Source organism: Hemiscyllium ocellatum, chromosome 27 (assembly GCF_020745735.1).
Source record: "Hemiscyllium ocellatum isolate sHemOce1 chromosome 27, sHemOce1.pat.X.cur, whole genome shotgun sequence".
NCBI lineage: Eukaryota > Metazoa > Chordata > Chondrichthyes > Orectolobiformes > Hemiscylliidae > Hemiscyllium > Hemiscyllium ocellatum.
Window position 1 is genome coordinate 2,629,682 of NC_083427.1, and position 144,179 is coordinate 2,773,860.

At 45.9% G+C, this 144,179-nt stretch overlaps 6 protein-coding genes across 6 annotated transcripts; 3 read left to right on the top strand and 3 right to left on the bottom strand.

The window, feature by feature from the left end:
- Positions 1–262: 262 nt before the first annotated feature.
- LOC132828622 (zinc finger protein 850-like) lies at positions 263–75,467 on the bottom strand. The gene is made up of 7 exons (XM_060845673.1): positions 75,210–75,467; positions 70,630–70,786; positions 16,698–16,782; positions 8,589–9,559; positions 6,694–6,787; positions 6,399–6,548; positions 263–1,610 (listed from the first exon to the last, which is right to left on the bottom strand). The coding sequence occupies exons 4-7, from the start codon at positions 9,452–9,454 to the stop codon at positions 471–473; spliced, it is 2,250 nt and encodes a 749-aa protein (XP_060701656.1). The 5' UTR covers positions 9,455–9,559; positions 16,698–16,782; positions 70,630–70,786; positions 75,210–75,467; the 3' UTR covers positions 263–470.
- On the top strand, positions 17,398–23,077 carry LOC132828700 (gastrula zinc finger protein XlCGF71.1-like). The gene has a single exon (XM_060845785.1). The coding sequence runs from the start codon at positions 18,218–18,220 to the stop codon at positions 18,977–18,979; it is 762 nt and encodes a 253-aa protein (XP_060701768.1). The 5' UTR covers positions 17,398–18,217; the 3' UTR covers positions 18,980–23,077.
- Positions 29,249–49,864, bottom strand: LOC132828707 (gastrula zinc finger protein XlCGF26.1-like). Its single transcript, XM_060845790.1, has 2 exons — positions 48,087–49,864; positions 29,249–30,342 (listed from the first exon to the last, which is right to left on the bottom strand). The coding sequence occupies exons 1-2, from the start codon at positions 49,045–49,047 to the stop codon at positions 29,474–29,476; spliced, it is 1,830 nt and encodes a 609-aa protein (XP_060701773.1). The 5' UTR covers positions 49,048–49,864; the 3' UTR covers positions 29,249–29,473.
- LOC132828696 (zinc finger protein 239-like) lies at positions 68,660–70,413 on the bottom strand. The gene has a single exon (XM_060845779.1). The coding sequence runs from the start codon at positions 70,054–70,056 to the stop codon at positions 69,118–69,120; it is 939 nt and encodes a 312-aa protein (XP_060701762.1). The 5' UTR covers positions 70,057–70,413; the 3' UTR covers positions 68,660–69,117.
- An 11,848-nt stretch (positions 75,468–87,315) lies between the features above and the next one.
- LOC132828689 (zinc finger protein 250-like) lies at positions 87,316–90,663 on the top strand. Its single transcript, XM_060845766.1, has 2 exons — positions 87,316–87,400; positions 89,035–90,663. Exon 2 carries the CDS (start codon positions 89,115–89,117, stop codon positions 90,075–90,077), a length of 963 nt encoding a protein of 320 aa, XP_060701749.1. The 5' UTR covers positions 87,316–87,400; positions 89,035–89,114; the 3' UTR covers positions 90,078–90,663.
- Positions 90,664–126,597: 35,934 nt separating this feature from the next.
- On the top strand, positions 126,598–128,895 carry LOC132828691 (gastrula zinc finger protein XlCGF17.1-like). The gene has a single exon (XM_060845770.1). It carries the CDS (start codon positions 127,148–127,150, stop codon positions 128,075–128,077), a length of 930 nt encoding a protein of 309 aa, XP_060701753.1. The 5' UTR covers positions 126,598–127,147; the 3' UTR covers positions 128,078–128,895.
- The last annotated feature ends 15,284 nt before the right edge of the window (positions 128,896–144,179 follow it).

The window sequence follows — 144,179 nt, forward strand, 5'->3', positions numbered from 1 at the left end:
TCTTCTATTAGTTAGATATTCCTCTATCCATGCTAACATAGCATCTCCAACACCATGGTCTTATTAAGTAACCTAATGTGAAGTACCTCATCAAATGCTTTCACAATATAGTGACAGAGAAGCTCCATGAGATTTATACACTCAGGAGGATGGAGGAGACAGGTGAAAGGGGGAGCCCTTCAAAAGGGATTAACTTCTATTAGAGATATTAAGATGGTTCAACACATTGTGCATTTAATACAACTTTACTTTATTTGACTGTCATCCTGAATATTTACCTGAATGTGCTGGATTCTATTAAATGAGCAAAACAGATCCCAATGAACATGGTTCCTGGCAAAGGGCTTTTGCCCGAAACATCGATTTTCCTGCTCCTCGGATGCTGCCTGATCTGCTGTACTTTTCCAGTACCAAAATCTGGACCCCAATGAACATGGCTCAGTCCTTATATGACAATCAACAGAACACAATCACTGTAGTTCCTGATGAACTTGCTGATGCTTCAAGAGGGTCGATGACCGAGTGAATCCCTTCCCACACTGTGAGCAGGTGTACGGCCTCTCTCCACTGTGATCACGTTGGTGTCTCAGCAGGCTGGATAACTGAGTGAACGCCTTCCCACAATCAAAGCAGGTGAACGGCCGCTCCCCAGTGTGAACTCGCCGGTGCATCGCCAGGGTGGAAGACCGAGTGAAGCCCTTCCCGCATAAAGGGCAGGTGAAGGGCCTCTCCCCGGTGTGAACCCGCTGGTGGGTCACCAGGGTAGACGAGGTGGTGAATCCCTTCCCGCACACGGAGCAAGTGAAGGCCCTCTCCCCGGTGTGGACCCGCTGGTGTATCAGCAGGTCCGACGAGTTTGTGAATCCCTTCCCGCACTCGGAGCAGGAGAACGGTCTCTCCCCAGTGTGAACCCGCCGATGGGTCATCAGCTGGTAAGACCGAGTGAATCCCCTCCCGCAGTCAGAGCACGTGAACGGTTTCTCCCCGGTGTGTGTGCGGTGGTGGGTTTCCAGCTCAGAGGGGTAACTGAATCCCTTCCCACAGTCGCCACATTTCCACGGCTTCTCCTTACTGCGAGTGCACTGGTGCACGGTGAGCTCAGGCAATGTCTCGAACCCGGACCCACAGTGGGAGCACTGGAATGGTGTCCCCTCAGAGTGAACCTGCTGATGGGCCACCAGTCCCTCAGAACCTGCGTAGCACTTCCCACAGTCCAGGCACTGAGTAGACCTCTTCGCAGTTGGAACTGGCTGATGCGCCAGCGAGCTGGAGGAAGGCGTGAATCCCCTCGCCCACCTGTTACAGGCGAACAGCCTCTCCCCAGCGTGGACCCGCTGGTGCCTCTGCAGGTGGGACGACGTGGTGAATCCCTTCCCGCACCCGGAGCAGGTGAACGGCCTCTCGCCGGTGTGACTGCGCCGATGAGTCTCCAGCTTTGACGGGGAAATGAATCCCTTCCCACAGTCCCCGCACTTCCACGGTTTCTCTGTGTACCGACTGCATTTATGACCGAGCAGGTCAGATGACCGACTGAAGCCTTGTCCACACATAGAACACGTGTACAGTTTCTCCCCACCTTGACTGGTGCCTTTTGCTTCCATGTTCAAAATCCAATGATATTCAGGTTGGCAATAAAGTGGTCAGATCTGTTCGGTTCTGATGCTAGGTTTGGTTTCCATTTCCCAACCACAAGTCCTCCTTTTCTCAGACCCTGTGAAAATTATTTAAAAGGAGAAAATAGAGAGAGTGAACGAGAATCAGCAAAAACACAAAACCATGCTAAATTGAGCTGATTCAAACTGGTAATTTGAGGGGCCAGGACAGTGGAAACATGAACGTTGTTGGACTATCCTAAGAGCTCACTGCTTCGACAACTTCTTCAGGGAACAGAACTTGTCACACCTCTGGACCTGCACAGGACTCTAGCCCTTTGGGACAACATTAGAGACTGTGACAAAGTGAGAGAGATGGGGGAATGGAGAAGAAGGGTTGAACAGATCAGCACCTTGAATAGGACTCTGATAGAATTTACCAAACCCTCCATCAACTCGAAGGACCAGGATCGCAGCTACACATAAACACCCACGACCTACAGATTCCTGCCAAGTCTTGACACACATAACATCCAGCACTGGATGGGAAGGAATTTCCTCCATTTAAATTTTGTCTTTAGGAACTACTACAAACTCCACTCCCGAACTGTCTCCATCCCTATCGTTGATGATGGTGCTATTGCCATTCCTTCATCTTCCCTGGGTGAAGAACTCGTAACTCCTTCCCTCTCAGCATGGTTGGAGCTCTTTTGTAACCTTCTGTCCGTGCAAATAAAATTAAAATCGTCTGCGGAGACACTTGCTCCTTTCTCTTTTACATTTTATGCGTCGTGTCTGTTTCACAGCTTGGTCTTCCTGAGAATCTACCATTTCAAGGCCAGCATGTAATGCACCAAATAGATTCCTCCTGCATTGGAATCATTTACATTGTGGGAAAATGCTCAGAACAATCACCCCTGAGCAATTTGAGGGTCTCCTGTTGGAGCCTGCAGTTGGAAAGAGGTCAGAAATAGTGATGAGGAAATCCCCGGTGAGATGATGATGTCACTGTGTGTGACATCGCAGACAGGGACCCACAGCGTCTGGGTCTGTGCAAACCAGAGATCACCACACATTGTGAAGGATCGCTGGGTCTCAGAGAAGATTTACCAGAATGGTTTGATGGAGGAGGGATTTTCATTGTCAATTTTAACGGTCAACTTTGAGAAACTGTTCCTCTTGCAATAAAGTAGATCTGAGGAAGATGAGGTGGAGTTACACAAAATTCTTAAACTCATGCACTGTTGGAATATTGCGTGCAATTCTGGTCTCCTTCCTATCGGAAAGATGTTGTGAAACTTGAAAGGGTTCAGAAAAGATTTACAAGGATGTTGCCAGGGTTGGAAGATCTGAGCTGTAGGGAGAGTCTGAACAAGCTGGGGCTGTTTTCCCTGGAGCGTCGGAGGTTGAGGGATGAGCTTATAGAGGTTTACAAAATCATGAGGGGATTAGGGTAAATAGACAAAGTCTTTTCCCTCGGGTGGGGGAGTCCAGAACTAGAGGGCATAGGTTTCAGGTGAGAGGGGAAAGATATAAAAGATACCTAAGGGGCAACTTTTTCACACAGAGGGTGGTACGTGTATGGAATGAGCTGCCAGAGGAAGTGGTGGAAGCTAGTATAATTGTAACATTTAAGAGGCATTTGGATGGGTATATGAATAGGAAGGGTTTGGAGGGATATGGGCCGGGTGCTGGCAGGTGGGACGTGATTGGGTTGGGATATCTGGACGGCATGGAAGGGTTGGACCAAAGGGTCTGTTTCCGTGCTGCACATCTCTATGACTCTATGATATGGATAATGTAGATGAAGAAAATAAGTTCTCTTTAGCTGTTCAAAACAGGAATAAGGAACAAGAATTTACGAATTCTGACAAGACTTCCCAAATAACACAATCATACAGTACATAATGGGCCCTTTGGACTATTGAACCTGCACTAACAAAAAATGACCAAAATCTACATGGGTCACACTTACCCGCACTAGGCTCATAGCCTTGAATGTTATGACCTTCTAACTGCTCAGGCACCTCACAGACCCCGTTCCTGAATTGTGTACTCTCATTTTCTTTCTCCAAATGGAATACAGATGTGAAGTACTCATTTAGCTCTGGCTCCATGCACAGACTGCCCTCTTGATATATTTACAGAGTACCTTGGCATTCTCCCTAATTCTACCTACCAGTGTTTCCTTATCCCTGCGTTTTGCTCTCCTAAGACCACCCTGCACCTTCCGTTCTCCACTAGGTTCTCCGTTGATTTGCTCCCTTTGAACCAGTTAAAAACTTCTCTTTTCCTTCTTATCCAATTCCCAAACATCCAGGGGTTTTCTGGGCTTGATGTGCCTACATTCCGCCCTAAAGGAAAACATAGAAACATAGAAGATAGGGGCAGAAGGAGGTCATTCGGCCCCTCGAGCCTGCTCCCCCATTCATCGCGATCATGGCTGATCGTCCAACTCAATAACCTAATGCTACTTTCTCCCCATAACCTTTAACCCCATTCACCCCAAGTGCTATATCTAGCCATCTCTTGAATACGTTCAATGTTTTGGCATCAACTACTTCCTGTGGTAATGAAGTCCACAGCCTCACCACTCTTTGGATGAAGAAATGTCTCCCAATCTCCGTCCAAAATGGTGCACCCCGAATCCTCAGACCGCGACCTCCCTGGTCCTGGGCGCACCCACCATCGGGAACATCCTCCCTGTGTCTACCCCTGTCTCGTTCTGTTAGAATTTTATAAGTCTCAATGAGATCCCCGCTCCCCCCCCCCATTCATCTCAACTCCAGTGAAAACATTCCTAACCTAGTCAATCTCTCCTCATACCTCAGTCCCGCCATCCCTGGAATCAGCCTGGGAAATCTTTGCTGCACCTCCTTCGAGAGCAAGATCACCTTTCCTCAGATAGGAAGACCAAAACCACACACAACATTCTAGGTGCGGACTCATAAAGGCCCTGTATAACTAAAACGACAAATCTCTGCTCCTGTACTCGAAACCTCTCAAAATGAAGGTACATGTCAGACCTGTAATGTTACCAATTCCATCCTGAATGCCTCCCCTTGCACCCCGCCTACTCACTATTCTGGTGCAGATTTACAAATAAAGGGTTCAGAAAAGATTGACAAGGATGTTGCCAGGGTTGGAGGATCTGAGCTATAGGGAGAGGCTGAACAGGCTGGGCTGTTTTTCCTGGAGCGTCGGAAGTTGAGGGGTGACCTTATAGAGGTTTACAAAATCATGAGGGGCATGTATAGGATAAATAGACAAAGTTTTCCCCTTGAGTCGGGGAGTCGAGAACTAGAAGGCATAGGTTTAGGGTGAGAGGGGAAGATATAAAAGAGACCTAAGGGGCAACTTTTTCCACACAGAGGGTGGTACGTGTATGAAATGAGGAAGTGGTGGAGGTTGGTACAATTGCAACATTTAAAAAGGCATTTGGATGGAAATATGAATAGGAAGGGTTTGGAGGGAAATGGGCCGGGTGCTGGCAGGAGGGACTAGATTGGATTGGGATATCTGGTTGGCATGGACGTGTTGGACCAAAGGGTCTGTTTCCGTGCTGTGCATCTCTATGACTATGACTAAGTGAAGGATGATTTTTATGCAGTGACAGGGAAAGACCGGGAACTCAATCCTTACATTCAAATGTCACAAGTATCCAGGTCCTGAAGAATCAAACTGCTGTCAGACCTCAATGTAACAGCTGGTTTGTGTTTCCTGAATGTAAATCTTCCACTTGCAATACCCTGCAAAAGGAGGTACAAAAGCTATTACTTTTAGTACAGAGTGGAAAATCTCTTAGTTTGACTTTGCCCTAACCAGACTCGAAAAACGTGAAGCTGGAAAAGCACAGCAGGTCAGGCAGCATCCAAGGAGCAAGGGAAATCGACATTCCAAGCAGAAGCCCTTCATCAGTAATGTGGAGGGGGAAGGGGGCTGAGAGATAAATAGGAGGGGGGGTTGGGACTGAGGTGGGGGGCGGGGGAAGATAGCTGGGAAGGCAATAGATAGATGCAGGTGGGGGAGGGGTGATCATGCTGGGTCAGAGCGGAAGGTGCAGCAGATAGATGGTAAGGAAGACGGGACGGGTAGGCAGAATGAATAGCTACTAATGGGGACTGTTAGTGGCTGCCAGTGGGTTGTTTGCGGTAGGGGTGGCGCTGGAAAAGCACAGCAGGTCAGGCAGCATCCAAGGAGGAGAATGGATGTTTCGGGCATAAGCCCTTCATCAGCTCCACACTTTTCCACTCCGGTCTCCAGCATCTGCAGTCCTCACTTTCTCTCTATATCATTCTCGTAAAACTGCAAGACTGACACCTGGCAACGGGTCCAACTGAACAGATTCTCCAAATCAGTCTACTGCTGGCAGCAAACTGATGACAGATATTGTCAATCATACTACCAAACATTACTTTGTTACAAATCACACAACACCAAGTTATAGTCCAACAGGTTCATTTGGAAGCGCTAGCTTTCAGAGCGCTGCTCCTTCATCAGGTAGTTCATCAGGACAACCACCTGATGAAGAAGCAGAACTTTAACTTACCTCCTGACTCCTTAAAGCCTGTTCATCAACTGCAAGGCACAGGCCAGCTGGACAATAGAATTCTCTTCATTGCCTGAATGAGCAAACTCACAGAGAGAAGTAGGAACACAAATAGATGCAAAATTACATGGACAGGTTAAATGAGTTGTCAGCAAGTTGAGAGATGGCGAGTATGACGCTATGGACACTGAGGAAACCCAACACCACCCAGCCCAAAGCCTTATGTTTGACTCCCCTCTCGCATTCACTCCGCTCACCATCAATCCGCAATCGCTGCAGTGTGCCCTGTGGACAAGATGCACTGCAACCGGATTGCCCCCTATAAAGATGGCGACTGAGCATGCGCTCCAACGCCCCGTGCCCCGCACAAAGATGGCGGCTGCAAACACGGGGGCGGGGTCTGCTGTCTGGAGAAAAGCGGCAGTTGTCAAATCGGAACACACCTGACACCTGGAGCTTCTTACTCACGGTTTGTAGCGTACAGCCAGTGTTCATAAAGCCACCGCACCCATTCCCCGGCTCAATTAGTCCTCCCCTGCTAGCTCAATTCGCCTCCTGCGCTCCTCCCTGATCCTGCCAGAGGTTCCCGCTGGTGCTTGGAATACGCATGCGCCATTCATTGCCACCAGTGCGCTTGCGCCAGGCTCTTCCGCAGGAAGAGGAGAGGAGTTGGGCATTTGGGTTAAGTCAGTGATAGGTGAAATGTAATACAGTACTTCTGTTGTGTGCAAGCCATCGGGTTTTGTTTAAGGTTAGAGCCGCAGATATAACATCCTCTTGCATTTCACACACACACAGAGTTGTCATCATCTGGAATGCATTTCCCAAAAGAAATTTGGATCATTGGCTGGAGGGGAGCATTTGCAAAGTCTTAGGGAAAAATGTAGAAGGCGGGCACCAGGGGAATTATTCTAGCAGAAAGCCAGCACGGAAAGAATAACCTGAATGGCTTGCTAACTATTCTGCAATTCTAATCGATCAGATAAATAACAGATTAAATCAAATAGAGAAATATGAACAGCTGGATTATGATGGTTGAATAATTTAACTTTGTACTATTATTTATCAGCTTTGAGCGTCCAGTATTTCTAAGTAATTCCTTAGAAATATAAATTATTCAGATTCCCTGGCTCTGGTGTTATGTTAAACCACCCTGCTTGCTGTTTTTTTTTACTTTTGATGGTGTTTCCAGTATTTAGATTAGATTGCTTACAGTGTGGAAACAGACCCTTCGGCCCAACAAGTCCACACCGACCCGCAACCCATCCAGACCCATTTACCCCTTCACCTAACACTACAGGCAATTCACCTGGCCTGCACATTTTTGGACTGTGGGAGGAAACCGGAGGAAACCCACACAGACACGGGGAGAGTGTGCAAACTCCGCAGTCACCCCAGGCGGGAATTGAACTCGGGTCTCTGGCGCTGTGAGGTAGCAGTGTTAACCACCGTGCCGCCTACAAGCGGGGAAATAAAGCTGCTGATCATCACTCTAAGACTAGGATTAGAAAGGAACTTGATGAGCTCAGCCTCAGCCAGCGGGACAACAGTGGAGAGGAGTTGGAGGAGAACGGGATGATCAACATGTGAAATGCTGCAGACAGGTCAAGAAGGACAAAGCAGGATATTACCACACTCCAAGACAAAGGATATCAATTATGACTTCAATAAAGATGAGATTCGATACTGCGGTAGGGCAGAACCATATCAGTGGGATTTGAATACGGAATTCCAGGAATGATGGGTAGAAATCTGGTCAGGTGATGAAACAAACAAGGATTCTGGAGTTGTAAGAGAAATTGGAGATTGATTGGTGCTTTGCAAGGACAGTGCAGCCAAGGGTGTGCTTTTGAAGAAGGTGTGATAATGCCTTTTTCGAGGGAACGAGGGACAAGACCTGAAGAAAGAGATGGAGAAAACCATCAAAATTATCAGTGAATGTGGGAGGCTTTGTGACCACTTACTGGGAATAGGGATGATGGAGCAAGAGGTGCACCTCAGGAACAAGGTGCACACCTAGTGGTCACATGGGGAATGGGGAAAGAAACTGAAGGAAGATATGGGTTCAGGCAAAGGGCATAACTGAGAGGCAGTTTAGCCTGCTGGGCTAGTGTAAGTGAGGGAAGCAGCAGAGGCAGCTAATCGGATAGTCTCAAACTTAATCACAAAAAAGCCATGTGAACTCCTCACGCTTGTTGCTGGACGTGAGGATGGAGGAGGCAGAGGAGGACAATCATTCAAAAGGAACTAACTTGAGTTAGAGATATTAACAAGAGTTGACATACTTGTGCTGAACACAAAGCTGATTTATTTGACTTTCATCTGCATTATCAGACCTTATAAGAAATTCAGTAACATCACCTGAAGCAGACCCCAATGAACGTGGATCAGTCCTGGATATGATTAACCACCACCCCTCCCAGCAAACTCCAATCACTTGTTGCTACTTGTGAACTCGCTGGTGTGTCAGCAAGTGGGATGAGGTTGTGAATCCTTTCCCACACTCAGAGCAGGTGAACGGCCTTTCCCCAGAGTGAAATCGCTGATGTGTCAATAGTTTCGATGACTGGATAAATCCCTTCCCACACTCTGAACAAGTGAATGGCCTCTCTCCAGTATGAATTCGCTGGTGCACCTGCAGGCTGGATAACTGAGTGAACCCCTTCCCACAGTCAGGGCAGATGAACGGCCGCTCCCCTGTGTGAAGTCGCTGGTGTTTCAGCAAGTTGGATGAGCAAGTGAATCTCTTTTCACACTTTGAGCAGATGAATGGCCTCTCCCCGGTGTGAACCCGCTGGTGAACAGTGAGCTCATACGATCTCTTGAACCCAGTCCCGCAGTGAGAGCACCTGAACGGTTTCTCATCAGTGTGGACGCGTTGGTGGGACATCAGTTCGCCAGACGTTTTATAACATTTCTCGCAGTGTGTACATTTAAAAGGTCTCTCATCGGTGTGATCACGTTGGTGAGCCATCAATTCGCCAGAACGCTTGTAGCACTTCCCACAGACGAGGCATTTAAAAGGTTTCTCCCCGGTGTGAACACGCTGGTGTATCACCAGGGTAGATAAGGCAGTGAAACCCTTCTCACATTTGGAGCAGGTGAATGGTTTCTCTCCTGTGTGACAACGGCGGTGAGCTTCCAGCTGAGATGGGTAATTGAATCCCTTCCCACAGTCCCCACATGTCCAGCTTTTGTCCTTCTCATGATTGCAGTTGTGTTCCGACAGGTCAGACGATTGGCTAAACCCTTGCCCGCACACAGAACACGTATACGGTTCCTCTTCGCTGTGAACGGTACTCTTTCCTTCCATGCTCAAATCCTACGATACTCAGGACACGACAATTTGTCAGATCCTGCTGCAATGTTTGGTTGCAGTTTCCCCGTGTGCAAAAACAAAACGTCCCCTTCTCTCAACCTGTGAAAAAGAATTGAAATAGAAAAAAAAAGGGCATGAGTGAGAAGCCACAAAAACACAAAAGGAGAGTGTGAAATTGAGCAGAATGCGTCTGGGTAATCTAGCTGGCACATGTGATAAAAGCTGCTGAATTGTCAAAAAACTCAACTACCGTGTATATTCGTCTAAAAGTCGGATTTTTAAAGACTTTTTTTTAATGAGTTCAATTTATACATTTGACTAATACACAGGCACTGGTTTTGAGCGGCTGAAGTTCATGCTGCAGTTTGAAATACCATATTATTAGCAGAAGTCAATTTGATCACACGTTTAATCCCGGGTAAAGAAGAAAAACACAATGAATTACGGTAAAGGTAATTACCGGATCAAAGCAAGAGAAACAAGAATGAAGGTGGTAAATTTTATTTATACAGGTAGTAAATTTTATTTATACATACAGGCATGAAAATTTAAAATGTCAGACATTCATTGAAATCCTGCAAAATCACACTGTTCAACATCGTAATGGCCTGGTATGATGGCACACTTAAAGTGAAACAGTTATTAAATCTTGAACGTGTAAGCATCTTGAATTTTGGTATTAAAGTCTTCCATTTCCCTCCCATTTACTCTTGTATGTTATGAACCTCAGCAACATTAACACATTTGTCCAAGAATTAAAGGTATATGTAGCTAATATATCCCACAGATATAATGGTACAATTAAAATTATTAACTTTTTAATGATATTAACGTTTGGATGTTTAGTGAACAGAGTGCAATAAGTACCGGTCTGAATGAATCAAAATGTGCTGTCGTTAAATCAAGTGGGCGCAGTACAGTTACAAAGAATGAATGGAGGCACAGTATAGTAAACAAGGAGTGATCATTCGTTACCGGTATGAATGAATGAATGCGATTTTCTTTCAGTGGGTTAATGGGAAAATGCAGTTTCCTTTGTGAGAGGTTTATAATGCGATGTAGTAGGGTTGACTATTACATGAGATACATGGAAAATACAAGACCAAAAATAAAAGGTCGACTTTTACATGAGATCGACTTTTACACAAGTGTATACAGTAGTTTGTAATGTCCTTCAACTGCCACTCTATCTGGGCTTACATAAAGCTGTGGCCTCTATAAGAGGAGGAAGAGGAACAAAGAAAGGTACACTGAGGGAGGATCGGTGGGGGGTGCACGTGGATTGAAGGCTGCAGCCCTCCCTCCGTGTCTCTTTCTGTGTTTTGCTTTCTCCTCTTACACAGGCCACAGGTTTATGTATCGACAGCTTAAGCATAACTTTGAGAGAATCTCTGAAACCCTAACCACCAGGGTACCAGGTGTATTTGAAAACTATCAAGTCATGCTGTGTGACATCCAGATCTGAATAAAGCAGAAGGTTCCTCCATTTCAATATTAGGAAGGCTGAAGCCACTGTCTTCAGTCCCCACCACAAATTCTACTCCCTTGTCATTGACTCTGTCCCTTTAACTGCATGAGGCTGAACCAAACTGTTCACAACCACAGTGAAAAACTTCACCCCAGGATGAGCCTCTTAACACCTCTCCCCATCACCACCAAGGGTGCCTATTTCCACCTCAGTCACCTCACCCTCACGTCAGCTCATCTGCTGCTGTGAATCTCAGCCAGTTCTTTGTTACCTCTAGACTTAACTATCCTAACACACCTCCAGCCGACCTCTAACGTTAACCTCCCCGTAATCTTGAGGTTATCCAAAACTTTGCTGGCACCAAGTCTTGCTCTTCCCTAATCCCTGTGCTTGCTCAGCGACAAAAGCTCTTGTTTAAGGTGTACCTAAAGCACTGGCTTCTCATCCCTAATTTCAAGTCCTCCAAGGGTCCTTTATCAGTGTAACCTCCTACAGCTTCACAACAGCGCAAAATATCTGCCCCCTTCTGGCCTCTTGAACACTGGAGACTTTAATTACTCCCCCATTGGTGGCCATTCTTTCAATTGCTAAGGCCGCAAGTTCTACGACTTAATCCAAAAAAGGATATGCACTGGAGGCCAGGAGTCAAGGTCTGTAACCAATGTCCAGGTTGATAGAAGCTGGCTCTGAATCGGTCCAACTGTGTTTCTGAACTCGATTCCATAAGTTATGCCTGCAATACTAGCAAAATACCACAGCCGCTGGAAATCTGAAATATAAAACGGCAAAAGCTGGAAAACTCAGCAGGTCAGGCAGTACCTGTGGAGAGAGAAACAGAATTAATGTTTCAGGATGTGCAGAATGGATTACGGAGAATGCAAATGGTGCGGCTTTTAACCATTAATTTATGATCAAAAGCAGAAAACAAATAAGACTACAGCAGAGGGAAAACGATTCCTGACTCTGAAAGACACCGTGGGAAGATAAAGCTGGTGAACAGGCAACAGATGATACGAGAATGGGCAGTAATGGAAAGCTCCACCAGGAGACAAGGGCAGAGAGGTAATCAGGGATGGACATTGCTTCAGATCCACAAAGGAGTCACATCAGCCCCAGAGCCAAGGAACCTCTCAAACAGGAGAGAACACGGCACTAAACGTGCTAAATTGTAGTTGAATCTTTACAATGACCAATTCTGAAACAAATTCATTGCTTTCCATTTGAGAAGCCTACAACTAGAAAGACATGACCATGTTATTTTAGCATTTTACGTTGTATTCGAAAGCGAGGTAGTTCGATGTGAAGTAAGGGAGTTAAATCTGAACAAGGTGAATCATAAATTAGCTGAGCTGGACTCAGGAAGGTACATTAAAAGGTGTAACTGTACATAGGCAATGGAGTTGTTTAAAAAACACTATTACAGACCTTGCAGCAACTGTACATTCCTTCAAGGTACAAATATTGAAAAAAAAGGGGCAGTGAACTGACTCCAACTGCAGAACTGAGATTGATAAAGGAAATTCAGGATTGTATAAGGTTACCAGAAATAGCAGGAAATCTGATGAGGTTTTCCCGAAGACAGTAAAGGAGAACAAAAAAAAAATCTGATAAGGAATGGGAAAATAGAACAGGAATCCAAACTGGCAAAACATATAAGAACAGACTGGGAAGCCTTCGATAGTACTGAAAAACAAAATGTTTGGCTAAAAGAAATGTAAGCCCATTACAGGCACAGTCAGGAGATTTATAATAGAGAATAGAGAAGTGGCAGTGAAGCTAAAAGATAACTTTGTATCTGGTTTCACTGAGGAAGATATCAGTAATCTTCAAGAATTAGACATTCAAGTGGCTAGAGTCAATGAGGAGATGAAGAAAATTAGTATTAGTAAGAATATAATACGAGATAAATGAATGGGTGAAAGTTGATAAATCCCTAGGATCCGATATTCTACAAGGTAAAAACAATGACTGCAGATGCTGGAAACCAGATTCTGGATCAGTGGTGCTGGAAGAGCACAGCAGTTCAGGCAGCATCCAACGAGCAGCGAAATCCTGATGAAGGGCTTTTGCCCGATACGTCGATTTTGCTGCTCATTGGATGCTGCCTGAACTGCTGTGCTCTTCCAGCACCACTGATCCAGAATCTGATATTCTACAACCTGGGGTGTTGAAGGATGTACCTATGGAAATAATTGATGCATTGGTTACCTTCCAAAATTTCATAGATTCTGGAATAATTCCTGCTGATTGGTAGGTGACAAATGTCACACCAATATTTAAGAAGGCAGCAAGACAGAAAATAAGGAATGACAGATCTGTCAGCCTTACAGTGGTCATAGAAAACATGACAATCTGTTTTAAAGCTTGTGATAAAAAATCACTTGGATAATCATTTGGGGCAGTACTGTGGCTCAATGGTTAGCACTGCCGCCTCTTAGTGCCAGGAACCCGGGTTCAATTCCACCCTCAGGTGACTGTGTGGAGTTTGCACGTTCACCTCCCAACACACACACACACACACACACCATGTCTGCATGGGTTCCCTCCAGGTGGTCTGGTTTCCTCCAAAAGTCCAAAGATGTGCAAGTTAGATGGATTAGCTATGGGAAATGCAGGGTTACACGGATACGAATAAGGGTTGGGATGCTCTTCAGCGGGTCAGTGTGGACTTAGTGGGCTGAATGGCCTGCTTCTATAATGTAGGGATTCTATAACGACTTGATTGGACATAGCATGGATTGCGAGAGGGAAATGATGTTTGACAAAATTGTTGGAGTGTTTTGAAAATGTTACTCTCAAAATTGATAAAAGGAAAACGAATGAATATAGAACCACTGCAGTCCTTAGGGCAGCCGCAGTGTTGTCAGGATGGATGTAGATCAGATGATCATATTCCAATCCATTTGTGGCCTTATCTTCTGGGTGTTGGAACTTGGGGTTTTGTTCAAAAAGGTTTGACCACCTATAAAATTCTGTCAGAATTGTTTGGGTGAGTTCCTGCAGCTGATCTTGTAAATGGTACAGATTAGATTGGATTCCCTACAGTGTGGAAACAGGCCCTTCAGCCCAACTAGTCCACACCTATCCTCCGAAGAGCAACCCACCCAGACCCACTCCCCATATTTCCCTCTGACTAATGCACCTAACACTACGGGCAATTTAGCATGATCCTGACCTGCACATCTTTGAACTGAGAGAGGAAACCGGAGCACCCGGAGGAAACCCACACAGACACGGGGAGAATGTGCAAACTCCACACAGACAAGCGCCCAAGGCTGGAATCGAACCCGGGTCCCTGCCACTGTGAGGCAGCAGTGCTAACCACTAAGGCACAGTGCCACCCTAAGATTGCTGGCACTGTGCATCGTACTGAGGGGAGTGAATATTAAAGGGAGTGGATTAGTATCAATCAACGAGGTTGCTTTGTCCTGAATAGTATTAAGCTTATTGAGTGTTGTTGGATCTGTACTCATCCAGCAAGTGGGGAGTATTCCACCGCAATCCTGACTTTTGGATGGCGAACAGGCTTTGGGGAATCCAGAATTCGAAGAAATTGAGATTGTTCTCTTAGCAGCAAAGGAGATTGGCAGGATATTTGATCGAGGTATTTGTAATCAAGATAAGTAGGGTATCTACAAGTTGTTTTCATTAGCTGACCATAAAAGGATTACGGGACAAAGATTTCGGGCAACATTTCTGCAGGTCTAGTGACGATTAAACTATGAAATTTAGGTTAGTGATAATGACCTGGAGGCTTTTGACAAAGTTTCATATGACAGACAGGGTAACAAACTAAAAGCCCACGGGATCCAGAGTAATTTGTTAAATTGGATCCAAAACTGGCTTAGTGACAAGACGGTGATGGTCGAAGGATGTTTTTGTGACTGGAAACCTGTGTTTATGGCATATCACAGGCTTCGATCCTCTGCTGTTTTCAGTGTACACTAATGGTTGAGTCATGAATTTAGGAGGGATAATCAGTAAGTCTGGGTGAGAAATGAAAATAAGTGGTGTGGTAAATAGCAAGGAGGAAACTCTGAGACGACAGTACAATACAGACAGGCTGAACAGTGGCAAAACATGAGAGGTGATGGGAGGACTAACGAGGCAAGAGAGGATGTATTGAATGGTTGGACATTTGGAATTTTAGATGATCAGAGGGACCTTGGTTTTTAGGTATATTGACTAAAGGCAGTAGGACAGGCAGATAAAGTCAATTTTAAGAGAGCATATATCCCTTTTTAGTCAGAGCACTGAGTAGATGAGCAAGATGGTTATGATGCAGCTCCATGTAACATTAGTTATGCCATAGCTGGCGTACTGGAAAGAGTAGAGGAGCCTCACCAGGATGTTGCCTCTGCCAGAGCAAATCATCAATGAAGACAAAGAAAGTAGGATGGGTTTGCTTTCCTGTGAACGGAGAAGGCGACAAGGGGACTGACACAAAATTACGAGGGTCAATAGATAGGGTACACAGGGAGAGATTTCTCTCCTTCATTTCAGGGTCAATAATCAGAGATACGGTTTTAAGGGAAAATGCAGCAGGTTTAGAGGAGGACTTGAAATTTTTTTTTTTAAAAACTCAGCGTGTGGCGGGCACCTGCAATTCCAAAAGACCATAGGAGTGGAAGCAAGGCCAATCGGCCCATTGAGTCCACTCTGCCATTTAATCATGGCTGATGGGCAATTCAATTCCGCTTACCCGCACTCTCCCTGTATCCCTTAATTCCTTGCGAGATCAAAAATTTATCAATCTCTGCCTTGAAGACATTTAACATCTCGGCCTCCACTGCACTCCGTGGCAATGAATTCCACAGCCCCACCACTCTCTGGCTGAAGAAAGGTCTCCTAATTTCTGTTCTAAATTGACACCCTCTAATTCTAAGGCTGTGCCCACAGTTCCTAGTCACCCTGCCTAACAGAAACAATTTCCCAGCTTCCACCCTTTCTAAGCCATGCATCAACTTGTAACTTTCTTTTCAATCTCCCCTCAACCTTGTAAACTCTAATGAATACAGTCCAGGGATCCTCAGCCAATCATCATATGTTAGGTCTACCATTCCAGGGATCAACCGTGTGAATCTCCGCTGGACACGCTAGAGTGCCAGTGTGTCCTTCCTGAGGTGTGGGGCCCAAAATTGGACACAATATTCTTAATGGGGGCCTAACGAGAGCTTTGCTGAAAATTAGATTACTTACACAGTGTGGAAACAGGCCCTTCGGCCCAACAAGTCCACACTGACCTGCTGAAGCGCAACCCACCCATACCCCTACATATACCCCTTACCTAACACTACGGGCAATTTAGCATGGCCAATTCACCTGACCCGCACATCTTTGGACTGTGGGAGGAAACCGGAGCACCCGGAGGAAATCCACGCAGACACGGGGAGAACGTGCAAACTCCACACAGTCAGTCGCCTGAGGCGGGAATTGAACCCAGGTCCCTGGCGCTGTGAGGCAGCAGTGTTAACCACTGTGCTGCTGGAAGAGTGCAGCAGGTCAGGCAGCATCTAAGGAGCAGGGGAAATCGACGTTTCGGGCATGAGCACTTCTTCAGGAAAGAACAGCTTTATCAAGAGCTTTATCAAGTCTAAGAATTCACTACCTAAAAGGGTGGTAGAGAGGCCCTGAAACATTTTGATGAAATGTCATATCAAACAAGACTACCAGTCAAGTGCTGTAACATCAGAGTAGAATACATGGAGCTTGATAACCAGCACAGACACAATGGGCCAAATGGTCTTTTTATTCCCTTTTAAGACTTACTCTCAAAGGTCGATAATATCTAGGTCCTGATGAATGATTGTTAGACTTTGATGAGACGTTGGGTTGGCTGGATTCCTGTAATATTCTGTAAAGAAATGTAGAAGTTCATCACTATCAGCCAAAGACAGAAAATCATAAGAAACAATCACTTGTCTTGAATGGAGTTCGCTGTGTGTGGGAATGTCCCAGACAATGGGAGGCTGCACATGCGCCCTAGTACACCCTGCCCCCGACAAAGATGGCGGCACCGCATGTGTCACACAGAATCTTGCCCCCGATAAAAATGGCGCCGGAACCCCGGGCCTGTCACCGCCCGAGGCCTTCAAGCCGCTTGCCCGTTCGCCTGCAAACACGGCACCGGGAGTTGCTATTTTCGGTTTTCAGGGCCTACACCTGAAGTTCAGGGAACGGCCCAGCCCACACCAACACAAATTCTCTCCGCTGTTCCACCCTTTTTTTTAAATCCTCCCTTTTTACCTCCCGCACTGAGTCGCAGCATCTCCTTTATGGTTGAGGGGAGGGGGGAAGGGCGCGCGTGGGCGGTGACAGAGGTCACGTGTCGCACGCTGACCACGCCCCCGCCCCCCCTATAGCACCTCCGATTGGTCGGTGGGCCGCCCGCCCAACCCCTTTGTCCGTCAACCACGCCCACCCCTCCTATTGGTCCAGAGCCGCCGTCAATCACCAGGAGGACCGGTGAGACCTGGAGCATGCGCTGAGGCTGGAGGCAAGCGGTCGCGCGGGCGGAGGGGGACAGGTAGGAGGCGCCTGGCTTGCTCAAGGGAGGCTTCATTGAGACCTTGTGCAGACCCCAGACTCCAAACGAGAACATTGCAGTGGAGACTTCCATACGCCAGCTGCTCCTTCGGTACTTCCTTGACCCCTACTGTGCAGCCCAGTTTCAGGCCGCCGTCCTTGGTTTTGCAGGATTTCCATGATGTCCTCATGATCAAAACAATTCTTATGCACACAAGGTGAGGGGGAGTTGGCACCAACTGGTGTAGCCAAGTGGAACTGGTGGAAGCAAGTCATGGAGGTGGTGTGATGGACTTAGATTGTAGGAGCAATGTGGATGGAAGAAAGATTTTCTGCTTCGGAGGAATAAGAGAGACTGTTCTATACACAGAGCACAATAGTCTATTGTGAACTTGTGCCCTGTGCTTATAGTTATGAATTTTGTACTTTCCCAGCCTGCTAGAAGGGGAGAATTTGCAGACAGATGCTGAAACCAAACATTAGATCTACCACAATCACTTGATTCGTTGAAACTTCAGCATTAACGTCTTTGTTAAATGTGTGGAGAAAGGTTTGAGTTCTGTCTGTGGAAGAACATTTCAGATGTCAGCGTGACCCGAGAAACCCAAGATACACATGCATACTTTGGACGAGAGTATTTCAACGCACTGGGAAAGCATTAATGTGTCACTGTTCACAACAGGGAGAAACTGTCTGCGTGTGCTCTGCGGGGCCGATGCTTTAGCTGACTGTCTCGCCTAGAGAGACACAAGGCCACCCACACCATGAAGAAACCATGGAAATGTGAGGACTGTGGGAAGGGCTTCAAAATCCCATCTGAGCTGGAGATTCATCGGCGCAGTCATACTGGCGAGAGACCGTTCACCTGTGCTGTGTGTGGGAAGGGGTTCGCCCAGTTAGCTGTCTTGCTGAGACACCAGCGCATTCATACTGGTGTGAGACCGTTCACCTGCTCTGAGTGTGGCAAAGGATTCACTCAGCAAACCCACCTTGCTTCGCACCAACGTGTCCACTCTGATGCGAAGCCTTTTAAATGCCTAACATGTGGGAAGTGTTATAAAAGTTCCCAGCAACTGATGCGCCATCAACCTGTTCACACTGATGAGAGACCGTTCAAGTGCTCTGAGTGTGAAATGGGATTCACTCACTCGTCCCACCTGCTAATACATCAGCGGGTGCACACAGGCGAGAGACCCTTTAAATGCTCAGACTGTGAGAAGTGCTATAAAAGTTCTGGAGAACTGATGTCCCATCAACGTGTCCACACTGATGAGAGGCCGTTCAGATGCTCTCACTGTGGTTCAGGGTTCAGGCGATCATCTCACCTCACTAAACACCAACTAGTTCACACTGGGGAGAAACCTTTCATCTGCTCAGAATGTGGAAAGAGATTCACTCAGTCGTCCAACCTGCAGAGCCACCAACGTGTTCACTCCGATCTGAGATCTTTTAAATGCTCTGACTGTGAGGAGAGCTTTAAAAGCAGCAGTGACCTGCTTAAACACCAGCAAATTCACACTGGATAGATGCCAATTGCCTGCTGCCATGTGTTGGGCAGGGATTTACTCGTTTGTGTACGCTGCAGACCCACCAGCAAGTTCACAGGTGACTGCGAGGGACTGGAAACTGCTGTTTTGCTGCTGTTAGTAGAGTTTGTTTAAGTGTGAATGACCTCTTATAAGTGGACTGGAGTTTAATGCTCCGTATCGAGGTGAAACAGATCAGCTGAGCCAGCGAACTTAAACAAAAAAGCAAAGCCTTTGAGCCTTTGATTTACACAGTCATTTATACAGCTTGAAAACAGACCTTTCAGCCCAAACCATGTTGCCAAACTACTCCCAGCTGCCTGCGTTGGACCCATATCACTCCAAAGCTTTCTTAAACATGTATATATTCTCCCAAATAAGAGACTGTTGAAGTCCTCTTTTCCTTTTGCAACCTTTTCTCCTTTTTAGTATGCTTTCGTTTATTGCTCAGAGTATTGAGTACAGGAGTTGGGAGGTCATGTTGCGGCTGTACAGGACATTGGTTAAGCCACTGTTGGAATATTGTTTGCAATTCTGGTCTCCTTCCCATTGGAAAGATGTTGTGAAACTTGAAAGGGTTCAGAAAAGGTTTACAAGGATGTTGCCAGGGTTGGAGGATTTGAGCTATAGGGAGAGGCTGAACAGGTTGGGGCTGTTTTCCCTGGACCGTTGAAGGCTGAGGGGTGACCTTATAGAGGGTTACAAAATTATGAGGGGCATGGATAGGGTAAATAGACAAAGTCTTTTCCCTGGGGTGGGGGAGTCCAGAAATAGAGGGCATAGGTTTAGAGTGAGAGGGGAAAGATGTAAGAGACCTACGGGGCAACTATTTCACACAGAGGGTGGTACGTGTATGGAATGAGCTGCCAGAGGATATGGTGGAGGCTGGTATAATTGCAACATTTAAAAGGCGTTTGGATGGGTATATGAATAGGAAGGGTTTGGAGGGATATGGGCCGGGTGCTGGCAAGTGGGACTAGATTGGGTTGGGATATCTGGTCGGCATGGACGGGTTGGACCGAAGGGTCTGTTTCCATGCTGTACATCTCTATGACTCTAGTGATGGCAATCTTGTATTTATATATCACCTTTCACAACTTGACAATGTCCCGAGGTGCTCCATAGCCAATGAGATTCTTTTGAAATGCAGTGACTGTTTGTAATATTGGATAATATACTGGCCATTATTGTGTACAGCAAGTTACCCCAAATCAAAATGGGATTTTGATCTGATTCTCTCTCTATCTCTCTCTCCTGATGTTTGTCGAGGAGTTTATATTGAGCAGCTCACCAGAGAGAATGCCCTGCTCGTCAGAATTCCGTGCACACTTCGAAAGCCGTCTGAGAGGGCAGATGGGGACGTAGGTTGAAAGTTTTCTCTGAAATATGGGACCTTTGACAGTTCAGTCCTCTCTCAGTTCTGAATCAGAATCTCAACCAGGATGTTATGCTCTGGTTTCTGGATGTAGACTTGAACCCACAACCTCCTGTCTCAGATGAAAACGCAGCCACTGAGTCAGAAGCAACATCTCATCGTTACTTGCGATTTATTTCCGTCACTCAATGTGGGCAAGTTTGAAATTTTAGTCCAGGAGTCACAGCTCCGAAAAGGAGGTCACATCAAAAATGATTTGAAAGTATTTAATCACAAAGGTGGCATTTTCAATACAATACAATAGCTGAGTTGCCAGATAAGATATACTACCTGCAGTGTTTAAGAGTGGTTTATTGATTCTGCATTGGACAAATGAATTGGGGTGAGGTTCCCTGTGACTGACACCTTGAGAGAATTTACTGCTCTGGTATCCGGCAGATACGATACCTGTGGTTAGAGGTGACAGCTCCCTCGGAATGGGCTGGATCGTGGAGTTGCTGATCACTAGGGTTTGGAAGTGTCCCATAACAAACAGCCCAAAGCCACTCGGATGATCAGAATAAGTAATACAGACCCAGCAACTGCCTCCAAGTACATTTTCCAATGAAACGTGATACCGATTAATTTTGACTCATCATTCCCACTTGCAGATCCTCTCCCTCAGTTTTAAGTCATTGTCACATCATCGAGACACACAGAAGTTAATCTAAGGACATTCAAGTTTTTTCAGCTCTCTGTTCACCTGCATCCACCTTGTGGATATTCTCTGAAACCAGATTCTACACCTCGCTGTCTTAATGTTACTTTCGGCGATTGTGTGGAATTCTATCCCAACGCTCCTAATGTCAGTCTCCCGAGTGAAGTACGTGTGGACAACTTGATTTATAAAATCTCGTTCTGCTACTGAAACGATCTACTCTGTTTTCGAGGAGCTGATCCTGTCTCAGCCCTGTCTGTCAGTCTGGGTTCAGCACGCAGTTCCATGTGTTAATTGCACCCCAGAACCACAGCTCAGTCATGTTTAACCCAGTGGGACATCTTTATACTTATGCCAGTGAGAACGTCGGTGTCTAATAATTTCGGGGAGGTGTTTTGGGGAGGGTAGAATCAAGTGCCCCCTCAATCCCATCTTAGAGAACGCCATGGATTTCTGTTTCGACAGTCAGCTTGACCGTTCCTTTACATCCGCTAATGCAGTGTTTGTTTGCACAGCATCTCCTTGTCTTGTACACAAATGACTGTCACTTTAAATTTAAGCACATCATTCTGGCTGTCCTTTCTAATTTTCACTTTGTAATTAGAGATGTTCATCAGTGGAACCTTTTGCACACTGAAGTTTACAGTTTACACCAAGGGTAAATTTACGATTGAAATAAACGTCCACAGCTTAATTGTGAATTATTTCCGGGTGAGAGTTCTTCATCAAGGGTAAAGTTCTTAAGATAGCAATTTAAACAAAATAGGACTGTTGCAACGACGTTGGTGCTGTGCTGGTTTTTGCAAACTAAATGAAAATCAAAGCTACCTGTCACTACCCATGTTAACTGCATCTCTGACATGAGCCTGAGTATTACCGTGAGGTGTCGAAAGTGTGGTGCTGGAAAAGCACAGCCGGTCAGGCAGCAGCCAAGGAGCAGGAGAGTCAACGTTTTGGGCATAAGCCCTTCATTAGGAATACGCTTATGCCCGAAACGTCGAGTCTCCTGCTCCTTGGATGCTGCCTGACCGGCTGTGCGTTTCCAGCAGCCCACTCCTGCCCCTGATCTCCAGCGTCTGCAGTCCCCACTGCCTCCCTATTCCAGTTTGGTGTTTTGTATACAACTACATTCAATGTTTACCTCTCCTTTTTTTTCTCTTAGATCCAACCAAACTGGTTCTACGTCTTGAGGTTTAGAATAAGATCCTCTTTCACTAATGTATTTGCATCACCCCTTATCAGGAGTGATGCCACATTTTTTGTTTTAACGTTGTGGTCAAACCCAGTTAAATGTAGAACATCCTTGACTATTTTTGTTATCATGTATCCACATTTCTCATGGCAATGAAATCGTGTCCCTTGCCTCAGTTTTTGCACTGATATTTTTGCAAATGTTACCTCCATTCAGATAGAGTGCCTTTAGTTCAGTCTATTTAACATTTATTTCCCATTTTGTTCCTTTTTTGATGCCTTTGTCTGTTTAGGGAATTTGCATCCTAGACTTTTACACCCTTTTCCATGTTTTCTTTCCCTTGAATCATAACTCCCTCTTAGCATTCCACGTATATGCCAAGCCGGATGGAGCCCTCCCCTGACGAAGGGCTCGGCCCGAAACACCAGGTTTTTTTTTTCCCTGCTCCTCGGATGCTGCCTGACCCGCTGCGCTTTTCCAGCAACACACACTCAACTCTTGATCTCCCGTGTCTGCAGACCTCGATGCTCCCTCCCCAACAGCGCTAGCAAATCTCCCTGAGAAGGCGGTAACCCCCCAGTCCTCCTAAGTTGCAAAGTGCCTATCCTGAACAGGCCTCACCTCCCCAGAATAAGTTTCGATGCCTCAGAAATCCCGCGCCCTCTCTCTCTCTGACATCAGCACTGTGCTCACCAACACACGGGACTGGGAGTAATCTTAAAATAACCGCTGTGAATGTCCTGTGTTTCAATTGCTCTGAGCTCCCACTAATCTCCTTTCAGGACCTCACCCTCCTTACTGCCAAAATCACTGGTACCAAATTGAACCATGAACTCGAGTTGTTCTTGTCCAGTAAAAAGGGTCAGTGTGAAAATGATGGCTTGACTGGCGGGTATGTAATGAAACTCATTCAATAAATGATGCAAGTCAATGTTTCCTGCTTGAATTTGTTAGTCGGAACAAATTGCTGCAGATGCTGAAATTCTGTACTGAATGGAACAAATGCTGGGGATTACAGCGGGCCAGACAGTATCCATGGAGAGAGAGCAAGCTAACGTTTCGAGGGGGTGGAATTGTACCAGCCTCCACCAGTTCCTCTGGCAGCTCATTCCATACCCGTACCACCTGGTGTGTGAAAACGTTGCCCCATAGGTCTCTTATATCTTTCCCCTCTCACCCTTAAACCTAGGCCCTCTAGTTTTGGACTCCCCCCACCCCAGGGAAAAGTTTTTAAAAAATCACTCAATACCAGGTTATAGTCCAACAGGTTTAATTGGAAGCACTAGCTTTCGGAGCATTGCTCCTTCATCAGGTGCTGATGAAGAGTAATCCAGACTCGAAATGATAAGCTTGCTCTCTCTGCATGGATGCTTTCTGGCCCACTGTGATCTCCAGCATTTCTTATTTTCGGTTGGATTCATTGAAGTGTTCAGTGAGGATGGTCAAAGACCTGAACCTCTGTTTTCAGATTGTGCATCTTAATAGTTTCTCCTCAGTGTGTGAACTTTTCAGTATGAAGAAGGACCTAAAGACTTAAATTACCTTCTTACATGCAGAACAGATGAATGGTTTCTCCCCACTCTGGATACGTGGAGTCATAGAGATGTACAGCATGGAAACAGACCCTTCAGCCCAACCCATCCATGCCGACCAGATATCCCAACCCAATCTAGTCCCACTTGCCAGCGCCCAGCCCATATCCCTCCAAACCCTTCCTATTCATACACCCATCCAAATGCCTTTTAAATGTTGCAATTGTACCAGCCTCCACCATATTCTCTGGCAGCTCATTCCATACCCGTACCACCCTCTGTGTGGAAAAAGTTGCCTCGTAGGTCTCTTATATCTTTCCCCTCTCACCCTAAGCCTAGGCCCTCCAGTTTTGGACTCCCCCACCCCAGGGAAAAGACTTTTGTCTATTTATCCTATCCATGCCCCTCTTAATTTTGTAAACCTCTATAAGGTCACCCCTCAGCCTCCGACGCTCCAGGGAAAACAGCCCCAGCCTGTTCAGTCTCTCCCTGTAGCTCAAATCCTCCAACCCTGGCAACATCCTTGTCAATCTTTTCTGAACCCTTTCAAGTTTTCAATGGATTTCCAGCCAGAATTTATAAAAAAATCTTAAAGTAAGGGAACGCTTAGGCAGCAGCAATCATAATATGGTAGAGTTCAGTCTGCAGTTTGAAAGAGAGAAGGCAAAATCGGATGTAATGGTGTTACAGTTAAATAAAGGTAATTATGAGGGCATGAGAGAGGAACTGATGAAAATAGACTGGAAGCAGAGCGTAGCAGGGAAGACAATAGAGCAAAAATGGCAGGGGTTCATGGGTATTATTGAGGACACAGTACAGAGGTTCATCCCCAAGAAAAGAAAGATTATCCGGGGAGGGATTAGACAGCCATGGCTGACAAAGGAAATCAGGAAATGTATTAAAGAAAAAGAGATCCTATAAAGTAGCCAAGAGCAGTGGGAAATCAGAAGATTGGGAAGGCTACAAAAACAAACAGAGGATAACAAAGAGAGAAATAAGGAAGGAGAGGATCAAATATGAAGGTAGGCTAGCCAGTAATATTAGAAATGATAGTAAAATTTTCTTTCAATACATAAGAAACAAATGACAGGAAAAAGTCAACATTGGGCCACTTCAAATGGATGCTGGAAGCCTAGTGATGGGAGATAAGGAAATAGCAGGGGAACTTAACAAGTACTTTGTGTCAGTCTTCACAGTGGAAGACATGAGTAATATCACAACAATTAAAGGGAGTCAGGGGGCTGAGTTGAGTATGGTTGCCATTACAAAAGAGAAAGTGCTAGAAAAGCTAAAAGGTCTTAAAATTGATAAATCTCCTGGCCCCGATGGGATACATCCTAGAGTTCTGAGGGAGGTGGCTGAGGAAATAGCGGAGGTGTTGGTTGAGATCTTTCAAAAGTCACCGGAGTCAGGGAAAGTCCCGGATGATTGGAAGATTGCTGTTGTAACCCCTTTGTTCAAGAGAGGATCTAGGCAAAAGATGGAAAATTATAGGCCAATTAGCCTAACCTCGGTTGTTGGTAAAATTCTAGAATCCATCATTAAGGATGATGTTTCTAAATTCTTGGAAGAGCAGAGTCGGATTAGAACAAGTCAACATGGATTTAGTATGGGGAGGTCGTGCCTGACAAACCTGTTGGAATTCTTTGAAGAGGTGACAAGTAGGTTAGACCAGGGAAACCCAGTGGATGTGGTCTATCTAGACTTCCAAAAGGCCTTTGATAAGGTGCCACATGGGAGGCTGCTGAGCAAGGTGAGGGCCCATGGTGTTCTAGGTGAGCTACTGGTATGGATTGAGGATTGGCTGTCTGACAGATGGCAGAGAGTTGGGATAAAAGGTTCTTTTTTGGAATGGCAGCCGGTGACAAGCGGTGTCCCACAGGGTTCAGTGTTGGGGCCGCTGCTGTTCACGTTATATATTAATGATCTGGATGAAGGGACTGGGGACATTCTAGCGAGGTTTGCCGATGATACAAAGTTAGGTGGACAGGCAGGTAGTACTGAGGAAGTGGGGAGGCTGCAGAAGGATCTAGACAGTTTGGGAGAGTGGTCCAGGAAATGGCTGATGGAATTCAATGTCAGCAAATTGAGGTCTTGCACTTTGGCAAAAAGAATACAAGCATGGACTACTTTCTAAACGGTGAGAAAATTCGTAAAGCCAAAGTACAAAGGGATCTGGGAGTGCTAGTCGAGGATTCTCTAAAGGTAAACCTGCAGGTTGAGTCCGTGATTAAGAAAGCGAATGCAATGTTGTCATTTATCTCAAGAGGGTTGGAATATAAAAGCACCGTTGTGCTACTGAGACTTTATAAAGCTCTGGTTAGGCCCCATTTGGAGTACTGTGTCCAGTTTTGGTCCCCACACCTCAGGAAGGACATACTGGCACTGGAACGTGTCCAGCGGAGATTCACACGGATGATCCCTGGAATGGTAGGTCTAACATACGAGGAATGGCTGAGGATCCTGGGATTGTATTCATTGGAGTTTAGAAGATTAAGGGGAGCTCTAATAGAAACTTACAAGATAATACATGGCTTGGAAAGGGTGGACGCTAGGAAATTGTTTCCTTTAGGCGAGGAGACTAGGACCCGTGGACACGGCCTTAGAATTAGAGGGGGTCAATTCAGAACAGAAATGCGGAGACATTTCTTCAGCCAGAGAGTGGTGGGCCTGTGGAATTCATTGTCGCAGAGTGCAGTGGAGGCTGGGACGCTAAATGTCTTCAAGGCAGAGATTGATAAAGTCTTGATATCACAAGGAATTAAGGGCTACGGGGAGAATGCTGGTAAGTGGAGTTGAAATGCCCATTAGCCATGATTGAATGGCGGAGTGGACTCGATGGGCCGAATGGCCTTACTTCCACTCCTATGTCTTATGGAAAACCACAGTGCGTCAGGCAGCATCCGAGGAGCAGGAGAATCGATGTTTCAGGAATCATTCTTGATGAAGGACTTACGCCAGGAACGTTGCTTTTCGTGCTCCTCGGATGCTGCCTGACCTGCTGTGCTTTTCCAGCACCACTCTCTCGCCTGTGATCACCAGCATCTGCAGTCCTCACTTTCTTCTCATGGATTTCCAGCCAGAATGAATGAATCCTTTATGATTATCTTCACATTGCAATGTTGCACCCAGCTGTCTGCTTGTCTCTCAAGATTTTACAGTTAGGGGAAGCATGTGGAACGCATGCGTTTATCAGCCAATGGCACAGATTCTAAGAGCAGGGAGGTTGGATCTGTACAAGACTTTGGTTAGGTCACAGATCGAGTGCTGTGTGCAGTTCCAGTCTCCGCGCAGCAGAAAGGATGTGATGCACTGGAGGGGGTGCAGAGGAGGTTCACCAGGATATTGCCTGGGATGGAGCAGTTTAGCTGGATAAGCTTGATCAGAAATGAGTGGAAGTTGCTGGAAAAGCTCAGCAGGTCTGGCAGCATCTGTGAAGAGAAATCAGAGTTAATGTTTCGGGTCTGGTGACCCTTCCTCAGAACTGATGATAGCTAGGAAAGTGCTGGATTGGTGGGGGGGGAGGGGTAGTGGATAAGGAATAAACGATAGGTGGGGATAGAGCCCAATTTGAGAGACGAGCAGTTAGACTGAGAAAGGAGTGGATAATGATCTGGCTAGGAGGATGAGGTAGCTTTTAATAGAGACAGTTAGTGTTAACTCTCGTTTCTCTGCACAGATGCTGCACAACCTGCTGAGCTTTTCCAGCAACTTCGGGAGAAGCCGACGTTTTCTTCAGAGCCGAGAAAGCTGAGAGGGGACCTGACTGAGGTGTATAAGATCATGAGGGTGGTGGACAGAACAGATAGAAAGCAACAGTTCCCCTCAGCTGAAGTCAGCAACAAGAGGAGGGGGGATAATGTTAAGGAGAAAGGCAGGGGATTTGAGGGAGGCATTTTTCAGAGGGCGAAGCAGATAAGATAGCAAAGTTTAAGAGGCATGTAAGCAGACATATGAACAGACAGGGAACAGAGATAAGGACCACGTGTGAGCAGATGGTTTAGAATGGCATCGTGATCAGCAGAGACATGGTGGGCCGAAGGGGCTGTTCCTGTGCTGTACTGTACTATGTTCTATGGTGGTGGATAGTTGGAGACAGGAAGCCTCACAAGCTTTAAAATGTACTTGGATAACCACTTCAAAATGTCATAATGCTCCAGCCTATGGGCCAAGGGCTGGAGAGTGGAACTAGCTCGATTTCATCGAAGCCCAACAGTGTGGAAGCAGGCCATTCGGCTCATCGAATCCACACCGACCCTCCAAAGTGCATCCCACCCAGACCCCACCCCATTCCTGTGACCCCGCGTTTCCCGTGACTAACCCACCTCGCTTACACATCCCTGCACACGATAGGCAATTTAGCACGGCCAATTCACCCTGAGCTGCACATCTTTGGACTGTGGGAGGAAACCAGAGCACCCGGAGGAAACCCACGCAGACACAGGGAAAATCTGTAAACACAGTAGTTTTGTCCTGGTCAGTGCAGACTCAATGGGCTGACAGGACTCGTGTGTGATCTGTAGTCTTGTTAACCCTCCAAACGTATGCACGGTTTCCCACTGCGGATGGTGCGGTTCAGCCTGCATAACTGGATAATCCTTTCCAAACTCTCACAGGGGTCTATGTGTTTGTCTCAATGTTTCACACGTCACACTAGTTTTTAACATGGTTTTCCACAGACCAAAAACACACATTTCTCCTTCCACACTCAGAGGTCAGTCTTATTGAGCTTCTGATGAATTGAGTGGGCTGTCAGATCTTGACACGAAATCTGACTTACATTTCCTGGCTGTGAATCCTCCTCCTGTTTAAACATCTCTTCACTGTGTGTAGGAATGTAAGTGAATGGCAACTTCACGAGTCATGCAGCACAAAAACAGACCCTTTGGTCCAACTAGACCCCGCCAACCATCATCCCAAACTAAACTAGTCCCATTTGCCTGCTCCTGCCCCATATCTCTCCAAATCTTTCTTACTCATGTGCTTGTCCAAATAGCCTTTAAATATTGTAATTATACCCACCTCCATCATTTCCTCAGGAAGTTCATTCCATATGCGAACCTCATGTCTTTTTTTTTAAAAATCTCTGACCTTAAAAATGTGTCTCGAAATCCTCTCCATATCTTTTGAACCCTTTTCTCTTCAACTGCTGTAACTCTTTCCTTTGTGTAGTCACATACAATGTTTTGGGCTCGACTGCTTTCTGTGGTAGCGAATTCTATGGGCCCTATGTGCAGCTGGGGAATAAAATGAACGTGTCATCAATTTGCCTTGCTGGTCACCGGGTCCTGACTTCCGCCACTCCCTGTGGTTTCACCTCTAGGAAGTAACAGATGAGCAGATTGTCTCAATCTGAATGACAGAGGATCTCCTCTTACTTGGGGTTGGAGTGGACGACAGGGGAGAGGGACAGATCTTCACATGGAACTAACTTGTGTTCGAGATGTCAAAAAGACTCGACACACTTGTGTTAAGCACATGTCTGATTTATTTGACTTTCCCCCAGAATACTGACAGGTATAATTAGGCAAGAGTTCTGTAACACTTAGCAGACAACAACGAACAGGGCTCCTGGACTTGAATAACGGCGAAACCCAACGACTGGAGTGAGATTGTGACCTGGTAGCTGAGCAAGTGACTTTCTTGCCTCACTTGGTGCAGGTCAACAGCCCCTTCCCAGTGTGAATGCGTCGGTGTGTCAGCAGAGGGGGGCTGATTCAGCGAATCCCTTCCCGCACTCGGAGCAGGAGAACGGCCTCTCCCCGGTGTGCACCCGCTGGTGTCTGGTGAGGTCAGACAGCTGCCTGAACCCAGTCTCGCAGTGAGAGCACCGGAACGGCCTCTCGCCGGTGTGAGTGAGCTGATGGCGTGTCAGCTCCCCGGATCTTTTGAAGCACTTCCCGCAGTCCGGGCATCTGAAAGGTCTCCTGTCGGTGTGGACCTGCCGGTGACTCAGCAGGTGGGAGGACTGAGTGAATCCCTTCCCGCACTCGGAGCAAGCGAACGGCCTCTCCCCGGTGTGCACCCGCTGGTGTTTAGTGAGGTCAGACAACTGCCTGAACCCAGTCTTACAGTGAGAGCACCGGAACGGCCTCTCGCCGGTGTGAGTGAGTTGATGGCATGTCAGCTCCCCAGATCTTTTGAAGCACTTCCCGCAGTCCGGGCAGTTGTAAGGTCTCCTGTCGGTGTGGACCCGCTGGTGACTCAGCAGGTGGGAGGACTGAGTGAATCCCTTCCCGCACTCGGAGCAAGCGAACGGCCTCTCCCCGGTGTGCACCCACTGGTGTCTCAGCAGGTCGGATAACTGAGTGTATCTCTTCGCGCACCTGGAGCACGTGAACGGCCTCTCCCTGGTGTGAACCCGCCGGTGCTTCTGCAGAGTGGAAGACTGAACGAACCCCTTCCCGCACTCGGCGCAGGTGAAAGGCCTCTCCCCGGTGTGGACGCGCCGGTGGGTCCGAAGGTCAGGCAACTGCGCGAATGCCCTCCCGCACTCGGAGCAGGCGAACGGCTTCCCTCCGGTGTGGATCCGCTGGTGCTTTTGCAAAGTGGATGACCGACTGAATCCTCGGCCGCACTCGGGGCAGGTGAACGGCCTCTCCCCCGTGTGACTGCGCCGGTGGGCTTCCAGCTCGGAGGGGATTCGGAATCCCTTCCCGCAGTCCCCACATTTCCACGGCTTCTCCCGGCTCGGACTGCATTTATGTTCAGACAGGCCGGATGATTGGTTGAAGCCACGTCCGCACACGGGACACGTGAATGGCTTCTGCCCGGTGTGACACCGAATGTGTCTCGCCAGGTCACACAGTCGGCTGAAGCCTCGTCCACACGTAGAACAGACGTGCGATCTCTCTCCTCGTGTCTCCGCCACTATGTGCCTCCCACGTCGAAATCCCGACCGCGGTTTGAGCTGACGGCGCGTCGGGCCTGGTGGGACATTCCAGGTCCCGGTTCCTGGCTGCAAATCCTCCCCTAAATTCAGTTAAAAAGCAAGAGAAAAGAGCTGAGCGGGAACTCACCAAAACGGCGTGTGAACCTGATTCTGAATGAACCTGGTTACGGTGGCTCAGGGGCGAGCACTGCTGCCTCACAGCACCAGGGACCCGGGTTCGATTCCAGCCTCGGGCAACTGGTCTGTGTGGAGTTTGCACATTCTCCCGGTGTCCGGGTGGGTTTCCTCCCCCAGTCCGGAGATGTGCAGGTCAGGGTGGATTGGAATCCCTACAGTTTGGAAACAGGCCATTGGGCCCAACAGTCCATACCAACCCTCCAAAGAGTATCCCACCCAGACCTATTCCCCTCCCCTATTAATCTACATTTCCCCCTGACTAACGCACCTAACCTACACATCCCTGAACGCTGTGGGCAATTTAGCATGGCCAATTCACCCTAACATGCATATCTTTGGATTGTGGGAGGATACTCTTTGGAGGGTTGTCTTGCCCTAAGATGGACGTGTTGTCCCTGTTGAAGTGGTGTCCTTCCTTACCTACATGTAAGGATACTAGTGAGAGAGGGTCATGTCGTTTTATGGCTAGTTGGTGTTCATGTATCCTGGTGGCTATTTTTCTGGCCTGTTTGTCCAAAGTAGTGTTTGTTACAATCCTTGCATGGTATTTTGTAAATGACATTAGTTTTGCTTGTTGTCTGTATGGAGTCTTTCAAGTTCATTCGCTGCTGTTTTAGTGTGTTGGTGGGTTTGTGAGCTACCATAATGCCAAGGGGTCTGGGTACATCCAGAACCTCAACCTGAGCTACAAATCTTCTCCAAACTCGCTAGAATCTACTCAGTCTTGCCTTAAAAATCTTTAAAGACTTTGCTTCCATCACCTTTGCAGGAAGACCCACAACTCAGAGAGAAAATAACTTCACCAAACCTCTGTTTTGAAAGGGCCACTCGAGTTATTTGCACTGTGATCCCATGTGGAAAATAGCCTCTCCACAACGACACAGCCACGGCCACTCAGGATCCTACACACTTCAGCCGAGTGTGACCTCTCTCTCTCATTGTTCTAAACTCCAGCTGGTACAAGACTAGCCTGTCCACCATTTTCTCATAAGTCTAGTCTGGTAAACCTTCCCTGAACTGCCTCGTACCCCTTGACAGCCTTGTTTAAATGAGAATACCAATCCTGTGCTCGGTACTTCAGTATGCTGTGTAACAGAAGCATAACCTCCCTCTTTTTGTTTTCAATTCCCTGCGATAAGGGATAACAGTCTTTGTTTTCCTATTTACCTGTCATAGCTCCACAGGAATCTTTTGTGATTCACGCACTAGGACACTCAGTCTTCTGCATTGAAGGGCATTGCAATCGCTCACCATTTGGATAATGTCTTTTTTTTGTTCTTCCTACCAATTTGACACTTTCCTACATTATATTCCATTTAGAAAATCATAGAGTCACATGACATGAAAACAAACCTTTGGTCCAATCAGTCCACGCCGACCTTAATCCCAAACTAAAATAGCCCCACTTCGTAGACTCCCTACACAGTATGGAAGCAGGCCATTTGGGTCATCATGCCCACATTGAACAGCATCCCACCCAGATCCATCACCCTCTTATGGGCAGCACAGTGGTTAGCACTGCCGCCTCACAGCACAAGGGTCCCAGGTTCGATTCCAGCCTTGGGCGACTGTCTGTACGGAGTTTGCATGTTCTCCCCGTGTCTGTGTGGGTTTCCTCCGGGTGCTCCAGTTTCCTCCCACAGTCCAAAGATGCGCAGGTTAGGGTGAATTGGCCACGGTGAATTGCTAGGTGAAGGGGTCTGGGTGGGTTGCTCTTCGGAGGGTCGGTGTGGACTTGTTGGGCCGAAGAAATCTAATCTAATCTCTGTAACCATGCGTTCCTCATGGCTAATCCATCTAACCTACACATCTCCGGATGCTATGGGCAATTTAGCATGGCCAATCCACCTGACCTGCACATCTTTGGGCTGTGGGAGGAAACCAGAGCACCCGGAGGAAACCCACGCAGACACGGGGAGAGTGTACAACCTCCACACAGACAGTCACCCAAGAGCGGACTTGAACACAGGTCCCTGGTGCGGTGAGGCCAGAGTGCTAACCATTGAGCCATCCACAGGCCTGCATTTGGCCCTGTCCCTCCAAACATTTCTTTTTCAGCACTTATCCAAATGCGTCTTTAATGTTATAACTGTACCTCCATCCACCATTTCATCTGGAGAAGCCATTCCAGAGCCATTTTCTGTCTAAAAAGGTTGCCCCTCATTTACCACATCTTTGCATATGCATTTAGCCTACATCCTTATGAAGCCTCCTTAACACCTATTCACAACTTACATCGACAGTGAACACAGAATTATCACTGAAATACATCTCAAAGCTTAAATATGTGCACATTATAAGAGCCAAAGGTAGTTTGTCAGCAGCAAAGAGTTGATCAGAGAGGGCAGAGATGAAACAGAGCCTTAGATGGATATGGATTTAGATCCTCAATAAATGAGTCGCACTATCCCCAGCGCCATGGAAACTCTCACAGATAACAGGGGACAGTATTAGATTAGATTACTTACAGTGTGGAAACAGGCCCTTCGGCCCAACAAGTCCACACCGACCCGCCAAAGCGCAACCCACCCATACCCCCACATTTACCCCTTACCTAACACTACGGGCAATTTAGCACGGCCAATTCACCCTGACATGCACATCTTTGGATTGTGGGAGGAAACCGGAGCACCCGGAGGAAACCCACGCAGACACGGGGAGAACGTGCAAACTCCACACAGTCAGTCGCCTGAGTCGGGAATTGAACCCGGGTCTCTGGTGCTGTGAGGCAGCAAGTGCTAACCACTGTGCCACCATGCCGCCCACTTAAAAGCTTAAAATTGTCAATGAATGATCAAAAGTACTCCATTTGAATAATTTCACCATTTTCAATTTGGAAATCTCCTGGCGGAGTCTGCAGCTGGAAAGATATCAAAAGACCTGGAGTCAGAAAAACATTAGAACCCCTACAGTGTGGGGACAGATCTTTCAGCCAAACAGGTCTACACTACCCTCCGAAGAGTAGCCCACCCAGACCCATTCCCCAACCGTATATTTGCCCCTGACTAATGCACCTAACCTGCACTATGGGCAATTGAGCATGGCCAATTCACCTAACTTGCACATCTTTGCAGTTAACAGTTGAGGAAATTCCCAGGGAGTGGATGATGTCATTGTGTAATTGTTGCTGCAAGATGACATCAAACTAAAAGAAAAACATATTCACCAGAGGCCACCTCACATGAGATGGCGCCTGAGAAGGGACAGAGGAGATTTAGCAGAACGGCTGGTGAAGGATTATCGTTGCATTCCGAGTTCATGAAAGCGGGGTTACTCTCGGTAGAGCAAAGAAAGTTGAGGTGAAATTTGGTACAAATGCACACCTTTATGACAGGTTTCCATGAGATAAATAAAAGAAAGCTTTTCCTATTAGCTGATTGGAATACCAGGATCTGCTTGGTCTGAGCTATGACAAAAGATTGTGTGAGGGATACCTGTAAAGAATGTTGTTTCTGCAGAGAATTGAGTTTGTTTTATGTACCATAAGAATTTAAATGTGCTTACATGAGTAAAAGCTGGATAGCATTTACAAATCCTTAACCAAGGTTATACTCAGAACTAACAAACTAAGGAATGGAGGAAGTTGTGAGAAATAGAGAAGTACGTTGCTTTTGCAGACAGATAATACTGCTGACGGTCTGAGAATTGCAAGATCAAATATTAAGCTTCTAGATAGATAAGGGTATGTCCTGTGGAAAAGAAGAACGATAAGCCCAAGCAGAGAGACAGCTGCAAGGAGAGAGAGGTGAGCAACCCCTTGTCCCAGGGGAAAAAGAGGAACAAGGTGAGACCACAAATGTAACATGTGATAACGCTGGTTAAAGTGTATGTCTAAGAAAACAGACATAGAGTTTTCAAAGTTTGTGGGAAGATTTGTAGCTCAGGTGCTCGTTGTTGTGGTTCTGTTCGCCGAGCTGGGAATTTGTGTTGCAGACGTTTCGTCCCCTGTCTAGGTGACATCCTGAGTGCTTGGGAGCCTCCTGTGAAGCGGTTCTGTAATCTTTCCCCCGGCATTTGTAGTGGTTTGAATCTACCGCTTCTGGTTGGCAGTTCCAGCTGTCCGTTGCAGTGGTCGGTATATTGGGTCCAGGTCGATGTGCTTATTGATTGAATCTGTGGATGAGTGCCATGCCTCTAGGAATTCCCTGGCTGTTCTCAGTTTGGCCTGTCCTATAATAGTAGTGTTGCCCCAGTCGAATTCATGTTGCTTGTCATCTGCGTGTGTGGCTACTAAGGATAGCTGGTCATGTCATTTCGTGGTTAGTTGGTGTTCATGGATGCGGATCGTTAGCTGTCTTCCTGTTTGTCCTATGTAGTGTTTTGTGCAGTCCTTGCATGGGATTTTGTACACCACATTGGTTTTGCTCATGCTGGGTATTGGGTCCTTCATTCTGGTGAGTTCAAAAGGCCACAACACACTGCAGTACACCAGAACTGCAGAACTGGAAGAAGAACACCTATACAATGTATTCGCCAAAAACGGATACCCCCGCAATTTCATCAACAGATGCCTAAGGGAAAGACAACGGAACGAGGACATGCTGCAACTCAAAGGACTAGCAACACTACCATACATCAAGAGCATTTCTGAACTGACAGCCAGACTACTGCGACCACTGGGACTCATGACAGCACACAAACCAACAGCCACCTTCAGACAACAACTCACCAGAGCGAAGGACCCGATACCCAGCATGAGTAAAACCAATGTAATGTACAAAATCCCATGCAAGGACTGCACAAAACACTACATAGGACAAACAGGAAGACAGCTAACGATCTGCATCCATGAACGCCAACTAGCCACGAAACGACACGACCAGTTATCCTTAGTAGCCACACACGCAGATGACAAGCAACATGAATTCGACTGGGACAACACTACTATTATAGGACAAGCCAAACCGAGAACAGCCAGGGAATTTCTAGAGGCATGGCACTCATCCACAGATTCAATCAATAAGCACATCGACGTGGACCCAATATACCGACCACTGCAGCAGACAGCTGGAACTGACAACTGGAAGCGGCAGAGACAAACCATTACAAATGCTGGAGGAAAGATCACAGAAGCGCTTCACAGGAGGCTCCCGAGCACTGAGGATGTCACCTAGACAGGGGACGAAACATCTGCAACACAAATTCCCAGCTCGGCGAACAACAGACATAGAGTTTAATTTAGATAATACAGAGAAGTCACGTAGCGACAGCTAAGATGGTTGGATAATACAAGGTGGGAGGAGAGGTGACCTCATGCAGCTCAAAAGGTATAACTGTACATGTATCCCAATGCACTTTGCTCATTCGCTTTAGCAAGCTTATGGGCCCTGACTTGCAAGTTCGTAAATAAATTGTCTTGTTTCCAGATTTTCGGTGGTCTCAGTTAATTTTGATAATTGTGTTTCTAACAATTGGATAGGCTGGGGTTACCTTCCATGGAATGGTGAGGGCAAGTAGTGTTCTCACAGTGGTGCATAAGATTAAAAATTGGTGGAGGGTTCAGTAAACAGGGGACATAGATTGAAGTATATGTTCCCTTTAAGCAGCATGGCTGTGCAAAAGTGAAATACTCCAAAGTTCCACAGGTAGCAAGTGACCTCTGCAGCCAGAGGGAGAATTACAGGTAAGGGTTACAAAGCTAAGAGAGAATTGGAATAGAAATGTCTTCACTTAGAGGTTATGGGAATCTGAAACTCAACTGCCTGAATTTAAGTAATGTTTCAATAGTCACTACATTGCCATAACCTGCAGAGCCAGAAAATGGGATTAGTTTAACAAGTGTCCCTGTATATCTGGTGGACACAGTGAGTCAAATGACCTCCCACTGTGCTGTAACAGTTTATGATTATTGATGCAACGTAAGCTTTGTGTAAAGAGGTGCAGAGGAAATGCAAAGAAGCAACTTATGTATTAAGCAGTAATGACCAATGCTTACACTCGAAGGCTGATAGTATCCTGATTAATTGAGCGATTATGTCAGATTTTGATGTGGCGTCTGGTTGCAGTTTCTCGGCTGTGAATCAACTTGTAACATCCTGTAAAAGAAGTTTGCAAATTCCGTCAAAATCGCTTCCGGACAGGTATTCACAAAATCCCCATCCCCTGTCCCTGTATGAATATACACGCACATTACCCCTCGACATGATTGGCTGCTCTTCGATTCGAGGTTGACCTCTCCTCAGGATGGTGAGTTTCTGCCCTGGGTCTACATGTGACTGAACAGATCCACAGACCTTTGGACATCTAGGACAGTACAGCCCAACGGGTGGCGGAATCCAGAAAGCAGGAGTTTCTTCCTTTTCTTTGCTTCTGTGCTCCTGCTCTGCCTCGTCAACAAGACACTGGGTGTGAAAGGCTAATGCAGCCTGATGGACAAGTTGTCTCCATCCTGAAGGACAAGTTGTCTCCATCCTGAACAATGGGCAGCAAGCCCCGCCCATTCATTCCAAACATTGCCCCCTACAAAGATGGCGGCTGCGCATTCGCCCTGCTGCCTTGTGACCCGAATAAAGATGGCGGCCGTCACCTCCACACCTCCCCCACCATCGGAGGCCTATCGCCGGAGGAAGCCCGGGGAGCCGTCTTCCGAATTGGTTGGGGGTGGTGGGTGAAGGAACATGGAGTTTCTTACTCGGCCGTCACAAATTGTTCTCGAACCCTCTCCGCTCACCCATCGCTCCCTCAGATCCGCCCGGGTCTCACCCTTTGCGGATTCGGGAAACGCGTCATTCACGGTCAGAGGGAAGATGGCGCCCGCGCATGCGCGCAAACGGTGACCGTGCCCCACGCGGTCACGGCTGATTGACAGCAGCTCCGGACCAATTGGGAAAGGGGGCGGGACCGTGGAGTCCCTGGTCAGCGTCACACAGCCATTGAGATGTCAAGCCCAGGAACAGACCCTTGGCCAACTCGTCCATGCTGACCAGATATCCTTAACCTAATCTACTCCCATTTGCTAGCATTTGGCGCACATCCGTCCAAACCCTTCCTATTCATATACCCATCCAGCTGCTTTTTAAATGCTGCAATTGTACCAGCCTCTGGTACCATTTCCTCTGGCAGCTCATTCCATACACGTACCACCCTCTGTGTGAAAAAGTTGCCCCTTAGGTCCCTTTTAAATCTTTCCCCACTCACCCTAAAGTTCTGGTTCCGCCACTCCAGGGAAAAGATCTTGTCTATTTACCCTTTCCATGCTCCTCATGATTTTATAAACCTCTATACAGTCACCCCTCAGCCTCCGCCACTCCAGGGAAAACAGCCCCAGCCTATTCAGCCTCTCTGTGTAGTTCAGATCCTCCAACCCTGGCAACATCCTTGTAAATCTCTTCTGAACCCTTTCAAGTTTCATGATACTTGAGGGCAGCATGGTGGCTCAGTGGTTAGCACTGCTGCCTCACAGCGCCAGGGATGCGGGTTCGATTCCAACTTTGGACGACCGCCTTTGTGGAGTTTGGACATTTTCCCAGTGTCTGCGTCAGTTTCCTCCTGCAGTCCAAAGATGTGAAGGCCAGGTGAATTGGCCATTCCAAACTGCCCATAGTGTTCGGTGCATTAGTCAGAGGGAAATGGGTCTGGGTGGGTTACTCTTCAGAGGGTCGGTGTGGACTTGTTGGGCTGAAGGGCCTGTTTCCACACTGCAGGGAATCTGATCTAATATCCTTCCAATAGGAGGGCATCCAGAATTATACACAATGTTCCAAAAATGGCCTAACCAATGTCCTGTGCAGCCACATCATGACCCGCCAGTCCCCCAACCAATAGGAGTGAATGGGAGGCGGGCCTGAGTAACAAAAGGTTACCCTTTGGAACAAGAGACACAAAAAAAACTGCAGATGCTGGACCCCAAAGTGGATAAGCTGTAGGCTGGTAAAACAGCAAGCCAGGTAGCATCTCCATCAGGAAGTGGAGAGGTCAACGTTTGGGGTATTTACCCATTTCAGGACTAGATGTGTGGGTAAGGGTGGCTACAGATACAGAGGTGGGGAAATAGCAGACTGGTGACGTAGTGAAGGTGAACAAGAATAGTGGAAATAGAGCCTGGGGAAGATTATTTGAAATCAGTGTTGAGTTCTCTTAATTTCAAATGACATTCCCACCCATTCCCTGGCCCCCTTTCCAATCCCACTTCCTCCCTTCCATTCATTGCACACATCGACCAACCAGATCATACCCACTACCTGCGTCCACCAATCACTACCTCACCATTCCGCTACTGTTCCCACCCAAACCTTACTCCTGCCACATCCTGGCATGCTGTGTTTTTTTTTTCTAGCCTCCTGTTTGTCTACTATGAATTAGAACAAAGATTTGAAAGGAGCAATTTCACTTCAGTGACCATACAAAAAGGAACAGGATTCAACCATTCAGCCCGTCAAGCCTATTCCATTATTCAATAAGAACCTGGTCGATCTGACAATCCTCAGGCCCGCTTTTCTACCCTTTTACCCATAATTCAAGAATCTGTGTCAGCCTTAAATATACACAAGGACTGTGCCCCCACGGCTCTATGTGGCAAGGAGTTCCAAAGACTCTCAGCTCTCTGAGATAAGCAATTCATCCTTATCTCAGTCGTAAATTGGCACTCATTTTATCCTGAGACTCTGCCTTTGGGTCCTGGACTCCTTGAGGGGGAGCATCTTCTCAACATTTTGAGTTCCTTTCTAGTTCCTTAAGAATCTTTTATGCTTCAATGGAATCACCTCTCATTCTAAATTCCAAAACGCTTCACACCCATCCTCGTGAACCTTTTCTGAACTGCCTCCAAAGAAATAATATCTTTCCTGAAACAAGGGCACCATCAACTGCTCCACAAGTGTGCTCACCCGCAACTTGGGTGGGTTGCAGTAAGACTTCCCTACTCATATCCTGGCGGGAGACTCGCTAGGACTGCTCGGGGGGGCTTTAAGATAGTTAGCGGGAGGGGAGGATGGGGAGCAGTGGGACCCAAAATGATAGCGAGAAAAGAGATAAAACTGGGGCTGGTATAGTTGAAGAGAGGACCAAGTCAAATAGTGAAGGGAGGCAAGAGTTAGGCTGAGAATGAGGTAATACCGATAAATTGTACTGCAATAATTTCAATGCAACAGGCCTACCTGGTAAGGCAGATGATACCAGTTGGATATATGGGATTGGAATATCATAGCTATGACAGAAACAGGGATGGACAGGACATTTATACTCCAGGGTATAAATGCTATAGGAAGGATATAAAGGATAGCGGGTAAGAGAGGAGGGGGAGTGGTGTTTTTGGTGAGGGACAATGACTGCACTTCGGGAGGATATTTCTTGGAGTATGTTCACTGAAGGTTATTTGCATCAGAAATAAGAAAGGGGTGATCACTTGATTGGGATTGTACTGTAGCCCCCCCCCCCCCGCAACCTCAGTAGTCAGCAGGAAATTGAGAAGCAAGGAGATCTCAGATATCTATAAGAATAATAGGGTAGCAATGATAGGGAATTTTAACTTTCCAAACAATGGGACTGCCGTAGCGTTGAGGGCTTGGATGGAGACGAATTTGTTCAGTACGAACAGGAAAGTTTACTGATTAAGTGATTAAGTAGAGAAGGTGCAAAACTTGAGCTGCTCTTGGGAAATAAGGCAGGGCAGGTGAGTCAGGTGTCAGCGGGGCAGCACTTTGGAACCAATGATCATGATCCTATTTGTTTTAAAATTAATTTTATTTGGAAAAGATAGACCAGATCTAAAAGTTAACATTTCCAAATTGGAATTTTGCTGGCATTAGGTAAGAACTTTCAAAAGCTGATTGGGAGAGGCTAAGCGCAGGCAAGGGGATGGTTGAGAAGTGGGATGCCTTCAAAAATACGTTAACGGGAGTCCAGAGGCAGTCTGTTCCTATGAGTGTGAAAGGCACGGTTGGTAGCTGCAGGGAATGCTGGATGAGTAGGCTCTGGTGAAGAAAAAGGAGGCATATGGCAGATATAGAAGCTGGGATTGAATGAGTCCCTCAAGAACTACAAGGGCAGTAGAAATATGCTCAAGGGGGAAATAAGGAGATAAAAAGGGGACATTAGATCCCTTTGGCAAATAGGCCTTAACGAGAATCCATAGGGATCTTACAAATATATTAAGAAGGAGTAACAAGAGAAAGAATAGGGCTCCTTAAAGATCAGAAAGGGCTGCGTGGAACATGTGGAACTGTAGGAGATGGTGGAGATACTCAATGAATATCTTGCCTTAGTATTCACAGAATCCCTGCAGTGTGAAAACAGGCCATTTGGCCCAACCAATCCACACCGACCCATTCTCCTACCCTATTACTCTACTTTATGGAATTCAATGTAGCTTTATGGAATTCAATGTAGCTAAGTGCGAAGTCGTTCACTTTGGTAGGAATAACAAGATGATGGATTACTGGGCTAATGGTAGGCTACTTGGTAGTGTGGATGAGCAGAGGGATCTTGGTGTCCATGTACACAGATCTCTGAAAGTTGCCACCCAGGTAAATAGTGCTGTGAGGAAGGCATATGGTGTACTGGGCTTTATTGGCAGAGGAATTGAGTTCCGGAGTCCTGAGGTCATGTTGCAGTTGTATAAGACTCTGGTGCGGCCTCATCTGGAGTATTGTGTGCAGTTTTGGTCGCCATACTATAGGAAGGATGTGGAAGCTTTAGAACGAGTGCAGAGGAGGTTTACCAGGATGTTGCCTGGAATGGTAGGAAAATCTTATGAGGAAAGGCTGAGGCACTTGGGGCTGTTCTCATTGGAGAAGAGAAGGTTTAGGGGAGATCTGATAGAAGTGTATAAGATGATTAGGGGTTTAGATAGGGTAGATACTAAGAACCTTTTACCGCTAATGGAGTCAGGTGTTACTAGGGGACATAGCTTTAAATTAAGGGGTGGTAGGTATAGGACAGATGTTAGGGGTAGATTCTTCACACAGCGGGTTGTGAGTTCATGGAATGCCCTGCCCGTATCAGTGGTGAACTCTCCTTCTTTATGGTCATTTAAGCGGGCATTGGATAGGCATTTGGAAGTTATTGGGCTAGTATAGGTTAGGTAGGATTCGGTCGGCGCAACATCGAGGGCCGAAGGGCCTGTACTGCGCTGTATCCTTCTATGTTCTATTTACCCTGACTAATGTGCCTAACCTACACATTCCTGTACACTACAGGCAATTTAGCACAGTGATTCCACCCTAACCTAAATACCTTTGGATTGTGGGAGGAAACTGGAGCACCCGGAGGAAACCCACACAGACACGGGGAGAATGTGCAAACCCCACACAGTCGCCCAAGGCTGGAATAGACCCCGGGTCCCTGGCCTTGTAAGGCAGCAGTGCTAACCACTGAGCCACTGTGCTGTGTTTACTGTGGAGAAGGATTTGAAAGCCAGAGAATTTGGAGAAATAAACAGTGATATCCACATTACAATGAAGGTGGTACTGGACGTCTTAAATTCTTGGGATCTGATCCTAGAACATTGTAGGTAGCTAAGGAAGTCATTGCTGGACTCCTTGCTACACGTGATGTGTCAGAAGACTGGAAGGTGCCTAATGTGGTGCCAATATTTAAGAAAGATGGTAAGGAATAACCAGGGAACTATGGACCGGTGAGCCTGGCATCAGTACTGAGTAAGTTGTTGAAGGGAATCCTGAGGGGCAGGATGTACATGTATTTGGAAAGGCAAAGACTGATAGGGATAGTCAACGTAGCTTTGTGTGTCGAAATAGTGTCTCACAAACTTGATTGAGTTTTTGAAGAAGTGACAAAGATGATTGATGAAGGCAGAGCAGGGGAAATTTGTCTATATGGACTTCAGCAAGGCATTCAACAAGGTTCCGTTTGGTAGACCAGTTAGCAAGGTTAGATCACATAGAATCCAGGGAACGCTAGCTATTGGGATACAAAATTGGCTGGAAGATAGGAGGTGGAGGGTTGTTTTTCAGACTGGAGGCCTGTGACCAGTGGTGTGCCGCAAGGATCGGTGCTGAGTCCACTGTTTTTTTTCATTTATACAAATGATTTGGAAGTGAATATTGGAGGAATGTTTAGTAAATTTGCAGATTACACCAAACTTTGGTGGTGTAGTAGACACTGAAGAAGGTTGTCTCAGAATACTCAGATTGGCCAATGACTGGCAGATGGAGTTTAATTTAGACAAATGTGTGCTTTTGCATTTCAGTGAGGGGGAGGGCAGCACGGTGGCTCAGGGATTAGCATTGCTGCCTCACAGCATCAGGGTCCCAGGTTCGATTCCAGCCTTGGGCGACTGTCTGTGTGGAGTTTGCACATTCTCCCCGTGTCTGCATGGGTTTCCTCCGGGTACTCCAGTTTCCTCCCACAGTCCAAAGATGTCCAGGTCATGGTGGACTGGCCATGCTAAATTGCCCATAGGTACATTAGTCAGAGGGGAAATGGGTCTGGGTGGGTTACTCTTCAGAGAGTCGAGGTGGACTTGTTGAGCCAAAGGGCCTGTTTCCACACTGTAGGGAGTCTAATCCAATCAAATCAGGGCAGGGGTTATTCATTTAATGGTAGGGGCCTGGGAGTGTTGCTGAACAGAGAGACTTTGGGGTGCAGATGTCTAATTCCTTGAAAGTGGAGTCACAAGTAGATAGGATAGTGAAGGTGGCATTTGGTATGTTTTCCTATGTTGATAAGTGCATTGTACAGGAGTTGGGATGTCACGTTGGGGCTGTACAGAACACTGATCAGGCCACTTTTGGAATAATCAGGAGGGACATGGATAAGACAAACAGACAAAGTCTTTTCCCTGGAGTGGTGGAGTCCAGAACTAGAGGGCATAGGTTTAGGGTGAGAGGGGAAAGATTTAAAAGGGACCAAAGGGACAACCTTTTCACACAGAGGGTGGTATGGGTATGGAATGAGCTGCCAGAGGAAGTGGTGGAGGTTGGTACAATTACAGTATTTAAAAGGCATCTGGAAGAGTATATGAATAGGAAGGGTTTGGAGAGATATGGACTGGGTACTGACAGGTGGGACTAGGTTAGGTTGCGATACCTGGTCAGCATGGACGAGTTGGACCGAAGGGTCTGTTTCTCTGCTCTACATCTCTATGACTGTTGTCCAATACATCCCAAATGAGCAAGTTGCTACTCCCATGGCCTCAGGCATATGTGAACAATGGTTCACCTTCATAATTTTGAACATGCCTCCTGAATATCACGTACTACATCACTTTTCTTTTCTGCTAATCCCATTTAGAGGTCTAAAACCCCACTCGTTCTGACGAAGGGTCACTGGAATTGAACTGTTAACTGCTTTCTCTCTAGATGCTGCCAGACCTGCAGGGTTCCTCCAGCAATTTCTATAGCTGATGTATTGAATAAACTGGTTTACAATACAATGACTCTGCTGTTATCGAACAGTCCGTGTGACATAATGGCAGCAGGACTGGGTGACATCACAATACCCCATTGTTTCTCAATAATGGCAGCAGGACTGGGGGACATCACAATACCCCATTGTTTCTCAATAATGGCAGCAGGACTGGGGGACATCACAATACCCCATTGTTTCTCAATAATGGCAGCAGGACTGGGTGACATCACAATACCCCATTGTTTCTCAATAATGGCAGCAGGACTGGGGGACATCACAATACCCCATTGTTTCTCAATAATGGCAGCAGGACTGGGGGACATCACAATACCCCATTGTTTCTCAATAATGGCAGCAGGACTGGGTGACATCACAATACCCCATTGTTTCTCAATAATGGCAGCAGGACTGGGTGACATCACAATATCCCATTGTTTCTCAATAATCGCCCTCCATAGCAACAGGAAACAGGAATACACATGAGGCCATTCCAGAGGCTGGTCCTCCTGTTGAGGAATTGGTGTTCAGTGACAGGCAGTAGCCTTCTCACAGCACTGGCAGAGGCTCTGGTGACAACTTTCCCATCCTCCTTACATTGGAGTGAGACTAAAGGACTCTCAGATTGTAAATGTGACAGCCCTATTCAAAATCACAGCAAATGTCTCTGACAGTCGGCTTCACATCAGGGGTGGGGAACATTTGAAGTTAGAAATAAACCACACAGTGTCAATGGGCACTTGGTAAAGTATGGATTATTTCTTCCCGCCTTGTTTCTGTTTAACACCAAAGTCACCTTCAGAATGTGAAGATACTGACAGGATCTCTGGAAGAGCTGAGATTTCACTATGAGAGCAACCCAAAGGTAAGAGAACTGAGATAATCTAGAGTTAGAAAAACGATCCGAAAATTGAGTCGTCAAAGAGACAAATTAGTTTGCTGTGATCCTAAAGCAATCGAGGGCTTGACAGACTGCGGGTTTGAAATAACCTGATTTATTTAACAATGCTAAGATATGAGCCCACTTACGAACACTGGCGGAAATAGACCCCAGCTGTCAGAATGGCACAGTTCTGGATGCAACATACATTCGCAGTAACAGCAGAATCAAACATATGCGGGGAAACAGAGTTTACCCTGTTACTGCTGCTTAGACAGTCCAGGAGAAGGGGACAGAGACGGAGAAATAGAACCAGAACCTTCAGGAGGTAATTAGACCAGATGCATGCTGCTGAGATTCAACACAGCCAAGTCCACGTCAGTGTTAATGCTCCAAATAGGCCTATTCCCATGTTCTGAGCAAGTCACTTGGCCTGAAACAGTAACTCTGATTTCTGTCTACGGATGGTGTCAGACTTGCTGAGCTTCTCCAGCAATTTGTTTTTGCTCCTCCCATCTTACCTCATCAAGATCTACCACTGTAACCCTCTCCCTCCTGCTTGTCTAGGTTCCTGTAAACACATGCATATTGTTCACTTTAAACACGCTCTGTAAAGAATGTTCCACATTCTCACCACACTCTGGGTAAAAGAAGCTGTTTTTTTTGTTCCTGAATTCTCTACTGGATGTGTTGGCAATTATTGATGCTCCTTCTCATAATGTGAAAAATTCTCTCTGTATCCATTCAGTCAAAACCTGTCATAACGTTAAGGCAGAAACTGGAACTGTGAGGCAACTGTGCATGCACACTCACAGGTGTCTAGGGAATAATGCACGCAGTCAAAATGTGCAGGGAATAATGCACAGGCTCCTGGGTGTCAGCAAATGCAGCCTAATTTTTAAGGCCTGTTTCAAATCACCCTCTCAGCCTTCTTTTCTCGTGAGTACAGACCCGGCCTGTCAAGCCTTTACTGCTCTGCAAGCCCACACATTTCTGGTATCATTTTCTGCTCCCTCTCCACTGCTTGAATATCTTTTGTATAACATATCCACTGGAACTGCACAGAGTAAGCAGCAATGTTTTCAATCCTCAGACTATCCAAATAAATTGTCATGAAGCCATCTTAAAAGGCTGTTCATTCAGTAACAATATTTCAAAAGATGCATGAGATAGAGAGACGGGAAAACAGGTGAGAATGGTTTACTGATCCAAGAGACACGGTGGCTCAGTGGTTAGCACTGCTGCCTCATAGCACCAGGGGCCCAGGTTCAATTCCAGCCTCGGACAGACTGAACGTGTGGAGTCTGCGTGGGCTTCCTCCGGGTGTTCCGGTTTCCTCACACAATCCAAAGGTGTGCAGGCTAGGGTAACTGGCTGTGCTAAATTGCCCATAATGTTCAGGGAAGTATAGGCTAGGTGAATTAGTCAGGGGCAAATGTAGACTAACGGGGCAAGGGAATGGGTCTGGGTAGGTTACTCTTCGGTGTGGACTTACTGGACCCGTTTCCACATTGTAGGGATTATATGAAGTCTTCAGACACAGAGGAAGAGTTGGTCTCTGTAGCTAGTGGTGAGAATGTGTATAGGGTATAAGCAGGCAGAGAAAGAGTTTAAGTTCTGAGTTTTGTGAAACAAGAGATTCAGCTGAGCATGACTCAGATCAAGAAAGAACTTACAGTTAACAATGGGGTTCTGGATGCAAGGGTAATGGGTTAACAAGGTGGAAAAGCAGTCATTATGTACAGCCATTTAACAATATTGGAAGCATTTGGTATGCAAAGTCAGTTAACAAGGGGAAATGTATCCAATGTATGAATCCAGTTAACAAGGTTAAGAACATTCATTGTGTAATGGTAAAGAGCTTGCTTTCTGCTGCTGATATCTGTTGATTGCAACGGTCACCTAATTAATATGTATGTTGCCTTATCTGGATGCTTGTCCCTGTAAAATGACTATGTAGTTCATTGAGAAACTGCTCTTCCAGTGAAGACTGTGAACTCATGTCCCAGTGCAAATGGGCGATCATTCTCTCTCCCTCCAGGGTCCGGAATAAAGTTGAAGGAGGTAAAACTACACTGTGTATCTGAGCGTTTTGCTTCGACTGAGGGGAGGGGGCGACGGGACAACAATATTGGTGTAGTCAGCAGGAGCCAAACGGACAGTTACAATCGGACGGTGTCAGAGGCCACCCGGAACATCAGTACCTCGAGACAGACGGGCCCACAAGGTAAGATTTTAAACCCACATGGCTTAGGAAATCCAATCATGTCAAAGTTAGATATGTCTTGTTTCACGGCCTGTGTTAGAGACAGGTCCTGGGCATAGATTACAGGCACATGGATGCTCTTCTCATATGAGAGAGATACAGCGATCTCCACAATGCTGCAGGTGTCTCTTCAGAGTTTATAAATTTATTAGGCAGCGATTTCCCAGACTGCTACATTGATTCAATGTGTCACTATTCCAGTATCAAAAAGGATTTCTGTATGAGATGGGAGGAAAACATTTACAGACTCCCAAATCCCATTCCTTCTCTTCATGCTGGATAATGGAGATGCTGCTGTGCAATGTGCAAGTCAGCAAGAATCATCAGCACAGATTCAGCAGCACTTTCTAATGAGAGAGGGAACCTTTCACGCACAAAATTGAAGGACATTGAAACAAACGGTCAGTTTAAGATCGAAGTAATGATTCAATGATACAGGGCTAAAGTAATTTCTGATGCGGGCTGACGAATTATGGGGGAAGGTCACACAGACAGCAATCCTTAAAAGGGACACTGCAGTCTTAGAAACACAATCAGCCACAGATCGAGAATATTGAAATCTGGCCCCATTACTAACATCAGCACAAAACAAACTCCTAAATGGGAAAGAATCAACACAGTTCAGCGCTGGATGTGATTAACAGGAGCAGTAGCAGAATCCAACTCGTGTACTCACTGGGGTACCACTGGGTTCGTTCGCTGAGTGAATCCTTCCCCGTGTTCAGTGGGGGTGAACAACTGCTCCTCACTGTGCATGCGCTGGTGTTCAGTTAGGCTGCCTGAATGCCGGAAACGTTTTCCACAGTGAGCGCAGATGAACGGTCTCTCCCCAGTGTGGACTCGCTGGTGCGACAGTAGGTGGGACAACTGAGTGAATCCCTTCCCGCACTCCGAGCAACTGAACGGCCTCTCCCCTGTGTGCAGTCGCTGGTGAGAAATGAGGCTGGATAACTCGGTGAATGATTTCCCACACACAGAGCAGCTGAATGGTCTCTCCCCGGTGTGAACGCGCTGGTGTGAGGTGAGGCTGCCTGAATGTCTGAAACTCCTTCCACAGCGAGTGCAGAGGAAGGGCTTCTCATTGGTGTGAATGCGCTGGTGCGTGAGCAGGTGGGATAACTGTGTGAATCCCTTCCCACATTCGGAGCAGGTGAATGGCCTCTCCCCACCGTGAACCTGCTGGTGCCTCAGTAGGGTGGATGACTGAGTAAATCCCTTCCCGCACTCGGTACAAGTGAAGAGTCTCTCCCCAGTGTGAACTCGCTGGTGTTCAATGAGTGTGGACGAATACCTGAAACTCTTTCCACAGGAAGTGCAGCTGAATGGCTTCTCTCCTGTATGAACACGCTGGTGCCCCTGCAGGCTGGCTAACAATGCAAATCCCTTCCCACACACAGGGCAGGTGAAAGGCCTCTCTCCAGTGTGAACACGCTGGTGGACAGTGAGATTGGACAGTTTAGTGAAGCCCTTGCCACACTCTGAGCAGGCAAACGGTCTTTCCCCAGTGTGACTGCGTCGATGTGTTTCCAGTTGGGACGGGCAATTGAAACCCTTCCCACAGTCTCCACATTTCCATGGTTTCTCCCCGGTGTGACTGCGCTGATGAATTCCCAGCTGGGATGGGTAATTGAATCCCTTCCCACAGTCTCCACATTTCCACGGTTTCTCCCCCGTGTGACTGCGCCGGTGAACGTCCAGCTGGGAAGGATAACTAAATCCCTTCCCACAATCATCACATTTCCATGGTTTCTCCATGGTGCCAGCACCCTGGTGACTTTCCGGGTAGGATGATCAGTTGAGTCCTCATCCACACAGAACACATGTACAGTTTTTCCTGCTGCGATCAGTTAGGTTTTTTCAGGTGAGTTAAAACATTTTGTCGCAACAGTCTCTTTCAGGTGTCCGTGTCAGTGTCCACCAGTCACAGTGACACTCAGAATGTTTTCCCACAAACATCTCTCTTTCCACATTCAGAAATGGATGACATTGAGGCTCTGATGACCTTGACCTGGCGCTTGGTTTGCATTTCCCATCTGGAAATGCTCCCCTTCTAATTCCAACACAAGGAGTTTACAAAGGTCATCACTGCAGGTAGGGGGTGGAAATTCAGCTCGGACAACTCGACTTTCTGTTTCCCTCTGTTGTTCACCTGAAGCTGCAAGTCTCTTAGCAACAGAAGTTCCCTCGTCCTTCCAGGGACATCTCAACCCCATGCCACCGTCTATTTCAGTTTTCGAGTCTCACACTTGAGTCTGGTCGGCTTCCCAGCTCCTGATGCTTGGTGGTGCTTGGTGACCCAGGTCGACCCTCAGGCGGAAGGAGCTGGTATCCTCTCATTCGGGATAGACTGAAGGTTTTTAACTAGGTAAAAACAATGACTGCAGATGCTGGAAACCAGGTTCTGGATTAGTGGTGCTGGAAGAGCACAACAGTTCAGGCAGCATCCGAGGTGCAGTTTTGGGCAAAAGCCCTTCATCAGGAATAAAAGATGTTTAATGCAGCTTTCTGCCCTGCCCAGCCCAGCCGCCTGCTCCAGACCGCTCCCCTGGATTTGCCCTGGCTGCCAATTTCCGCGCGCCCGCTTGTCTTCACTTCCAGGGTCCACGCCAGGTCACAATGGGTGATTGACGGCCGTCCCCAACCAATAGAAAGGGAGCGGTCGAGCCAGGAGGACCTTCGGCGCCGCTGGTCCTCCAACCAATCAGGAAGGAATGGGGCGGGGCTGGAGGGCTGAGGATGGGTGTGTTTGCCGGTGTCTGGTCCTCCAACCAATGGGAGAAAGGGGGCGGGGCTGGAAGACCAAGGGGTGTGCGGCCGGTCCTCCAACCAATAAGGAGGGAATAGGGCGGTGCTGGAGGACACAGGAGTGCATTCGGCTGGTCCGCGAACCAGTCGGCAGGAGAGAGGCGGGGCTGGAGGACCCAGTGCGCGCTGCTGGTCCTCCGGCCGATCCGGGTAAGAGGACGCCCGAGCAGCACGTGACTCGCCACCGTCCCCGCGACTGAGGACTGCAAGAACCTTCGGGGTTTCGGAAATGGTAAAAGGAGAGGAGCGGTGCCAGTGCAGACTAGAAGGTCCCAGAAACGCCCGTACAGGCCGCCAGAACCTAACGAGAAACTTTTATGTATCGAATTGGCAGCAAAAAGCTGCGGGGCGCAGGCGCCATCTTGGTTGGGGGCAATATTCTGCAGGGTGCTTCTTCGGTCGCCATCTTTAATAGGGGCAATGTGGAACAATTTCTTTGTCTCGGGTGGTGGGGAGAATTGTACATATCAAATTCAGACCAGAGAAATGTTCATCTCCTGGCTATTTTGGATTCCAGCATCTGCAGGGTTTTTTTGTCTCTTATTCTTATCCTGGACTGAAATGTAAGGCCTTTTTTTATATATTGTAAACTCCATTTACAGGTATATTGAACGAGACTGCAGGTTGGACCTTAAACATCACAGCAAGATCTGGCAGGCAGTCACTCAATGCATCAGGATCTGAATATCATCAGCTTTTGAATCGGGAAGGAGAAGGGTTTGTCTGGTCTGTCTGTTGGAAACTATTTTCAACTTATAAAAATGGAAAAGATAATACTAGGGAATGAATAAAAAGTGTGAATTTTTAAAATTGAAGTCATCGAATCATAGAATGGCACATCGCAGAAACAGACCCTTTGGTCCAATTTAATAGTGCTGATCAGATATCTCAAATTAATCTCATCCCATTTGCCAGCTTTTGGCCAATATCCCTCCAAACCCTTCCAATTCATACACCTAAGCAGATGCCTTTTAAATGTTGTAATTGTACCAGCTTCCACCACTTCCTCCTACAGCTCATTCAACACACACACCATCCTCTGTGTGAAAAGGTTGCCCCTTCGGTCTAGTTCTGGACTTCCCCACCCAGAGAAAAAACCTCGGCTATTCCCCCGATTGATGCCCCTCATGATTTTATAAACCTCTTTATAATGTCATTCCTCAGCTTGCGTTGCTTCAAAAAAGACAGCCCCAGTCTATTCAGGCTCTCCCTATAACACAAACCTTCCAATCCTAGCAACGTCCTTGTAGATTTTGTTTGGACACATTCAAGTTTCACAACATCCTTCCTACAGGAGGAAGACCAGAATTGAATGCAGTATTCTAAAAGTGGTCCAACCAATATCCTGTACAGCTACAGCATGATCTCCCAACTCCAATACTCAATGCACTGATCAATAAAGACAAATGTACCAAACACCTTCACTATCTGGTCTACCTGTTACTTTCAAGAAACTGTGAACCTGTGAAACTTTGTTCAGCAACACTTCCCAGGACTTTAACATTAAGTGTATAAGTCCTGCCCTGATTTGACTTTCCAAAATGCAGCACCTCATATTTATCTAAATTAAACTCCATCTGCCACTCCTCAGCCCACTGGCCCATCTGATTAAAGTCCTGTTGCACGCTGAAGTGACCTTCTTCACTGTCTGGTATACCTCCAATTTTGGTGTAATCTGCAAACTTCCTAACCGTACCTCCTATGTTCACATCCAAATCATTTATATAAATGACGAAAAGCAGTTGTCCCAGCACTGATCCTTGTGGCATACTATTGGTCACAGGCCTCCAGTCTAAAAAGCAACCCTCCGCCACCATGGTCTGTCTTCGACCTTTGAGCCAGTTCTATATTCAAATGGCTAGTTCTCCCTGTATCCCATGTGATCTAACCAGTCTACCATGAGGAACCATGTTGAATGCTTTACTGAAGTCCAAATATATCACATCCATCTCTCTACTCTCATCAATCCTCTTTGTTACTTCTTCAAAAGCTCAAGTCAAATTAGTGAGATGTGATTTCCCACAGTATATGTGCCTTTCCAAATATATGTAAATCCTGTCCCTCAGGCTCACTGGTCCATAGTTCCCTGGCTTTTCCATACCACCTTTCTTAAATAGTGGCATCATGTTAGCCAGTCTTTCGGCACCTCACCTGTGGCTATCAGTGATACAAATATCTCAGCAAGAGGCCCAGTAATCACTTCCCAGGCCTCCTGCAGAGTTTAACGGTACACAAGATCAGGTCCTAGGGATTTAACCATCCTTTTTGCATTTTAAGTATCTCGTCTTCTATAATACAGACATTTTTTCAAGATGTCACTATTTATTTCCCAAAGTTCTCTAGCTTACATATCCTTCTCCACAGTAAACACTGATGCAAAATACTCATTTAGTATCTCCTTGTTCTCCTGCGGTTCCACACATAGATCGCCTTGTTGATCTTTAAAGGGCCCCATTCTCTCCTCATTACTGTTTTGTCCTTAAACTGCAGTTGAACTGGGAGTCTTTGTTATTCAATGGGTAAAGTTGTGACAGCGAAAGAGACATGGTTTAAATGGGAGATAAATATAGATGATTGCAAGTTTTTAAGAGTTGAATTTCAGGATACAGCTAGCAAGGTGTCAGCATTGTCCAGACTAGAGGTAACAGAGGAAAGGATGAGACCTTTAGAACAATTCACCTGAGGTAAAGTGAGGCAATGTTACAGAGGTGCATCACCCTATCACAGGCCCTACAAACCCCTTTCACTTACTAAAACTCTATGACATTTCTATCTTTCCTCAGTTCTGATGAAGGATGATCATAAACAAAATATTCATGCTCTTTCTGTCCACAGACGTGCTGAGAACTTTCTGTTCGGACTGCTGAAGTTGATGATAGGAACTATGTGATTGAAAGCTGCTCTTGCAGTGCAATATTTTGCCATTGATATGAACATTCTGGTCTGGCCTCAGACAGTTTCCAGTGAGTGGGTGGAGTTTCAGAGGGGACAGAAAACAATGGCTTCAGTCATCCCAATGTTAAAATGGAGGACATTTCTACTGATCCAGGAGGGGATATCAGGCATGTCAGGGCAGTACTTGACTTGGAGGTTCACATACACATGCTTCCTTGATCCTTTTCCATGGTGAAGATTGAAGCACTGCAAGATTCTGTCAAAATGCTAGCTACGTTGAAGCATTATAAATTCTTCCTCTGCTAGCCGCTGCTGCCCCCAGCTATTTCCCTCATTATGTTACTCTCCACCTCGCTCTCATAGAATCATACAGCACTGAAACAGATCCTTCAGCCCAACTTGTCCTTGCCAAACAGGTCACCCAAACTAAATTACAATAGTCTCATTTGTTTGCACCCAGCACATATCCCTCTAAACCATTCCTCTTCACGTACTGGTCCAAACATCTTTTAAAAGTTGTAACTGTAGCTGCACATAGCACTTCCTCTGGCAGTTCATTCTACATATGAATATCTCTGCGTGAAAATGTTATCCCTCAGGTCCCTTTTAAATATTTCTCCCCCCACCTTAAAATTATGCCCTCTAGTTTTGGACTCTCCTACCTTACCTATGTCTGTCATGATTTTATAAACCCCTAGAAGGTCACTCCTCAATCTCCTATGCTCCAACGATAAAAAGGCCCAGATTATCCAGCCTCTCCTTCCAACTCAAACCCTCCAGACTCGGCAACGTCCTTGCAAATCTTTTGTGCCCTTTTCAATTTAATAACGTACTTCCTAAGCAAGGTGACCAGAACTGTATACACCAACTTCCTGTCCAGCCCCCAACTCCCACTCCAAAACAGGCCAGAGTGTGAGAGTAAGGGTAGATTCCCTTTCCATGAAGGACATTAGTGAACCAGCTGGGGTTTTATGACAACCCTAGGTGGCTCTATGGAAACTTTTTTCCTAGTACTGGCCCCACAAAGTGCCAGGTTCATTCAGTTAAATTTCACTATGTGTTTTTGTTGGTTATCGCTCACATTCTTTCTCTTTTAGCTCTGTTAAATAGTGTTTGAAAGGAAGGATTTGCAGTTGGACAACGGAAACCAATACCACATCATGATCCAATATCATTAGACTTTGAACATGGAAGGAGACAGCACCATTCACGCTGTGGAGAAACCGCACGTGTTGTGTGTGTTGACAACACTTCAGCCAATCATCTGGCCTCATGAAACACAAGCAAAGTCAGACTGGGGGAAACAATGGAAATGTAGGGACTGTGGAAGGGAATCCATTTCCCTCTGTGACTTGAAAGCACATCACTGTAGTCACACTAAGGAAAGACCGTTCACCTGTTCGGAGTGTGGGAAGGGATTCACGCAGGCATATAACCTGCTAGAACACCCGCGAGTTTGTTTAAATGTCCTCAATGCGGGAAGGACTTTAAAAGTTCAGGGAATCTGATTGGCAAGTGACGTATTCACACTACGTAAAAACAATGACTGCAGATGCTGGAAACCAGATTCTGGATCAGTGGTGCTGGAACAGCACAGCAGTTCAGGCAGCATCCAACGAGCAGCGAAATCGACGTGTCGGGCAAAAGCCCTTCATCAGGAATCATACTGATGAGGAACCTTTCAGGTCTCTCACTGCTCTCATCTGACCGCATTGTACACCAGCGGGTTCACACTGGGGAGAGGTGAGTCACCTGCTCAGTGTGCGGAAAAGGATTCACTCATCATCCAACCTGCTGAAACACCAGTGGGGTCACACAGATGAGAGACCAGACTGTGGGAAGTGCTTTAAAAGTACTGTGGAACTGACATCCTCATACTAATGAAAGACCTTTTTAAATGTCCAGACTGTGAGAAATGCTTTCCACATTCAGGAGACCTTGTGTCCCATCAACATGATCCCACTGACAAGAGACCGTTCAAGTGCTCTCATTGTCGGGCTGGGTTCAAGGAGTTACATGCCCTTGCTGTACACCTATGGGTTCACACTGGGGAGAAGCCATTTACCTGCTTAGAGTGTGAGAAGGAGTTCACTAATTAATCTAACCTCAGACACATGTACCGAGTTCACATGTAACTACAGTGATTAGGTTTTGCTGTTAATCATATTCAGGACTGAACCACGTTCACTGGAGTGGTTCTGCTGTTGTTTAAGAACTTCAGCTCAGTCACAGGACTGAATATTTCTGGACGAGAGGCAAATAAATGAGCCTTGTGTTGAACACATAACATGTCAAATCTTTTCAGTACCTTGAAGACAATTTAGTTCAATATATTAGCACTCCCCCTCTTTCCTGCCTCCTCCAATAACAAGCCAACATTACTGGCTTCAGTCAGAGCCGCTTTGGTACTGCTTTCATCTTGGGTGTGCACTATTTTGTTTGGATAATTGATTATTAGGTTAACACCCCCCACCCCCACCCCGCCACCTCTCCAGGGCAGCTGGACTGGACACCAACAACTAACTGCTCCTGCTGCAGCTGCCTTTGTGGGGCAAGTCTCCAAATAGCGCATGGACGCACACAACTTTTTACTGCATCTTTTTTGACAGGTTCCTGTTTGTCTTTTTGCAGGACAATGTTAGAGAGATTATCTAGGGCAGCGGGTGTTTAGGGTACTTCTCTCTGTTGAACTCCAGGGAAAGTGTGTGAAGAGAGACAGACAGAGTGCGGGAAGTCAGTCATTTGGAGACGGTGCCTGTTTAATCCCTGTAAACAAAAGACGCTATCACAGTCTTTGATGTAATGTTTCTATCGGGACCTCGAGATCTGCTTCGTCTCATCCAATTTTTGGATAATCAGTATTCAGATAATCAAGGTTCCTCTGTATTATGCACTTTTTGCTATGGACACCATGAAGTTTAATATGGAAATGGTTGGATCTTTTATTGGAGAGGCAATTGTACTGGCACTCGACTACTTTTCACTCTTAATCTGAATTTAAGTACAAGCAACAGTCTTCTGCTGTGACAAGTATGTTTCAATGGAAGCAGTATAGTATTAAACTAAACATTTGAGAATAAGATTGTATTCGTGTCAAGTACCATGTCACCTTATTGTTAATGACTTATTTTGAGGAGTAGTGACTGTCGGTATTCGTGCAGAACTTGTTATGTCGCTGTTCTATCTTCTGAACCCTCACACTGACAGGACTGCAGCCACTCAAGAAGAATCCGAACTACCATCGACTTAAGAAACCAATCAATAAATGCTCGCCTTGCCTTGTGCTTTGATTAAAGAAGCAGCACAGTAAGAAAGCTATTCAAATATTGAGTGTAGCCTGGTCAATGTGAAATGACCTTTCATTTTGGAGATAGCTATTTTAAAATACATTTTGCTAACTGAATCATTGTCCAGAAGGCAAACCTGAAAATGGTTTGATGATTAGGTTGGCTGCATTCTAATAGGGAGCATCTGCAGAAACAAATTCATCCACAGTACTCAAAGAGGATCCTGGGCAATCCAAGTCGGAGGACAGGAAGAAGTTGTGGCTGTAAGAGCCGCTCCCTTTATTGAGGTATTTTCAATCTTGGAGCTGATTTCCCTCGAATTCTAGGAGCAGTAATTGCTGTTTTGTCAGCTGTTGCATTGTTTTGGAACTTTGGTGGGGAGAAAGATCAGAATAGCAGCTCTTTAAAAAGGAGGAAGACAGGCAAAGGCAGTGACCACATGGGAAGGGATTTAAATGGAGAAATAAACCTGCACTGCTGTCTGACCCAGCAGTGAATCTGCACAGCTGACTGCTCTGCTGTTTGATTTCAAGTATCTCTGGACATTGGAGTTATCTCAGAAAAGTTACTGGTACAATTACAACATTAAAAAAAGAATCTGGAAGGCGATATGAATAGGAAAGGTGAGAGGAGTATGGGCCAAATGCTGGCAAATGGGGCTAGATTAACTTAAGATATCAGCTCGGCACAAATGAGTTGGACCAAAGGGTCTGTTTCTGTGCTATACATCTTTATGTCTCTAAACGGTTGCGGCTGGTTGCACCTTTGTCTATCTAATCACAGCCAGAGCATCACTGGCAATGTCTACCTCTCCCATTCCCACAGTTCCCTCCGGTGTACTCAAAAGAGTCAGCCTTGGCTTCCTTATTCCTCATCTGTATGTTCCCACGGTGATGTCATCTGATAACAGAATGTCAGTTGGACATTGACAGCTCCCAGCTCAACCTCACTCTCCCCTCTCCTCACTTGTATCACTTTTGTTAAATGTTCAGACTATTTCTCGGATGCCCAGCGGTGGGATGTGCAGCAACTTCCTCCAGTTCAGTGGTGAGAAGATTAAAGTCGCTGCTTTCCCTCACTCCCAGCTCCCACTTCTCTCCCTGGCAACTGAAACTGAACCAGACTTGTTGCATCTTCAGGCATGATTGGCCCTGAGATGAGTGTGATATCCAGTGGCTTTCCAGACATACTGATGATTAAATCTTTCCCACAGACAAAGCAGATGAACACTTCCCTTTTCACAATCAGACATTAATTACATGTGGATTAAGCAACTCTACAAAATCTTACCAAGAATTTTTGCTTGAGTTTCCCAACTGCAGATTCTCTCCTTTGATTTGTAAATGAAGTAGTATCCTGATATCCCAAGTTAATCTAGCCCTGTTTGCCAGCATTTGGCCCATACCCCTCTAACCTTTCCTATTACACAGAATCTAGACCAATCTCCTTCTAATTTTTTTTCTCCTCTCCTGATTTGCTTTTGTCCTGCTCTGAAACTGATGAGACAAAAAGTGCTGTCATTCAGGGTAGGCAGGCAGGAAGCTGGAAGAGCACAGCAAGAGGTGGGGAAGTCAACATTTTGGGTGTATCCTTTCTTCGGGACTGGGCATTTGTTTCTGAGGGAGACAGAGAACTTCTTCAAAGTGGGCATCCTTTGAAGAGACTTTGCAGTGGTACAAACCTAGTTAGAGACAAAAAACAAATCTGCAGATGCTGGAATCCAAGGTAGACAAGCTGCAAGAATGCAGCAAGAAATTGATGACTGAAGCTGTTCAGTCAAAGAGCCCTTCATGCTTACATTCCAAGTCTCTGAAAAACCTCACATGAGGGTAGATTCTTCGGTCATTCACTCTATTAATACCCTCTACCTCCGTGGTCTTTGGTGGTTGACTAGGTTACCCTCAACTGCAGCACTGAATTTTGGAAGCAAAGTTTCCTTTCAGCTGAATTTCTAGCTCCATTCCAGCATGATATTACAAACTTCAGAACTTTAGTGACAGTTCATGAGTTGATAGAATCAACAAAGGTAAATTGTTACACACAGAAAGAAGCAGCAATAACTCTGTCTGGAATACGCTTTTAAAGGACAAAATCAAGCTGTCACAGAGGGGATTCAGAGCAATTAGCCATGTCTGGGAGCAGAAGGGGTTACGGCTACACAAACAAAGCTGTTTTGCCACATGGCTGCGTTACGCCTCAAGGATAGCTGATTGCCCTACAGAAGAATGTAAGGAATTAATCATAGGAAAGCTCGGTCTTCCAGCAGACAGCAAACACTGAATGTAACAAGAATCAAACAAGTCATTTCTGATAAAGGAAGCAAGCTGCAGACTTGATGCTTCTGGAGGAGTAATCAATATTGTGGATAAAATTATCTATAGAATCATCAATAATATCACATGAAACTCTATACGTATACCAATCCGACACCATAACCCTTCATTTGCATAACTTCCAGGAAAAACACTGTATAAAGATCAAACCCCTGGACGTCAGAGACACTATTGTAACTAAATTTAACTGGGTAATAGCCAAGTTGAATTGTGAGGCTTAACTTGTTTATGTGAGGGGTCCTGCAATAAAGTTTAAATCATTGCTTCAGTACTTCATTGTGAGATTTCTGAATAAATAGCCGAATTAAAGTTGATGATTCACCCACAACACCAGTCTTTTGTCCACACCTTCCCATTGGAAAAGGTCTGAAAACAGCATGAGTTGTTATCTCTCAGATTTGGCAAGGTCTGGATATGCAGCAGAAATCAGGCTGTTGCCCATCCTTGATACAACCACAGAGTTAGATTAGATTAGATTCCCTGCAGTGTGGAAACAGGCCCTTTGGCCCAACAAGTCCACACCGACCCTCCGAAGAGTAGCCCACCCAGACCCATTTCCCTCTGACTAATGCACCTAACACTATGGGCAATTTAGCATGGCCAATTCGCCCTAACCACATCTTTGGACTGTGGGAGGAAACCGGAGCACCCGGAGGAAACCCACGCAGACACAGGGAGAATGTGTAAGCTCCACACAGGGAGCCGCCTGAGGCTGGAGTCGAACCTGGGACCATGGTGCTGTGGGGCAGCAGTGCTAACACTGAGCCACTGTGCTGCCCACTTGCATCAAGGGAAAGAGGCCCTTTGGCCTATTGTGTCTGCACTCCTGATCAAACATCCATCTATTCATTCTAATTCTATTTTCCAGCACTTGGTCTGGTGTGGTATTTCAAGTGCCCATCATTTCAAATGCCTTTTAAATGTCTTGAGGGTTTCTGTCTCTGCCACCCTTTTAGGCGGTGAGTTCCAGAAACTGGCAACTCCCTAAGTGAGAAAAAGCTTTCCTCAAATCCCCTCGAAATGTCCTACGCCTCACCATAAAACTATGCCCCTCGGTTGTTAACTTGAGAATGTGTATCGGGTATGAGCAGGTAGAGAAAGTAGGGAAAGAGTTAAGTTTTCTGGAACAAGAGGTTCAGCTGAGCGTGACTCAGATCAGATAAGAACTTGCAGTTAACAATGGGGTGCTGGAGGCAAGGGTAATGGGTTAACAAAGTGGAACAGCATTCATTATGTGGAGCCATTTAACAATATTGGAAGCATTCAATATGTACGGTTAGTTAACAAGGTGACAGTATTCATTATGTGAAGCCAGTTAAGGTTGAGAACATTCATTGTGTAACAGCAGATGGTTTAATCTTTACTGTTGATGCTTGCTGATTGTAACGGTCACCCAATCAATATGTATGTTGCCTTATCTGGATGCTCCTCCCTTTAAAATGGCCATATAATTAATTAAGAATCTGCTGTTCAAGAGAAGACCGTGAACTCACGTCTGTGTGCACATGGGTGATCGTTCTCCCTGCCTCCAGGGCCCGGAATAAAGACGAAGGAGGTAAAGCTATACTGTCTCTGAGCATTTTGCTTCGACTGAGGGGGGAAATGGAATTCCATACTGATTAGATTAGATTAGATTCCCGACAGCGTGGAAACAGGCCCTTCCGCCCAACAGGTCCACACCGACCCTCTGAAGAGCAACCCATCCATATCCATTCCCCTACATCTACCCCTGACTAGTGCACCTAATACTACGGGCAATTTAGCATGGCCAATTCACCTGAGCTGCATATTTTGGATTGTGGGAGGAAACCAGAGCATCCAGAGGAAACCCACACAGACAGAGGAAGAACGTGCAAACTCCACACAGATAGTTGCCCAAGGTGAGGTTTGAACCAGGGTACCTGGTGCTGTGAGGAGTAGTGCTAACCACTGAGCCATGGAAACGTTTATCCCTATCTATGCCACTCAGAACTTTGATCCCTTCCCAGCCTCCTCTGCCTGAAGGAAAACAACCCCAGCCTATCTAGTCTGCCTTCACAGTTGAATCACTGCAGCCCAAGCAACATCCTGAACTGAATCACCTCGGATCCTCTGTAGTTTCATCACATCCTTCCTATAATGTGGAGACCAGATCTGTAAACAGGTCATAGCTGGAGTACTAATGGTACGTACAGCTCCATCATAACCTCCTTGCTCTTGTATTTGATTTAAACAATAAAGACAAGTGTCTCATATGTCGCCTTAACTATCATATCCAACTGACCTACTGCCTCAGAGGATCTATGGACATGCACATTCTCTGATCCTCTGTATTTGCTTCAGTCCTGCCATTCAAAATGTATTCCTTTGCCTTGTTGGACCTTCCAAAATGCATCATGTCATACTTTTCAGGATAAAATTCCATTCGCTATTGTTCAGCCCACTTGACCAGTCCATCAATATTATCCTCTAGTCTAAGGCTTTCTCCTCAATATTTACACCACCATATTTTGTATCATTTAGGAACATAGTGTTATGAAGTCAAACAAGTGCATGTTCACTTTAAAATAGAAAGTGTTTTCTGAATATTAAAGTAAACATAAACTACAGGCTCAGCTGTCTGAATGGAAAGACTGAAAGACGAGCTGTTCCAGAATAGATACATGTCACAATTGGCTGGTAAATGGATACCTGAGTTTTGGTTGCTGTTTTGACAACAATTAGAATTCAACCAATTAGTTGAAATTATGTGCAGGTTGGCAAAACCCAATCAAGTTTGAATTTATAATTTTGACAACATCGGACCAATGACAGGGAACAATGTTTGGGGGTTATAAAACCATAGCATTTTGAAGGTTTGGTCAGAGCTAATTGCCCATTTAACATCTTGCACTCAAAGAAATAAGAAGGCACTCTCTAACGATTGTACCTTTTCCTGTAAAAGCAGTAAAAAGACAACCCAGGGAGGTCAGCAGATGGAAAACTGAAGACAGAGCGTGTGGACTTGAAGTTAAGTTACTGTAATGTTTAGTTTTGTTATTGGAGCAGCATTTTTTTAGAATTGGGGTCATATAGCAATTGGCTACGAAGAAGAGTGTTCAGTTTGATAATAGCTTTGATTAGTGTTCACTATTAGAGTTAGGAAAATAAATTGTTATTTCTCTTTAAATAGTGGAAATTAGGATTTGTCTGTCACGCACTCATATTTTCAGAGTTATGAGATGAGGCGAGCCTGTCTGGGTGTTTGGTTTTAATTAACAGCATCGTAACAATAGGAACAGGAGTAGACATTCAGAAACTTGAGTTTGCTCTGCCATTCAATAAGATCAAGGCTGATTGGTGAACTAACCCCATTTACTGTTTTGGGCCTGTATCCCTTGATACCCTTTCCTAAAAAATTGTATTTCAGATTTAAATTTAGCATTGACCGCCATTTGAGGAAGAGTGTTCCAAACCTCCAATACTCTTTGCATGTAGAAGTGCTTTAATAACATCTCTCCTGAATGGTCTGGTCTGAATTCTTAATCTATGCCTACTGATTTTTAGAGTGTTCACCAGTGGAATTAGTTTATCTTTGTCAACCCTGTCTTTCCCAAATAATAACCTGTTGACCTTAATTAAATCACACCTTAATCTTCTAAATTCTACAGTAAAGGCCTAACTTATCTCATCTCTTCTAATAACTTAACCCTTGAAGTCCAGGTATCATTCTTGTAAACTCTGCGTTGAACTCCTTCCAGGGCCAAAACATCATTCCTAAGGTTGATCCCCAGGTCTTCTCACCGTACTAAGTGGCGCCTAACTGATGGTGGCTCAGCTTTTTAAACAGTAAGTGCGAAGTCTGTCTGTGTCCCAATGCTATCAGACTGACAAAACCCTTGGTATAGTTTTACACTGATACATGCAGTTTTGAGCAAAAATAAAATGTAATTCTGCCAATTTATTTTTCTCAAAAACTGCATGAGTCCATGTAAAACTCTGCAAAACTATACAGAGAGTTTGTCAGTCTGACATAGCATTGGGACACAGACAGACTTCACACCTATTGCTTAAAAAGCTTGAGCTATCTTGAGAATGTAATTTAATTGCAGTTCTGGGATTTACAGATCAAAGAACAGAAACCAGCATATCCCATTATAAAAGATGGAAGTTTTAATCTAAGATTGTTTTCCTGTATCACATCTCCATGACACTGGACTCCTTTGGCTATAAATTTCTGTCAGCATAATCTTAACCTCCACAACCATCTGGTGAAGGAGCAGCGGTCCGAAAGTTATTGCTTCCACATAACTGGACGATAACCTGGTGGTGTGTGATTTTGTTTTTAACATCCCTGCCAGTCCACCACCAGCACCTCCAAGTTATATAGATCATTAAAAGTTAAAGGTTCCACAGTCTTAGAGGGTGGCTCTCTTATTACAGAGAGAGAGAGAGAGCGTGCCAACTGGTGGTGAGTTTAACCTGAAGGTCACCACGCCGCAGAGGTGTGGTTGAGCAGGAAGACCTTCATGGTAACCCAGCCAGTGCATGAAATGAATCTGCGCTGTTGGTGTCACTCTGCATTGCAAACCAGCCATCCAGCCAACTGAGCCTGCTTTCAGAGCATTAATGTACGGAAAGAATAGCAATGGACCTGGAGCCGAACCCTGTGGAACACCACTGGACACAGGCTTCCATTCACAAAACACCCTTCTACCATCACCCTCTGCTTCTTCCTACTATGCAAACTTTGGATCCAATTCCCCCCAATTCCCCTGGATCCCGTGGGCTCTGAGCTTTGTAACCAGATTACCACGTGAAATCTTGACAAAAACCTAACTGAAGTCCACGTAGACGATATCAACTGCACTAACCTCACTTCCATGCCTAGCCACATCCTTGCCAAATTCATTTAAATTAGTGAGACATGATCACCCCCTTACATAGGTATGCTGACTGTCCTTGATTAATCCAGGGTAATTTGGTGAATCTTCAAGTGGAGATTAATTTCATCCCTCGGAATTTTTCGGATAATTTCCCGACCACAGAAGTTAAACTCATTGACCAATAGTTTCCTGGTTTATCCCTTCCACCTTTCTTCAATTTTTGGTACCACGTTAGCTGTCCTCCAGTCCTGGCCCTCCAACTTCACAATGCCCTATACCTATTCAGGAAACACTAACCCTGGCCCCAGGGAAGCGACACATCACCCTGGAGTCTCATCTGCAGCCGTAGAAATGCCTGTCTGTGCTCCGCACTGTTGAATCTCCTGCTGCTGTAATTCTCCCTCTCTTTCTGCTCTCCCCTTTGCAGCTGGGTATTGACTGCATTTCCCAGAGGACACCGCTCTCCCAACCCAGAGGACACCACTGTCATCTATCAAACTCTGTCTCGCTGATCACGCCACGTAAAAGTAATTCATTGCCCAGGAGTGTATGTTAAGTCCCTTCGGGGTCACTACAGTCGGGATAGTCCATTTTAAAAACCAACGTTGAGGAAAATTTTCTTTCATTCAGAGGGTGGTGGGACTATGGAACTCATTGCCTTTACGTGTGGTAGACAAGCAGGAAGCTGGGAGAATACAGCAAGCCAGGCAGCAGCAAGAGGTGGAGAAGTCGACATTTTGGGTGTAACCCTTCTTCAGAAAAGTGTGGTAGAGGCAGAAACCCTCATAACACTTAAGAGGTAGAGTATTTAGATGTATACTTGCAAAGCCAAGGTATACAGGGTCATGGGCCAAGTGCTGGAAAATGGGATTATAATTGTTAGGTGCTTATTTTTGACCATTGCAGACTCAAAAGACCAAAGAGCTGGAGACTTCAATGACTCTAAAATGCTTCGGGTATGGGGAGGTATAGTAAACAATCAAAAGAACTGCTGTAGATATGATGCACATAAAGAAATTGTGGGAAACAGAACTGAAAGTTATGGTTAATAATACTGAATGACTACATCAGATTAATTTTAACGTGAAGTGCAAACAATTTGTTTGAAATCAATGTTTATAAAGCAAGAAACCAATACAGCTTGTAATGCAGGGTGTGTGACATATGCTAATACCACTTAAGTTTGGATTTCTGAATTGTGTTTCTGCAGCATATGGGTTTTTCTGTGTGCCTGGAGTGTTTAATGATTAACGTATAGGTATTTTTGTAGCCTTGGTGATTTACATGAAAAATAATTTGAAGACAAATGGGTTTTTGTTTAGAGTAGGAAAGGTTATGACTACGCAATCTACACTGAGTCATACCTTAAGCTTTCTGACAGAAGTTTCAGAACTTTTTTTGATTAAAAACTTAAAAGAAAACACACAGCCGAAGAGGGGTTAAATTTTGGTTTCCACTTGGGGCAGTTCTGCAAATGTCTTCAATTAAGGTGTCTGGTAAAGCAGTATTCCTGAGAAAGGTAGAAGGCATAAGAATAGATTACTTTTAGAGTGAGGAGATTAGTAATACTTCCAGACCAGACAGAATGTTTGAATAAAACCCTGAAGAGGTTATTTGAAGTTGTGAATGTCTACGGTCAGGGGCATGAAAGCTCCAAAAATAGCTCACCTGAATTTCTGAACTGGGAGTGGAAGTCACAGTTAAATCAAATCTATAGAGATGTTAGGGAAAGCAATTTTCTTCAATGTGAGTACTGTACGTGGGCTGCTTTGGGTAGTGGGCAGAGGTGTAATGGGAATTTGTGAAGGAGTGCTTTTGGGATCATGTTTCCATGAGTTTCAACATCTTTAAGTTTGATGTATAAGTAAACAGTCTTACTTCTTTTGCTTAAAAACTTCTGTTTTACTGTTAAAACCAAATTTGCCACATTACATGCTTTTTTTTCCCCCAATGACAGACAACTTCATTAAAACCAAAACAAACCAAGATCTACCAAGCCAGATTTCAGTCTGGGTATTTGACTCGTCTGGTAATAACATCAGCTGGGATCACAACAAGGAATACTTGGACATCAAAAGTGGAACAGAAGTGAGATATGAGAATTGTATCACAATATTACGGATTGCCAGCTGTGGACCCACAACTCCAACTTTATCAAATAACACAACTCATAAGAACAAATTATCTTTCATTACACTTGTTAGTAACACTGAATGCTCGAAAAGAATCACCTTGTCCTGAATTTGGAGGACAGAAAGTCCAGTGGTTAGTTCAGTTCTTCCTCCTCTCAGATCTGTTCTAACAAGCTGTGCTTATTTGAGTTAAAAGTTCTACAGACTCACTCGCTCAATGATCAGATCTCACTGAAGAGGAAATTCACCAGGATATTGCTTGGATTGGAACATTTTAGTGATGAAGAGAGGGTGTGGGAGCTTAAGATAGAGGGTGGCAAGGGGGCTCAGTGGTTAGCACTGCTGCCTGACAGTGCCAGGGACCTGGGTTCAATCCCAGCCTCAGGGCAACCGTCTGTGTGGAGTTTGCACATTAGCCCCGTGTCTGTGTGGGTTTCCTCCCACAGTCCAAAGATGTGCAGGTTAAGGTGAATTGGCCATGCTAAATTGCCCACAGTGTTCAGGGATGTGTAGGTTAGGTGCATTAGTCAGGGGTAAATGTACAGTAACAGGGGAATGCGTCTGGGTGGGATACTCTGTGGAGAGTTGGTGTGGACTTTCTGGGCCGAAGGGTCTGCTTCCACACCGGAAGGATTCTATGAGTGGATATGAAGCAGCTAACCTCCTCGGTTGAAAGGTCGATAACAAGGGGGCATAATTTTAACATGAAGGGTCTCAGTAGGTTGAGAGGGGATTTGAGGAATAATTTCTTGTCATCCAGAGGGTGGTCAGAATCTGAAATGCACTGCTTGAGGAGATAGTGGAGGTGAGAAACCTTACAACCATTAAAAAATAAATGAATGAGCAGTTAAAATGTCATGACACTCCAGGTTATGTACCGAAAGCTGGGAAGCAGATTTGGTGTAGAACAGGTGAGCATAGACTCAATGAGGCGAAGGGTGTCTGTGCTGTTTATGATGCCATGAGATATGATACAAGCTGTGTCTGAGTTACACTTCTTGTACAGATTTATTCACTCACTTGGTGATCAGAGCTCACCGAACTGTGACACGAGCTGCGACTATCTGAATTTCATTTGAACAGACTCACCTGCTCAATGTTCAGATCTCAATAAACTAGCAGCGCCTGAACCATATTTGTGGTTTGACTGAACTACAGCAATAAAGAAAATTATATTTCAGTACAGCTTTTCACATCATAAAACGTTTCACAGACACACTGAATCAGATGACCAAAATCATGGACCAAGAGGTTTTCAGGACAAACTGAAGTAGAAAAGAGGAATTACTTATGGAGGAAAATCCAGAGCTTAGGGTCCAGGCAGCTGAAGACATGGTGACCAACTAACCCATTCCCGGGCCTGCTCACAGTTCACCTCACTGAATCTCATGCTATTCTGAGTAATCATCATTCTTCTGTGTTCCTCTTATTTCAACATTGTTGGAAATTATTTTACTGGTGATTTATTTTACTGATGTCCCTATTCGCACTCACAAACAGTTTCAATTTTTTTGTAGCTATTAGCAGTACTGTAGTAAGCTTTTGAAAACTGAATCTCCCAGGATGTCCCGACCTTGGCGTATTTTCTCTGCTGTGCCCTCGTGTTTAGCCAATCCAAAACACAAAGGCAATTTTCTAATTAACTTAGGTGTAAGCAGGGAATAATCAAGTTGGGTTTTAATAATCAACCTGATCTAATAATTTTCCAGCAATCTTGAACGGTCTCGTTGGGCAGAGATATTTCCCTTGTGAGACTGGTTAGCTCAGTTGGCCAAACTGCTGGTTTGCAATATAGGGGAATGCTCGCTGTGTGGGTTCAATTCCCACACCAGCTTACGTTACCACGAAGGATACTCCTTCTCAACCTCTCTCTCTCCCCACCTGCCATGTGGTGCCCTTCAGGTAAAACCACCACCAGTCCTGTCTCTCTCTCTCTAATGAGAGAATAGGACCGTAGCAACTTATTTTTGGGCCGGAAAACCCCCATCCAAGTTCCACCCATCCCAAAGAACACATCCAAGTATTTCAACATGAAACCAGCAAAAGAGGGAGATTGTCTTCAGGTATGAGCTTGGACAAGAGCTAGAACTATTCCAATTCATACACCTTAAACAAGGAAGCTTGATAGTTTGTCAAATATCCCTTGACCGAATGCAATTTCCAGCACATACCCCTGTCCTGTTACTTCTGCCTTCTTTGTGGTTTCAGCAGAGATACAGACAGGCTGCTCAGATCCCTGCTGGCACTGCTCAAACACCTCTGGTCTCCAATCTCTACAGTTTCAGAGCCCTGGACGGTCCCACAAAGATAGTTCCACCTGTACCTACAGAGGAGCAGACTCCGAGTGGAGAGGCAGGAGATGGAGGCAGTGCATCGGGTGCTGTTTGGGGATTAAGGGTTGAGAGGCTGGAGTGCTTCAAGCGGAGTTCCCACTACCCTGTCTCCAACATCCATTTCCTGGACCAGCGTCACATCATTGTTCCCACTCTGCTGCAGACCAGTTTGTTGGAGATCAAGCCTAGGTTGCAAGTGCACAGATATGACATACCTGTCATCTTGTCTAAGGCAGTAGGCGTGTCCTGTATTGATCCATTTCAAAGTGGTGCTTGAAGCTCCAGGGAGACAGTCACTCTTTTCATGAGAGATAGTCTTTGTAACCTACAACCTCTGAACCCAGTTCACTCCTCCGATTCTGATTTTCCTATCTACCGCCTACAACGCTCCACAATATTGGCCCAGCTTTGAGCTGCGAAGGCCTCAAGCTCTGAAATTCCTTCCCTAAACCCCTTCTCAGCTTTTAAGATATTTCTTAAAATGTAATTGTTATTGTTATCGCCTGACAGTGGGAGAATCAGACATGACCAACAAACATTTTTAATGCTTGGACAATAAGGGTCGGAGCTGAAAAATGTGTTGCTGGAAAAGCGCAGCGGGTCAGGCAGCACCCAAGGAACAGGAGAATCGACGTTTCGGACATAAGCCCTTCTTCAGGAAGGGCTTATGCCCGAAACGTCGACTCTCCTGCTCCTTGGATGCTGCCTGACCTGCTGCGCTTTTCCAGCAACGCATTTTTCAGCTCTGATCTCCAGCATCTGCAGACCTCACTTTCTCCACAAAAAGAATCAGCCATTTTCGAACTGGAAACGTGAACCTGCCACTTCACTTTCAGTCAGGAACAGAAGCCAGTTTGACCCAATCTCTGGGTGAACGTTTCCAACATTGCTGTTGTTCTTGCTGAATCTAAACCCAGTTACAAAGGAGCTTGTGTTTGATGTTGAGAAGCTCTTAGGAGGAGAAAGTGAGGTCTGCAGACTCTGGAGATGCTGATGAAGGGCTTATGCCCAAAACGTCGAATTTCCTGTTCCTTGGATGCTGCCTGACCTGCTGCGCTTTTCCAGCAACACATTTTCAGTCGAGAAGCTCTTAACCATGGAAGACAGCAGCTGGGTAACATTCCTACCCCAACCTAGGATTACCCTACGTTTGATCCTGAGTGTGATTAATAGCAGCAATAACTTTAAAATCCAAGTCATTCGTGAACTTGCTGGTGCCTCAGCAGAGCAGACGACTGAGTGAATCCCTTCCCACACTTGGAGCAGGTGAATGGCCTCTCGCCTGTGTGAATACGCTGATGTACAGTAAGGTGAGTTGACCGCCTGAACCCAGTTCCACAGTGAGAGCACCTGAATGGTCTCTCATCAGTGTGAAGAATTTGATGGGACATCAGCTCCCCAGAACTTTTGTAGCACTTTCCGCAGTCTGGACATTGAAAAGGTCTCTCATGAGTGTGAACTCTCTCATGGGTCAGCAGGGCAGAAGACTGGGTGAAGCCCTTCCCACACTTGGAGCAAGTGAACAGTTTCTCACGAGTGTGGGTTTTCTGGTGCGAATGCAAGCTGGATAACTGAGTGAATCGCCTCCCGCAGTCAGGGCAGGTGAATGGTTTCTCCCCGGTGTGAGTTCTCTGGTGTTTCTGTAAGCTGGATAGCTGAGTGAATCCCCGACCACAGTCAGAGCAGGCGAATGGTTTCTCCCCAGTATGAGTTCTTCGGTGTTTATATAAGTTGGACGACTGAGCGAATCCCTTCCCACACTCGGAACAGGTGAATGGTTTCTCCCCGGTGTGAATTCTCTGATGTACATGTAAACTAGATAAATGAGCAAATCCTTTCCCACACTTGGAACAGATAAGCGGTTTCTCACCAGTGTGGATTCTCTGGTGTATTTGTAAGCTGGATAAATCAATGAATCCCTTTCCACACTTTGAACACGATAATGGCCTCTCTCCAGTATGTCTGCGCCGATGAATTTCCAGCTGGGATGGGTAATTGAATCCTTTCCCACAGTCCCCACACTTCCATGGTTTCTCCATGGAGTCAGCCCCAGTGTGAGTGCGTTGATGAGTTTCCAGCCAGGACGGGAATCTGAATCCCTTCCCACACTCCCCACATTTCCATGGTTTCTTCATGGGTGCCAGTGTGGGTGTCTGTCAGTTGAATTCTCCTCCACACAGTGAACATGTGCTGTCAACAGTCAGATGTTTGCCAGTCTGTGTAACTGCTTAAAGCTCTTTCTTCACCATTTTGTCAAGGGCTTTCATCTAGTTGTGGTAGTGGTTCTGGCTGGTCCAGGTCCCCTTGGGGGAGAAATCCCGCATGAGTACGGGCTTTATTACAACTTGATGTTAATTCGTTCCGAGCATGTACTTCATTATTTAATTACTATGTTATCCTTTTTTTCTTCTTCTTTGAGTAATGTAAGATATTTTATTAGACGCTCTGGTTAGTTAAAGGTTAGATTAGTAGTTAGTTGAGTTTTGTCTTTTGTTTTCTATATCTCTTCTTTTTGTTTGACAGATTTTGGTTATTATTTATTTAATATTTAATTGTATATTAGTGCTGGTACTTGTGTTTTTTTATCTGTAAGGTTGTAAAAACATGTTAAATTTTCAATAAAAATATCTATTTAAAAAAAAAAGCTCTTTCTTCAGTCAGTTTAATGGAACACTCTCAAGAGTGTTTGTGTCTCTCGCTGAGCTTACCCAATCAGAGATGATTGAAACCATTCCCCTCAAGCAGAACTCCTTCCACATTTGGAGACCAGTGATGTTCAGCTGCAGATGAATGGAGTGACTGCGTCAGATCTTGACTTGACGTTTGATCTGAATGTCCAGATGTACGCTGTCCTCTTCTAATCCCCTGCACCAAGTGATAACAAACTCGTCACCGAGTGAAAACAGTGAAATTAGAAACAAATACAACAATTCCAGTTTCTGTGGCATGTTTTTGTCTCTTGTTCCTCCAAAGCATCCCACACAGTCTCCCTATTCCCTGGATTGAAATCCCAATAAAGTGCTCGATAATTTGACAATTCAGTCCACCTTGAAGTAGCCGCTAATGATGGAGCCTGGGAAATTGACAGCAGTTGCAGATCAAGACTTAGAAGAGAGGAAACAAAAAGATAAAACTGCTGGAAAAACTCAGCAGATCTGGCGATATATGTGGAAAGAAAGCAGCGTTAATGTTTCCTGTGACCCTTCTTCACAACTGATTCGATGGGAGATAAAATACAGTAACAGGCGGTAAAGAACAGAGAAGCTGCTCAGCTCCTGTTTCTCAGTTGTTGAATTTGCTGATCCAGGACACTCAAACCTGCCAGTTAATAAACTAAGGTATAATTTAGAAACCTCTTCTTCTGTACTGTTCTGCTCCACTGAAGTTTTCACTTTTATGTCTAATGTACATTGCATCATTTCTGAAACTTAAAGAATGTACCAAACCATAGTATTTGTTCTGTTAAATTTAACGTTGTCTCCCTGCGTCTTTTACTAATTTGTGCGTTCACACTGATCAAGAACACTCCCTAGTTTCAGTTGTTGAAGACTATGATCTTATGCTTCACAGACTCAGGGCCACAACACTTCTCTATCTTGAGAAGATCAATGGTCCCACCACCAATCACAGACATAGCTCTATTTCCATCCTTCCAGACTGAGAAATATCCACTAACATAACTCTGTTTTCCATGCTTCACTGGACTTCTAATCCTGCTGCTGCACACTCTTTAATATTAGCAGCTTCATCTTATTAACAATGCTTTCGTCTGTTCGTCGCTTAACATATGAGGACTCTGGGTTTATACTTGATGGAGTTTAGAAGGATGAGGGAGAAACTAATTGAAACATACAGAATTCTGAATGACCTAGACAGAGTAGATGCTGGGAAGATGATACTATTGGTAGGAGAGACAAGGACCTGATGGCACAGCCTTAGAGTGAAGGGAAGACCTTTTAGAATGGTGATAAGGAGAAATGGCTTCAGTCAGAGAGTAATGTATCCTTGTAATTCATTGCCACAGAGAGATGTGGAGGTCAGGCCATTGAGTATATTTAAGACCAAGATAGATAGGATATTGAGTATCAGGGGGATCAAGGGTTACAGGGAGAATGGGGTTGAGAAACATAACTGCCATAATTGAATGGCAGAGACAAAAAAAACTGCACATGCTTGAATACAATGTAGAGGATGGGAGATGGCTGGTGTAGTGGCAATGTCAAAGGATTAGTAATCAAAGCCCCAGTCTAATGGTCTTGAGACATGGTTTCAGATTCTACTATGGCCAATGGAATTTGAAATGGATTAAAAAAAGTCAGAAATTTAAAAAAAACCAAGGTAGACAAGCAGGAGGCTGGAAGAACTCAGCAAGCCATGGAGCTTTAAGAGGTGGAGAAATCAAACGACTTCTCCACCTCCTGATGCTGCCATGATTGAATGGCGTAACAGACTGGATGGGCTGAGTGGCTTCATTTCCCCTCCTATGCCTGATGGTCACCCTATAAAACCCGTTTTGACAACTAATTGTCAGAGGGAAAATGAGAAACAAACTTGTAAGGAGATCTCAGCTATCTGTAAGAATAATAGGGTAGTTATGGCAGGGGATTTTAACTTTCCAAACATCGACTGGGACTGCCATAGTGTTAAAGGTTTAGATGGAGAGGAATTTCTTACGTGCGTACAAGATAATTTTCTAATTCATTATGCGGATGTACCTACTAGAGAAGGTGCAAAACTTGACCTTCTCTTGGGAAATAAGGCAGGGCAGGTGACTGAGATGTCAGTGGGGGAACAGTTTGGGGCCAATGACCATAATTCTATTCGTTTTAAAATCGTGATGGAAAAGGATAGACCTGATCTAAAAGTTGAAGTTCTAAATTGGAGAAAGGCCAATTTTGACGGTATTAGGCAAGAACTTTCGAAAGCTGATTGGGGGCAGATGTTCGCAGGTAAAGGGACGGCTGGAAAATGGGAAGCCTTCAGAAATGAGATAACAAGAATCCAGAGAAAGTATATTCCTGTCAGGGTGAAAGGAAAGGCTGGTAGATATAGGGAATGCTGGATGACTAAAGAAATTGAAGGTTTAGTTAAGAAAAAGAAGGAAGCATATGTCACGTATAGACAGGATAGATCGAGGAAATCCTTAGAAGAGTATAAAGAAAGTAGGAGTATATTTAAGAGGGAAATCAGGAGGGCAAAACGGGGATATGAGATAGCATCGGCAAATAGAATTAAGGAGAATCCAAAGGGTTTTTACAAATATATTAAGGACAAAAGGGTAACTAGGGAGACCATAGGGCCCCTCAACGATCAGCAAGGTGGCCTTTGTGTGGAGCCACAGAAAATGGGGGAGATACTAAATGGATATTTTGCATCAGTATTTAGTGTGAAAAAGGATATGGAAGATATAGACCGTAGGGAAATATATGGTGACATCTTGCAAAATGCCCAGATTACAGAGGAGGAAGTGCTGGATGTCTTGAAACGGTTAAAGGTGGATACATCCTCAGGACCTGATCAGGTGTACCCGAGAACTCTGTGTGAAGCTAGAGAAGTGATTGCTGGGCCTCTTGCTGAGATATTTGTATCATTGATAGTCACAGTGAGGTGCCGGAAGACTGGAGGTTGGAAAACGTGGTGCCACTGTTTAAAAAGGGCAGTAAAGACAAGCCAGGAACTATAGACCGGTGAGCCTGACCTCAGTGGTGGGCAAGTTGTTGGAGGGAATCCTGAGGGACGGGAGGTACATGTATTTGGAAAGGCAAGGACTGATTAGTGATAGTCAACATGGCTTTGTGCGTGGGAAATCATGTCTCACAAACTTGATTGAGTTTTTTGAAGAAGTAACAAAGAAGATTGATGAGGGCAGAGCAGTAGATGTGATCTGTATGGACTTCAGTAAGGCATTCGACAAGGTTCCCCATGGGAGACTGAATAGCAAGGTTAGATCTCATGGAATAAAGGGAGAACTAGCCATTTGGATACAGAACTGGCTCAAAGGTAGAAGACAGAGGGTGGTGGTGGAGGGCTGTTTTTCATACTGGGGGCCTGTGACCAGTGGAGTGCCACAAGGATTGGTGCTGGGTCCTCTACTTTTTGTCATTTACATAAATGATTTGGATGTGAGCATAAGAGGTACAGTTGGCAAGTTTGCAGATGACATCAAAATTGGAGGTGTAGTGGACAGCGAAGAGGGTTACCTCAGATTACAACAGGATCTGGACCAGATGGGCCAATGGGCTGAGAAGTGACAGATGGAGTTTAAATCAGATAAATGAGAGGTGCTACATTTTGGGAAAGCAAATCTAAGCAGGACTTACACACTTAATGGTAAAGTCCTAGGGAGTGTTGCTGAACAAAGAGACCTTGGAGTGCAGGTTCATAGCTCCTTGAAAGTGGAGTCACAGGTAGATAGGATAGTGAAGAAGGCATTTGGTATGCTTTCCTTTATTGGTCAGAGTATTGAGTACAGGAGTTGGGAGGTCATGTTGAGGCTGTACAGGACATTGGTTAGGCCACTTGTTGGAACATTGTGTGCAATTCTGGTCTCCTTCCTATCGGAAAGATGTTGCGAAACTTGAAAGGGTTCAGAAAAGATTGACAAGGATGTTGCCAGGGTTGGAGGATTTGAGATACAGGGAGAGGCTGAACAGGCTGGGGCTGTTTTCCCTGGAGTGTTGGAGGCTGAGGGGTGACCTGATACAGGTTTACAAAATTATGAGGGGCACGGATAGGGTAAATAGACAAAGTCTTTTCCCTGGGGTCGGGGAGTCCAGAACTAGAGGGGCATAGGTTTAGGGTGAGGGGGAAAAAGTATAAAAGGGCCCTCAGGGGAACATTTTAACGCAGAGGGTGGTACGTGTATGGAATGAGCTGCCAGAGGAAGTGGTGGAGGCTGGTACAATTGCAACATTTAAGAGGCATTTGGATGGGTATATGAATAGGAAGGGTTTGGAGGGATATGGGCCGGGTGCTGGCAGGTGGGACTAGATTGGGTTGGGATATCTGGTCAGCATGGACAAGTTGGACCGAAGGGTCTGTTTCCGGGCTGTACATCTCTATGGCTCTATAACCCATCTGCACTACCACCAGTGCATGTCCTCGCTCGCTGAACTTGTTGCTGTTGCAGCGGGAGGGGGCGGGGCAGGGGGCGGGGCTGGAGGACCGAAAGGCAGCACCTGGTCCTCCGAACAATGGGAGCGCGGCGCATGCGCCCTCCTTCGCCGAGACACGACCAACAGAATGGCAGTTGTTAACCCCAGGCCTGAAGCGGACAAAAAAGACTGACCATATGCCGCCGGTAGCCAACAGTCTGGCGGTGGTTTTCGCTGAGCACTTCCCGGTGCGTTTCCTGAAACCGCCCACCACCATCGGCTTCCCCGTAACGCCGATAAAAAATCTCACCCGAGGGAAACGTCTCGGCGGCTCCGTCTGACCCCTCCGCGAACAGCAGTACCGATACTGCGCATGCTCTGGCGCGCGCGCGCGGGTGATTGACGGCGCCTGGGCAACGGACGAGATGGAGGAGGCGGGGCTGGAGTGTCGAGGGGGCGTGTCTGGAAGGACTGAGTTGGTGGGTCCTCCTTCCAGCCAATGGACGTGAACGGGAGGCGGGGCTCCAGCCATTGCAAGTGAACGGGAGGCGGGGGTACGGCTGCAGGGTCGAGGGGGCGGGTCTGGAGGACGGAGTGGGTGGGTACTCCTTCCAGCCAATGGACGTGAATGGGGGGGCGGGGCTGTGTTACTCAACCAGTCCGAGTGAATGAGGGGCGTGGCAGCATCACCAAACCAGTCCGAGTCAATGAGGGGCGTGGCTGTATTACTCAACCATTCCGAGTCAATGAGGGGCGTGGCCGGGCTGAGACATCCTCGCAGAGAGCTATGTTAGAGATGAATAGGCTGGTGCTTACAAACTAGGTTGTTTGTTTTAGTTTCTGCTCTGTATTTAGAGTTACTTAAAACAGACTGCATGGTAGATTATGTTTCAATGTGTGACGTTCAGAAATATATTTGTGAAACTTCGGGCTGTAGAGGGCATTAGTTTGGTCACTTTTGAGATAACTGCAATCAGTTCTGTTCCCCCTGCTCTGGGAATTATGTTGTGAAACTTGGAAGGGTTCAGAAAAGAATTACAAGGATATTATGTAACTATAACCTGGTGTTGTGTGATTTTTAACTTTGTACACCCCAGTCCAACACTGGCTCCTCCAAATCAAGGATATTGGAGGGTTTGAGCTCTAGGGGGGAGGCTGAATAGGCTGGGGCTATTTCCCCTGGAGTGTCGGAGACTGAGAGGTGACCTTTTAAAGGTTTATGAGGGCCACGGAATAGGGTGAATAGCCAAGGTGTTTTTCCCAGGTTAAGGGAGTCTCAAACTAGAGGGAATATATGTGATGTGGAGGTGCCAGTGTTGGACTGGGGTGGACAAAGTTAAAAATCTCACAACATCAGGTTATAGTGTTTTGTTTACGACAGAGCTAACATCAGTCAGCAGAGCTCAGTGCTAATGAGGTAATGATTGAAGGAAAGGAACTGCTGGGAACCAGGGGAATGTGTCCTTGTAAATCGTAGAGAAGACAAATTCCAGATAACTTTCTCTCCCTTCCAGCCAATACCCAGCAGAGTAGACAAAGAAGAGTTAAGAGTCAGCGCTGGATGGAAAAGTGATGGATATTGATATAAGGCAACAGGCAGGAATGGAGACACTGAAGATCAAGCTCAGGGCCCCTGAAGATCCATCCAGCAAATGACCTTGTGTAAGTGACTGTGACACTCAGGACATGGATGTTTACACTGATTGATAGATCCATAGAAGATATGGTAAAGGACAGAGAATCTGCTCAACTTTTATTTCTCCGTTGTTAAAGCTGCTGCTTCTAGACAGTCAAACCTGCCAATTAATAAACTAAGGTATAATTTAGAATCATCTCCCTCTATACTGGTGTTGACCATTTCATGTACAATGAGTTATTTCTAAAACTTACTGAATTTAGCAGAACAAGTATTATGTAATACATTCTATCAGATATCTCCCAACCTTCTTTACTAATTTGTGTGTTAAGAATACTCCCTGTTTTAAATCTCTGGGAATTGATCTTTTGCCCATAGATTCAGCCCACATCATTTTTCTATCTTGAGAAGATCAATGGTCTCCCAGCAGCGACCATGGGGACAGCACTGTTTCCATCTCAGAAATATCCATTAAGATGGCTCTCTGCTTTCTGTCCTTGGCTAAATTTCCAATCCTGATGCTCCATTTTCCTTAAGATCAACACCATTTGCTTATGAACAACCCGCTTGTCGGTTACCCTATCAAACACATTTCGCCAATTCATCTGCGCCACGTCCAGTGCCCTTCTTTGCTCACTGAGCATTGTGTGAATCACTCATGTAATATCTGCTGCCTGTCTAGCTCAGTTATATATTCTGGGTATCTGTAAAATAAATCAGAGAAGTGTTGGAAAAGCACAGCAGGTCAGGCAGCGTCCGAGGAGCAGGAAAATCGACGTTTCGGGCAAAAGCCCTTCATCATTGCTTCATGCTGCCTGACCTGCTGTGCTTTTCCAGCACTACTCTAATCTAGACTCTAATCTAGACTCTGATCTCCAGCATCTGCAGTCCTCACTTTTGCCATGTAAAATAAATCAGCTTTGTGTTACACATTTCTGGACTTGAGTGTTTTTACTATCTTTAAGAAAACTTGGTTCCTTTTGAAGGGCTCCCTCTCTCTCCCACCTCCTCTCTGATTGAGACGTATAAGATTATTAAAGGATTGGACATTCTGAAGGTAGGCAGCATGTTTCCTCTGATGGGTGAGTCCAAAACCAGGGGACACAATTTAAAGATAAGGGGTAGGCCATTTAGAATAGAGTTGAGGAGAAACTTCTTCACCCAGAGAGTGCTGGATATATGGAATGCTCTTCCCCAGAAGGCGGTGGAGGCCACATCTCTGGATACTTTCAAAGAAGAGATGGATAGAGCTCATAAAGATAACAGAATCGAGGGTTATGGGGATAAGGCAGGAACAGGACACTGATTGTAGATGATCAGCCATGATCCGAATGAATGGTGGTGCTGGCTTAAAGGACCGAATGGCCTTCTCCTGCACCTATTGTCTATCCTCACCTCCAACAAGTGTGAAGAACACATGGAACCCTTTGTCCTAATTCTAATGACAATGTGATCATCTAGTCTCAGTTCTGGACAAACATCTTTCTATATTTTCTTCCCTGATACCTTTTCAGAGCAAAAATATTGATCCCTCAGCTCATTTCCACTCGCAACTCTGACACTTGTCATGAGCCGGACCAACCCCCTCAAAATATATTAAGAAGATCGCCTAGACCCTAACTTTTTCTTATTTTAAAGGTAAATACCAAGTGTTGTATTCTGGAAACAGTTTTATTGGTCTTGAAGCAAAACACACTGTCTTCATATACTATAGTTAGTGAGTTTTGAAAAGATTTGTAGCTCAGCTTGAGGTTTGAGTTGGAAAGTTCATTTCCAGATGTTTCATTACCCTACTAGGTAGCATCTTCATTGGACCTCTGGGCGAAGCAATGCTGAAAATTCCTGCTTTCTATTTATAAGTTTGGGTTTCTTTGGGTCGGTAATGTCATTTCCTGTGGTGATGTATTTTCCTGTCGTGAAATCACTTCCTGTTCCTTTTCTCAGGGGATGTAGATTAGATGGGGTCTAACTCGATGTGTTTGTTGATAGTGTTCCGGTTGGAATGCCATGATTCTAGGAACTCTCATTTGTGTCTTTGTTTGGCTTGTCCAAGGATGGATGTGTTGACCCAGTCGAAGTGGTGTCCTTCCTCATCCATGTGTGAGGATACTAGTGAGAGAGGGTCATGTCTTTTTGAGGCTAGTCGGTGTTCATGTATCCTGGTGGCTAGTTTTCTGGCCTGTTTGTCCAATGTAGTGTTTGTTACAATCCTTGCATGGTATTTTGTAAATGACATTAGTTTTGCTTGTTGTCTGTGTGGGGTCTTTCAAGTTCATTCGCTGCTGTTTTAGTGTGTTGGTGGATTTGTGAGCTACCATAATGCCAAGGGGTCTGAGTACATCCAGAACCTCAACCTGAGCTACAAATCTTCTCCAAACTCGCTAGAATCTACTCAGTCCTGCCTTAAAAATCTTTAAAGACTTTGCTTCCATCACCTTTGCAGGAAGACCCACAACTCAGAGAGAAAATAACTTCACCAAACCTCTGTTTTGAAAGAGCCACTCGAGTTATTTGCACTGTGATCCCATGTGGAAAATAGTCTTTCTTTAGTTAAAAATAACCAAAAGAATGAAGAAATTGGTATAACTTAATTCTATAGGACAACTTAGCAAAATGACAGATTATTTAACTAGAAAACAGCAACTGCTTCAATAGTAACATCACAAACACCCCCTTGGCGAAGGCAAATTTAGTAAAATAGATCATCGCACATGCAATTCTCCTGTCCAGGATGAAAATAAGCAAGAGTAAACTGAGATAGATAGCGACAGAGTAGCAACTTCTACTGTAAAACTATCAATCCTGGTTTTATAGGAGTTTGACTGCACCCATTCAGGCTGCTTCTGTTATTCCAACACTTTCGAAAGCAACCCAACGCTTCAGAAGCCGTTAACTTTATTGGATTCAAATAGACAACTCATCACCTGGTTTAAAACCTCTCTTCAAGAGAGAAAAAAAGGACAAAATACACCTTACAAAGCCGTAGTATTGTTTCTCACTACTCTGTGTGACACTCCCATGTCATCGCTGTTGTCTGCCCTGAATGAATCCATTTTACTGACAAATGTTGAAATATGTGCTCCAGCCCCACATAGTTTCCTCTGTTTAAAGCCACAAACAAAAAGATTATGTTTTCTCCCAGAGTTTGCCACAAAGCAGGGCTTCAGTGTGAGCTGGAGTACTTGGGTACAAGTTCATACCCTGAACAATTAGAGACATGTGCAGCCACCATCTTAACAGACTCTGCAAAGAACTATAAGATAAAGGAGTGGAAGTAGGCCATTCAGCCCGTCAAACTTGCTCCAACATTCATAATGGCTAATGAATAATCCTCAACCTCATTTTCCTATCTTTCTCCATTAACCCTTCATTTCATTCCTGATTAAAAATCTGTCTTTCTTGACTATGTAGTGAACCGGCTTCAACATCCCCATGTGGTTTAAGAGTCCAACAGATTCACTGAGAGAAAACAGACTTTCACATTTCTAGTGTGAATAGGCAACACTTTGTTCAGAGATTATGCACCTTGCTGGGGAGGGATTGTAAAGAGAAGCCTTGAGTTCCATACTCAGCAGCACAAATCGAGCTTCTTACCAACACAGCATGGGTTATGTCTCTAGGACCCTCTGACTCTCCCAGTCAACTACATTATATTTACACGTTACAACATTCATGTGCTACATTGACATCGGTGCTTGCCACACACCCTCTGACCGACATATCCAATCCTGTGAATACATGATCAATGATGGACATCTTCATGAACAACCCTAGGCCCTCCCATTATCTTATGATGTTTGCCAGACCCCTGTCACCTGTACTTGCGCTCTTACAATACATGTTATGGACCACATTCCAACACTAATTGTTCTATCCCATCCCAGATATTTGTCAGCTACATCATATATTTGCTTGTTACAAATGACTTCTCAAATTCTGCAATTTATCATCAGTGCTGGCCTTAATACAGAAGGTTAGAAAGGACGTTAACTTCTACTAATTGTTATAAAGTTGTAATGTCAGCTCTAATATAAAGTTACTCATAATACTACAATTCTGTGACAAAGCTGACAATTTTGGAGCAACTTCCCCTAACTCGACCTTGAAAAGTCAAACAAAGACAGTCTGTCTGTCTAGCAGCTGTCATTTACAACTTCTTATATTTGCACACTGTAAGATGGTTTCAACAGAAGTTTTAATACCAGGATGGCTTTTATTGTCAATATTTTAAATACTTTTCATCCTCATTCTCCTTACTAAGTAAGAAAGCATCTATTCAAATCCAATTGATAGCAACGAAATTCTATCACTATTACAGTCATTAAAAAGAAGCTTATTTGGACTCTTTAAGGTTCTACGGGACATGACCTTTCTCTCACCCTTGTCTTACAATCTTTCTCTGTCATCCTTCCTTTGTTCCAGCATCTGCAGCCCTCACTTTCTCCTCGAAGATTTTAACCTACTGCGAATCCTCTTGCAAGGATGCCTTCCTTGAAGAAGCTCTCTTCCTCCCTCTACAACCTTGGATGCTGCCTGACCTGCTGCGCTTTTCCAGCAACACATTTTTAGCTCTTTCAGCTGTCAGTCAGGTTGTGAGAGTTTATTTTCTCACGGTCATGATGACTCTGTCTCAGAATGGTTGCTGCCCTCCTTGTTAAGTTAATTGTCTCTTGGTACTCTTTCAGAGGTCCATCTTATTTATGCTTTCTTGTTGTTCTAATCTCCCTGGTAATTGAATGAAGGCACGTCTTTCCTGCCTGTAGCTATTTATTTAAAGGAAATTCACTTGAATCCCTTAATGTCAGTTCGTCAGTTGCATTGATCATTTCAACATACCCGTCTTAGTGTATTTAATATGTCATGACAATTGCGTGACAAGTCTCGATTATTGTGGTATAACTTTTCTACTAATCTGTACTAAATAACAAACTACAAACTAACTGGTACTAGGTGCTTATCAAGGTTGTCCGAGAGTGTTTATTGATACCAATCTCTGCATCCAAGGCTGATGACCTGCAGAAGTCTGCAATGTCTTTAACTTACATTTAAAACCACTGTTAGTGCACAAATGTATGGGTCGAGTCTGACATGCAATTATAATGATGTAACAGGCCTCATCGAAGGTGGGACAAGCTTTCCCTTTCCATTTCATATTGAAATAGGCAATTTCAAATCGGACAGTTTCCATGCTGTGAAGGCTATGATTTGAGTCGTATTAAATTAGCTACAATTTTTTTTCAACCATCTTGTGTCAGCTAAACTAAAACAAACTCCGCAATACTCTTCGGAGGGTCGATGTGGACTTGTTGCGCCGAAAGGCCTGTTTCCACTGCGGGGATTCGAAAGAAAAACGGTCACCTCTCATTGTTCTGTAACACACTGAGTACAAGCCTAATCTACTTAACCTCCCCTCATAAGAGTCCTTCCATACCTAGTAATAGCCTAATGAATGTTCTCTGGTCTGCCTGCAATGCGGTGTATCCTTTCTGAGATAAGGAGCCCAAAACTGTTCACTGTATTCCATCAGTTCACTGACGAGTGCCTTCTGTTGTTTAAGCAATTCTCCCTAATTTTATACTCCATTTCCCTTTGAGATAAAGGCCAATATTGTATTCCTGAGATGCTGCCTAACCTGCTGTGCTTTGACTAGCAACACATTTGCAGCTGTGATCTCCAGCATCTGCAGACCTCATTTTTTACTCCAATATTGTATTTGCCTTCCTAATACTTAGATGCTAGCTTTTTGTGATACCATGGATGTGGCGTCCCAATTTCATTGTTGTTCTACAGCTTTCTGCAGTCTTTTTCCATTTAAATAATATTCATTCTTCCTGCCAAAGTGCATAACATCACATTTCCCCACATTATATTCCAACTGCCCAAGGTTTTGTCCAGTCACATAACCTGTCCATATCCCTCTCCAGACTTCCTGTGTCAACCTTCACCTCTTGCCTTCTCACCTATCTCTGTAAACTTGGTTTACAGTTTCCTAATCAACATATTTAATATATGCTATAAACAGTATCGTTCAGTGCTCTGATTTCTTCCCACAGTCCAAAGATGTTGATTGGAGATGTTTCCTCCCACAGTCCAAAAGAATTTGAATGCTGAATGCAAGGTTAAAGACATGATTCTTGGCAGTGTGGAGGAACAGCGGGATCTTAGGGTCTGTGTACATGGCTCCCTCAAAGTTGCCACCCAAGTTGATTGGGCAGTTAAGAAGGCGTAGGGTGTTTTGGCTTTTGTTAATGGGAGGATTGAGTTTAAGAGCTGAGAGGTTTTGCTACGGTTCTTTAAAACCCTGGTTAGACCACACTTGGAATGTTGTGTCCAGTTCTGGTCGCTTCATTATAGGAAGGATGTAGTTGCTTTAGAGAGGGTGCCGAGGAGATTTACCAGGATGCTGCCTGGATTGGAGGGCTTGTCTTATGAAGAGAGATTGAGTGAGCTAGGGCTTTCCACACTGGAGAGAAGAAGGAAGACAGGTGACTTGATAGAGGTGTACAAGGTATTGAGAGGCATAGATAGAGTGGATAGCCAGAGACGGTTTCCCCAGGGCAGAAATGGCTGTCAAGAGGGGTCATAATTTTAAGGTGATTGCAGGAGGGTATAGGCGAGATGTCAGAGGTAGGTTCTTTACACAGAGTGTGGTGGGTGCATGGAATGCACTGTCAGTGGTGGTATTAGAGTCAGAGACATTAGGGACATTTAAGCGACTGCTGGACAAGCACATGGATGGCAGTGAATTGAGGGGCATGTAGGTTAGGTTGGTCTTAGATTCAGATAAATGTTCGGCACAACATCAAGGGCCAAAGGTCCTGTGCTGTACTCTTCTATGTGCAGGTTAGGTGGTTTGTCCATGCCAAATTGCCCATAGCCCAGGGATGTGCAGACTGCATAGAATCCCTGCAGTGTGGAAACAGGCCCTTTGGCCTAACAAGTCCTCACCGACCCTCCGAAGAGTAACCCAACCAGATCCCTACCTTATATTCACGCCTGACTGATGTACGTAACCTACACATCCTTGAATACTATGGGCAATTTAGCGCGGCCAATTCGCAGCCCCTCCATGGGAATTGCAGGGTGACGGGGCTGGGTAGGATGCTGTATGGAGGGGCGGTGTGCACTCAACGGGCTGAGTGGCCTCCCTCCACACCGCAGGGACTCTGTGATTCTAAGAAAGCTCCTCGCTGTCATTGCCGCTGAGGATTGAGAAGCCGGGACAGGGGGAGCACTTCGAAAGGAATGAAGCTGTGGTACGACATATTAAACAGACTCGCCACAGCACATTTTTGAGATTAGATCCCCTGCAGTGTGGAAACAGGCCCTTCCGCCTGTTAGGACGGAATTTGTCCAAGCGTGTTCTTTTAAGAAGTGACCACACTTACCCAATTATTTGATATAAAGCAGGTACGTTTATTTAGCTGCAGAAACTTAGCTGTTACAGCGAAGCACGAAAGATCGAGTGGTTCGCTGGAGAAAATGTACAAGTTCTGAAAATCTATCGATAAGTTCCGTTAGTTATACTATTTTCTAATCTCAATTCATGCAACGTGATCTTTCACAAACAAAAGCCTTCTTCAAAATGGTATAATTTGCAAACAAAGGTTCTATGTATTCTGGAAACATTTTTACAAAGGCTTTACATATATTTGAGACATTCTGTATCACAGACACAAAGAATTACTATATGTTCGAAACATTTTCCTAGTCTTATTATCACATAGTTTACCTTAATCTAATCGTTTAGTTTAGATGTTCTCTCATTTGAACATCAGCTTTGTTATTTGTTATGGCAATAATCCCAGAATTAAAAATTACCTTGGTCATCATTTTAAACTATAGGTTCACAGCACCCCCAATGTCCTAAGAAGTAACTACATCTCTATCCTACCTAACACGCCCAACAAGTCCACGCCAATCATCCGAAGAGTAGCCCACCCAGACCCATTTTCACCTGACTAATGCAACTAACACTATGGGCAATTTAGCATGTCCAATACACCCAATCCTGCACATCTTTGGACCGTGGGAGGAAACCAGAGCACCTAGAGGAAACCCCTGCAGACACGGGGAGAATGTGCAAACTCCACACAGACAGTCACCCAAGGCTGGAATCGAACCTGGATCACTGGTGCTGTGAGGCATCTGTGCTAATCACAGAGCTGCTAAACTTTTTTTAATTTTAGTATTTGGTAGCAGTTGCTGGTATCTTGAAGCAAGGTTTGGAAGGTGCAGTACATGTCTGTCTTTCTCTCTCTCTCTCCATCAAGGGAGTGTTTATGGGAATTTATTATATTGGAATAGTTCATATTTAGTAGGAAAATAATCTATTATTCTGTTAAGTTTTCATATAGAGTTACGTTGAAAGGGTTCAGAAAAAATTTACAAGAATTTTGCCAGGGTTGGAGGGTTTGAACTATAGGGAGAGGCTGAATAGGCTGGGACTATTTTCTCTGGAGTGTGGGAGGCTGAGGGGTGACCTTATAGAGTTTATAAAATCACGAGAGGCAGAGACAGGTTCAATAGACAAGGTTTTTTTTCCCTGGGTTGGGGAGTCCAGAACTAGACGGCATCGGTTTAGAGTGAAAGGGGAAAGATATAAAAAGGACCTAAGGGGCAACACTTTCACACAGAGGGTGGTACATGTATGGAATGAGCTGCCAGAGGAAGTGATGGAGGCTGGTACAATTGCAACATTTAAAAGGCATTTGAATGAATATGTGAATAGGAAGAGTTTGGAGGGATATGGGCCAAGTGCTGGCAAATAGAACTAGATTGGGTTAGGATATCTAGTTGGCATGGGAATGCTTTAGTTGTGGAAAGATGTTGAATAAATACAAACTTAGAAAGGATAGAAAATACAAGGATCGGAAAAGAATGAAGGAAATCAAAGGGAGGGCATGAAAAGAAACATTAACAAGCAAGATAAAGAAAAACCCAAAATGTTTTACCAGTATATAAAGAGCAAAAGAATAGTTAAAGAAAAGATGGGACCTATCAGAGATGAATGGGTGAGCTTGCGTAATGATGCTAGGCATCTAGGAAGAATTTTAAATAAACATTTTGTCATTGTATTCATAAAGGAAAGGGATACTACAAGAGGAGCAGTCTGAAATATTGAGGAAAATAATTGTAATGAGAGAGGAAGTGTTAGGGGATTTGGAATCCTTGAAAGTGGATAAGTTGCCAGGACCAGATGGATGTTGAAGGAGGTCAGGGAGGAAATAGCACCCGCTCTGAAGATTGTTTTCCAACCTTCACTGGATACAGGTGAGGTGCCAGAGGACTGGAGGAAAGCAAATGTGGTTTCGTTGTTTAAAAAGAGTACAAAGGAAATGCCAAATAATTACTTTGGTGATGGGCAAATTGTTAGAATCAATGCTGAGAGATTGGATAAATAGTCACTGAGAAAGACGTGGACTAGTCAGCAGTAGCCAGCTTTCCTTTGTTGAGGGAAGGTCATGCCTTTCGAATTTGATTGAATTTTTTGAGGAACTGACAAGGTGGGGTTGATGAAGGTAGTGCAATGGATGTTGTCTGAGTGGATCTTAGTAAGACAAAGTCTCACATGGCAGACAGTCATGTGAAATCCCATAGGATACCAAGTAATGTATTAAATTGGATCCAAAGTTGGTTTAGTAACAGGAAACAAAGACTTGTTGAATTTCAGTTTCTGATCTCCAGCATCTCCAGCATACCTTGGGTTCTTTTTTGTTATTTAGTGCTAAAGAAATACAAATTGTTGTCAATCTAGACAGGTATCAATGTTCTTCCATTGCTGGAGGAATGATCTGTAAGTTTTGACTCAATAGGAGCACCTACACCACAGCGACACAACAGTGGTTCAACAAACACAAATATAGTCATCTCCACAGGTGCCTGGGGATCGGCAACATATTACTGGCTGTAGAGATATACATCACGGAAACAGACCTTTCGGGCCAAAGAGTCTGCCAATTGGATGTCCTAACCTAATCTAGTCCCATTTGCCAGCACTTGACCCATATCCCTCTAAATCCTAGGTATTCCTATCCCCATCCAGATACCTTTTAAATGTAATTGTACCAGCCTCCACCACTTCCTCTGGCAGCTCATTCCAGACATGCACCACCCTCTGTGTGGAAAAAGTTGCCCCTTAGCTTCCTTTTAAAATTTTCCCCTCTCACCCAAAACCTGTGCCCTCTAGTTCTGGACATCCCCACCCTAGAGAAAAGACCTTGTCTATTGACCATATCCATGCCCTTTATTAAAAATAACACAATGCCAGCTTATAGTCCAATAGGTTCAATTGGAAGCACGAGCTCTTGAAAGCGCGTGCTCCCAACTAAACCAGTTGGACTATAGCCTGGTGTTGTGTGGTTTCTTTTGGCTTTGTTCAACACGGACATCTCCAAATCATGCCCTTTATGATTTTATGAACCTCAGCCTATTCAGCCTCTCCCTGTAGCTCAAATCCTCCAACCCTGACAACATCATGGTAAATCTTTTCTCATTAGAAGTGCTCAGACCCCAAAACTCAATTGCTGAAATCCACCCACCCACACAAACTGGAAACCAGCCCCAATCCCCAGTGTCCTCTATCTACAGAAGAGCAGGGGGGGGGCAGTGCGCAGGCGCGCACGGAGCATGCGCAGAGTGGGTCATGGCGAGGAACGGACGTCTCTTTTTTCGGACGCGGGAACGGTGAGGCTCAGGCCGGGATCGAGAGAGCCGAGGTCGAAGGGGCGGACAAGCTTCGTGAAGACCGTACGTCAATCGCAAATCCCGAATAAGAAGCTCCGTCACCGTCGTATGCGCCAAACGGCGCGACAAGTCCAGGCTTCATCCTCCGTAATAGGCCCCGGGGGAAACCGCCATCTTTGTTCGGGGCACTGGGCGATGGGGCGCAAGTTGTGCGGCCATTTTTGTTGGGGGCAATGTTTGGACTACAGTAATAGGAAATGTCGAGCTTGCTGTAGGAATCATAGAATCCCTCGTGTGGAAACAGGGTGTTCGGCCCAACAATTCCACACCGACCTCCAAAGTAACATACCCAGACTCATTACTTTACATATACCCCTGACTAATGCACCTAATCAACACACCCCGAACACTATGGTCAATTTAGCATAGCCTATCCACCCTAACCTGCACATCTTTGGAGTGTGGGAGCAAACCGGAGCACCCAGAGGAAACCCACACGGACACGGGGAGAATGTGCAAACTCCGCACAGACAGTCGCCCAAGGCTGGAATCAAACCCGCGTCCCTGGCGCTGTGAGGCAGCAGTGCTAACCGCAGAGCCACCGTGCCACCCACTATGTAGACAAGTTGTCATAGGGTCATACAACACAGAAACAGACCCTGTGGTCCATCTCGTCAATGCCGACAAAGTTTCCCAAAATAAACACAGTCCCACTTGTCTGCATTTGGCCCATGTCCCTCCAAACCTTTCCTACTCATGCACCTGTCCAAATGTCTTTGAAATGTCGTAACTGTACCTGCAGCCACCACCACCTCTAGCAGTTCATTCCACATACATACCATCTCTGCATGAAAAGGTTGCCTCTCAGGTCCTTTTTAAGTTTTTCCCCTCTTAGCTTAAATGTATGCTTCTGCACTTTGAACTCCCCCACCCTGAGAAAAAGAGCTGAGCTATTCACCCTATCCATGCCCCTCATGATTTTATAAGCCTCAATAAAGTCACCCCTCAGCCTCTGACACCGTAGGGAAGAAAGCCCCAGCCTATTCAACCTCTCCTTATAACTCAAAACCACCAATCCCAGCAACATCCTTCTAAATTGTTTCCACACTGTCTCAAGTGTAATAACATCTTTCCTACAGAACAGTATGCAGTATTCTAAAATGGTCTCATCAACAACTTGTACAGCTACATCATGACATCCCAACTCCTGTACTCAGTGTTCCCACCAATGAAGGTGCATGTGCCCAACACCTCCTTCGCCACACTGTCTCTCTGCAACACCACTTCAAGGAACAATGCGGCTGCACCCCGAGGTCTATTTGTTCAGAAACACTCACTAGGTCCCGACCATTAATTGTATAAGTCCTACCCTGGTTTGCATAACCAAAATGCAACACCTCACATTTTGATAAATTAAACTCCAGCTGCCATTGTAACCTGGTCTTTCTAGGACGTGAAGGTTTGGGAGATTCTGTCAAAGTTCTGGTTAACTTGGAGGTAATATGAAATACCTCCCAGCCTTTCCCAATTCTCTCTGCCTTCTCCCATTGAGACTAGAGACTTCTGTTGCTGCAGGCTGGGTGACAGGTTTACCTTCTGTGGTGCACATCAGTTGGGCCTTGTTCCAACTTAACAATTTTGGTCGCTTTTGTGGATGTTCTCTCACACCCTATTTTCTGTTTTAAATCAATTTGCAGGGTATTATAAGAGGCAGATTTGTATTCGGGAAACTGAAACTAAACAGTTTGTTGTAACCTGAAAATCGTCAGATTTGGAAATGGAAGGAAAAATTACCCTTCACAGTGGAGAGAAATCTTACACGTGTTCTGTGTGTGGACGAGGCTTTAACCAGTCATCTGGCCTGTCAGGACATAAATGGAGTCACCGTGGGGAGAAACCATGGAAGTGTGCGGACTGTGGGAAGGGATTCATTTCCCCATCGAGGCTGGAAGCTCATCGACGCATCCACACCGGGGAGAGACCATTCACTTGTACTGAGTGTGGGAAGGGATTCACTCAGTTGTCCCACCTGCTGTCACACCAGCGAATTCACACTGGGGAGAGGCCATTCAGCTGCTCCAAGTGTGGGAAGGGATTCACTCAGTCAACCCACCTGCTGACACACCAGCGAGTCCACACCGGGGAGAGGCTGTTCACCTGCTCCAAGTGTGGGAAGGGGTTCACAGCCTCGTCTATCCTGCTGAGACACCAGCGGGTTCACTCTGACGAGCGACCTTATAAGTGTCCAGACTGCGGGAAGTGCTACAAAAGCTCTGAGGAATTGATGTCCCATCAACGTGTTCACACTGATGAGAGACCGTTCAGATGCTCTCACTGCGGGACAGGATTCAGGTTATCATCACATCTCACTGTCCATCAGCGAGTTCACACTGGGGAGAGGCTGTTCACCTGCTCTGAGTGTGGAAGGGGATTCAGTGAATCATCTACCCTTCTGAGACACCAGCTTGTTCACACCGACGAGAGATTGTTTAAATGCCCAGACTGCGGCAAGTGCTACAAAAGCTCTGGAGACCTGATGTCCCATCAACGCATTCACACTGACGAGAGGCCGTTCAGATGCTCTCACTGTGGAACTGGGTTCAAGCACTCATCTCACCTCACTGTCCACCAGCGAATTCACAGCGGGGAGAGACCATTCACTTGTTCACAGTGTGGGAAGGGATTCACTCAGTCAGCTCATCTGTTAAGACACCAGCAAGTTCACAAGCAATTACAGTGATTGGATTTGGTTTTTAATTCCGACACTAGAAGCATTGATAACTGATAAAGAGAGAGTATTGGATAGTCTGTCTGTCCTTAAAGTTAGCAAGCCACTGGCTTATTATGATGGAACCAAAGATACTGAAGGAAGTGAGAGTGGTGTCAGTGAATTCCAGACGCCATGTCCTTATTTAAACAGATGGTGTAAAAAGAAGCCCACCAACTGCAGGTCAGTTGGCGAAACTTCAGTGGTTCGGAAATTGCAAGGAACAATTCAGGTCAAAATTAACAGTCATGTGGACAATCACGGAGGGGAGTTACCATAGCTCTTATAAGGGAAAGCCCCATTTTAACAAACATATTGGAGTCCTTTCACAGAAGTTATGGAGAAAGCTGATCACAGCAATGCAACTAATGCATGTGGACTTCCAGAAGGCATATGAGACAGGGAAATACACCAGAGCAAAGTTGGAGCTAATGGCATAAAAGGGATAGTAGCAACATAGATACAGGAAACTCAGAGTTGTAGGTAGCGCCTTTTTTCTGGAATATGGACAGGTTTGTAGTGGAGGTCCCACACATTTAGATTATTTACTTTTCCTAACATATGTTGTCATATTTAAAAGCAATTTTCGTACATGTTTATCTCCTTTTATGTATCTATTTAGTGAATATTTTAATATACATTAAACAGATGAAAAAAGATAGCTGTGATAACCACGTGTCTGGACTTAGCAATAAACATTTGGAAATATCTTCAAAGGCTGAAGGACAATCAGCATCACATGAACCTCCGCATCAGATCCAAATATTAAAATATTCTGTGATAAACTGCCACAGAGTCAGATTGTCTCCGATGTAAACCTCAACACAGGAGAATTACAAGTTATTCCTTTCTTGGAAGGGAATACATGAATCTCATTGCTTAGTTTCTGAGATGGCCCATAGCCAGTTGTCTGTCTGCAATGATGTGGAGGTGCCAGTGTTGGACTGGGGTGGACAAAGTTAGAAGTCACACAATACCAGGTTATAGTCCAACAGGTTTATTTGAAATCACAAGCTTTCGGAGCACTGGTCCTTTGTCAGGCGAAGTCATGATACTGACATGAAGTGATTTCAAGTAAACCTGTTGGACTACAACCTGGTGTTGTGTGACTTCTGACTTTGTCTATCTGCAAAGCATGATTGAATCTTGCATTTAACAGTTTTCAAGCACACCACCTCCCACATGCAGAAGCCGGGTCACACGACACTCAGTGCTGCATTTGACTAATGTTTAACAATCAGTCAAGGGGTCAGTTTTGCTTCATAACAATTTCAAAACCCATAACTGCTAAGTGGTTGGTGGGAGTGGCCTGTACAAAGCAGCAAAGTACAGCAATTTAGTGTCCTCTGCAAGGAATCAATGTCCTTTCCTTAAAACAGTGAAGTAGAAATTAGATTCCTGCAACACTCTTGAGATGACTTTCAAAGAAACATCAAAAGAAGAATGTGTCCACAACTCCTGAATTACTGCCAAGCCAATAAACCAAGCCCACAAAGGAATTCCAGGCTGCTAACTTCAGCTGTTTTATATTGTTGGACATTGTTAACTTGGTATCACTTGGTTGTTTTTATACTACTGTGATTGCTAGATTAACATTCTGTTATCCTTTTCAATTTGTATCCCCCCGTGCAATTTTGCGAGCTTGCCCGTGTCACAAAGTAACCCTCCCACCAAGTCTGAAAATATGTCAAATACACTCTATTTCTGATGTAACGTTTACAATGATGTTGTTGCGGCTCTTACAAAGTCACAGTCTGTAAACAAAGGCCGTGGAGAAATACAGTCAAAATTCTTTCACTCTTTTATTAAACGACCTGCATTGACAGCTAGTGAAGACACGGAGAGAGATTAGTTTTAAAACTTGTAATTCGCTATAACATCAGTAAAATCAGTCGACAAAAGTCGTCATTGTCTCAATCCAAAATAAAAATCATTTCGGTTTGACTGTGTTACACTGGTGTCGAGATTAGAGTGGTGCTGGAAAAGCACAGCAGGTCAGGCAGCATCCGGGGAGCAGGAAAATCAATGTTTCGGGCAAAAGCCCTTCATTAGGAATGAGCTAATTCTTGATGAAGGGATTTTGCCCGAAATGTCAATTTTCCTGATCCTCGGATGCTGCCTGACCTGCTGTGCTTTTCCAGCACCACTCCTATCTTGACTCTAATCTCCAGCATCTGCACAACCCACTTCTGCCTGATATAGGCGGTTAGTCTGATCAGTTAGGGCTGCAACAGTGGTATCTTCCTGACAATGTGGACAATTGCCTAGGCAAATTTGCCTGATCAGTCCAGCTCTACTCATCAGCGAACTGTTGCAAGTCTTAACTAAGAAATAGCACTTACGCAGCAGTAACCTGCTTCCCAGTTTGGGTTTTGGCGAGGCCCAATACAGCCTTGGTCAAAAGGCAATCTTTTGTGATGGTCAAAAGAGATGAACTCAAAAGATGAAATGTGAGTGACTGCTCTTAGCATCAAGGCAGCAACTCTCCTAAGGGGCTGGCATTAACTGCATACTTTTCTCATGCATCACCTCACACTTGTCTGGATTAAAATCCATCAGCCATTTCCCTGCCCAACTTTCCAATTGATCTATATCCCGCTGTATCTTTGATAACCTACCTCACTATCCACAACTCCAGCCAATTTCATGTCATCTGCAAACCAACTAGTCAAATCACCTACATTTTCATCCAAATCATTTATCTACATATATATTGCAAGCAACAGAGCTCCCTGCACTGATGCTTGTGGAATACAACTGATCACAAATCTCAGGCAGAAAATAGCTGTCCACAACTACCCTCTGGCTTCTATGATCAAACCAATTTTGTACCAATTTACCAACTTACTACGGATCCCATGTAGCTTTATCTTCTGGACCTGCCCACCTTGAGGATCTTGTCAAATGCTTTCAAAATGTCCATGTCAACAACATCCATTGCCCTACCCTGATCAATCATATTTGCCACTTCCTCAAAAAGCTCAGTGGTTAGCAGTGTTTCCTCACAGTGCCTGTGACCCAGGTTTGCTTCCACCGTTGGACTGGAGGTTGGAGTTTGCGTGGAGTCACCTCCCACAGTCCAAAGATGTGCAAGTCAAGTGGATTGGACCAGGCTAAATTGCCTGTGGTGTCCTGGGATGTGCGGGCAAGGTGCACTAGTCTTGGAGAAGGGCTGGATTGCAGGGTCGGGGGAAAGGAGGGGTGGATCTGGGTGGGACACACTTCGGGCGGTCGGCGTGGACATGATGGACCGAACAGCCTGCTTCCGCACTGTCGGGGTTCATAATGGAAGGTCTACGTTGTCTGTGTCATTTTTTTTTGATTTGGCGTTGCTAAGTAAGCCTCCCACCCCCGGTCCGTCGCAGCGGTGAAAGAAAGTACAGCGGAGCGTGACACATGGCGGATCGCTGACCCAGCATTCCGTGCGGGCGGGAAAGCCCCCTATCCACAAAGAGGAAGCGCGGGTGCGCAGGCTCAGTGCTGAACCGAGGACGGGGACTGCACAAGGAAGTTTGCCCCGAGTGACGGCTCAAGTGGTTGCCTCCTACCAACAGGGGCACCCCCCACTGGTGTGGCCGCCATCTTTATTGGGGGCACTGGGTGGTAAGGTGCGTGCCTTTTGTTTTTTGTTAGTGGGCAATGTTTGGAATGACCGGGTCACAGTCCAACAGGTTTATTTGGAAGCACAAGCTTTCGGAGTGCAGCTCCTTCGCCCCTGCGTTTGACAGGATTTGTCAATACAAAAACAGGGATGTGCTTCTTGAGGCTCTGCTCAGGCCACGTTTGGAGTATTGTTGCACGGTTTTGGGCTCCACATCTCTGGAAGAATGCCCTGGCCCTGGAGCGTGTTCAGAGGAGGCTCGCGAGAAGGGTCCCAGGAATGAAAAGCTTAACATATGAGTACCATTACATAGATTCCCTACATGTGGAAACAGGCTCTTCAGTCCAACAAGTCCACACCAACATTCTGAAAAGTAATCCACCCAGGCCTATTCCCCTACCCTATATTTATCCCTATACACCCCTGAGCACTATGGGCAATTTAGCATAGCCAATTCACCTAGCCTACACATTGTGGAATGAAACCAGAGCACCCAGAGGAAACCCACGCAGACACAGGGAGAATGTGCAAACTCCACACAGTCATCTGAGGCTAGAATTGAACCTGGGCCCTTGACACTGTGCAGCAGCAGTGCTAACCACTGAGCTGCCCCATTTGAGGTCTAGATTCAATGGAGTTTAGAAGGATGATGGGAGATCAAATTGAAACTGACAATAGCCGAATAGCCTGGACACAGTGGACGTTGGGGAGATGTTTCCATTGGTAGAAGAGACTAGGACCTGAGCACACAGCCTTAGAGTAAAGGGAAGACCTTTTACAATGGAGTTAAGGAGAAACCTCTTCAGTCAGAGCGTGGTGAATCTATGGATTTCATTGCCACAGAAGGCTGTGGAGGCCAGGTCACGGAGTATATTTAAGAGTGAGGTGGATAGGTTCTTGAGTATCAACGGGATCAAGAGTTACGGGGAGAAAGCAGGAGAACAGAGTTGCGAAAGTTATCAACCATGACTGAATGGCAGAGCAGACTTGATGGGCTGAATGGCCCAGTTTCTGCTCCTATGTCTTATGGTCTTAGGTAACAAGTGGGACAGGATCATAGAACACAGAATTTATAAGTAAAAGATCCAAGTCTCATTCAACTGATGCGATGTTTTGAACGAACCTCAATTGCTGTTAAGTCTTTAATCGCTTAGAATGGGGATACACGTTTCAATTGATTAATGTGTAAATCCCAGCATTTCTTTTAAGTCACAGCCCTGAGTTTCCTTAAGGTTTTATCAGTATATTTTTAAAAAATGAAGTCTCAGCTCAGACAATGCATTGTCTGAGCTGAGATGTCACTTTTTTACTATACAGGTAAAACCTTAAGTTATCTCAGGGCTGTGACTTAAAAGAAATGCTGGGATTTACACATTAATCAATTGAAACGTGTATCCCCATTCTAAGTGATTAAAGACTTAACAGCAATTGAGGTTCGTTCAAAACATCGCATCAGTTGAATGAGACTTGGATCTTTTACGATAAATTGTGTCCTATGATCCTGCCCCACTTAGCTACTTAATGAAGGAGCATGCTCTGAATGCTTGTATTTTCAAATAAACCTGTTGGTCTATAACCTGGCGTTGTGCAATTTTCAACTTTGTCTACTCCAGTCCAACACTAGCATCTCCCCATCATGGAACGACCAGCAGGACTGCCCATTGTTCAGAATGGCGACAACTTGTCTATCAAGCTGCAAGAGCTTTTCACACACCACCTTATTGATGAGACACAGCAGCAACACAGAAGGGAAGAAAAGGAACTAAATTCTTCCTTCTGAGTTGTACCACCTCATGGGACTTGCTGTTCAATGCATTCAAAAAATTGTAGCTCTGTTCAATCACATGGAGGCTCTGAGCAGAAATCATGACCCTCATAGGACTGCTGACAGCGATGAGGGGCAATGTGCATCAGGAAGCATGTCCTGTCATTCTGGCCAGAAAGGGGGAATCTTGTGAATATCTCCAACCTGGACTGAGAGTTTTTTGAATTTGAAAACTCCTTCGACAGGGGCTTGAGAAAGGGATGATTGACACACAGCCAACTCAAACTAAGAAATGCTTGTCACTTCTGAATGTCTATCCTGGACTGATAGTGATGGGTTTTCTGAACTTTGATGTGCAGCGCATTGCAAGAGAATTTGCTGACAAGAAAATGAAACCGTAAAATCTGACAGAATCACTCAATTCTTCAGGATATTGATATTACCAGTATTTGAGGTAAAAATTGAGGGCCAGTTCATTACCACTAGATGCATAACATATTTTCCTTACACCCCCTATCCACCTGCCCTACACTGTATGTTAAATCTACCATGCTGACAAATGGGGCTAGATGAATTCAGGATATCTGATTGGCATGGATGACTTGGAATGAAGGGTGTGTTTCCATGCTGTGCAACTCTATGACTCTTGTCACATAATAGTTTCTCCCCTGAGGGGTGGGGGTCATTGCTGATATCAGTACAGAATCATATAATCCCCCTGCAGCGGACAAACAGACCCTTCTGGCCCAACAAGTCCACACCCCTAGCCTTATTGTCCTTTATTTACTCCTGACTAATGCACCTAACCCTATACATCTCTGTGACACTATGGGCAATTGAGCATAGCCAATTCAATTGGCCTGCACATCTTTGGATTGTGGGAGGAAACCCACGCAGACAAGTGGAGAATGTGTCAACTCCACACAGAGGCTGGAATCGAACCTGGTACCCTGGCGCTGTGAGGCAGCAGTGCTAACCACTGAGCCACCGTCTCACCCATGTTGGCATTCGTATGAGCCCCTATGACATCTCTTTCTTGTGTCTATTCTGTCTGCAAATCTTGTTTCTGAATTTAAAATTCACGTGTGATCTGACCATGAACATACAAACAGGTCATAGTCCAGTCCTGCAACTGTACAGTGACAGGAGGAAGTCTGTTCCGTAATGCAAGGATGAGGCTGGATATGCTCTGAAAGTTGGTAATCTTACCTACGGACTATTTGATAGAGGGGCTGTCCCAAGCTGTTTATATCCAACAGACATTGAAGGAATCACTCTTAAAGTAAGCTCACCTCAGGCTCTGCTCCCTCCTGTGATGAACATTCAGTGTCTACTGGTGCTGATTTATAGTGAATCACTGACTGACCTGTGGACCTTTGTTTTGTGACACATTTAATTAATGTCCCTGTCTTTTCCTTATTCTCTATTATAATTTCAGCACTATCTGCCTCTCATGCGCCCAGTTCACCATTAATAATCTCTTCCCCCATTACAGGTTTGTAAAAACGTTCATAATCGGTTATGTTTCCTACTGATTCATTTCATTCTCTTTCCTCATGAATTCTTGCTTTCTACAGAAGCCCCTGGACATTTCACAATACAGTTGTGTGGCCCTTGTCCAGTTACAAGTGCTCGCGTGAGCAGGATTTGCAGCTCATCAGAGTGCACACTTTCCTCTATGATTGCACAGGATTTCGTAACTTCCATTATCTTGTTGTTCTGAACTTGTACAAATCAGTTCAAGGCATCGCATCACATCACACTCTCTCCTCTCTCCACCCCGCTCCACATCCTCTTAAACTTTCAGCTCGGCAGATTAACATAGGAGGGAAAAAAAATCACAACTTGTCAGACTGGACAAGTCAAATCCTAGAATGAAACTTGTCTTGATAGATCATATGTTTTGCTCGTTAGTTACTATAGTAGTCAGTCACTGAACACATCGATAAGACACTGTCAATGTATGTTTAATAAAAGAACATCAAATTTTTATTACAGAAAATAATAAAATGCAAAGTGATGAAAATACATACTTGTATGCCACATTGAAAAAAGGTTTAAAAATTTAACTGCAAAAAAGGAACAATTCAACCCGTCTTCATTCACAGCAATATCCTTCACAGATACTCAATCCTCTCAATGGATATCAATATAAGAGGTGAGTTGGCAGATGACAATATTGGTGGTGGGGTAAATAATGAGGAGGAAAGTCTCAGACTACAGGACAAAATAGACTTGCTGGTCAGATGGGCTGGATTTAATTCTGAAAACTGTGAAGTGATGCATTTTGGGAGAACTAATAAGAGAAGGGCTGGACCCTCGAAAGTACAGAGGATCAGGAGAGCTTTGGTGTGTCCTAGAGCAAAAGAGAAGGACAGCGCAGGATTGGGCACTTCAACTCTGCAGACCTGTGCCGATTATCATGCTAAAGAAGAAATTCTGATATTATTCAGTCCATATCCCTCTATTCCTTCCCTGTTCATGTAACCATCCAGATCCTCTTCACTGTTGCCAATGTGCCTATTTCCACCATCGCTTTTGGCAATGCAGTCCAGGCTCCTACCACACTCCGCATGAAAACTTGCCTCCATTAAACTTTCCCCCTCTCACCTTGAACCTGTGGCGCCTTGTAATTGAGACCTCAACCCTGGGGAAAAGCCTCTGACTATCCACCCTATCGGCGCCACTCCTAATTGTGTCCACGTCTATCAGGTCCCCTCTCAGCCGCTGTCTTCCCAGTGAAAAGGATCCCAGTCTTTTTAACCTCTCTTCTCAGCCAATGCCCTCGTGAACATCCTGGTGAACCTTCTCTGCACTTTTCTCTCTGAAGCTTCCTTCTGGTCGTGTGGCGATCAAAACTGCACACCGTACTCCCAAATGCAGCCTAACGGGGGGTTTCATAGAGCTGCGACATGGTTGGCCAACTCTTGTAGTCCATGCCCTAGCCAATGAAGGCAAGCATACCATACGCCTTCTTAATCACCTTGCCTACCTGTCTTGCCACTTTTAGGGAACTGTGGACTTGCGTGCCCAGATTTGTCTGTACGTTAATGTTCCTAAGGGTTCTGCCATTTGCTGTACAATTCACCAAAAGACATGACCCACTTATCACTAGTTTCTATACATACAGACAAAAGGAGGGCACCTACTTGGACTGGGACAACACACACCTTCCTCAGACAGGCGAAACATAGACACGCAAGAGAATTCTTAGAGGCATGGCATTCTAACCAGAACTCGATCAATAAACACATCGATTTAGATCCTATCTACCTCCCTTGGAAAAACAAAAGATAACCGGAAATGATATCATCTACCTTGAGAAACCAAGACCTGTAAATAGAGAGGCGGGACATACCACCAGCGCTTCACCGAGACTCTCACTGATGATGTTACCTAGTATGGCGACGAAACGTCTGAAAACAAACCTTCCAGCTCAGTGAGCTAACTTACATACCTTAAAACAATTCACGCCCAAGTATGATCCTCCAAAGTATATCACCTTGCATTTGTCTGGATTAAACTCCATCTGCCATTTCTACACCCAAGTCGCCAATCTAGCCATATCCTGTTGAATCCTTTCACGATCGCCGGCAGTATCAGCAACTCCACTGGCTTCCAGGTCATCTGAAAACTTACTAAGCAGACCACTCACCTTTTCCTCCAGATCATTTTGACACACTGCAAACATATCCTTGAAGGCAGCACGACAGGTAAATAACCTGGCTAAGAAATCATGTGGGATACTTGCCTTTATTAGACAAGGCAGCGAATACTACAGCGAGGGGTTAGAATGAAGCTGAAAATAATGTTCGGCCGCAGATCAAAACCGCATGTTGTTGTGCTCACTCCACCATTGGAAGGGTGTGACTGCACGAGAAGAGAATTTCCAGGATGTTGCCTGGGCTGCAGAGAGACTAAATAGGCTGGAGTGGTTTTCCTCAGAGTCGAGAGTGTGGTGCTGGAAAAGCACAGCAGGTCAGGCAGCATCTGAGGAGCAGGAAAGTCAATGTTTCAGGCATTAGCCCTTCATCAGGAATGAGGCTTGAGAGCTGAGGGGGTGGAGAGATCAATGGGAGGGGGATGGACCTTGGGGGAAAAGGTAGCTGAGAGTCCAATAGACAGATGAAGGTGGGGGGGGGGGGGGACGAGAGGAAGGTGATAGGTCGGAAAGGAGGGTGGAGCGGATCGGTGGGAAGGAAGATGAACAAGTAGGGTAGGTCATGAGGGCAGTGCCAAGTTGGAGGGTTGGATCTAACATAAGGAGCGGAGTGGGGGGGGGGGGGGATGTGGAAACTAGTGAAATCCACATTCGTGCCATGTGGTTGGAAGGTCTCAAGGGAGAAGATGAGGCGTTCTTCCTCCAGGCATTAGGTGGTTAGGGAGTGGCAGTGGAGGAGGCCCCAGGACCTGCACGTCCTCAGCGGAGTGGGAGGGGGAGAGTTGAAGTGTTTGGCCACAGGCCGGTGGGGTTGGTTGGTGCGGGTGTCCTGGAGATGTTCCCTGAAGCGCTCTGCAGAGGAGGCTGAGAGGGGAACCTGAGTGAGCTATACAAGCTGATGAGGGGTGTAGATAGGGAGAAACATTTCTCCTTAGTAGAGGTGTCAATGATCTGGAACACAGGTTTACGTTAAGGAGCAGGAGGTTTAGCGGAAACAAGAGGAGAATGTTTTTCACTTGAGGGTGGTGGGTGCCTGGAACGCTCTGTCTAAAGTGTAGTGGACGCGGGAACTATCTAGACATGTAAAAGCTATTTTAGGGAGATCCAAGATGGCGGCGACTCAGCAAGTCTGAGTTTACAGAGCTCTTCCCAAAACCTGGCTAAAGTGAGTTACTCATCCCCACCACACTTACCAAACCACCCAAAAAAAATTTCTAACCTTAATTAGCTGCTTACTATTATATTTAAGCAGTTTAATATTAAGTGGATAATGAGTAAACCAAAGGGATCCTGCAGCTCTCAGAAAACAAAGACCCCTCCCCCACCCTCCTCTCCTCCTCCGGCTGCAGCTGATGTAAAAACAGGCCTTGAAGAGATGATTGCCAGGCTGGAAACGACACTCGTCAATTTCATCGCAGAATCCCGACAGAGATGGAACTCATTCGAAGAAAAGCTACAAAAGCACAGCCAGGCTATTGAGGAACTGCAGGGCCGAGTGAAGGGGGCGGAGCTAAAGGCCACGACCTCCGAGGCTGCAGCGCAAACAGCTGCAGAACAGGTGCCAGCTCTGGAGCAGAGGGTCCGGGCCTTTGAAATCTACATGGATGACCTGGATAATAGAAATCGGAGAAAGAATATCCGTCTTCTGGGCCTCCCTGAACAAGAAGAGAAGGGACAGTTAGCAGCATTTCTGGAGCGATGGTTGCCCCAGCTTTTAAACCTGGGGGCTGAAACTGACCGGGTAAGGGTGGAGTGGGCCTACCGGGTCGCAGCACGCGGATCTGGCCCAAACCAGCGCCCACGCCCAGTCCTGTTCCGGCTGCAGAGTTATAGGGAGAGGCAGATACTCCTGGATGCCTCCAGAAATCTTGGAAAGGATCCTAAAGCCACGATCCATGAAGGATCCAAGATTATGTTATTTCAGGACTTCTCCCCGGCTTTGGCACGAAGGAGGAAGGCGTTTGATGAGGTGAAGAAATGTCTAAGGAACTTAAATATTCAATACACCTTACGCTACCCAGCGACGTTATGCTTTAACCACGAAGGATCCGAGTATAATTTTAGATCACCAGAAGAGGCTAAGGAACTTTTAGACTCGTTTAAATAAATCGTAAGAGACAATTTATGTTGGCTTGCCTCTTCCACACTCCGTGGGGAGAAGTGGATACTTTACTCTACTTTACTTTTGCTTCTGGGAGCAGGGTTGTCTTCCCTTGCTATTTTATGTTATTATACTTAACTGTAATTTGTTGGAGTTGTAATTTTATAGTTATGTGTGTTTGTACGTGGCATTGATGCTATCAGATATACTCAGGTATGGGTGGGGAGGGGTGGGGGTGGGGCGCTCACTGTTAACTCTAGCTCGGTATTATATTTAAATCCTATTAAGGAGCGCCCGGGTCAAGGGTGGGACACTGTTTGGGAGAGGATATGGTGGACCTTTAGAAAGGAAGTAAGGCCCCCTGAGAACAAGGGGGAGGATCTCCATTCAAACATGTTTTATTTTTTTTGTTCTTATTGTTTGGAAATAGTTTCCTTTTTATTATACTGTTATGAGTGTTTGAAGGATGTAAGTGACTCAACTATACACTCTGGATAATTGTGGATTAGATTAGTAGTTAACTGAGTTTCATTGTTTTTCTTTCTTCTTTAGTATCATTCCTTTGAATTTTGATGATTATATATTTAAGATCTATTTTTATATTAATGTTTGTGCTTGAAAGTTCTGTTTATTTTTGTAAATCTGTCAAAATATTAAATTTCTAATAAAAATATCTTTAAAAAAAAAAGCTAGTTTAGGTGAAATGTCATAGAAGACAAAACTGTGGGCCAAATGCTGGTCAATGGGATCAGAACAATCCTTACGGACCAGTGCAGGAACAAGGACATTTTTTCTGTGCTATTAAAATTCTGATCAAGTTTCACTCCCACTTTTAGTTTCTTACTTAACTGATGAGATCGCAAGCTTTTCATTTCAGACTTCCTGCACACTCCCACGGGATTCTCTCGACTTCCCGCAGACAGACAGGTGAAGCCACTGACTTTTCTCAGTGAACCTTAGGAGGGCCTCAGGGCCTTTCCTCGCCCTTTCTCTTGGGACTGTCAAAGGATTAAAGACTTCCTTCCAGCCTGAAGACCCCCACAAACTAAATGACCTTCCTGGAATACCTTTCAAGTCTAAACTCAACCTGTTGGCCGTCCCATTTCACTGGCGGGTCACACAGAAAACACAACCCAGAAAACGTTACATTGATTTAAATTGCCAGATAACTTACTCGTCAGTTAAGTCATGCGTTTTCCTTTCGAAGCGATGTTTAAGCTCATTGTTCGTAGCTAACTTTCAGACCTCTTTAAAAACAAGCCCCTTCACAGAACCAAGATCAAAACCCATTTACCTCTACTCTCATATTCAGGTTCCCTCCCCTCCCCCCCCATAGTCATGTTAAAAACCTTCAGGTTACTCCTCCTGAATTTATTGACAGAAGAGGGACAGAATTTCTGCACACTGAGATTAGAGATTAGATTAGACTTACAGTGTGGAAACAGGCCCTTCGGCCCAACAAGTTCACACCGACCCGCCGAAGCGAAACCCACCCATACCCCTACATTTACCCCTTACCTAACACTACGGGCAATTTAGCGTGGCCAATTCACCTGACCCGCACATCTTTGGACTGTGGGAGGAAACCGGAGCACCCGGAGGAAACCCACGCAGACACGGGGAGAACGTGCAAACTCCACACAGTCAGTCGCCTGAGTCGGGAATTGAACCCGGGTCTCAGGCGTTGTGAGGCAGCAGTGCTAACCACTGTGCCACCGTGCCGCCCACTCAGAGATTGGGGCTAAAGTGGGATCTGTTCCTGACTGAAAGGTGAAATGGCAAGTTTTAAATTTCCAATCTGAAAGTTTTTTTTTATTAGATTACTTACAGTGTGGAAACAGGCCCTTCAGCCCAACAAGTCCACACCAACCCGCCAAAGCGCACCTATCCAGATCCATTCCCCTACACCTAACACTACGGTGGCTAAAACACCTAACACTACGGTGGCTAAACACCTAACACTACGGTGGCTACTCTATTCAGAAAATGGACGACTGAGTACATTTCTTCCCTCAGACGGAATATGTTTAACGGCACCTCCTCGCTGTGGATGTGCTGGTGCATGGGGATGGAGAACTAAACTCCTTTGCACATGCCTCGAATTTCCGCCGCCGCTCCCTGTTATCATAGAATGCCGACAGCGTGGAAGCAGGCTATTTGGCCTACCCATGCCAACCCTCCGAAGAGCATCCCACCCAGGTCCACCCCACTGCCTGATCCCGGTAATTTCCCATGGCTAATTCACCTAACCTGCACATCCCTGGCCCGTCATACCTTTGGACTGTGGAAGGAAATCAGAGCACTGAGACACTGGGGAACGTGCAAATGCCACACAGACTGAGGCTGGAATCGAACCCAGGCCCCTGGTGCCGTGAGGCAGCAGTGCTAACTGAGTCTTTTGTGGCTATCCTTGTGTCTTTCCAGGTTGAATGACTATCGAGTCATCAGAGAATGGAATTAGACCCTTCGGTTCAACTAGTCCATGCCAACCGCAATCCCAAACCAAACTGTGCTTGGCCCTTATCCCTCCAAACCTTCCTATTTATGTACCTATGACCACAGTGCCCAGTGGTTAGCACTGCTGCCTCACAGCGCCAAGGACCCAGGTTCGATTCCAGCCTTTTATTTTGGGGTACGTGGAGTTTGCGCATTCTCCCCGTATCTGTGTGGGTTTCCTCCGGGTGCTCCGGTTTCCTCCCACAATCCAAAGATGTGCAGATTGGGTGAATTGGCTGTCCTCAATTGCCCAAAGTGTTAGGTGCGTTAGTCAGGGATAAATATAGGGTAGGAGAATGGGCCGGGATGGGCTACTCTTCAGAGGGTCAGTGTGGACTTGTTGGGCCGAAGGGCCTGTTTCCATACTGTCAGAAATCTAATCGAATTTTATCCAAATGTCTTTTAAATGTTGCAACTGTAGCTGCATCCACCACTTCACTCCACATGTGAACCACTCTGTGCAAAAAGAAATTGCCTAGTCTTGTCTTAATCTTTCTCCTTTCACCTTAAAAATATGCTCCCTAGTCTTGAAATCCCCAACCCCCACCTGCTATTCACCTTATTATTTTTCAAACCTCTATAAAAGGTCATCGCTAAACTTCCTACACTCCAGTGAAAAAAGTCCTGGTCTATCCAGCCTCTCGTAACTCAAATCCTCTATACCCAGCAACGTCCTGATAAATCTTTTCTTAACTGTCTGCAGCTTAATTAGTAGCCCTCCTATAACAGGGTGACCAGAACCGGACATCGTATACCAGAAGAGGCCTCACCAACATCCTGTACAACCTCAACATAACGTCCCAACTCCTGTACTCCAAGGTCTGAGCAATGAAGGCAAGCCTTCGAGCCAGCACCACCATTCATCATGATCATGGCTAATCATCCACAATCAGTGTCCTGTTCCTGCCTTATTCCCATAACTCTCAATTCCACTATCTTTAAGAGCTCTATCCCTCTCTTACTTGAAAGTATCCTGTAGACTTGGCCTCCACTGCCTTCTGAGGCAGAGCATTCCATATATCCACCACTCTCTGGGTGAAGACGTTTCTCCTCAAATGCCTTTATAACCACTACATGTGATGCAAACTTCAAAGAATTTTGTACCTAATCTCACCGTTCTACAACATTGCCCAAGTCACTACTTTTAAATGTATACGTCTTGTCTTTGTTTATATTACCAAAATGTAATACCTCACATTTATCCAAAGTTAACTCCATTTTCCACTCTTCAACCATTGACCCAACTGATCGAGATCTCGTTGTAATCTTAAATCATCTTCTTCACGATCACCAATCATGGTGTCAAGCACAAACCTACCGACCATGCTTTCTATGTTATCATCGAAATCATTTTATATCAATGATAAACAAAAGTGGATCCAGCATCGATCCCTGTGGAACATGGCTGGTCACAGGTCATCCAGTCAGCAAAAACAACCGTCACTCTCGATCTCCTGTCATTAAGCCAATTCCGTATCCTATTGGCCAGTTCACCTTGAATCCCATGTGATCTAACTTTACTGATTAGTCTACCACGTGGAACCTTGTCAACGGCTTTACTAATGTCCAAGTCAACAACGTCTACCGTTCTGGCCTTGTCAATCTTCTTGGTTGTTTTCTCAAAAAAAAACAACCATCAGGTTTGTGAGACACATTTTCCCTCGCACAAATCCATGCTGACTATCCCCAACCTGTACAAGTGCATAAAAAACTCCAATCTTTCAGAATCACTTCCAACAATGTACCCACAGTGAAGTCAGACTCACAGGTCTATAGACAATAGGTGCAGGAGTAGGCCATTCGGCCCTTCGAGCCAGCACCACCATTCATTATGATCAAGGCTGATCATCCTTTATCAGTGTCCTGTTCCTGCCTTATCCCCATAACCCTTGATTGCACTATCTTTAAGAGCTCTATCCATCTCTTGAAAGTATCCAGAGACTTGGCCTTCAGTATTTTTTGGGACAGAGCGTTCCATACACCCACCACTCTCTGGGTGAAGACGTTCCTCCTCCGCTCTGTTCTAAGTGGCCTACCCCTTATTTTAAAACTGGGTCCTCTGGTTCGGGACTCACCCATCAGCGGAAACATGCTTCCTACCTCCAGAGTGTCCAATCCTTTAATAATCTTATACATCTCAATCAGATCCCCTCTCAGCCTTATAAACTCAGGTGTATACAAGCCCAGTCACTCCAAAATCTTTCAACATAAGATAGTCCCGCCATTCTGGGAATTGACCTAGTGAACCTACCCTGCACTCCCTCAGTAGCCCGCATGTCCTTAAATTTGGAGACCAAAATTGCACACAATACTCCAGGTGTGGTCTCACCAGGGCCCTGTACAGCTGAAGAAGGACCTCTTTGCTCCTATACTCAATCTCTCTTGTTATGGAAGCCATTAGCTTTCTTCACTACCTGCTGTACCTGCATGCTTGCCTTCATTGACTGGTGTACAAGAACACCTAGATCTCGTTGTACTGCTCCTTTACCTAACTTGACTCCATTCTGATAGTAATCTGCCTTCCTGTTCTTGCCACCAAAGTGGACAACCACACATTTATCCACATTAAACTGCATCTGCCATGCAGCCGTCCACTCATTTAATCTGTCCAAGCCACCCTGTATTCTCAATATAATTCCCAGGATTCTCCTTACATTCCTTCTTAAACAAAGGCCATCTCCAATCATGGGCACCTCACATGTATTTATAGAGGATACAAACATTTGTGCAGTAATATTAATCATTATTAACACTAATCACTTGGAGCCTTACTTAGGCTGTACAGTCCAGGAAACAAGCTGTTCAACCCAACCAGGCTGTGATGCACTTATGCTCCACTTCAACCACCTCCCGTCTTTCTAAATCAAAATCTACTCTCTCCCCTTCATAATCTCCTCTCCCTTATTCATTTGTCTCGCCTCCCGCAAAGGGATCAGGACTATTCACTTCGAGCACCCCCTGTGCTGGCGAGTTCCACATTTTTACCCCCGGCTTTAGTGAGAAGGTTTTTTTTTCTCCATTCTCTACTGTATTAATGTACTGACGGCTGTTTAAGATTGACACTCTCTCGTTATGCTCACAACAGAAAGCATTCCCCCTCGGTGTTCATAAGTTTAAAGACCTCTGTGCCATCACTGGCTTAGCCAGCGAATCCAGACCCAGCCTGTCAATCCTTTCCTGACCCGAAATCCTGCGATCACCATGATAAACATTCCCAGATCACCATTCTGGAATCACTAGGATAAACCTCCCTAACCAATGTCTCTTAAAAGGTCAGGGTGGGCAGAGAGATCTTTTATATTTGAGTCACAGATAATCCAAAAACACGGGTGGGAGAGCGGTTGAGACATGAGCTGATCTTGAAAGAGTTAGTTAAGATTGTGAGAGCCAAACAGACAGGAAATGCATACAGCCTGTGACAGTGAGAGTGATTGCTGAGGACAAACAGTCTGAGGATGCAGACTGAGTGCAGGTCGCCGAAGCCGATGGTTCACTGGAAGGTGTGGAGGGTGGCTTGAAACCAGTAGGGGATCAATTCCGAACATCTTCCATGCCCAAAATGAAAAATCTTCCCCTCGATAGCCATTGTGATCTTTACACGGTTGTGTGTGGGACCTTTATCTGGGTTGCATGCATCTTTCTCGAGGCATGTCCAGGACAAAGAGACCAGGCCTGCGCAGTGTCTGTCAGCCGGAAAGATGCTGTGAATTATTTCCTCATCAGCACCAAAGACAGAGAGAAAAAGAGAGCGATCTGATTAAGATGGAGTACATTTCTTCAGATCCTCTAAGTTCATTGATTTCTAACAGGGCAAAAGTGAGGACTGCAGATGCTGGAACGCAGAGTTTAGATCAGAGAGGTGTTGGAAAAGCACAGCAGGTCAGGCAACATCCGAGGGGCACTGATTTGTAACAGTTCACTGCTACCTTGGGGTACCTTGCCTCCATTCCTGTGCTGAGGGATACTTCTTTAAAACAGGTGGGAGAGGAACACTGGAGACTCGCAATTCCTCCCGAATTCCCACTTCCTTCTGGTGGGTAATGCCGGTGTGGATTGTCCAAGGTTTGTCAGCAAGGATTCATCCACACTTCCTCAGGGGGGGTGTTAGCTGAGTGGAAGTTTACAGACTCCGAATCGTGGAGTTCATAATAAAGATCAACTTGGAACTGAAGTCATAGTCCCTGGCATTATTCCGAATGAAGGTCAGATGACCCATGGGGAAAGATCGCAGACCGTCGTTCTCAAAGGGACACTCCAGCCCTAGGAATGCAATCAGCAACAGATCCAGAATATTACACAGGAATGATTGAAATCAGTAGGAATGGCCCCTTCGCTTTCAGAATTGTTCAGTCGCGGATATGATTAACAGTAGCGTGTAACGGAATCCCGGTGCTCAGTTGTGACCCCTCTGGTGTACGCTCAGGTTTGCAGATTGAGTGAATCCCTTCCCACACACAGGGCAGGGGAACGGCCTCTCCCCGGTGTGGACCCACTGGTGTTCAGTGAGGCTGCAGGTATACCTGAAACTCTTCCCGCAGCGAGGGCAGGCATAGGGATTCTCATCGAGGTGCACCCGCTGGTGTTGCAGCAAGTTGGACGACCGGGCAAATCCCTTCCCGCACTCTGGGCAAGTGAACGGCCTCTCCGCTGTGTGAACGCGCCGATGGGTTTCTAGCTCAGATGGGGTTCTCACAGTCCTCACATTTCCTCCATGTTGCAGGGGTCCTTGTGAATCAACGAGTTAGACTGAAGCCTGTTACACACAGACAACTCAATGGGTTGTGGAACTAGTTAAACGCTCCACAATCAGCAGGGGAACGCACATACACTCAGTCTGTGTGACCAGTTAAAGCTCCTTCCACAGTCAGTCCACGGGGACACTCTCACTTGGGTGGATATATGTGTCTCGCTGATGTTGGAAACCTTTTCCCTCAGACAGAAGCAGACAACCTCCACCTTCTGCGTTCAAGGGCTGATGATATTCCGGTCCCTGGTGAACTGCGTGACTCTGTCAGGTCTTGAGGTGATGTTCGAGTTACCTGTCTGTAAATCCTCCCACTCTAATCCCCTGTATAAGATTACAAAATGCAATCAGGACGTTCAATTCCAATTTCCGTTGAACATTTTATCCTCTCCTGCTCTCCCAAAGCTGTAAATCCACACCTCACAACTATCCCTCCTCCTCAGAGTGAAATTCAACAGAAGGTGTCCGATAATTATAGGATCAGGAGTAGGCTATCCATCCTCGGGCCTGTTCTGCCATTCTTTGAGATCATGGTTGATCTGGGGCCTAACTTCCTGGGCCTTCCCTTAGCAAAGATTGATCTATTTCAGATTTAAAATTAACAACTGATCTAGCATCAACCACCATTTGTGAAAGGGAACTCCAAACCGTTTTCATCTGATCGAAGCAGTCTCACCCTAATCCCCAGTGGAAATAGTTCATACTCATGCACCCTGTCTTTTTCTGCTAAGACTAGATTCTCTCCAGCATGGAAACAGACCCTTCAGTCCACACCAACCCTCTGAAGAGTAACCCACCCATTTCCCTCTGACTAATGCACCATTTCCCTCTGACTAATGCACAGTCGCCCAGAGTCAAACCCAGGTCCCTGGCACCGTGAGAGGCAGCATTGGTAACCACTGAGCCACCGTGCCACCCAATTGATTCGGGCAAAACAATGAGGGGCATCGATAGGATCGACAGGAAGAAATGTCTCCCCCTTGATGGAGAGATCAATGACTATGGGGTGGGGTGGGGTGGGATGGGGTGCAGGGGCAGGAGGTTCAGAGAGGGACGTGAGGAGAAACCTTTCGGTCTGGAGCTAGTTGGGAATCTGGAACCTTCAGTACCTGCAAAGGGTGGAAGAGAAAGAAACCCTCGTAACATTTAAGGAAGTATTTAGGTGTGCACTTGCCACACGCCAAGGCTTTGGGAATGCGAGCGCAGCAGCTAGATGGCTGTTTCGGACAGGCGCAGGGTCGATGGGCTGAACGGTCTTCGTTCCTTGCGCCAGCTGATCCGCGCGGCTCCTCTTCATTGTCCCTGAGCGGTGGGGGGCCCGCGCATGCGTCCTGCTCCACCGTGCCCCCAACAAAGGTGGCGGCGGAGACTGCACACTGCACCCCCGGGACCCAACAAAGATGGCGGCTATCCCCCGAGGAGCGGGGATGGGGTGGAAGCCTCCCCCGGTACCGGCTGGCGAAGGCTCCCTGCAAACAAAACGCCGCCGAGGTTCCTGTTCGTGGACTGCACAGTTAACACGCTCCGCCTCATAAATCACCATTTGCGGATCCAAGAAGAAGCCCCCCTCCCTTGCCGCCATCCTCACGCTCTGCGCATGCTCCGTACCGTGGTGGTGGCCGCCGCGCCTGCGCACGGATCTCCTCGTTCTGAGGACAGGGGTAATTCACTGGCGCAAGGACTTCTGGGTATTAACCTGCAATTCTTTCATCCAACTATTACAATTAGATTCCCTGCAGGCCCTTCAGCCCAACAAGTCCACACTGAACCGAAGAGTATCCCACCATTGTTCTACATTTACCCCTGACTAATGCGCCTAACCTGAACACTATGGGCAATTTAGATTACTTACTGTGTGGAAACAGGCCCTTCGGCCCAACAAGTCCACACCAACCCGCCGAAGCGCAACCCACCCAGACCCATTCCCCTACATTTACTCCTTCGCCTAACACGACGGGCAATTTAGCATGGCCAATTCACCTAACCTGCCCGTTTTTGGACTGTGGGACCCGGAGGAAACCCACGCAGACACAGGGAGAATGTACAAACTCCACACAGACAGTTGCCCGCAGCTGGCATCAAACCTGGGTCCCTGCTACTGCGTGGCATCAACACTGACCACTGAGCCATCTTGCTGCCCCATCACATTCTACTTTGTTCTAAACTTGTAGGGTGAACGCAATGGGGTGGGAGGGACCTGTAATAAAATTAGTCAGCTTTCACCATTGGTAAATGGAGTGAAACCCTTTGAGAAGGAATATAGTCATAAAGATGGACAGCACAGAAACAGACCACTCAGTACAACTCGACCATGCCCACCAAATATCAATCCTGAAAAAGGTTACACCAGAAACATCGACTTCTCCGCCTCCTGATGCTGCCTGGCTTGCTGTGTTCTTCCAGCTTCCTGCCTGTCAACCAGATATCCTCACCTAATCTAGTCCAATTTGCCAACATTTGACCCATATCCTTCTAAATCTTTCCTACTCCCTTGGGGTGGCATGATGGCTCAGCAGTTAGCACTGCTACCTTACAGCGCCAGGGACGCAGGTTCAATTCCAGCCTTGGGTGACTGTCTGTGTGGAGTTTACAGATCCTCTCCACCCCGTCTACGTGGGTCCCCTCCGGGTGTTCCGCTTTCCTCCCACAGTCCAAAGATTTGCAGGTTAGGTTGGATTGGTAAAGCTAAGTTGACCCTAGTAGTCAGGGGTGTGCAGGTTAGGTGCATTAGTCAGGGGTAAATGTAGTGTAATAGAGGATGAGGGTCTGGGTGTGATACTCTTCGGAGGGTCGGTGTGGTCTTGATGAGCCAAAGGGCCTATTTCCACCCTGGAGGGATTGTATGATTCTCTATGCAGATACCCATCCAGCTGCCTTTTAAGTGTTGTAATTGTACAAGCCTCCACCACTTCCTCTGGCAGCTCATTCCATACATGCACCACCTTCTGAATGAAAACATTGCCCCTTGGGTCCCCTTTAAATCCATCCCCTCTCACCCTGAACCTAGGCCTCTCATTCTGGCTTCTCACCCCAGGGAAAAGACCTTGTCTATTTACCTATCCATGCTCCTCGTGATTTTATCAACTAATGCGGTAATAATTTGTTCTTCTCTGCAGTGGGCAAAATTCACTGTTTAATACTAACCTGATTTTCTCTGATTATGCAGTGTGACCTTTCCTTCTATCATTCAATATATAAAGGATGAATTGTACCACACAGAACCTCACAGATGAGTGACTATGCCCATTCTCATCGTCAGATGGACCAGACATTGATGAGGTCACACCTGGAATATGGTATGCAGTTCTGGTCACCTTATCTGAGGAAGATTGTTCTTGCTATCAGGGGAGTACCAGCTCGGGATGGCGGGACTGAAATATGAAGAGAGATTGCGTCAGTTCGGATTGCATCACTGGAGTTTAGTAGAAAGAGGGGTAAGCCTGTGGAATTTACTTTCATTGAAAGCAGTTGAGGCCAAAACATGATGTGTTTTCAGGAAAGCGGTGGATATAGCTCTTGTGGCTGAAGGGATTTTTGTTTATTCACTCATGGGACACGGATGTTGCTGACTGGCCATCAGTTATTGCCTATCCCTAGTTGTCCCTGACAAGGTGGTGATGAGTCTCCTTCTTGAGCCACTGCAATCCATGTGCTATAGATAAGGAATCTGGGGAGGGGGGAGGGGAAGAGGGGAAGGCAGGATCAGGGTAGAGAGCATGATGATCAGCTGATGATCAGTATGATGGTCATACTGAATGGCAAAGCAGGCACGAGGAATTGAATGGCCTCCTCCTGTCTTTGATATTTCTTTGGCCGAATTAGCCTGAGTCAGAGTCACTGGGATGTGGAGTGGAGGAGAATCACAGCACTCAACACTGACCAATTCACATCAAAGGATGGTGAAAGGGGTACAATAAATAAACATTTCCACTTTTGGTGAAAATCAGTATGATCTCTGAGGTAGAATGAAACACAGCATGTGGATGGGAAAGATTCATGATTTGGAGATGCCGGTGTTGGACTTTGCCTATTTATCCTATCCATGCCCCTCCTAATTTTGTAAACCTCTATAAGGTCACCCCTCAGCCTCCGACACTCCAGGGAAAACAGCCCCAGTCTGTTCAGCCTCTCCCTATAGCTCAAAACCTCCAACCCTGGCAACATCCTTGTCAATCTTTTCTGAACCCTTTCAAGTTTCACAACATCTTTCCGATAGGAAGGAGACCAGAATTGCCCGCAATATTGCAGTGGTGTAATCAAAGTCCCGTACAGCCGCAACATGGCCTCCCAACTCCTGTACTCAATACTCTGACCAATAAAGGAAAGCATACCAAATGCCTTCTTCACTATCCTATCTACCTGCGACTCCACTTTCAAGGAGCTATGAACCTGCACTCCAAGGTCTCTTTGTTCAGCAACACTCCCTTGAACCTTACTATTAAGTGTATAAGTCCTGCTAAGTTTTGCTTCCCCAAAATGCTGCACCTCACACAGAGGAGAGGCTTTCTACTCTTCTATGTGAGAGAAGGGATTCACTATCATGTAACCTGTGTACAGTGAGTCGAGATGATCATTTGAACCCAGTCCCGCAGTGGGAGCACGGGAACAGTCTCTAGTCAGGATGTACAAGTTGATGGATATTTACTCCCTGGAATTATTTTTGCACTTCCTGTGCTATGAGCATTTAACAGTTCTCTCGCCAGTATCGCTGATATGTGATCAAGTTCCAATACTCAGAGTTGGTGAATGGTCTCTCACCAGTGTGGATTTGCTGGTGTGTAGTGATTTAAGATGATTGCTTGAACCCTTCCCCAAAGCTGAACTGTCCCCCTTAAGTGTGTACATGTTGATGGTACATCACGTCTCTGGAATATTTATAGAATTTTCTGCAATTTGGGCATTAAAAAGGTCTCATCACTATCACCACACTGGTGTCTGACCAGGTGGGTTGCTTAAGTAAATCCTTTCCCACACGTGGAGCAGATAAACCGCTTCTCTGCAGTGTGGCTGCTTTGATGAGCACCCAGATGTAGTGTTAGGCTCAGAAATGATCACTTCACACCAGCCCATTAATGGTAACTGTTAAGGGTTAATTGCCCATGGCAATGAGCAATTGAAGCAAAGTGGAAACGTACATGAGAAACAGGCCTAATGCAAAAACAGCCTGATCTTGAGGGTTGGTGTGAACTGTCTGCTTGTGTGGTCTACAAGGAGCCACCTGGACTTGTTTTTATTTTTAACCTAGTTTTGAGGAAACGTACTGAAGTTGTTATGAAAAGGTGATACAGGTCATAATACGAATAGTATTTATATCAGGGACTTATTGAACTTTTCTCATCAGACCAAGGACTTTCAGCATTGGGCAGGGGTTCCTGAACCAGTGCCATGTGGAAAGTGAGCTAGAGCTCCAAATCACTGAGGAGTCCCTAACAGACAGCAGGCAGTCTGTTGACTATGTCTAAGCTTGCTTGAGCTAATAGGCTCATTCATTAGTTTGCATCTATGTAAAGTAGATTAAGCTAATGAATTTGCTTCACATCAGAGCTCACATGTCTTGTATTCATTTTGATCAGATCTGAAAGAATCCCCCAACACACTAAAACAGCAGCTAATGAACTTGAAAGACACTGTACAGACAACAAGCAAAACTAATGTCATTTACAAAACACCTTGTAAGAACCGTAACAAACATTACATTGGACAAACAGGCAGAAAACTAGCCACCAGGATACATGAACACCAACTAGCCACAAAAGACATAATGAGGAAGGGCACCACTTCAACTGGGACAACACATCCATCCTAGGACAAGCCAAACAGAGACACGCACGAGAATTCCTAGAAGCATGGCATTCCAACCAGAACTCTATCAACAAGCATATCGACTTGGACACCATTTACCACCCTCTGAGAAAAAGAACCACAAATGACATCACCACAGGAAATGGCATCACCACAGGAAATTGCATCACCAACCCAAGGAAACCGAAACACATAAATAGAAAACCGGTCACTAACACCAGTGCTTTACCGGAGGCTCACTGATGATGGTACATAGTATGGTGACGAAACGTCTGAAAACAAACCTTCTAGCTCAGCGAGCAAACCTCCATTCAGAATCCATGAGACACTTTCGGCTTAACAATGCACTTGTTGCTGCAAACAGGGCCGGAGCAAAATGTTCAAGATGGAGAAAGACGAAGAGGAAAACCAAAAGCCAAGTTCCTTCGAACATGTTGGCTGGAGAGCAAATGATCAAAATGATTGCAAGAAGATACATTCACCTCAATATATAGCTAATTTATTAGCTTAATCTACTTAATATATGTGCGCAATGAGCGAAACTATTAGTTTACACCACTTTATACATATTAGTTTGCATGAGCCTTACTGCCTTGTCTTCAGGCTGGAGACATTGGATGGCTGCTCTTGGCCTGGTATGCCTCTTTAGTACTCCTATCTTTGAACCGTGTACACTGCAGCTTAGCAGGGGTATTTGATTTGAAAGATCAAATGTTGGTAGAGGGTGCTAACTAGCCTGGTCCCAGTGTTCTAAATTAGTTCCTTTTAAAACAAAACCCACAGGCAAGAGTAATTATCTAATACTTTGATTTCATTGGATATTGACAAAAATTGACAACAATAGACTTAAAAGTTTCTTCCGTGTACAGCTTCAACGGTAGGAGAGTAGATGCTGGGTATAATTCTTCTGGATCATGCACTTTTTTTTATTATTTCTTAAAAACAAAAATGCATAAGCAAATATTTTGACAAAGCAAAATGTTTCCTTTAAAATAAAATACAGACAGCGGGTCTCTTTGTATCTGACTGAGAAAGGTCACCATTTGAAGGGCACACTTACTTACAACTGTAACAATCTCTAGTTCCTGCCTTGATAAAGGGCTCTACACCCACAGACTTAACCTGGTTCTTTTCATTCACTGTGTCATCTATGAGAATTAAGATCCTTGTAAGAGAACAAACAAGAGAAAAATCCTATTGAGAAAAATTAAAAACTGATTAAACATTGTTTACTGGAGGTAATTTAAAGGAGAAGATGCCTTATAACAAACCCCACCCATTATTGTTATCACTGACATCACGACAATTGTGTATATTCTAGATAAAATATGCATAAATTGTGGATACTAAGGAGTAAAAAGATATAGGAATAGTGTGAGAAAGTGAGTTGTGGTAGGAGTTCACCTGTGAATATTGACCTAGTGTTGTCGGGCTGACATGTTTCATTAATGGCCAATTAATTTCTTCCCAAACAACCTATCTCACTTTCTAATGAGACAAAACCACCCAGACTGTTTCCATTAGCTCTTGTGTCCTTTAAAATTCAATTGAATTTCCTATTTCATGTTTTAACTTGCAACTCATACCAAGTGATTTAGTCAATTCCCAATTTCAGAAAGAATGATGTCCAGGCTTGGTGGTTTTAAACAGTGCTCCGATTGTGATTGTTGTCAGTTCCAGCTTCTTCCATTTTCAAAGACTTTGTCTCCCCAAGACTTTCAGCTCCCTTGCAATGTTCTTGAAACCTGTATAAAACCAACAACAACAAAAAAGAAATCCTCTGTGGCTCTGGAAGATGCCCAGTTGGTTAATAATATCCATTTAAAACGTCTACCACACCGAAGTTGTGTGAGAAGATTTTAAAACTGTCAGCAGTAAGAGTAAACTTTGTTGAGTTCAGAAGGGGCACAGCCAAGTCACCAGGTGACACCATGTCATATTTTCATGTATTCAGTTTTAAAATACTGTTAAAAGTCTTCTGAAATCCTCAAATTGGCATTTTAAATTTCTAATGTCTTAAAGAAAACCTTTTTTGTTCTTTCTTTTAAGGCCACCTTCAAAAAAAAATGAGTCAACAGCAAAAAACATTTCTCATTCCAAATTCCGAGTGCAAATTAAATGTCTTCCATCAAAGTTTCTCTGTTTTAAGAACAAGCAAAGCCATGTTATTTTTTCACAACACCTTGTCTACAGCAGTATACAAAAGAATTTTTTAAAAACTTTTCAATGAAATAAGATTTCAAAGTTTTGAATCTATAATATTTCCAGACTACTCCTTGTTTTAACATTGATTTCAGTCGAATGTAAGAAATAATCTCATTATAACTCTGATAGGAACTTGGTGAAAGCAATCCAATTTGCACAGAGGGCTTCTTTAACTTCAACGGAGGAAAGGGACATGTTGATCTTTTCCCTCACTGTGCCTCAGGGTCCAACTCCTTTATCTGCCCCTTCTAGCTCCTTGCTGACATTACACACTTGTTTTATCTCACTACTGTACACAGGAATGGAACAGCTAGAGGGAGACACTGTTAGCTACATTCTCAAGGTTAGATGTCTTGTCTTTGAAGGTAACAGTCCCAACTGAATTGAACTGAATTGAATTTATTGTCATGTGTACCGAGGCACAGTGAAAAGCTTTGCCTTGCGATCAATACAAGCAGATCACTGAGTTAAGTCACATAGATAAGTAAACAGCTGCAAAGACAAAAAGATGTACAGGCGAATGTTATAAGTTTGTGAATCCTTTCAGTGTTCTAATAACAGTAGGGTAGAAACTGTTACAAAACCGGCTGGTGTGTGTGTTCAGGCTTCTCTACCTTCTCTCTAATGGTAGAGGTTGTAGAAAAGCATTGCCAGGGTGGGATGGATCTTTGAGAATGCTGGCAGCCTTTCCTTGACTGTGGGTCTGGTAGGTGGATTCTATAGATGGGAGGTTGGTCTTTTGTAGATTCTGTCTCACAGCTTTTGATTTTCGCCATTTGATAATTATATTCCATTGAAATTACCTTCCCAAAATTCCAATTTTCCTCATTCTCACATTCATCGAAATAAAACTCCATCTGCCACTTCTCAGCCCACCTGATCAAGATCCCGTTGTACTCTGAGGTAACCTTCTCTGCTGTCCACTACACCTCCAATTTTGGTGTCATCTGCAAACTTAATCACTATACCTCTTTTGCTCACATCCAAATCATTTATATAAATGATGAAAAGTGATGGACTCAGCACAGATCCCTGTGGCACTCCACTGGTCACAGGCCTCCAGTCTGAAAAACAACCCTCCACCACCACCCTCTGTTTTCTATCTTTGAGCCAGTTCTGTATCCAAATGGCTAGTTCTCCCTGTATTCCATGAGATCTAACCTTGCTCACCAGTCTCCCATGGGGAACCTTGTCGAACACCTTACTGAAGTCCATACAGATCACATCTACTGCTCTGCCCTCATCAATCCTCTTTGTTACTTCTTCAAACAACTCAATCAAGTTTGTGAGATAGTATTTCACACGCACAAATAGTTCTTGCGCTGTGACAATATGAGGAGGGCATTCAGCCGAATACACTTTTTGGACAACACCCTTGGTTTGTTTGGGAAACTACTTCCTCTCTACAGTCCTTCTTGGTATGGAGTAGCCCCTTGAGATCTGTTCCAAATCCCTACAAACACTGTGAAGACCCAACCCAGCCAACTGGTTCATGAGCACACATGATTAGAGGACCATTCCGGGACACAGAATGTTTCCCCAGCCATGGGTATACATCTTCTTCTTGAAGATTTCCTCCCACAATTCAAAAGATGCGCAGGTTACAGTGGATTGGCGGTGCTGAATTGCCCATAATGTTAAGGGATGTGTAGGTGAGGTACATGAGTCAGGGGTAAATGTGGGCTAACAGGGTAGGGGAATGGATCTGGGTGGGATACTCTTCGGAGGGGTCAGTTTGGACTTGTTGGGCCAAAGGGCCTGTTACCACACTGTAGGGATTGTATGATTCTAAGACTCTGCTCACAGCACCCTGTTTATAATCTCTTCCAACCTCTTCCCTCAGGCAGCAGACACCAAAGCTTGTGCACACACACCAAAAGATTCAAGAACAGCTTCTTCCCTGCCTGTATTAGACTAGACATTAATTAAATGTTACATTTAACATTGATCTCGTTGTTTGTACACCTCCACTGCAGCTGTAACATGGTGTTTCTCGCTCTGCTCTATTACCCTTATGCACCTTGTATGGTATGATATGCCAGGACTGCATGCAAAGCAAAACTTTTCACTGTACCTAGGTACATGCAGCAATAGTAAATCAAATCAAAGATGTGTTGTTTGACTAACAACACATGCATGGAGTCATAGAGATGTACAGCACGGATACAGACCCTTCGGTCCAACCCGTCCATGCCGACCAGATATCCCAAACCAATCTAGTCCCACCTGCCAACACCCGGCCCATATCCCTCCAAACCCTTCCTATTCATATACCCATCCAAATGCCTCTTAACTATTACAACTGTACCAGCCTCCACCACTTCCTTTGGCAGCTCATTCCATACTCGTACCACCCTCTGTGTGAAAAAGTTGCCCCTTAGGTCTCTTTTATATCTTTCCCCTCTCAGCCTAAACCTATGCCCTCTAGCACTTCACTAATTTATTAGTTTAATCTATTTAACATCTATACAAGCTAATGAGTGAATCTATTAGTTTAAGTTGCTTCATACATGTGCAAACTGAGGAGTTTTCCTGCCTTGTTTTCATGCTAGGGGCTTTGGATGATTGGCACTTGGAGCTCTATCTCAGATTCCATGTCACGGGTCTCATGAACCTCCATCCAATGGCCTGACCGGGGAAGTCCAACAAGAGCACTGAAGTCCCCAGTATTAATACTACTCAGGCTAGGATTAAAGACAGGATTCTTGGAAGTGTAGAGGAACAGAGGGATCTGGGTGTGCAGGTACATAGATCCCTCAAAGTTGCCACCCAAGTGGATAGTGTTGTTAAGAAAGCACATAGTGTTTAGGCTTTCATTAACAGGGGAATCGAGTTTACGAGCTGCGAGGTTTTGTTGCAGCTCTACAAGTCTCTGGTGAGACCACACTTGGAATATTGTGTCCAGTTCTGATCGCCCTACTGTAGGAAAGATACAGAGGCTTTGGAGAGGGTGCAAAGAAGGTTTACCAGGATGCTGTCTGGACTGGAGGGCTTGCCTGATGAAGAAAGGTTGAATAAGCTCGGACTTTTCTCTCTGGAGAGAAGGAGGAAGAGAGGAGACCTGATCAAGGTGTACAAAATAATGAGAGGAACAGATAGAGTCAATAGCCAGAGACTTTTCCCCAGGGCAGGATTGACTGGGACAAGGAGTCAAAGTTTGAGGATATTAGGAGGAAGGTATAAAGGAGATGTCAGAGGTAGGTTCTTTATGCAAAGAGTTGTGAATGCATGGAATACATTGCCAACGGTGGTGGTGGACGCAGACACACTGGGGACATTTAAGCGACTGCTGGACATGCACATGGATAGCAGTGAGTTGAGGGGTGTGTCGGTCAAGTTATTATATTTTACATTAGGATTAAATCTCGGCACAACATCGTGGGCCAAAGGGCCTGTTATTTGCTGTACTTTTCTGCGTTCTATGTTCTAGGACTTCCCTTACCTTTCCAGGTCATTCCATTGTGAAGAAAATAAGGTGGAAATATCCCCTGGTGGCTCTGTCTTAACTACATAGAACAATGGTTCCCACAGTGTTATGGACGAGGTCAGACTAGTCAAAACATTCTGAAGCAGTCAGCCCAGACCGTAACTTTGGTATTTGTTTCAGTAAGTGTACAGTGAAAATTACCCAGAGTAAGTTAACTAGATTGACTACCTGGTTTTAAAACAAACAAAAATTTATTCACAAAATTACAGAATGAAATACAAAGAACAGAATCCCCACAGAACTCAGACTATCCCAAACTAGCCTTAATGATGCTGTTCCGAAAATACACAACAGTCCCAGTAAACAAACCCCTTAAACATAGAGTAAAACTGAAACAGAGGCTTACGGGTCGAAGTTAGAAGGGCAGAAGGAGAGAGAGTTCAGTCGTCTATTTCACACACACGCAGCTTGTGCTGCACTTAACTAAAGTTCCGAACTGAACTGCTCAGTTAGAGAGCTGGCCATGTCCCCTTCACCATACAGGTTGCTTTTAAAACATAAACCTTTGCCCTAATGATTAGATTCCCTACAGTGTGGAAACAGGCCCTTCGGCCCAACAAGTCCACACCAACCCTCCAATGAGCAACTCACCCAGACCCATTCCCCTACACCTAACACTACGGGCAATTTAGCATGGCCAATTCACCAGACCTGCACATCTTTGTGACTGTGGGAGGAAACCGGAGCACCCGGAGGAAACCCACGCAGACTCGGGGAGAATGTGCAAACTCGACACAGGCAGTCGCTCGAGGCGGGATTGAACCCGGGTCCATGGCCCTATGAGACAGCAGTGCTAACCACTGAGCCACCGTGCCGCCTCACCAATGTCTCATCTGTTTACATATAAACAAAAGGCCTCTCAGTAAGCCCTTTCATCTCTCGACCACTTCAACTGATTTGAAGCCCGGACTGTTTCAGGATCCCTCTGAAAACCACCAAGGACACAGTATCCTTGAGAAAAGGAACGGCTTTTAGAAAAAGGACCCACTTTGTGACACAGACCATCAAGTTATGCAGTTACTTCCCAGTCAAAACAGTTTTTTCCCCCCCACCAGGCCTGTTTTCATGTATTTTTCCACAATTGCTTATTGTCCTGCCCAATTAACCATGAATCCAGCCCTATCCCCAGAAATGGAAATGGATGTTGAGGAAGGGAAGGGAGGAATCAATGATGAACCTGGTTTAGGTGATAATCAGGTGGAAATTGGAAGCAAAATGGATATGTTTTCTTCCAGATCAGAACGAGAGAGGGAAGCATGATGTCCTGGAGGAAGGAGTTATGGGGAAGGCACTGAGCAAGAGTGGAACACGCTCCCCACAAAGAGACAGGCGCAACTGGGACCCATGTGGGTGACCATGGCCACACCTTTAACCCGAAGAAAGAGAAAGGAGTCAAGGGAGAGGCTGTTCGAATTGTGGAGGAGCTCAGCCAGGCAGAGAAGAGTGGTGACGGGCGGGGAGAGATCAGCCCTACCTTCCAGTCAGAAGTGGAGGGTCCCGAGACCATCCGGACATGGGATGGACAGGTGAAGGGATTGCACGTGAAGGCAGCCCGCGAACCAGAAAATCTCCAACCAGCATATATTGTCAGAAGACCCGCAGATGTAAGTGGGGCGGGACTGGACAAGGGGAGGAAAACAAAATTGAGTCAAGGCAGGACGAAACAGATTACCTGAGGTCAGGAAGTTGGAAACCTGGGTTGGCCTGGGCAGTCCTGTTTGTGGGGTCTGGGGAGAAAGTAGGAGCAGGTTTCAGGGACAATGGGCTGGGAAACTCTCAGGGGGATTTTGTTCTGATTTTGTTGTCTTTATTACTGTGGCACGTAACCAGTTGTGCGTGCTGTACAAGGTGGACCAGGGTTATAGAGCAGAGTGTGGAATATCGATCACGGTGTGACAGAATCATCAGAAGGCGCAGAGAGAGATCAGCACTAACATTTGAGAGGTCTATTTAGAAGTCCGATCGCAACAGGGAAGAGACTCTTCTTAAACCTGCTGGTGCATGTATTCAATCTTTTATATCATGTGCTAGACAGGAGAGATGGGGGAAGGGAGGATAACTGGAATGAGAGGGTCTTATAGTGGCTGCCTTCCTGAAGTAGCAGGAATTACATATGGAGTCAATGGATGGAAGGCCAGTTGTGGGGAACTCCTCCTTCCCCATCCTGACCTGCTGGCCTCGGAAGGCATGACCTCCGACCTTGTGGCCTGCGACCTGGTTGCCCCAGAGCTCTCGGCCTTGCAACACCTGGCGTCGCACAGACCCGAGGAGGTGGCCTCTTGGCACAGCATGGCAGTCCCTTGGTCTGGCGTGGCAGCCTCTTGGCCCAGCATGGTGGTCTTCGGGCGGTACATGGCGGGCTTTCAGCCTGGCGTGGAGTCCTCTCAGCCTGGTATGGTGGTCTTCGGGCGGTTCATGGCGGGCTTTCAGCCTGGCGTGGTGTCCTCTCGGCCCGGCGTGGCGGTCTCCCAGTGGCCAATGTGCAGTGAACTCGGGGTGGTGTGTGGCGGTCTCTCAGCCTGGCTCGGTCTCGGTGTGGACTTCCAGTCTCAGGGACACAAGATGCCAACATGGACTGGGTCAGAAGACTGTTTTTCTGTACTTTTTTCCCCCCAGTTTATAGTTTATTCCTAAATCTACAATGCTGAGCATTTTTTCACTTCTCTATTTTGCCATGAACTGTAACCGAGAAAGCTGTACCTGGAGTACATTGTATCTAAGATGAGACCATAAGTCGCGACTTGCACACTTCTCACTGTTTTCATTTGACTACGTGTGACAATGAAGCAAATTCTAATTAAGCATGGATTGCCATTAGCACAGCCTACCTACTCGCAGAAGTATGGCCACATCACAAACAACAGAACCAAAAGTTATTGGAAATCTCAGCATCTGTTTGGGGGGACGGGGGGAGAATCAGAGTTAACCTATCAGGTCCATCCTGCAGAATGGGTTCCTGATCCCAAGACGTTAACTCTGATTTCTCTGGACGGATGCTGCCGGACCTGCTGGGTTAATCCGGCAATTTCAGTTTCTCTTTCTGATTTCCAATATCCGCAGATTTTTCATAGAGTCATGGAAACAGACCCTTCAGTCCAACCCGTCCATGCTGACCAGATATCCCAACCCAATCTAGTCCCACCTGCCAGCACCCGACCCATATCCCTCCAAACCCTTCCAATTCACATACCCATCCAAATGCCTCTTAAATGTTGCAATTGTACCAGCCTCCACCACTTCCTCTGGCAGCTCATTCCATACATGTACCACTCTCTGTGTGATAAAGTTGCCCCCTGGGTCTCTTTTATATCTTTCCCCTCTCACCTTAAACCTATGTCCTCTAGTTCTGGACTCCCCGACCCCAAGGAAAAGACTGTGCCTATTTATCTATTCATGCCCCTCATGATTTTGTAAACCTCTATAAGGTCACCTCTCAGCCTCCAGGGAAAACAGCCCCAGCCTGTTCAGCCTCTCCCTGTAGCTCAAATCCTCCAACCCTGGCAACATCCTTGTAAATCTTACTGCACATTATGACTAATTCAGCTTCTCTTCTGTCCTGGCTTAGCACCCCTGTTTACTCGCTCCTTTTATATCTATCTCTAACTTTCTGGGCTACATCTCCACATAGAACATCAAACATTCCAGCACAGTCCAGGCCCTTCGGCCCTCGATGTTGCGCTGACCTGTGGAACCAATCTGAAGCCCATCTCACCAACACCATTCCATTATTATCAATATGTTTATCCAATGACCATTTAAGTACCCTTAAGTTTGGCAAGTCTACTACTGTTGCCCTTTCCACTCTCTGAGTAAAGAAACTACCTCTGATGTCTGTCCTCTATCTTTTACCTCTCAGTTTAAAGCTATGTCCCCTCCTGCTAGCCATCACCATCCAAAGAAAAAGGCTCTCACTGTCCACCCTATCTAACCCTTTGATCATCTTCTTTGTCTCAACTAAGTCACCTCTCAACCTTCTTCTCTCTAATGAAAACAGCCTCAAGTCCCTCAGCCTTTCCTCATAAGACAGAGCCATCGAGTCATATAGAGTCCAACTCGTCCATGCCGACCAGATATCATAAACTAATCCAGCCCCATCTATTGGGACTTGGCCTATATCCCTCTAAACCCTTCCTATTCGTGTATCCATTCAGATATCTATGAGATGTAGTAATTGTACCAGCCTCCACCATTTCCTCTGGCAGTTCATTCCATACACGCACCACCCTCTGTGTGAAATAGTTGCTCCTCAGATCACTTTTATATCTTTCCCCTCTCAGCTTAAACCTCTGCCCTCTAGTTCTGGGCTCCCCCACCCCAGGGAAAAGACCTTGCCTATTTACCCCATCCATGCCCCTCATGATTTTATAAACCTCTATAAAGTTACCCCTCAGCCTCGGACACTCCAGGGAAAACAGCCCCAACTTGTTCAGCCTCTCCCTGTAGCTCAAATCTGAGGCCTGTGTCCATTACAGTTCAAATGAATGAGAGAAGATCTTGAGTGGGAAGGATTCAGAGAGATGTGGGCCAAATGCTGGCACGTGGGACTAGATCAGATTAAGATATCGGGTGGGTGCGGATGGGTTGGACTGAAGGGTCTGTATTTGTGCTGTATGACTCCATGTTGTTGAGATGGAGATATCCTGAGGGGAGGGGACAGGATGGAGACTGAAGGGATATCACCCAAAGTTGGGCAATAAGAACTAGGGGACACAGTTAATAGATAAGCAAGAGAGCGCGGTGAGATTTTCATCCCTCTCTATAAAGGACCACAAATCTTTGTACGGGGGCAGAATCACTGAATGTCTCTGATAGATTTTTACCAAGTGAGTTAAAGGCTAATTGGGGGATGCGGGGGGCACGGTTACAGCAAGAGTTTAGATCACAACCAGTTGGTCCATATCTCTCGGATTAAGTTCGAGGGGAGGGCTGGCCTACTCCTGCTATTGCTGCTCAGACTTCCCTTTCTCTCCCCTCAGAGGTCGACTGGTGTATATCCATCACCCTGTGTTACTGACTGTGTCTCTACTGATGTTAATCCAGCTCCCTCACACTGTCACTCAGTAACCCCTTTACACCCAGCACCCTGTGTTACTGACTGCATCTCTAATGATGTTAATCCAACTCCCTGATATAATCAATCAGTAACACCTCTCCCCTCCAACCCCCGTGTTACTGACTGTATCTGTACTGATGTTAATCCAGCTCCCAAAAGACCTTCCCTCCATACCGGGCAACATCCTAGTAAATCTCCTCTGCACCCTTTCCAAGGCTTCTACATCGCTTCTATAGTACAGTGATCAGAAATGTACACAACGCTCCGTGTGTGGCCGCACCAGAGTTTTGTACAGCTGCCACATGACCTCATGGCTCAGAAACCCAATCCCTCTACCTCCTCTGCGCGGCACGGTGGCTCAGTGGTTAGCACTGCTGCCCCACAGCACCAAGGACCCAGGTTCAATTCTAGCCTCGTGCGACTGTCTGTGTGGAGTTTGCACGTTCTCCCCGTGTCTGCGTGGGTTTCCTCCGGGTGCTCCGGTTTCCTCCCACAGTCCAAAGACGTGCAGCTCAGGGTGAATTGGCCGTGCTAAATTGCCCACAGTGTTAGGTGCATAAGTCAGAGGGAAATGGGTCTGGGTGGGTTACTCTTCGGAGGGTCGGTGTGGATTTGTTGGGCCGAGGGGCCTGTTTCCACACTGGAGGGAATCTGATCTAATCTACCATCCCACATCCTTTTCGTCAGCACAAATACCGATCTGCTATCAGTCCTAATGAAGAGTCAACGGGCTCGAAAACTTTAACCCTGTTTTCTCCCCAAGTTTAAAAACCACACAACACCAGGTTGGAGTCCAACAGGTTTATTTGGAAGCACTAGCTTTCGGGGGAGGCTGCTCCTTCGTTTTAGATTAGATTAGATTACTTACAGTGTGGAAACAGGCCCTTCGGCCCAACAAGTCCACACCGACCCGCCGAAGCGCAACCCACCCGTACCCCTACATTTACCTCTTACCTAAGACTACGGGCAATTTAGCATGGCCAATTCACCTGACCCGCACATCTTTGGACTGTGGGAGGAAACCGGAGCACCCGGAGGAAACCCACGCAGACACGGGGAGAACGTGCAAACTCCACACAGTCAGTCGCCTGAGGCGGGAATTGAACCCGGGTCTCAGGCGCTGTGAGGCAGCAGTGCTAACCACTGTGCCACCGTGCCGCCTAATCTAACAATCTAAGATTGTTTACTGTCTCACATCCCCCTGACACTGGAATCCTTTTGCTATAAATCCTGTGTCTCAGGGTATGGTTCCCCCACCAGCAGCAGTGCACCGAAAGCTAGTGCTTCCAAGTAGACCTGTTGGGGCTACAACCTGGTGCTGTTAGCCCACCCCAGTCCAACATTGGCTGCTGACGTCATTGCTCCGCTAGGCCCGCCCCTTCATTCTCTCCCATTGGTTGGAGGACTGACCCCCGCCGAGCGGTCCTCCAGCACCGCCCCCGTCTCCTCCGATTGGCCGGCGCCTTCCGTCAATCGCCCAGGTCGGCGAGGGCGGCCGCGGGCATGCGCAGCGCGGAGTTGCTACCTGAACGACTGGGCGCATGCGCAGCCGCCATTTCCTTGTTTACCTGAAGAGTTGGGTCAGTTGTCCTGCCTCCAGTGGAATGAGCTGGAGAGAATTGGACAATATCTCTGGGGGGTTTTAGCCCAAGAAGGAGGATGAAAGGGAGGGAGGGAGAATCTGTAACTTGCAGGGATCAAGAGAAGAGGATATTCCACAGAAACTGGAATTGTCTGTTGAATGAATTCTCTGCCTCACTGACAGTGAACAGTTTGGTCATCTCCTGTCACAGGGACTGGAAGAGGAGGGCTCACACCAAGGAAACCCAAACGAAACGTCAGATCTGACAGAGTCGCTCCATCCGTCAGGAGCTGAGCATCACCGGCCTCCGATTGTGGAAGGGGGGAACGTTTGTCTCTTTTGTCTGAGGGTGTAGATTGCAAACATCAGCGTGACTGGGAACGCACCTGAATGAGGGTGTTCGAGTGAAATGACTGTGGAAAGAGCTTTAACCGGTCACACAGGCTGAAAAAAACGATTGCATGTTCACAGCAGGGAGGAACTCTCTGTCTGGACTAGGATTCAACTGCTCCTTCAGTTTGGAGGGACACAAAGGCCCTGTAGACCATGGGGAAGCCACGTAAAAGTGTGAAGCGTGGGAAGGGATTCAGAGGTCCATCCAAGATGGATGGTCATCCGCGCAAAACCACCGGGGAGAGGCCATTCATCTGCTCCACGTGTAACAAGGGGTATCCTAGTCTGTCCGGTTTATGTATCCACCGGAGAACTCACTCCGGGGTGAAATCGTACGTCTGTGACACGTGTGGTATGGGATTTGCTTATTCATCCAGTTTACACGTACATCAGCGAATACACACCGGGGAGAAGCCATTCACGTGTTCCAAGTGTGAAAAGAAATTTGCTCATTTATCCAGCTTCCAGGTACACCAGAGGGCTCACACCGGGGAGAAGTCATTCATCTGCCCCAAGTGTGGTAAGCGGTTTGCTCATCCATCTGGGTTACGTACGCACAAGAAGGTTCACATCGGGGAGAAACCATTCACCTGCTCTGATTGTGGGAAGGGATTCACTCAGTCATTCAGGCTCCAGCAACACCAGCGAATGCACACCAGGGAGAATCCGTTCATGTGCTCCGAGTGTGGCCGGGGATTCGCTGAGTCATCCACCTTACACAAGCACCAGAAAGCTCACACTGAGAAAAAACCGTTCGCCTGCCCTGACTGTGAAAGGAGGTTCTCGTGGTTAACCAACTACCAGTCACACCGGGGGACTCACACCGGCAGAAGCCCGTTCACCTGTTCCGACTGCGGGAGGAGATTTGCCCATTCGTCCAAGTTCTGTGAGCACAGGAGAACTCACACTGGAGAGAGACCGTTCATCTGCCCTGACTGCGGGAAGGGATTCGCTCAGACATCCACCTTGCACGTGCATCAGAGAACTCACACTGGAGAAAGGCCATTCACCTGCCCCAAGTGCAGGAAGAGATTCACTCAAGTTTCCAGCTTATATCAACACCGGAAGAGGTGTGCGAAATGATGCACTCAGTCATCCGATCTGCTGAGGGATGAGCACGTTCATGAGTGACTGAAGGGGGTCGAACGGCTTGTATAATATACTTTATCGTGTGTATATTTAGCTTGCCATTATTGAACAGGATGTACCTGCTTGCATAAGGTTCCAATCTTCTGGTTTGAAGATTGCAGACAGCGGAATGTAGTATATTGGTCACAAAAAGATATCTCCAATCCAGATCATTAAGGGTTGATCGGACGTGGCAGTACGCCACTGATGGAGAATGGAAAAGCAAGTGAAACAAGAAGGCCTCAGTGTAAGAATAGGCTGGTTTGAAGCAACAGTGAGACCTGCTTTTGACCACCAAGCACAGAGGAATGCTTGGGAGAAGTACTCCGAAGAGGCAACTCGGCATATTCGATTCAATTTGCTTTGTTGATTTTTGTCACGCGGACCCCGAAACGCATCGTGTTGTGGGCTATTCAGGCAGATCATACCATTCGTAAGTACGTTAGGGGCAAAGAGAAGAGGATGCAGAATGTAGTGTTGCAGCTGCAGCGATGGTGCAGACAGATCAACATGAAAATTGAAAGAACATAAAATCAAGTAAATTATTGACACTGGGAACTTTTCCCAGTTCTTTCGACGTCACCATCGGACTGGGTTCACAAGCGGTGCCGTGGAAGTTGAGATTGAGCTCTGTGTGCCAGCCATCTCCAGGGTGACAGGATATAAGACTCCCTTGCTTGGATATTTCTAAAGTAGTTTAAGTTATTAACTTTTGTTGAAATCTATCTAAAGTGTTGTAAGTTAATAATGATTAGATTACTTTATATATATATTAAATGACCAAAGCTAATAGATTTCTGTGATGCACTAGTTTGGTCTCAGCGGACATGTCATGCCCAGTTCTGGGGGGGGACACGTTTCGGAAATAGGCGAAGCATTAGAGAGGGTCATCGCTTATTACAGCACGAAAAGAGACTCTTTGGCTCATCGTGCCCAAAACAATCATCACGTAGCTCCCTCATCGATACGGTGGCTCAGTGGTTAGCCTCACAGCGCCAGGGACCCGGGTTCAGTTCCAGCCTTGGGCGACTGTCTGTGTGGAGTTTGCACATCCTGTCCCCGTGTCTGCGTGGATTTCCTCCAGGGGCTCCGGTTTCCTCCCACAATCCAAAGATGTGCAGGTTAGCGTGACGTGTTGCCCCTTGTGTTGAGAGATGTGTAGGTTAGGTGCGTTAGTCAGGGGTAAATGTAGGGTAATGGGGTAGGGGGAATTGGTCTGAGTGGGTTAGTCTTCGGAGAGTCAGTGTAGACTTGTTGGGCCAAATGGCCTATTTCCACACTGTAGGGATTGTATGATTCTGATCCCATTTTCCAGCACTTGGTCCGCAGCATTGTCGCATCTGCTCCCGGGAAGACCAGTTCCAATACCGTACAGCCCAGATGGCCTCCTTCTTCAAGGACCGCAGATTCCCCCTAGATGTGATCGACGATGCCCTCCACCGCATCTCCTCCATTTCCTGCTCCTCCACCCTTGAGCCCGCCCCTCCAACCGCCACCAGGACAGAACCCCACTGGTTCTCACCTACCACCCCAACAACCTCCATATACAGCGTATCATCCGCCGTCATTTCCGCCACCTCCAAACGGACCCCACCACCAGGGATATGTTTCCCTCCCCTCCCCTATCAACGTTCCAAAAGGACCACTCCCTCAGTGACTCCCTCGTCAGGTCCACACCCCCCACCAACCCAACCTCCACTCCCGGCACCTTCCCCTGCAACCGCAGGAAATGCAAAACTTGCACCACACCTCCCCCCTTACTTCTCTCCAAGGCCCCAAGGGATCCTTCCATATCCGCCACAAATTCACCTGCACCTCCACACACATCATCTATTGCATCCGCTGCACCCGATGTGGCCTCCTCTATATTGGGGAGACAGGCCGCCTACTTGCGGAACGTTTCAGAGAACACCTCTGGGACGCCCGGACAACCAACCCAACCACCCCGTGGCTCAACACTTTAACTCTCCCTCCCACTCCACCGAGGACATGCAGGTCCTTGGACTCCTCCACCGGCAGAACATAACAACATGACGATTGGAGGAGGAGCGCCTCATCTTCCGCCTGGGAACCCACCAACCACAAGGAATGAACTTAGATTTCTCCAGTTTCCTCATTTCCCCTCCCCCCACCTTGTCTCAGTCGATTCCCTCGAACTCAGCACCGCCTTCCTAACCTGCAATCTTCTTCCTGACCTCTCCGCCCCCACCCCACTCCGGCCTATCACCCTCACCTTAACCTCCTTCCACCTATCACATCTCCATCGCCCCTCCCCCAAGTCCCTCCTCCCTACCTTTTATCTTAGCCTGCTGAACACACTTTCCTCATTCCTGAAGAAGGGCTTATGCCCGAAACGTCGAATCTCCTGCTCCTTGGATGCTGCCTGACCTGCTGCGCTTTTCCAGCAACACATTTTCACCGCAGCATTGTCTCCCGTGCTACTTCATGTAATCATCTAAATATTTCTTAAAATGTGCTGAATCCTGTGTCTACGCAGTGAGTGACAGACACCTGCCACCTTTTGGCTGAAAGTATTTCTCCTCGAATCCTGCTCTGAATATCCTCCTCCTATTGTTTTGTGGATCTACGTCAACTTGTTGTTGATCCTGTCCTTAAAAGGGAGAAGTTGCTTCCTATCATACCTATCTCTGTGCCTCATAATGTTGTAGATCTCAGTCAGGTCCCTTCTCGATCTTCTCTGCTTCAAAGGAAACACCAGAATTTATTGAGCCTCTCTTCATAGTTATATTGCTGCATCCCAGGAATATCTTAGTGAACCTCCTCCGCAGCCTCTCTAGTACAGTCACGACTGTTTGTTCAAGCCACTAGGGAGGGTTTAAACTAGTTTGGCAGTGGGATGATATTCAAAGCAATAGGGGGGATCTAAGACCATAAGAGATAGGAGTGGAAGTAAGGCCATTCGGCCCATTGAGGCCACTCCGCCATTCGATCTTGGCTGATGGGCATTTCAGCGCCACTTACCCACACTCTCCCCGTAGCCCTTAATCCCTTGCGAGTTCAAGAATTTATTGCTCTCTGCCTTGAAGACATTTAACGTCCCGGCCTCCGCTGTGCTCTGTGGCAATGAATTCCACAGGCCTGCCACTCGCTGGCTGAAGAAATGTCCCCTCGTTTCTGATTTAAATTGACCCCCTGTAAGTCTAAGGCTGTGCTCACGGGTCTTAATACCCCCCTTGACGGAAACAAATTCCTCAGTGTGCACCCTTTCTAAGCCAACTTGTAAGTTTCTATTAGATCTCCCCATAACCTTCTAAACTCTAATGAAGAGAAGGTTGTGGACTGTTGAGAAGTTATTGAGAGTAAGTTAAATACTGAAGGCCGTGTTGGTATGAGACAGGGCAGGCAGGACAGAGACAGGAAGCAAAGGAAACTGGCTTAAACAATGCAAAAGGCCTGACAGGTAAGACAATTGAACTTGAGGCATGAATGGATATGTGGGACTGGGATATTATTGCGATTACAGAAACATGGCTGAGGGAGGGACAGGATTGGTGGCTCAGTGTTCTGGGTTACAGATATTACAGCAGGGACAGAAGGGGAGGGGTTGCATTTTGATTATGGAGACCATTGTGGCATTACTGAGAGAAGACACTGAAAGGTTAGTCCACTGAGTCTATATTGATCAAACTGAGAAATAAAACGGGTGTGATGCTGCTGTCTTTTTAACAAGGTTGTTTTAAAGAGAGATCATAGAGACAGAGGTGCTGAGGGATCTGGGAAGAGTGTAGTTTGGCAGGGGAGGGGAATGGCCTGCTCTCCCAGTTTGGTTTAGCTGTGGCAATCACAAGATGCTGGAGTCCAGGAAGGTTGCAAGGTTCAGCAAATGGTTCCTGACTGACTTTCCCTCTGCAATCTCTTTGGATGTTGTTCCCTCCTGCCTGTAAGAATGCTGTGGACCAAGTGCTGGGAAATGGGATCAGAACCATAGAATCCCTCCAGTGTGGAATCAGGCCGTTTGGCCCAACAAGTCCACAACTTACCCTCCAAAGAGTAACCCACTCAGACCAATTCCCCCTACCCTATTACTCTACCTTTAGCCCTGACTAATTCACCTAACCTACACATCCCTGAACACTATAGGCAATTTAGCACGGCCCAATCCCCCCAGACCTGCACATCTTTGGATTGTGGGAGGAAACTGGAGCAATTGGAGGAAACCCAGACACGGAGAGAATGTGCAAACTCTACACGGACAGTCGCCTGAGGCTGGAATCGAACCCGAGTCCCTGGCACTGTGAGGCAGCGGTGCTAACCACTGAGCCGCTGTGGCGATTAGAGAGGACTTGATGATTGTTTGGGGCACAGTGAGCCAAAGAGTCTCTTTGCGTGCTTTAATACATGATGACCCTCTCTAATGCTTCGCATACTTCGAAACGTGTCCTCCTTTTTTACCAAGGGGAGTATTTATGGGATGTTACTGGATCTGAACAGTTTCTTAGTTAAGTTGCTGTTTCGGGTCGGTTCAGTTTTCCAAAACTTAGGTAATTCTAAATTCTGTTTTCTTTTGGTCATGTTTCAACGGTCGTGTTTAAATCAGTTCTGTTTTGCTTAAAGCCGACTGGTTTGACCTGCATCACACCTGGAACACCCACTTCACATCTGCCTTTACACTAAAAACTAAGGTAACCTCCTTAACAGATTTGGAGGGTGTCTGCCGTGGTCCATGACATCACTTTGATAGTATTCTACTATAGCCCCTTCCAATAGTCTGCAGAAGACTGAGGAGCGAACACATAAGGAGATCGCAATGCAATGTTAAAAGATTAAATTGTACTATCTCTCTGGACGTTAATGTAATATTAAAGTGTTAAACTGTACTGTCTTTGAGTGGGGACGACAGTCATGAAGCAAGGCGAATGACTCCCACTCCAATTAGACAGTCATTTGCTGCTACTCCTGCTATTGTCAAGTTAAACTATCATTGAAATGCTTTCTGGGCAGAGGTAGGTCGCGCCTGCGTTGTCTTGGGGAATCGTCGAGTCAGGAAATTGTCTGTGTAACGATTCACCAGGATTAGGCCATTAGCATTTGCAGTATCTCTGAGGATGATCTCATCTTGCCATTGTATCTGGGGTAACGTGAGAGTGTGAGTGACTGGGGTTTGTCTTAAGAGGTGTGTGACGATGGGGGCCTGGCCAGAGCATCTGTTGCATTGCCAACCGACCTGTATAAACGGGTCTCACTTTGACTTGACCTTTGTACGCCTGCGAAGAGAGTCAAAGAGGGGTCACTTAGCTCGTACAGGCTTTAGTAAACTTTAACTGTTTGCAGCCGTTGGTGTGTGCGACTGCCATCTCATGTACAAAACCTCGGGAAAAAGGATTCCAACATACAAGGACCTTCCAGTTGGACTGAATAAGCGATTGTCTGAGTGTTGGTTGCATGAGACGGATGGGCCCACAAGGTAAGCTTCACCTTGATCTCGCACTCGCGCTCTCTCTCACTCTTGTTCTCGCTTTTGCTCTATCTCTCGCCATCTCGCTCTCTTTTGCTCTCTTTCTCTTGCTCTCTCTCGCTCTCTCTCTCTCTCTTTCTCTCTCTCTTTTTCTTACTTGCTCTCTCTCTCGGCTCGCTCTCTCTCTCTAAATTGACCACTCAGACGACCCCTCATCCTCTGGGACTCGGTTGTGATGGAATCTGTGAGGTCACTGCCGCACTTACGCACCAACGAGTCGCTTTCTGCGAAGCTGGGTTTTAACAGGGTTTTCAGAACGGTTAAATCTGGGTTAGAGTCCCAGGGTCGAATTGGTGTTAGGTCCCAGAGTTAAAAAGGAATTGGAGTCCTAAGGGGTTGGAGTCCTCTAGTGGCAAGATTTGAGGGTCCAGAGCAAAACAAAAAATTAAACAATTTGGTACTTCTTAAAATTGTTGACTTTATCCTCTACACCTCCCCTGAGAAGTACTTTTAGGACGACATGGCGTCACCAGGAAAAGGGGGAGAAAGTGGAGCCGGTCCCCTCGGGTCCCGACATGTAAAGTGCATTGACTGCCGGGGAAGCTTTGTCTGGGTTTCTGTGCTGTGAACTCCACGCTGCGAGTCCACCTTCTGGGGAAGAAGGCGTGGCTTGGACTGCAGCACCACGTGGTCCGCTGCGAGGCTTTTCTCTTTCTGTGGGTGTGATTTCATCGCGAGGCAACAACTGGTTTGTCTTTCCTTCATGGCCTCATCCGGCAATGGGGTGGCGTTCCTCGGTCCGGTGCCCGCCGAGCTGAGGATGTGCCCGTGATCTTATTGGGCACCAGGCGCTGTGGGGTCCGTGGAGCTTTGGGAATCTTGGACCAATGCTTGGGTTTTTGTTCCTGTGTGCCGTGGTGGTTGATATGGAGTAGGCAGGTGTGATTTATTTTTGTCCAACTCTGATGTCGATCTTTTGGGGGCCACCTCCTCCATCTTTTTGACTCCTCGTTTTCCATTTGACGGATCGTCTCCAGGTGAACTGAGAGGGGTTCTCAAATTTGTGTGTTTCTCCCCACTCCCCCACCCCCTTATTAAAATGAGAAGAACTCTGACCAAAGGCTCTACAAAACAAAAATGAGAAACGCTGACATTAAGGTTGTACTAATACTTGGGTCAAAAAAGGACGTTTCAGCGTAAATTGTGCTATGATGTGAGTGTTTGATATTTAAATATTGTGGTTTGTGAAAATACCGGTTCCGAAAATCCTTTTAAGTGACCGTTTTGCCTTGTTTGAATCAGGATCTCAATTCAGTGTGTTTTGTGCGCTATGTAATAGGGCCGGTTTGTATTTACATTGAAATTGTACAACTTTAGGTCCTTAGCAAACTTGGAACCTTAATACAGAGTGCCTTGAGCCTCTGATTTGTTTGAAACTTTACAGTGCCTGTTTCAGAAAAGAAGCTATTGTGTCAGTGGTCATGCTTTAGCCAGATGAGAGGATTGTATTAATATATCTTTGCTGCTGTGTTTTTAAATACAGAGTGTTCACAAAAAAAAAGACAAGAGTGCAGTTTTAGTTTGATGTCTTGTGAAGACTTCAGAGGCTGAGCTGTTTAAAATCTTTCAATTATCGTTAAGACTTCATTGGCCCCCTTCCTATTGCAAATTCAAAGAACGTTGATCGCTACCAAAGTTTCCACTGTAATCCCGATTGTTTCATTTGGAGGACATATTTTAATATATTCTGCATTGTGTTTCCCATGAATATTTGAGATTTCAATCTGAACTGAAACTGCCTCTTAAATGCCGTTTTTTTGCTGTTCCAGATTTTTGAAATAACTTTTCCTGACTGTTTTCACGTCCGCCAAATATTAACTTGTTAAAGGAAAACAATCTTTGAATAACCCAAAGGAGGTTCCTGAGGGTTTGATTTTAGGACAATTGACTGCTGTTTTATTATTGACTGAATTGTTTAGGCAGTACAATGTGCAAGTCTATGGATTGTATAGAACTTGATAATGTCATAAAATCGTGAACAGAGCAACATTCTTCAAGAATTCAAAGGATGTTCAAATAGGCAGACACAATTTAGTGCAGTAAGATGTGTGACTGTCTTCATACTGATAACCACCGTGGCAAGGAAGGAATGAGAGAGGAAATGCAAAGATGCTTTCAGGAGCTAACATCGTCTCTAGAGTTTCCTCATTCGCAGGTAAAGCACACCTTCGGACCACTGCCTGCCCCTCCATAACCTGATCCAATGGATCCAATTGGCTCCCCAGTCATGAACATGAAAAGTGAAGAAGCTAACAACAGTGAAGAGGAGGTTGGTATGCTTTTTGTCAGTGGTCTTCCTATGGATATCAAACCACGTGGAGCTTTACCTTCTGTTCTGACTACTTAAGGGATATGATGGTTCACTAACGTCACAACAGCCAGTTAACCTTGTTACATTTGGCAGCAGAACGAGAGCAGAAGCAGCAAATAATGCAGCATTCACCTCGCCTACTGCTGCTGCGCCACACGCTCGGATGGGCTGGTATCCTCCATCTGAAGCATCTCCACAATGATGGAAGTCTCGTCAGTTTTGTGAAGCATTGCCCTTATCCACCAATTCAGATTTCTCCATGGAGTGATGCACAAGGACAGATTGAATTTTGGTTTCAGTTTGAAGGAGATTTTGGAGAACTGGCTGATTTCCACTTGACTTGGGGGAGGGGGCGGGGAGGTGAGTGGAGTGGTCACTAAGGACTGCGGATTTAAGAACTTTACTGGTGAACTTTTTTCCTCGTGGGAGGATCCTGGAAATCCTTTGGGCTCGTGACTTTTGTTGTTATAATCGTTGTATGTTGCCTGTCAATAACTTGCTTAAGTACTGGCTGTAGGATTCTTACCAATAAATTGGTAGTGCCTTTCTCATTTCCCCCATCAAGGCGATTATTACGGAATGATAAAAGGAGGGAATGAGATATTAAAGAGCTAATTTGCTCGACTGACCTGCAGGAAATTGAATGCCGTGGGGGTAAGGTGGTGTGACTTTGGCTTATAGCTGGAATATGGGAGGTTTACACAGCCATTTCCTTGCCATTCAGGGATGATCTACATTTTCATCCAGAAATCAATAAGAACATTACAGTTGGAATCTGACTACTCCCCTCCAGTTACAAAAATCAAACACTTTGCAACAGATTTGACCATTAAGGGATGATTTGCATTACATTGTTTCTGGGGTTGTTCGCTGTATTGGGGCGTTTGACAATGAGGGGATGGCTGAGGGTTGTCTTGCAGGCAGTACTGACTACAACGTTGAGAGTTTTGTACAAAGCAAAGACTATTCCCTTTGTTCAGAGAGAGATTTTTGCCACGACCCGTGAGGTGTGTGCTAAAGACTCCTCCAGAAAGCTTGCGTTGTACTGTGCCTAATAAATTTGGTTGCCTGTTCACAGACGTTGGGGTGTTGTAGTTGCATCAAGGGTGTAAGAATCTCAAGAGTAAAAGAACCTAACACACAAAGGTTTGCAAACTTCATCACGTGTATAATTAGCTTGCCATTACTGAACAGGATGGAGCTACTTATGTGAGGTTCTGATTGTCTGGTTTGAAGATCACAGAGAGTGGAATGTAACATAGTGATATCTCCAGTCCAGATCATTAAGGGTTAATTGGACATGGTAATAAGCTATTGATGAAAAGCAAGTGGAAACCGGCTGTTTCGCAAGAAGGTGGCCCTGGTGTGAGAGCAGCCTCATTTGCAACAACAGTGAGACTTGTTTCTGACCCCCGAGCACAGAGGAATGCTTGGGAGAAGTGCTCAGAAGAGGCAGTTGAGCATATTTGATTGAATTTGGTTTATTATTCCTGTCACATGGACCGAGATACAACGGAAAGCATTGTCTTGTGTACGATTCATACAGATCATACCATACATAAGCGCATCGGGGGGAAAGAGAGCAGGATGCAGAGTGTCCTGTTACAGCTGCAGAGAAAGTGCAGAGACCGAGAGAGAGATTGACGTTAAAATTAAAATCATGTAAAAATCAAGTATATTAACACTGGGGACTTCGCCCATTTTTTTCGACGTCACCATCGGACTGGGTTCACAAGCGGTGCCGTGGAAGTTGAGATTGAGCTACAAGCGCCAACCATCTCTAGGGTTCTCGAGGGTGAACCGACGTGAGACTGCCTTGTTTGGATATATCTAAAGTAGTTTAAGTTACTAATTTTGTTGAAATCTATCTAAAGTAGCGTAAGTTAATAATGATTAGATTACGGTATGTATATTAAGTGTCCAAAGCTAATAGATTTCTGTGATGCGCTAGTTTGGTGTCAGCGGACATGTCATACCTAGTTCTGGGGGGGACACGTTTCGGAAGTACATGAAGCATTAGAGAGGGTCATCGCTTATTACAGCACGAAAAGAGACTCTTTGGCTCATCGTGCCCGAAACGATCATCACGTACCTCCCTCATCGGCACGGTGGCTCAATGGTTAGCACTGCTGCCTCACAGCGCCAGGGACCCGGGTTCGATTCCAGCCTTGGGCGACTGTCTGTGTTTGCACATCCTCTCCCTGTGTCTGCGTGGGTTTCCTCCGGGTGCTTGGGTTTCCTCCCACAGTCCAAAGATGTACAGGTTTGCGTGATGTGTTGCCCGTTGTGTTCAGAGATATATAGGTTAGGTGCATTAGTCAGGGGTAAATGTAGAATCATAGGGCAGGAAGAATGGGTCTGGGTTTGTTACTCTTTGGAGTGTCAGTGTGAACTTGTTGGGCCAAATGGCCTGTTTCCAAACTGTGGGGATTCTATGATTCTGATTCCCGTTTCCCAGCACTTGGTCTGCAGCATTGTCTGCCAAGCCACTTCAAGCAATTACCTAAGTATTTCTATCAATACTGCCTTTACGCAGTGAGTGTCAGACACCTACCACCCTCTGGCTGAAACTATTCCTCCTCAAAGCCCCTCTGAACAGCTTTTTTTTAAAATCTGTGTCCCTTAGTTGATCCTGTCATTAAAAGGGAAAAGTTTCTTCCTATCATACCTATCTCTGCTTCTTATAATGCTGTAGATTTCAGTCCATAAGACATGAGAGTGGAAGTAAGGCCATTTAATCATGGCTGATGGGCATTTCAACTCCACTTACCCACACACTCCCCGTAGCCCTTAATTCCTTGCGAGTTCAAGAGTTTATCATTCTCTGCCTTGAAGTTGTTTAACGTCCCCGCCTCCACTGTGCTCCGTGGCAATGTATTCCACAGGCCCACCGCTCTCTGGCTCCTCATTTTTGTTTTAAATTGACCCCCTCTAATTCTAAGCCTGTGCCCACAAGTCCTAGTCTCCCTGACTGATGGAAATAACCTCCCAGCGTCCACCCTTTCTAAGCCATGCATTATTTTGTAAGTTCCTATTAGATCTCCCCTCAACTTTCTAAACTCCGAAAAATACAATCCCAGGATCCTCAGCTGTTCATTGTATGTTAGGCCTACCATTCCAGGGATCATCCGTGTGAATCCCCGCTGGACATGCTGCAGTACCAGTATGTCCTTCCTGAGGTGTGCAGCCCAAAATTGGACACTGTATTCTAAATGGAGCCGAACTAGAGCTCAATCAAGTCTCAGAAGCACATCGCTGCTTTTATATTCCAACCCTCTTGAGATAAATGACAACATTACATTTGCTATCTTAACCACGGACTCAAGCTGCAAGTCACCCTTAAGAGAATCCTGGACTAGCACTCCCAGATCCCTTTGTACATTGGCTTTATGAATTTTCTCACCATTTAGAAAGTAGTTCATGCCTGAATTCTTTTTTCCAAAATGCAAGACCTCACGTTTGCTCGTGTCCTGGACCATTCTCCTAAACTGTCTGAATCTTTCTGCAGCCTCCCCACTTCGTCAGAACTACCTGCCTGTCTACCTAACTTTGTATCATCGGTGAACTTCGCCAGAATGCCCCCAGTCCCTTCATCCAGGTCATTGATATATAAAGTGAACAGCTGCAGCCCCAACACTGAACCCTGCGGGACACCACTTGCCACCAGCTGCCATTCCGAAAAAGAACCTTTTATCCCAACTCTCTGCCTTCTGACAGACAGCCAATCCTCAGTCCATGCCAATAGCTCACCTCAAACACCATGGGCCCTCACCTTACTCAGCAGCCTCCCATGACGCACCTTATTAAAGGCGTTTTGGAAACCTTATTAAAGATTTCCCTGGTCTAACCTAATTGTTACCTCTTCAAAGAATTCGAACAGGTTTGTCAGGCATGACCTTCCCTTACTGAATCCATGCTGACTTGTTCTAATCTGACCGTACACTTCCAAGAATTTAGAAATCTCATCCTCAACGATGGATTCTAGAATTTTAACTACAACTGAGGTTAGGCTAATTGGCCTATAATTTTCCATCTTTTGTCTTGATCCTTTCTTGGACAAGGGGGTTACAACAGTGATTTTCCAATCATCCGGGACTTTCCCTGACTCCAGTAATTTTTGAAAGATCAGAACCAACACCTCTACTATTTCCTCAGTCACCTCCCACAGAACTCTAGGATGTAGCCCATCGAAGCCTGGAGATTTATCAATTTTTAGACCTTATGGCTTTTCTAGTACTTTCTCTTTTGTAATGGCTGCCATACTCAACTCTGCCCCTTAACTCTCCTTAATTGTTGGGATATTACTCATGTCTTCCACTGTGAAGACTGACACAAAGTACTTGTTAAGTTCCTCAGCTATTTCCTTATCTCCCATCACTAGCCTTCCTGCATCAATTTAGAGTGGCCAATTTCTACTTTTGCCTCTCGTTTGTTTCTTATGTATTGAAAGAAACTTTTACGATCACTTCTAATATTACTGGCTAGCTTACCTTCATATTTAATCCTCTCCATCGTTATTTCTCTCTTTGTTATCCTCTTTGTTTTTGTAGTCTTCCCAATCTTCACGCCCCTGTAATTACCCTTATTTAACTGTAACACCATTACATCCAATTTTGCCTTCTCTCTTTCAAACTGCAGACTGAACTCTACCATACTATGATCGCTGCCTCCTAAGAGTTCCCTTACTTTAAGATTTTTTATAAAGTCTGGCTCATTACATAACACTAAGTCCAGAATAGCCTGCTCCCTTGTGGGTTCCATCACAAGCTGTTCCAAAAAGCCATCCTGTAAGCATTCCATGAATTCCCTTTCTTTGGATCCACCGGCAACATTACTCACTTAGTCAATTTGCATATTGAAGTCCCCCGTGATCACCGTGACCTTGCCTTCCTGACATGACCTATCTATTCCCTGGCCCAGTCCTGACCACTGCTGGGAGGTCCGTACATAACTCCCATTATGGGTTTTTGTCTTTCTGGTTCCTCAACCCCACCCAGACGGACTCCACATCGTCTGACTCCATGTTATTCAGTGCCATAGATTTAATTTCATTTTTAACTAACAAGGCAACCCTGCCCCCTCTGCCCACCTCCCTGTCTTTTCGATAAGTTGTAAATTCTTGGATGTTTAACTGCCAGTCCTGAACCCTGTGCAACCACGTCTTTATGATGCCTACCACATCATAATCATTCGCAAATGATTGCTGCTCTTAATTCATCTACTTTGTGACGAATACTATGAGCATTCAGGTAAAGCACCTTAATGCTAATTTTCTTATGCTCATGATTTCCATCACCTCTAGTAGTATGTCCGAAGTAATTCTTCCTTTTTTGTTTTGTTTCTAATCTGCCTAGAACTTTAGCTCTGCTCACATGGTAACCTGCTGCTTACTTTCTACTTGACTCCATACTCTCTCTTGCTTTCCCTTTCCCTTCTCCCCCCCCACTCCCCCGACTCACAAGTTTAAAGTCCTAGTTACCGCCCTATTGATCCTTTGGCCAGAACACTGGTTCCAGATCGGTTCAGGTGGAGGCCGTCCCATCGGTGCAGATCTCCCCAGTTCCAAACCTGACGCCAATGTCCCATGAAACGGAATCCCTCCTTCCCACACCAATCTCTTAGCCACGTGTTTACTTCCCTAATTCTGCATTCCCTATGCCAATTAGCACATGGCTCGGGGAGTAATCCAGAGATTATGACCCTCGAGGACCTGTTCTTCGATTTTGTTCCGAGTGCTTGATAATCCCCAAGCAGATCCTCCTTCCTAGCTTTGTCTATGTTGTTTGTGGACCACAACAACTGGATCCTCTCCCTCCCGCTCCAATATCCTTTCAAGCCGGTCAGAGATGTCCTACATCCTGGGCAGTGGGCAGGCAACACACCATGCAGGACTCCCAACCTGGCTCACAAAGGATACCATCCGTCCCCTAATTAAAGAATCCCTATAACAACTATTTGTGCTTTTGCTCCTCAGCCATGAGTGGCTCCTGCCATGGTGCCGTGGTCAGCTGGCTCATCCTCCCTTTCTCATCCGAATGGGGAGCAAACATCTCCTACCTGTTGGACAAGGTCAAGGGCTGGTCCCTTCTCCACCTTCTCTGCTTCAAAGAGAAGGCCAGAGCTTATTGAGCCTCTCTTCATAGTTTGAAGTAGTTTGTTTGCAGGCAAAGGGACCTCTGGCAAGTGGGAGGCCTTTAAAAGTGAGGTAGCTCGAGCTCAAGGTCTATATGTTCCTGTGGGGGTGAAAGGCAGGATTGACGGGAGTCAGGAACCCTGGATGACAAGGGATATTGAGGATAAAGATGTGGCTCAGATACAGGCAGCTGAGATCAAGGGAATCCCTGGAGGTATATAAGGGATACAGGAGTTTACTGGAAATCAGGAGGGCGAAAGGGGGACATGAGACAGCCTTGGTTGAGAAGATTAGGATGAATCCAAAGAGGTTCTTACATTTATTAAAGAAGAAAGAATAACTAGAAAGAGAATAGGGACCCTCAAGGGTCAAAGTGGACATATATGTGTAGAACCGCAGGAGATGGGTGAGGCCATCAACGAATATTTCTTCCCTGTGTTTTCCGTGGGGGTTTGTGTAGGGGAGTGAGCGTGATGGTGGAGGAGTGTTGGGGAGTGAGTGTGACAGTGGGGAGTGTGAGGGTAATGAGCGTGATGGTGGGGGAGTGTGCGGGGGTGTGAGTCTGACAGTGGGGGAGTGAGCGGGGGAGCGAGTGTGATGGTGGGGGAGTGTGCGGGAGTGAGAGTCTGACAGTGGGGGAGTGAGAGTGATGGTGGGGGAGTGTGCAGGGGGTGAGTCTGACAGTGGCGGTGAGTGTGATGGTGGGGGAGTGTGCGGGAGTGTGAGTCTGACAGTGGGGGTGTGCGCGGGGGAGTGAGTGTGATGGTGGGGGAGTGTGCGGGAGTGTGAGTCTGACAGTGGGGGAGTGAGCGTGATGGTGGGGGAGTGTGTGGGGGAGTGAGTGTGACAGTGGGGGAGTGGGGGGGGGAGTGAGTGTGATGGTGGGGGAGTGTGCGGGAGTGTGAGTCTGACAGTGGGGGAGTGAGAGTGATGGTGGGGGAGTGTGCGGGGGGAGTGAGTGCGATGGTGGAGGAGTGTGTGGGGGAGTGAGTGTGACAGTGGGGGAGTGTTCAGGCAGTGAGTCTGACAGTGGGGTTGTGTGCAGGGGAGTGAGCGTGATGGTGGGTGAGTGTGCGGGGGGTGTGAGTCTGACAGTGGGGGAGTGTGCAGGGGGTGTGAGTCTGAGAGTGGGGGAGTGTGCGGGGGAGTGAGCGTGATGGTGGGTGAGTGTGAGGGGGTGTGAGGCTGACAGTGGGGGAGTGTGCAGGGGGTGTGAGTCTGACAATGGGGGTGTGTGCAGGGGGAGGTGAGCGTGATGGTGGGGGAGTGTGACCTGGGGACTTGGGGATATCTTGGGGACAGTCCATATTGCAGTCAAGGAGGTGTGGATGTATAAGAATGTATTAAGGTGGATAAATCTCCTGGTCCTGACCAGACCTAGCCACTGCAAGTGGCAAGAGAAGAAATTGCAGGGGCCCTGGCTGATATTTCTGCATCATCATTAGCCATGGTGAGGTCTCGGAAGACTGCAGGGTAGATTTGAGCTATAGGGGGAGGCTGAACAGGCTGGGGCTGTTTTCCCTGGAGTGTCAGAGGCTGAGGGTGACCTTATAGAGGCTTATAAGATCATGAGGAGCATGGAAAGGATAAATAGACAAAGTATTTTCCCTGGGGTGGGGGAGTCCAGAACTAGAGGGCATAGGGTTAGGTTGAGAGGGGAAAGATATAAAAGAGACCTAAGGGGCAGCTTTTTCACGCAGAGGGTGGTACGTGTATGGAATGAGCTGCCAGAGGAAGTGGTGAAGGCTGGTACAATTGCAACACTTAAAAGATATTTGGATGGGTTTATGAATAGGAAGGGTTTGGAGGGATATGGGCCAGGTGCTGGCAGGTGGGACTAGGTTGGGTTGGCATATCTGGTCGGCATGGACTGGTTGGACCGAAGGATCTGTTTCCGTGCTCTACACCTTTGTGACTCTGTGAATGTTGTGCCATTGTTCAAGGAGGACTGCAAAGAAAATTCTGGGAACTATAGACCAGTAAACTTAATGTCTGTGATGGTAAATTACTTGAGAAGATTCTGAGAGATAAGATGTGCATGCATTTGGAAAGACAGGGTTTGATTAGGAGTAGTCAGCATGGCTTTGTGTGTGGATGATCATGCCTCACAAATTTGTTCAAGTTGTTTGATGAAGTG

What these genes read in the sequence shown, in the direction of transcription:
- LOC132828622 (XM_060845673.1), bottom strand. Translation starts at nt 9,454, where the DNA reads ATGGAAGGAAAGAGTACCGTTCACAGCGAAGAGGAACCGTATACGTGT. An exon ending in ACACACCAGCGAGTTCACAA is followed by an intron (nt 6,788 to 8,588) that starts GTAGCAACAAGT and finishes TTCCTGCGGAAG; the next exon opens with AGCCTGGCGCAAGCGCACTG. An exon ending in GCAGCGATTGCGGATTGATG is followed by an intron (nt 1,611 to 6,398) that starts GTGAGCGGAGTG and finishes GAATATCATTGG; the next exon opens with ATTTTGAACATGGAAGCAAA.
- LOC132828700 (XM_060845785.1), top strand. Translation starts at nt 18,218, where the DNA reads ATGAAGAAACCATGGAAATGTGAGGACTGTGGGAAGGGCTTCAAAATC.
- LOC132828707 (XM_060845790.1), bottom strand. Translation starts at nt 49,047, where the DNA reads ATGGAGAAACCATGGAAATGTGATGATTGTGGGAAGGGATTTAGTTAT. An exon ending in CTGCGCTCACTGTGGAAAAC is followed by an intron (nt 30,343 to 48,086) that starts GTTTCCGGCATT and finishes AGTGCGGCCGAG; the next exon opens with GATTCAGTCGGTCATCCACT.
- LOC132828696 (XM_060845779.1), bottom strand. Translation starts at nt 70,056, where the DNA reads ATGAAGAAACCATGGAAATGTGGGGAGTGTGGGAAGGGATTCAGATTC.
- LOC132828689 (XM_060845766.1), top strand. Translation starts at nt 89,115, where the DNA reads ATGGAAGGAAAAATTACCCTTCACAGTGGAGAGAAATCTTACACGTGT.
- LOC132828691 (XM_060845770.1), top strand. Translation starts at nt 127,148, where the DNA reads ATGGGGAAGCCACGTAAAAGTGTGAAGCGTGGGAAGGGATTCAGAGGT.